The sequence below is a fragment of the Salvelinus fontinalis genome, chromosome 3, assembly GCF_029448725.1.
Source record: "Salvelinus fontinalis isolate EN_2023a chromosome 3, ASM2944872v1, whole genome shotgun sequence".
Taxonomy (NCBI): domain Eukaryota; kingdom Metazoa; phylum Chordata; class Actinopteri; order Salmoniformes; family Salmonidae; genus Salvelinus; species Salvelinus fontinalis.
In genome coordinates this window covers 10,215,608-10,320,585 of record NC_074667.1, presented here as the reverse complement: position 1 = coordinate 10,320,585, position 104,978 = coordinate 10,215,608, and the positions used below count along the sequence as shown (strand labels likewise).

The 104,978-nt window shown below is 43.6% G+C and overlaps 3 protein-coding genes across 6 annotated transcripts; 2 read left to right on the top strand and 1 right to left on the bottom strand.

The window, feature by feature from the left end:
* Positions 1–2,518: 2,518 nt before the first annotated feature.
* Positions 2,519–8,912, top strand: LOC129838328 (26S proteasome non-ATPase regulatory subunit 12-like). Its single transcript, XM_055905262.1, has 11 exons — positions 2,519–2,741; positions 3,386–3,445; positions 3,589–3,717; positions 4,094–4,201; positions 4,379–4,483; positions 5,287–5,436; positions 5,850–5,984; positions 6,246–6,358; positions 6,822–6,996; positions 7,249–7,326; positions 8,280–8,912. The coding sequence occupies exons 1-11, from the start codon at positions 2,616–2,618 to the stop codon at positions 8,487–8,489; spliced, it is 1,389 nt and encodes a 462-aa protein (XP_055761237.1). The 5' UTR covers positions 2,519–2,615; the 3' UTR covers positions 8,490–8,912.
* A 720-nt stretch (positions 8,913–9,632) lies between these two features.
* Positions 9,633–65,930, top strand: LOC129838311 (probable helicase with zinc finger domain). Of its 4 annotated transcripts, none has more exons than XM_055905239.1 (31): positions 9,633–9,712; positions 15,278–15,517; positions 16,158–16,194; positions 19,300–19,424; positions 20,441–20,497; positions 20,683–20,731; positions 21,030–21,102; positions 21,502–21,700; positions 22,195–22,302; positions 22,931–23,237; positions 24,285–24,552; positions 27,839–28,175; positions 30,179–30,309; positions 32,007–32,186; positions 33,239–33,340; positions 34,508–34,686; positions 37,144–37,262; positions 41,654–41,799; positions 42,341–42,488; positions 43,786–43,969; positions 44,973–45,201; positions 48,549–48,825; positions 51,566–51,617; positions 52,772–52,959; positions 54,810–55,032; positions 55,159–55,241; positions 55,914–56,403; positions 60,714–60,933; positions 61,109–61,706; positions 64,051–64,360; positions 64,892–65,930. In XM_055905239.1, the coding sequence occupies exons 2-31, from the start codon at positions 15,296–15,298 to the stop codon at positions 65,263–65,265; spliced, it is 6,015 nt and encodes a 2,004-aa protein (XP_055761214.1). In that variant the 5' UTR covers positions 9,633–9,712; positions 15,278–15,295; the 3' UTR covers positions 65,266–65,930. The 4 variants fall into 4 exon arrangements, with proteins under 4 accessions (XP_055761214.1, XP_055761224.1, XP_055761196.1 ...); XM_055905249.1 differs by having other exon boundaries at positions 21,027–21,102; positions 64,895–65,930; XM_055905221.1 differs by having other exon boundaries at positions 21,027–21,102.
* A 4,561-nt stretch (positions 65,931–70,491) lies between these two features.
* On the bottom strand, positions 70,492–89,413 carry LOC129838305 (voltage-dependent calcium channel gamma-1 subunit-like). Its single transcript, XM_055905209.1, has 4 exons — positions 88,898–89,413; positions 81,970–82,044; positions 72,954–73,091; positions 70,492–72,748 (listed from the first exon to the last, which is right to left on the bottom strand). Exons 1-4 carry the CDS (start codon positions 89,130–89,132, stop codon positions 72,519–72,521), a joined length of 678 nt encoding a protein of 225 aa, XP_055761184.1. The 5' UTR covers positions 89,133–89,413; the 3' UTR covers positions 70,492–72,518.
* Positions 89,414–104,978: the final 15,565 nt, after the last annotated feature.

Below are 104,978 nucleotides of genomic sequence, written 5' to 3'. Positions count from 1 at the left end.
TCATCATAAAGATGACATGGTTGTTATCGATGGAGGCTTGATCGGTACTGTTGATATTTGCCCTACATTACTTGAATGAGTGCTTTAGGATCCTGTAAATATTTGGATGCCTCTTCAGCCCTGTTTTATTCATTATTATTTTCATTGTTTCATACTTGGTCTCATCTCTGAGCTGATACAGGCCATGTTTAATTTTTAAGCTGTTAAGTTTAAGGTTTAGACTGTGTTGGGGTAATCTGATCCTAGGCCAGTGCTTAGTGGCAGCCTCTCCCCGGGGCAGGAAAATCACTGACCTACATGACTTGTATTTATTTCTGAGGGAAATCTTTCATAGCAATGAACTGTGTGAATGAAACCAAATATTGAACAGTAATGTCCTAGTGACATCTGCTGGTAAACTAGAGTCAATACATGGAGATTAGGCCATTCATTCATTGTTTCAGCCTAGTTGTCAGCAGCAACATGCTGCTAAATTCTTTTTTCACCATTCAAATCCAAGGTCCTAATCCAGGCACTTGTCATCTCCTGTATCGACTACTGCAACTCTCTGTTGGCTAGGCTCCCCGCTTTTGCCATCAAACCCCTGCAACTTATCCCGAACGCTGGAGCTCGCCTGGTGTTCAACCTTCCCAAGTTCTCCCGTGTCACCCCGCTCCTCCGCACACTCCACTGGCTTCCAGTCAAAGCTTGCATCCACTTCAAGACCCCTTTACTTGCCTACGGAGCAGCAAGGGGAACTGCCCCTCCCTACTTTCAGCCAATGCTCAAACCCTACACCTCACCCCGAGCACTCCATTCTGCCACCTCTGGTCTCTTGACCCTCCCACTCCTATGGGGGTCAGCTCACGTACAGACCAGTCAAAGATTTTCTCTGTCCTGGCACACCAACGGTGGAATTAGCAAGTCACATAATAAGTTGCATGGACTGCAATAATAGTGCTTAACATGATTTTTCAATCACTACCTCATATCTGTACCTCACACATACAATTATCTGTAAGGTCCCTCAGTCGAGCAGTGAATTTCAAACACAGATTCAACCACAAAGACAAGAGAGGTTTTCCAATGCCTTGCAAAGAAGGGCACCTATTGGTAGATGTGTAAAAATAAAAAAACAGACATTGGATATCCCTTTGAGTATGGTGAAGTCATTAATTACACTTTGGATGGTGAATCAATACACCCAGTCACTACAATGATAGGCGTCCTTCCCAACTCAGTTGCCGGAGTGGAAGGAAACCGCTCAGGGATTTCACCATGAGGCAATGGCGACTTTAAAACAGCTACAGAGTTTATTGGCTGGATCAAGGATGGATCAACAACATTGTAGTTACTATACAATATTAACCTAAATGCCAGAGTGAAAAAAAAGGAAGCTTGAACATGTTTACATTTAGTGGGCTCCTGAGTGGTGCAGGGGTTTAAGGCACCGTATCTCAGTGCTAGAGGCATCACTATGGACCCTGGTTCAACTGCAGGCTGAATCACAACTGGCTGTGATTGGGCGGTGCACAATTGGCCCAGTGTAGTTAAATAAAGGATAAAACAAATATGGGGTATTAAATAATATATTTAATCCATTTTGAATTGAGGCTGTAACACAACAAAATGTGGAATTAGTCAAGTGGTATGAATACTTTCTCAAGGCACTATAAGTGGTGTTCACATTTCAAGCTCAGGAAAGGAACTTAATAAATATATTAATTTAGTGTGAATTATTCACAACATTGTGACAATAGTGTGAAAGTGGGCAGTAATTTTCAGAATCATACCACAATATGATAGGCTTCCTGAGGCAGGGTTCTCTCTATCCAGTTTGTTTAATAATAATAATAATTCATGACATTTGTAAAGCGCTTTTCATTATACAGAATAATCTCAAAGTGCATAGAGTTTTTCCCTGGGCAGGTGGGGAAATATTCTCATTCCACCATGGGTGTAAGCCATTTGCAAAGAAAACACATTCCTCACTATCTCTTCCTCAATGTTTTTAAAACAGGACTGTCTGTGTCTGAAATGGTACTCTATCACCAATAGTGCACAACTGTCTTGAAACTTTGATGGTTGAGTCAATGAGATGAGATTTGGACGGATGGCCTCGAGACTACATCATCATCATCATCATCGTCAATTAGACCATTTCTAACACAGTTGGGTTTACATTCACTTTTCTTAAAATCCCTCCTTCACAGAGACAGGGGTCTTTTTGTTTGTGGTCCACTATTTTAATGCTTAAAAAAAGATACCAGAATAATCTAGAAAATAATTCTGGAAATTATAACGTTTCACTCTGAGCACAGTTTTCCCCCATCAACAACCTATTAATGGGAAAAAGATTAAACAATATTAGTGAGGGCAGATGAAAAGGTTAAGTTGAGAGAGAGATGCTTTGTGAATAACTAAGGCTTGACTGTCAAAACGCCTGACACAAATAACAATTATGTTTTATGGTCCTTCTCTGGGTCCTTCTGGCAGCCTAGTTGGCCTTTGCAGTTCATTGTGATTGGCCGGTTTTCCTCCACTTCCTGTAGTTTTGACACAACAGCGGCGGCCTAGCAGCACTTAGCTCTTAGCAGAAATTTCACTTGTCAATTCGCCGTAGTATTCAACTTACGATGTCGGAAAACATGTCTGCAGAGGTGGAGCGATCAGAAAGATCAGATGGCAAGCTTGTGAAGATGGAGATTGACTACAGTTCAACTGTAGATACACGTGTACCGGAGTGTGCCAAAATGGCAAAAGTAAGTTGAGTACGAATGAGGCCAGCGCTGGCTGAGTCATGGTGCATCACGAATGTTAGCAAAATGGCTAGCTAACTTGTTCGCAAATAAAGTTGTTTTTCATAATAGGCAACATTGCGGCTGTATTATAACAAAGTATCACAAGTATTGAGTCGGTTTACTTGTTAGGTAAGTTATATATCTTGATTAGTTATTTAGTTAGTTACGGTAATTGTTTTCGTCAGGTAGCTTCTTTAGCTACCTACAGACTACTAATACAGTAGCTCTTGGTGTTATGTTATGCTAACCAGATGGTTGGTCGTTTGTCGGATTTTGAATAATTTATCAACCAACTACTAACGTAGGTACCACAGTTATTGTTTTTCTTAGACCCCTTTACTTTAGCTGTAACGTCAGTGTATTTCTAACGTTAGCTAGTGAAGTTTCCGTTTTAATCATGTGTCAAAGCTGACAGAAATGTGTTGTTGACATCTTTGGCTTTCTCAAATCAGACTGATCATCAACAACGTTATGGATGATACAGTTGTAATTAGTATTTTTGGTCATCTGTCTCGTAATTTGATCATGTGTAGTCATTCAATTGATCTTTGTAACGATTGTCTGTCATTTGTCCTGACTTTAAGATGTATCTCCTGCTCTTTTAGGAAGGTAGGCTGCAGGAGGCCGTTGAAAGCCTCTTGTCGCTGGAGAAGCAAACAAGAACGGTGAGCATGAATTCATAAATGTATTTCTAATTAAACATCATACCCATTGAGATTAAACTATAATCTCTATGATCGAACTCCTCTGACTAATCACATAGCTATCTTTGTGAGTAACATTGTCCTCTTTCTATTCATCTACACAGGCTTCTGACATGGTGTCAACCTCCAGAATCCTGGTGGCCGTTGTGCAGATGTGCTATGAAGCGAAGGACATGGACGCCCTGAATGAAAACATCATGCTGCTCTCTAAAAGGAGGAGTCAGCTCAAAGGGGTGAGACTTGGGGCTCCTTCTTTGAAGGGATACTAAGAGAAGGTAAAACATTGAGGCAGGGGTGTATTCATTAGTGCACGCAGTTGCAAAACGTCTTGCAACAGAAAATGTCTTGCAACGCATCAACCATTTCTATTGGAAAAATTAATGTAGGTCCCTCCCTGTTTCGTTCTGTTGCTAACGTTTGGTTTATTGTGAATACACCCCAGGTATGCACCAGTAGGTTAAGAAAGGTGCTTTACCATTAAAGCAATGTTTTCTTCATGTCCTTTTATGTGTTCCAAAAGTAAAGCGTTGCCTGATGTTATCTCTTTCGATATATATATATTATATATTATATATAACCTTCTCTTTTGCTTTGTTTCTCTCTTCTCAGGCTGTTGCTAAGATGGTGCAAGAATGTTACAAGTATGTAGATACCGTGACCGACCTGACCATTAAGCTGAGACTCATTGACACACTACGCACAGTGACCGCTGGAAAGGTACGTGGTGTCATGAACTTTCTCTGATTACTTGGATCATCCTAAAATTACATTTATAGATGATACCACCAATCATGCATATTCAGATGGCATAAAACAAAATATTTTACTTTTGTGGGTCCAAGTCATATCTCCATTCAATTCAAATGCGCTAACGACTTTGTTTCCCTCACTCAGATCTATGTGGAGATTGAGCGGGCCAGGCTGACAAAAACATTGGCAAACATCAAGGAGCAGCATGGCGAGGTCAAAGAGGCCGCAGCAATCCTCCAAGAGCTGCAGGTAAGGGGCTTTCGCTGACATTCCTTGGCAGTTTTCACAATTTCTTATAGACTAGAGGTAAGAGGTTTCAACCATCCATGTTGATCGAAGCTATTTGACTTACTGGACTGAATCTTCAGACATGAGCAGAACTCAAACTGGTGACCAAATCCCCTTCACATGGAATAAATAAATCAACTTCATATTCATCTCCAGCACCACCCCAACATCAACATATGTGAACGTGGTGTGTTTCTATGTTTTGTTGTAAAAAAGAGAGAAGAAGAAGAACAGTGTTTCCAATGATATCGGTGTGCATCGTGGGATTTTTTTATATCTTTTTTTTAACCAATTATGAGTTGGTATTGCATACTAATTGGTGGATGATGTTATTAGAAACACTTATCTTCCCCTCTCTTTTTACTACGAAACATAGAAACGTGCCATTTTCACATATGTTGATGTTGAGGTGGTGCTGGAGATTATGAATATGAAGTTGAAAAACGGTGAGATTTCCCTTTAATAATTTTTGTGAAACTTGACTGAGACACCATAATTAATCTAAAATAAAATCTAGTGTCTGTAAAGTGTTGCACACTCCATCAGTATGTCCTTATTGAGGGCAGAACCACTACAACAGTTGTTCACAAACCATTCTTCTTCCGGTCCAGGCTGTGATGTAGCACTGCTGGGCTGTGTTCAGTAGGCACAAAATGGGAGTGGTATTATGAGAAACGTTTTGCTACGATGTGCCCTAATGAACGTGACCCAGGGCTAGAGTATACCATTCTGCCTTTCACAACATGCACTCTTTCACTCTACAGGTGGAGACATACGGCTCCATGGAGAAGAAAGAGAAGGTGGAGTTCATCCTGGAGCAAATGAGACTGTGCATCGCTGTCAAGGACTACATCCGCACCCAGATCATCAGCAAGAAGATCAACACCAAGTTCTTTACAGAGGATGGCACTGAGGTGAGAGAAGAGAGGAAAGCCAAATCATTTATTCAGGCTGGGTGTTATAATATGGTCTCCCTCCCAAATGGCACCCTATTCTCTATATAGTGCACTACTTTTGACCAGGACCCATAGGGGTCTATGTAGGGAATAGGGTGCCATTTGAGATGCAACTATGGTTTTGTCTATAAGGGGGAGGTGGAACTACCTAAACGTTCAATGTTCCAATCAAAACGTTCACTTTTGTTTCCTATTTCGGAACAGTTTTCTACAGAAAACAATATTTATTTCCTGCAAAATATTGAAATCAGATTTGATTTTTGTCTGTTTGGGGAAAAATGACTGTTTGTTTTGGCTGTCTACGCTGCTCCCGGTGAAGAAACATACAAGCTGCAATATTATTAACCATTTACGTCATTATTTTTCCTTAGGAGTCTAAGCTGAAGTACTACAATCTGATGATCCAAGTAGACCAGCACGAGGGATCCTACTTGTCCATCTGCAAACACTACCGTGCCATCTATGATACCCCCTGCATTCTGGAGGATAGCTCCAAATGGCAACAGGTAAGTTTTAGGCATCAGGATGAAAGTCTTTTGATATGATTTGATGCCTTTTTAAAGGCACAAGCTGTACATTTTGTTTCTGAGAAAAATGTTGCTCTGGCTGCAGGACTTAGTTGGAGAGGGGTCTTAACGAGTGTACTGCACACTGATTGGTGTAAATAGAACAACGTTTGGGTCTGCTTTCACAGGGGACTAAGACGTTACAGATTGCACCTTTTAAAATACATAACAATACAACGCTAATATTCTTTCCTGTTCCAGGCCCTGAAAAGTGTTGTTCTGTATGTGATACTGGCTCCCTACGACAACGAGCAGTCAGACCTGGTGCATAGAATCAACGAAGACAAGAAATTGGAAGAAATACCCAAATACAAGTGAGACATTCAATCACATTATATTCCGGTGCTTTCGTTTCTCCCCTCAAATACCAAGAATGTAATCTAGCCTCAATGGTTCATTCCTTACAATCTTCAATGGTATAACACATTATTTCTCATCAGCAATTCCCAAATATTCCTCATCGGAACAATGTAACCTCGAGATGATTCATTCGTGAAAATCTTAGCATTTAATATTGTTTCACAATATTCCCCATCACCCTAGCACATCATCCAATTCTGTAACACAGTAATTAACTATATATTCACCAAGGTACCATATAACCTAGCCAATTCCCAGGGGTGAAACCTAGCTAAGCTACCAAAAGCATATGCTTGATCTTTGTGGTAAGGTGAAACCTAGGCTAAACTCTGGTGCCTCAACTTCATATTGTGAGGTGGCGCTATTGCCGTGCTGTGGTTCGTCTCATCCTGGTTTCCCTTTTACCTCCCCCTCAAGGGACCTCCTGAAGCAGTTCACCACCATGGAGCTAATGCGTTGGGGCTCCCTGGTGGAGAATTATGGGAAGGAGCTGAGGGAGGGCTCCCCCGATAGCCCGGCCACCGACGTATTCAACTGCTCAGAGGAGGGCGAGAAGAGGTGGAAGGACCTCAAGAATAGAGTGGTGGAGCACGTAAGTAGTTTACGGAACTGCTTTCATGGAATATCTATCTATATCACAACTACTTTAGTGGGATACTTTGTTTTAGCAAAGGGTCGGTGGTGGCATCACAAAGCTGTCTTTCGTTGGAACAGAGTTGCTGAAAAGGATCTGGAAACATCCCTTTCCCATCTAGAATACTTTCATGTCATTGGTATTTTTGATTCCAACTATGTTATGTTACACCGTTGCTTATTTTTGTGTTTTTCTTAATCTCTTCTTTAGAATATAAGAATTATGGCTAAATATTACACAAGGATCACAATGAAGAGGATGGCTGGCCTCCTGGATCTCTCCATTGACGTAAGCACCACCAATCTACTCTTTACATCTGTTACATTTTTGTCAGGGGATGGATAACTTACTGGTCCTTAACCCTAATAAATGCGGCCTTAAAGGGATAGTTTTCCCTCCAAAATAAGGTTGAAACTTCTGTGCCGCTCTGTATGATGCGTCTCTGTTCACGTCAGGGGAACTGAACAGGAGTTAACGACTTCGGTGAAACTCCGCACGATTGTTGCATTTCCGTTTTCGTGTGTTGCACTTGCATTCAATAGCATCTATGAATCGCATGACTATGCACAGTGTTGACTTCAAGTTTTGTTAGTCGTATGTACAGGATACACCGTCCAACGAAAAGCTTATGCAAGAACCAAGGACACGGATGGTTCCTGACGTTGTGGGATTATCTCTGGTGTTTACAGAACAACTGGCGCTGTGAGATTAGGAAGCCAGAACCGGCTTAGACAATGCAATTATAACGGTAGAGCAAAGGAATGTATGAAAACCTGTATTCTTATTTTAAATATACGTAGTTCTGTCCTTTTGCTGTGTTATGTATCATGTAATGTTTTATATTTTGTCTGGACCCCAGGAAGAGTAGCTGCTGCTTTAGCAGTAGCTAATGGGGAACCTAATAAAATACTATGATGTAATGTATAAAGTAAACAGCAAAGTGGGTCAATTTCCGCAACAACTAAGAGTGTTTAAGTGCAAGGCTAAACTTCTCCGCTGTTTTGGTCCCGTTGCTGTAACGGTGTGAAGCGAACCCGTGCTCATGTGCAGATACACATTTTCGCAGAGTGGTCTACAGTTGAGCTCAATCCATATATTCTCAACTTGATTTTGAAGAGTGAAAAGCAGATTTTTTTGTTGTTGAGTTATCTATAGATGTACTATAGTAGCCTAAATGAAATATGTGATTAGTTATTGATGGTTTTTGAAGACACAGGTTCTAGCATCTCTATCTCTTGCAGGAGTCTGAGGAGTTCCTCTCCAACCTGGTGGTGAACAAGACCATCTACGCCAAGGTGGACAGGCTAGCTGGCATCATCAACTTCCAGAGGCCGAAGGACCCCAACGACCTGCTCAACGACTGGTCCCACAAACTGAACTCCCTCATGTCCCTGGTCAACAAAACCACACATCTCATCGCCAAAGAGGAGATGATACACAACCTGCAGTGATGAGGATCGAGTGCATTGTTTTCATAAAAAATAAAATGTTCTTCTGAATTTATATTGATGAATGAACCGTTATTCCAATGTCAACTACTCCTATTTTTGGAATAACAAATACCACAACACATACCTTTTTTGTTTCTTACGGTCAGCAAAGTTGAAGCATTTACAATAAAGAAGTCTTACGGCCATATGTTGTTACCATCTCTTGTCCCACTGATGTAATACAAATTACATTGTTTAGAGTGGTCTCCCAATTGATCTACTACAATTTGGGCATGTACTTTGTTCTAGAACCTAGACCACAGAGGGGCATACACTGTTAATGTTTTCTCTTCTGTTCCAACTCTCTTTTTCATGTAACCGTCATAAGGAATTTAGTGTTAGAGCATTTGTGTGCAACTTGCTGTATTAAAACATTTACTGTAAGTTCTTGATGTCTTTTTATGTCTACTTCGCAATGTAAACAAACTATTCTCACCTTGCATAATGGATATTATTTTGTGTTTTGTAACAGACAATTTGGTTATTACAGAGTTGTATATAACTGTTGTCAGATCAAGTTAAGAATACTTATTTAAAAGTTGTGAAGTCCAAACCTGACAGATGCAGCTTTTTGTTGTTGGTTTGAAAGGTTCTGGATCCTCTGTAGCCATCTAGTGATGACTGTAAATGTTACAGCACACACAGCTGACACTAAATCAAGACTTAATTAGTGAGTTTATGCAAGATGCTGAATGTTTCTACCTTACTGTGTAGTTATATCCACATGAAAATAGAAATACAGCAGTTATTCAAAAGTAAAGGCATTGAGATATTATGTAGAAATAAAATTTAAATGTAGTAATGTATGATTAAACATTACCTTTCCATTGTTTTAATTATCCAAATCATCTATAGGTCAAAATATCTATGAAAATTGTCCACATATAGTGGACAAAATACTCCACAGAATGTTTTGTTTATGCAATACTGTTATATAATTGACAGTGCTCAGCTAGGCAAACACTGGAAACCGGTTTGTGCAATTATCTAGGGAAATATATGAAAACTGGTGTAATGACTTGCTATAAAGACTGCTATATGACTTGGTTCGAAATCCACAATCGTCAAACCCCAACCTACACCAAAAAGACCCAAATCCCCTCAACCTTCAGATGAGCTACATCCCACTATCCTTTGCGATGGGTTGATAAGTGGATCCAAGATGGCGTAGAAAGTAAAGCTAGGTAAGTGTAGACTTGCCATTTTCAGTCCTTTCAGTTGTCTTTTTCAGAGGCAAGGACATCGACTTGACTCCTGTCTGTAACACATTCTGAGAGTAATGAAGGTATAACATTCATGCCGAGACCACAATATAATGTCAATTAACTTCTATATGTCTGAAAACCGAGCCAAAATTACAGGCCCGGGCAATATCGCTAACGATAGCGCGCTAGGTGTGAATCTATTCTGCATACGTTTTGGTCAGCTTGCTAGCCAGGCAGTTAGCTTTAGCAAGCTAGCTTGGTGCCTAAACCAAAGCGATGGGCCCTATTTTGGCTGACTTGCAAACTGTGCATTTTCTCACTATGTACTCATGATGAATTCAGCGTCAATAATTGTGGAACTTTTTTTATGTTTATTCTCGTAATGTTGTAAATGTTTTGCCAATGCAATGGTATTGGCTACCATCGCTCAGTGAGTTTTGAGTCTATCACAATTATTGCTAGCCCTCCTAGCTAGTAACATGTTTTGCCAATCTCATAAATTTGTTTTTAAAGTTAGAAGCAATACATTTCCATGGTTCAAATAACTCCGATATTTAAGCATGTCGTTGCACACCGATACGTCGCAATCTGAAAGCTTAATGCCTTTATACAAGCTAATGTGAGCCAACTAGCTAGATCGCGCCATACGACTATTTCACCGTGGTCCCACCAAACGTGATGCGAACGAACGCGAAGCCAGCCACAGTTAGCGGTGTTCCTACCGTGTTTTAGCTAATACCTATGATGGACAAGTAACAAGCTAACGTTAGTGGCTTGCCAACAGACATGGTACAACTATTATTAACTGACCCGGAATCTCAAAATAGACTGTTTTATATTTGTATTAGTCTATAGGAGTGCCCTTTTTTGGAGCGATCATGCCGAATAGGGCAATGTGTTTTGATCAAACTTGCCGTTAGGTAAGCATCAGCTAAACCATAGATGTAGTAACTAGCTAGCTAACATAGCCTACATATCCAAGATGGTAGTAGACTACCGCTGATGAGACTACTTTTACCTTGTATTAATGTCGCCCCTTCATTCATCTTTATTTGAAATTAGAAGTTTCATTTTACAGTAAAAGTATCATTTACCACTTCTGGCCATTACTTGCATGCCACATGGTTGTCATTTTGCTCTTAACTGCCATAGCATGCTCATGTCATGTCTTTGGTTGTCTCAATTTCTTGTATATTGACCGATCCATAATACAAAACACGTTAACGCTAATAGACTTATATTTTGGTCATCAGACACTGTATTTGCATGAGGTGTTCCAACGTACTGTGAGGGATATTTCCACGACAGTAGTTGTAGCATTTCCTAACATGCTTTGAATGCTCTGGTAACCTGCCTCTGAACCTTGGCCTTATCTGAGGTATTCCTTAAAATATAATATTACACACTAATTCTGGGGGGTGGCCTTTGTGTTGGTTTAGGCTGGTACTATGGAATGACTAAAACATAGCCTAACTAAGTAACCTAGCTTATACACATCTTGGTCAACGTGAGGGAATTGAAATGTGATTCACTCTGTGGAAACTCTACATAAGACACCGAGTGGGGTGACCACCCACTTTGCCCAGAGTGGGTAAAAACGTGCTTCATTATGCTATAAAATACATTTTGCCAAGACAAATCTGATTCTTCATGTTCTGAGTTGTTCAGTTGGTCTTTCTCTAACATATCAGGAACCTTTCCAAAAAGTCAGAAAATTCGATATCGATCTTGCCTCTTTTGTCTTATGTCCTCCGGATTCAAGAAGAAAGATGACGAGTCTGTCAGTTTGCCTTAATTCTCGCACAGCATCCAGCCTAGCTAATGCAATTCTATTTTACCACTTTTTTCCCCTCTGGTCTCCATTGATTTTTAGTCACCCTAGGATACACAAGGGTTAAAACTCCGATAACATTTGAACGGATTACGATAGAGACCGGGGGTTTGGACCATTTGAATAAATAAAGAAATATTTTACCCATTGGTCAAAATATGTGTTTTTGATTGGACACTCTACACTGAGAGCTGACTCAGTCAATGATGGTCATTAACAAAGACTAGCCCGACTTCTGCTAAAGTAGAGGTGGTGTGTAATAGGCTATTGTCCTTAGATGTAACTGCTGTGGCGTAGTGTGTTGTTTCACTATGAAAGAACCATATCGAACCCCGATAAGGAGAAATAGGGCATTTGTTATAAGTGGCTCCTTGGGCCCGGAGGCCTTTTCTGTTTTTAGTCAAAGCAGAGGCTATCTCAAACAGGGACGACCGCTCACCACAGACACTGCATGTCAGGTTTAATTTTAAGCCTCTCCATGTTCCTCCCAATGTCTGGCATTGCCTAACGTGCATGAAAAAAGATTGTTGCCCATCAGCTAGTGGCCCCCTTCTCCCCTCCAGCTATTTGTCATTTCACTCTGTTGCGGGAGGGTGGCGTGTATTTCTATTAGTGACACTGTATCCCATGAATCCTTGGGCGCCATGGCCAGGCTCAGCTCTGTGCTGTGAATAACGCTATAGGACACCACACTCTCTGCAGAGGACAGACACCCCCACAAGTTTTAACAGCCGCAAGTGTCCGGTAGTGAACTCGACTGCCCTGATTGCCTGTAGTTGTGCATATAGGCCTATTAGGTTCAGAAATACTCCAGTGTCACCGGTAGACAGCATAGCGTGCAGGCTATACACGCAGGCTATTTTGGAATTGATTTAGGGTACATTTTTGCGCAGGCAAGTGTAGACCTCTCAATGCCTCTGTTGCCTGTGTGCATATAGCCTAGGCTTATTAGGTGTAGAAATACTCCAGTGTCACCTGTAGACAGCATACAGTAATACCCAATGCCACAGCTGCACACATTTCTTCTATTGATTAAGTGCCCTTGATGGGTCCTTCCTTTGCTAACCATTCAATTGTGGTTCGACGCCGCCAATGGATAACTGAAGTGGCGTTGGCCGCGGGGCCTTTTTGGCGCCTATATGTTACTATGAAAAACAAGCTTGTGATATGACTAGCGCTTTTATTATTGAGTCAACTGTAGTAAAATGCCTTGGTCAACAACTAAGCCTATATATAGACCTACTGCCACAGAGGAAGTACTGCTCGGCCTCTCATCACATTTGTGATGACATCAAAAGAGGATATGGTTCTTGCTTTAGGGAACCCCACATAGCGCTTTCTCTCTGACCATATTCCAGGCTGTACCACAACCGTCCGTGATCGGGAGTCCAATAGGGCGGCGCACAATTTGCCCAGCTTCGTCCACGTTACTGTTTGGCTGTTCCTAGGCCGTCATTGTAAATTAGAATCTGTTCTTAACTCACTTGCCTAGTTAAATAAAGGTTGAATAAAATAAAAAAGATCAGTTGCTATTTAGCCGAGTAGACTAGTTTTCAGATCTCTCCTCATGGACCCCCAGACGGGTCACAATTTTGTTGTAGCCCTGAACCAGTTCACCTGATTGACCATTTCAAAGGCTTGATGATTAGTTGACAAGTTGAATCAGGTGTGCTAGCTGTGGGATAGTTAAATATCAATGCCGGGTGTACCCTAAACCCGCCACTTTCAAAATCCTAACATCGCTGAGCCTCACGTTAAACAACAGTCTTTCCTGTAGCTTTTTGTCTTGCCAACGTAGTGGTGCGCACCCTAAACCATGTGGCACAGACACGAGCCACACTGTACAAGATTCGTCAGTTGGTCGTAAGGATTCTTCGATACCACGTTGTTTTGCGAAAAACAATGTGATTAGATTGTAAACTTAGCTAGAACGAGCTGTGGCTCAAAGCAGCCTCAAACGTTTTCAGTCAGACATTCGCCCTTGCCATACGCAGTTGAACTATATCTAGCCAACATTTTGATTTGAATATCATTGGTTGTGAACTTCAGAACAGTAACGATTTGACACTTTGGTTAAAGGAAAGTTTAAATGCGTACTAGTAGTCATCGCTCCTGCTTGAAAGTCTACACATTCTGGTTGATGCCAAACAACGTCATCTCACTGGCTACTTCTCTGGCGACTTCTCATTGGCTATTGCTATTCACCATTATTTTATTGATTTTTATGTAACCTTTATTTAACTAGGCAAGTCAGTTAAGAACAAATTCTTATTTACAATGATGACCTCGGAACAGTGGGTTGTTAACTGCCTTGTTCAGGGGCAGAACGACAGATTTTTACCTTGTCAGCTCGGGGATTCGATCTGCCAACCTTTCGGTTACTGGCCCAACGCTCTAACCACTAGGCTACCTGTCGCAGTGGCGTTGCACGTCTCACATTACAAGAGCGTTGCAGATTTTGTCAAACATGTTTGAAAATATTGGGATGTATGGGACTGCTCAAAGACAGGATGGGTAGCCCTCAGATTGACCTGCTCACATCCTGCTCACACAGATCTGACCTGCTCACATTAAACGAGCGTCAGTGACCACCGCAAGTAGCCAACGACATGGGGATTTTGTCTCTGATCTCAAACTTGTCCGGGACAGCTAAAGATTGTCATACCTTTATACCGATCTTGTGCCATCCCGGGATATTCGGTAATACCGGTGAACACACATTTTCAAACCCCACTGAGCCTCTCTAATCCGAAGGTTAGCAATACAAACAAGTACATTGCTAACATTTTATACAGTCTCTGACCTAAACTTTGCAGGACAGACATCCCAGCTCATCTTTATTACAAGGAACTAAAAAATGCTACTCAGTTTGCTGCACAAAACAAATATTAGAGACTCTTGATCCAGAAGCGGATTCTCTGCTGTTACCAAGAGAAGCATGATTTAGGAAGAAGCTAACCACTAAATTAGCAAACCAAATGCAGAGCTGCAGAGCATTTAGCACAGTTAACCTAATAGTTATAAGATATCGAGCTGGCAAACATTTAGTTGTGAATTCCATACTGTAATTAGATCACCTGGCGCATGCTGCAGGACAGATTGACTTACAAGGCTCTGGTCTCTCTCTTTGTGTGTTTGTAAACAAACACCATGTGACTGGGGACTACCAGTAAGCTTCATAATGAAAAATTGTGACGGGTGAAATGAAGAATGCAATCTTTATCTCCTAACGTATTCCACAAGTTGACTGCGGGTATTTATTTAAAAAGTAGCTACAAATATTCAAATGTATAATAAAAAAACTCAAAAGAAAATGTTTTAACGGTATTGAAAAAACACCACTTGGCTATTTCCAAATACGATATACCGCCAGTAGGACTAACTTAGGTTTGTAGTGCCACACATGACTACTTATTTTTAGCTCTGTGAGGAGAATACAGGTCTATTAACCAACAGTTGGATTCCAAGATATTTCAACTCGTCAAAACAAGTGTCTACAAATAGACCTACCAGTCCACTACCCCAAGAACCCCATCACAGAAATAGCATTGCCCCCCTATCTCCCCCTGTCTCTCACTCCGGGGTGAAGTTTCCACTAGGTACAGATCTAGAATCAGCGATTATCATTAGTGGGGAAAATGCTAAACTGACCCACAATTAGTTTCTAGGTGTGACTAAAACCCCCCTTTTCTCTCTCCTCCCTCTCTCTCTAGACATTCTGTCCCTGAGTCATGGCGGACAGGAGAGCGGAGAAGTCATGTGAAGAAGCCAGCGGATCGTTAGCCAGGCGGGAGTACGAGGCGGCAGTGAGCCACTGCACTGATGTGCTGCTGGCCCTCGGCCCCCCGGCCCCTCCCAGCCCTGGACCCCGCGCATCCAACGCCCCCAACGACACGGTTACCCCCCTCCGCAGCCGCGCCCTGCTCTACAGGATAGCCGCCCTGCTACAGCTGGTGAGGCGTGAGACTGACCCGGGAGGCACATCTTTCGGCCCGTACCCACTCCCTCAGTGGGCATATGGCCCCCTGACCTCTACCCACACAAAAATGGCACTTGTGCACGCATCACACACGAGTTAACTGATACAAACGCACTCACACCAGTTCTCTCTCACACGGAAAACTAAATTGTGGCCTGTTTTGCACAAGCAGTCATCTAAGTAAGGCAAGACGAGCCAGTCAGAGGGACTCTTTGCTCATATTCCTCCACATTATGACTTAACCAACATGTTTGAATTTGATAAGTGTGTTCAAGTCAAGTGTCATAAGCCCATCTTGACTTCGATTTGTTTTCTGAGAACCAGATAAAACGACAAAGGTCCCGCCTCCTTTCATTTCTCTGCCGCAAACTGCACTGTGCTGTTATCTCCTAGCACTAAAATTATACCCCACTACTTAAGCCTCACGATTATAGAGACTACTTAAGTACTATAATTATATTGCAAGTGACTCCGCTCTGAGTAGCGAAGATATCCATTCTGGGCACTTATCTAAGACTCAGTCAGGACTTCTGTCATATTAAACCCTCCATTATGAGGACAGTCATTCTGCTGCTTTGACTTAGTCTGTTTACTTGTTTTCTTTCTGCCTCCAGAAAAACTATGATCAAGCAGATGAAGACTGCAAACATGGTGAGTTGGTGGAGTACTTCTCATAGTGAGGACATGACCCATTGTATTGAAGTCCCATCCCCAGGTTACACAGTCATATACCAACTATAGAGTTGGATAGAGGATGCGCTTGCCATGAAGCCTGTTTTTGCATGGGCTACGGCATGGCGGGCTTTCGCCATTTCAAAATGGTGAAAAAATGGCTTTCAAAGTGGCTTTCACCACTTTAAAATCCGGGCTGGGAATTGCCAGGGACCTAATGAGACGATGTTATCACAATATTTTGGTGCAGTTATATGTATTTTGATTCTCTATGTATTGTGAATTGAATACAATGATTTTATTGCGATTCGATGTTCCAAACATATTGCTAAGCCTATGTCAGCTGCAGAGAGAAGAGAGAGTATGAGAAAACGAGTTTTGATCCGTTAAGGAAATAAAAGAGCTAAAAACAAATTGGCTCCCTATTTAAAAAAAGATGGATAACAAGCTATGAAGGGAAAAATCCTGCGGTTTTGGTGCAGGTACAAAATGTTGTATTGAAATATTGTTAAAACAATAGGATATATCGTCAAATAATAGCCCAATATGTACAGTTGAAGTCAGATGTTTACATACACCTTAGCCAAATAATTTTAAACTCAGTTTTTCACAATTCCTGACATTTAATCCTGGTAGAATCACCACTTTATTTTAAGAATGTGAAATGTGAGAATAATAGTAGAGAGAATTCTTTATTTCAGCTTTTATTTCTTTCATCACATTCCCAGTGGGTCAGAAGTTTACATGCACTCAATTAGTATTTGGTAGCATTGCCTTTCAATTGTTTAAGTTGGGTCAAACGTTTCAGGTAGCCTTCCACAAGCTTCCCACAATAAGTTGTGTGAATTCTGGCCTATTCCTCCTGACAGAGCTGGTCTAACTGAGTCAGGTTTGTAGGCCTCCTTGCTCGCACCCGCTTTTTCAGTTCTGCCCACACATTTTCTATGGGATTGAGGCCAGGGCTTTGTGATGGCCACTCCAATACCTTGACTGTTTTGCCACAACGTTGGAAATATGCTTGGGGTCATTGTCCATTTGGAACACCCATTTGCGATCACGCTTAAACTTCCTGACTGATGTCTTGATGTTGCTTCAATATATCCACATAATTTTCCTGCCTCATAATGCCATCTACTTTGTGAAGTGCACTAGTCCCTCCTGCAGCAAAGCACCCACACAACACGACGCTGCCATCTGCGTGCTTCACGGTTGGGATGGTGTTCTTTTCCCTCCAAACATAACGATGGTCATTAGGCCAAACAGTTCAATTTTTGTTTCATCAGACCAGAGGACATTTCTCCAAAAAGTACCATCTTTGTCCCCATGTGCAGTTGCAAACTGTAGTCTGGCTTTTTATGGCGGTTTTGGAGCATTGGCTTCTTCCTTGCTGAGCGGCCTTTCAGTTTATGTCGATATAGGACTCGTTTTACTGTGGATATAGATACTTTTGTACCTGTTTCCTCCAGCATCTTCACAAGGTCCTTTGCTGCTGTTCTGGGATTGATTTGCACTTTTCGCACTAAAGTACGTTCATCTCTAGGAGACAGAACGTGTCTCCTTCCTGAGCAGTATGACGGTTGTGTGGTCCCATGGTTTTTATACTTGCGTACTATTGTTTGTACAGCTGAACGTGGTACCTTCAGGCGTTTGGAAATTGCTGCCAAGGATGAACCAGACTTGTGGAGGTCTACAATTTTTATTCTGAGGTCTTGGCTGATTTCTTTTGATTTTCCCATGATGTCAAGCAAAAAGGCACTGATTTTGAAGGTAGGCCTTGAAATACATCCAGAGGTTCGCCTTCGATAGGCTAATTGACTTCATTTGAGTCAATCAGAAGTTTCTAAAGCCATGACATCATTTTCTGGAATTTTCCAAGCTGTTTAAAGGTAAAGACACAGTCAACTTAGTGTATGTAAACTTCTGACCCACTGGACACAGTGAAATAATCTGTCTGTAAACAATTGTTGGAAAAATTACTTGTGTCATGCACAAAGTAGATGTCCTAACCGACTTGCCAAAACTATAGTTTGTTAACAAGACATTTGTGGAGTGGTTGAAATACTAGTTTTAATGACTCCAACCAAAGTGTATGTAAACTCCTGAATTCAACTGTAACTATCAACAACAACAACAAAAAAACTTTTAAATGGACATTGCCCTGAATGTCATTTGCTCAGAGCCATTGCGGCAAAGATGCCCTCTATCCAAGTCTATAAGTACAACAGTTCTACTCAACAGACCTTACGTTTTGTTTTTATTGGCAATTTGTTGTCATCTCAGATAGTTTCATTGCTATTAAAATCATTCCAGACATGATGATATGCTTAACAAATGTTCGGGTTAGAAACGTGTCAACGTTTTGGGTAAATGTCAGCGCTAAGGTTCAGGCTCAAGTTAAGAGAACTTACAAGACAAGCGGTTAGCATAACATTTGCGCTCATAGCCGTGTTTTATTTTATTGTACCTTTATTTAACTAGGCAAGTCAGCTAAGAACAAATTCTTATTTACAATGACGGCCTACCAAAAGGCAAAAGGCTTCCTGCGGGGGCTGGAATTAAAAATAAATACAATTTATATATATATATAGGACAAAACACACATCACGACAAGAGACAACACTACATAAAGAGAGACCTAAGACAACATGGCAAGGCAGCAACACATGACAAGACAGCATGGTAGCAACACAGCATGGTAGCAACACAACATGGTACAAACATTATTGGGCACACACAACAGCACAAAGGGCAAGAAGGTAGAGACAACAATACATCACGCAAAGCAGCCACAACTGTCAGTAAGAGTGTCCATGAGTGGGAGTTCTCCATGCCATGCCTGCTTAAGTAGCTTGCTGTACCCATGTCAAGACAAGCGGTTAGAATAACATTGGTGCTCATAGCCCTGTGTAGGAGGACTTTACCACCCCATGCCTGCTTCAGTTCAGCAGTTTTGCCCATGTCATGTGACTTGGGTGGAGAGAATGCAGTTCGACGTGATGGGAGTGAGCACACGTTCCATGCAATGTAGTGCGGTGCAAACATGCACAGTAAAGTTCCCTGTCGTCCTGTGTGTGTTTATTGCAGTTCTGGCCGAGGAGCTGGCCAAGGGAGACGGGTCGTTTCAGGCCAGCCTGCGCTGCATGCTGGTGGACGGGAGCCTGCACGAAGTGGCCGGCCTCCTCTCCAAGTCCCTGTTTGGGGAGCCCCTGGTAAGACTGGCTCCCGGCCTTACTCCACTGTTAATTCTGCCTCTCCAACACCTTCATCTTTTTCACCCTCCTAGTTCATCACCTCCTCCTCTTTCCCCCTCTTATTTTCCCCCATTCCCTTTTCTCCTTTTCCACCTCCCCCTCTTTCTCCTTCTGTCTTCTTTCTCATTTTCCTCCTCTTCACCTTTCCTCTTCTCCCTTCACCTCCTTTTTCCTATAACTGATCTATGGAGACAAACAGTCATTTAGCTCTGGGAGCAGCTGGAACATTTTAGTTTATTTGACTTTTCCAGGAAATGTCCTCTGGGTTTTTTATGAAACAAGTTTTCTCAGCATAGAGTTGTTCATGTTGACTGTTGAATCGATATGCTTTTAACGGTTTGTTGCTATGTTATTCTCCAGTGTCTGCATGAGGGCAAATGTCAGAAAATAGCCAAATATTAGTGTTGAAAATCTCAATTTACTTTTTTTTTATTGCTAAAATATTAATTACTTTTCAGATGAACTGACCGTTTCAATTTTGTGATTTTATTTTGACAGTGTGATTTGACATAAGTGTAGTTGAATGAATGGACAGCATTCTGGTGTCAGGAAACACGTTTTCCTATCACACGAGGAGACTGTCCGTTAATTCAACTCCCAACAACAGATAACATTCAACGTTGAAACGAGAAGCCTAAAAACTGGTGTCTTATCTGGCAACCAAAAAGCATAGATATGAAATCAGTTTATTGTTCTCAAGTTGGCGGGAACCAGGGAGAAACAACCATGCTACTGCAGAAGGTATAAGAATCATAAGCGGCACTTTTATTCACGCTTTTTTAACCAGCCTGTAAATAGATTTGGTTTTGGGATAAACAAATGTGTTATTCAGGTAATTTATTTATGGAAGAATATTTTGAATTGACCAGTGACTGTGCCAAGTCTCTTTAAGTGATATAGTCCAAAAACCTTTTGGATATGCTTGCCGGTATTGAATGTGTTGTAATGTATTTCCTGTACCTTCTCTTCCTCAGAACGGCATCGTCACAAAGGACTTAACTAGATTAAAAATGCTTCTCTCAGAAATTGAAGTAAGTGTTTGTGTGATGTGGTCTGGCCTTATGTTGGACTTTGGGCTATGAGTATTGATTATATTTAAAAGTGAATGACCCTGCAGATGTATCACCTGTTGCAGTCCCCAGGAGGTCAACTAATTGTTTGAATAGACATGAAATGTTATTGTCTTATGAATACAATACTTTCTCTCCACCCTCAGGCCATTCGTAGCGAGATGGCCACAGAATATACAGACGACAACGAGGAAGGTGAGCAAGTCGTCCTCACTCGAAAAAATGATTTGGATGCGTTTATATATGTCAATGTTTGGATTTAACAACTTGTGCTCAACACACAGTCAGGCTCAATGCTCCGATTTGCTTCAAAAAGGGAAACTCATTTAACGCCTGGTCGCGAAATATTGAAAGACGAAGCCTTTAAAGTTGGATTTCATTTCCACTTTGACTCAAGTCTCAAAAAAGCTTGACTCCCAGTCCACATGTAGGTGGTTATTTACTCTGTGCGTGGGATGTTTTGTTGATGCAACGATGTCTTTGTGGTCAGAAGTACGGGATGGATGGCAGTTTCGCCCCCCGCCTAGAGGAGTTACCAGCAGTGAGGAGTACACGCTGTGTAAAAGGTAATGCTGTTGTGTGTTGCTGACTACGTTTTAACAGTGGCATAAGACCATAGTTCATATAATATATTACAAGACTAGTTTAACAAGTAATTGGCATGTTGTATGCAATCACTTACTCACATTTGTACATTGAGTGGCCTTCATTTAAAGCCATTGTTATTGTACCAGTATTATGTCCACCTGCTGCGAACGCGGGTTTGCTTTACATGCAACTAAACATTTATTAACACTGTTACCTAGCTAAGCAACTGACACAGGTTTTCAGTGTTGCTTCAGAGGGTGAGGCCCTTTGGCTTCAGGCCCTTGGAGGTTGGTTTCTCGGACACTATTGGAAATGAAAACCATGTAACAAGTTGCCGCCACCTGGTTGAATGTCCTGTTGTCCTCCTCCTCCTCCAGGTTCCTGGAGCAGGGCCTGTGTCGCTACGGTGCCCAGTGCACGTCGGCCCACTCCCAGGAGGAGCTGATGGAGTGGCAGAAGCGCTACGCCTCGCGCCTCATCCGCCTCAAGCAGCAGCAGGAGAGCAAGCACTTCACCGAGAACTACATGGAGGCGCTCATCGAGAAGTGGATGAACTCTCTCTCCCCTGAGAAAGTGGTGAGTTAACCCTAGTCTAGTCACTTATCTATGGCCCTGTTAGAATATTGTTAAATTACACCCTCCATTACTGGAAGTAATCACTGATTTTAACTAATGGACAATAAGCCGAGAAGCTGGTCGTTTTGGGTCTTGTTCAAATACATTAAAACAAGCGCTTCCTTCATTCCTTCCTCCCTTGAAATAATCACTGATCTAACACACATTGACAGGTGGTCAGATTAGTCCTTCAAGGAAGGGAGGAAGTAAAGATGCTTGTATTGGAACAGAGCCCCTGAGGCTGATACAGGTGGTAGATGCAGTGTTGTACTTTCAGCATATATTGATTTTTAGACCCGTTGACCCTTTCATCTGTCTACTTATCTCAAATAAACTGCCCATTTTAAATGTACATTCGATTAAGCTGTTATGTCCTCATTTTAGCCTGACTTTTTTATTTTGTTAAACTCTCCTTAACTTGGCATGGATGGTCTTGTGTTCTGTTCCTGCCGTAGCTGAGTGACTATTTGGACGGCGTCAGCGTGGAACACAGCTCCAACCTCTCCGTAACTGTCACCACCAAGAAATCAGCTCACTCCTGGACCTTCTCCCTGTTCTGCAAGGTAACAGGGGTTCTGTCTCACTCAATGTCAGCACCCCAAATACCACCCTATTCCTTATACATGGCACACTATTCCCTATGTAGTGCACTACTTTTGACCAGTACCCTCAAAGCAGTTCACTATATAGGGAATAGTGTGCTGTTTGGGTTTCAACCATATTTCCAAAAGCACCACACAAGTAGATTTTGATTTGAAATCGTCTGGCTGTTATCCATAGGCCGTACACGGCCATATCATTATAAGCAACTTTGATAAAGACTGCTCCCACACACAGGCAGGCTCTACATGTTGATTTTGCCGGCGGTCTGGTCATGTCGACCTTTATCAAGACTTTCTCATATCACAGAATAATTGTGCCGAGGTCGTGTGTGGGAGTAGTTTGTATCATTGACTGAAGTAGTATATATTTTTTTCATTCCCAGCACCACAACAGGAGACCATGTACTTGTGCATCTGAACATTCCCTCTCAAAGGCCAACGTGTTTTCATATACCCATTGATATACTCTTAGACTGTAACTGACTGACTGACGATGCTTCCGAAGAGCACCCACATGAGACGCAAATGATCTGCCTTTTATCTCTGATTGCCCACTCTTACACTTTCTCCCCCCCCCCCCCCCCCCCAGCCTGTGAGGAAGCTGTACCGCATCGCCCTGCTCTACGACGCCCACCGACCCCACTTCTCCATCACGGGCGTGTCGGTTGGCGATGCCGGCGCCCAGCGGCTGCAGGCGGCGGCCGAGGGCTGCCAGGAGTGGACGGCGGGCGAGGAGGCGCTGGCGGCCGACAACGGCATTGACCACTGCGTCTACACGGTGGTGGTGGGCTTCAGCACCGAGATATTCGGCACCTTCCGCCAGACCATCGTCTTCGACTTTGGCTCGGAGCCCGTGCTGATGCAGCGCATCATGGTGGACGCCGCCTCCATAGAAGGTTTTCAGTTATGACATACAACCTCGAACCTCCCACCCCTCTCCCTCACTCAGTAGTCTAATAGAAAATACAACTAAAATGACTTTAAAAGAGAAGTTGGGTTATATTGATAATGGGTTGCATTTATGACATTCCTTATAAGGCCTCAAAGTGCTTAGCAATGTAATGGAAGGTAACTGAACTCACCTTATCCACCACAATGTGTAGCACCAACCTGAGGGATACGGCAGTCATACACAGTGCCTTCTGAAAGTATTCAGACCCCTTGACTTTTTCCACAGTTTGTTACATTACAGCCTTGTTCTAAAATTGCTTAAACACACGTTTTTCCCTCAGTCTACACACAATACCCCATAATAACAAAGCAAAAACAGTAAAAAAAAAAAAAAAAACAGTAAAAGTATTCAGACACTTTGTTGAAGCACCTTTGGCAGCAATTACAGTCTTGACTCTTCTTGGGTATGACACTACGGACTTTAGACTTATTCTACTCACTATTTCAGAAGTGCAAATGCAATGTCCAATGTTCTTATCCTTTGGTTATGTAACAAAAAAAATCTGTGTAATGGCCAGTCCTCATAGCTTTAGTAGCAGGCCAATATTTCCCATGATTTGGGGCAGGTGAAATCTGCGTGGGCAGAATTTTCCTAAAGCTCCTCTTCCTGGACTGGAAGAGGATTGGAAATAAAGTAATACTTGTACGAGTCAAAACATTCATAACAACACTGTTAGCCATTATTATTTTTACAGACAAATGCATGAAAGCTGTTGATAAGGTTCTATAGGATTGGAATAACAATATCAGGATTATATAGATCTCTGAGTAAGAAACCTGCAGATTCTGTCTAGCCTTACCCAAAATCCCCTGTGACTTAGAGTAAAATGTATATATGGCCCATGCGGGACTCAAACGCACAACCCTGGTCTACCTACTGAGCCATCAGAACCACTCAAGTGCAGGCCAATATTTCCTTATAACCCTCATGATGAAGTGTCAATATTAATGTTGGAAGGTGTGGTTTTCACAATAAACCCTCCCCTCTCCAGACCTGGAGCACCTAATGCAAGCCAGGCAGCAGCTCCTGATGACGGCCAAGCGCTGGGACCCGTCCTGCAAGACCATCGTGGAGTTCAGCCCCAATGAGACGGTGGACCTGGACCGCAGCCTGCTGGCCCGCTACCAGATCCCCCTGTCGGCCGACCAGCTCTTCACCCAGTCGGTGCTGGACAAGACCCTGACCCGGGACAACTACCAGGCCCGCCTGCACGACCTGCTCTACATCGAGGAGATCGCCCAGTACAAAGAAGTCAGCAAGTGAGTGAGAGCCACTTTGTTGTTGTAGTCTGTTTCCAAGCAGTCCTATTCTGAAAACCTTCAACCACTGACAATGGGTTGTATTGCTAAAAATAAACTTTAAATAGCACTTTCATTGCTAGTGATAATTGTAAGGAGTGTGTACTGATTTTTGAGTCTGTTTTCTCCGAAGGGTTGGTCCTTTAGTGGTCTTTTTTTATTGAGGTTTAGTCAGTCACACCTCTTGATACCTGCAAATAGACATTTTAGTGTGTAGACAGTACGGAGCGACAGTCTGGATTGAGTGGAGGTCTGTGAGACTGGCCCACCACAAGGTGTCAGAGTCGGTCTTCTACAGTAAAAGGGGCGTGTGTGTGTACCACACGTGGCCAGGCACACAGCTAAAGCCCTTTTTTAATAATCAATATCTCCTCGGCTTCCCCAGAGCAGGAAATTTGTTTTAGAATATAAGTCATTTCTTGTGTATAAACTGAGGCGCCTCCCCAAAACCCCCCTGTAATTCGGCACCTGCTGCTCTCCTCAGTGGAAGGTGAGAACGAGACCAGGTTATCACAGCAGTCCAACCCTGATTTTAAGACCGAATCAAAGGCCCCCAAGCCTTCGCTTAGTCACCCGAGTGGAAGTAACCAGGGTTGCCCTCCGTCACTGTTCCCCCTCATCACTGTTATTGTCATTTGCCTGGGGCTGTGGAATGATGGGTTCCTCTCAATCTTCCAATTTAACATTGAGGGCCGGTTTCCCGGGAAACAGATTTAGCTGAGTCGTGGACAAGAAGCATGTTCTATGGAGATTCTCCAGTTTAAAGTGCTTTTATGTCCAGGACAGGGCTTAATCTGTGTCTGGGAAGTGTGGCTTCGTGGGGTGTTCTTCAAGGGGAATCTGTTCATCAGAATAACCTGATCTAGGACCTGTGAATTTCTTGACTTGTTCCACATTTTCTTATATTACAGCCTTATTCTAAAATTGATTGAATTGTTCCCCCCCCCCCAATCTACACACAAGCCCTTAACACGTTTTCAGACATTTTTTGCACATTTATAAAAAATTAAACTTGAAATATATTTTACAAAAGTATTCAGACCCTTTACTCAGTACTTTGTTGAAGCACCTTTGGCAGAAATTACAGCCTCCAGTCTTCCTGCATATGACGTGACAAGCTTGGCACACCTGTATTTGGGGAGTTTCTCCCATTCTTCTCTGCAGATCCTCTCAAGCTCTGTCAGGTTGGATGGGGAGCATCGCTGCACAGCTATTTCAGGTCTCTCCAGAGATGTTCGATCGGGTTCAAGTCTCTGGCTGGGTCACTCAAGGACATTCAGAGACTTGTCCCGGAGCCACTCCTGCATTGTCTTGGCTGTGTGCTTAGGTTCATTTCCTGTTGGAAGGTAAACCTTTGCCCCAGTCTGAGGTCCTGAGCGCTCTGGAGCAAGGATCTCTCTGTATTTTTGCTCTGTTCATCTTTCCCTCGATCCCGACTAGTCTCCCAGTCCCTGCTGCTGAAAAACATCCCCGTGGCATGATGCTGCCACCATGCTTCACTGTAGGGATGGTGCCAGGTTTCCTTCAGATGTGATGCTGGCATTCAGGCCAAAGAGTTGAATCTTGGTTTCATCCGACCATAGAATCTTGTTTTCTCATGGTCTGAGTCCTTTAGGTGCCTTTTTGGTAAATGCCAGCGGGCTGTCATGTGCCTTTTACTGAGGAGAGGCTTCCACCTGGCCACTCTACCATAAAGGCCTGATTGGTGGAGTGCTGCAGAGATGGTTGTCCTTCTGGAAGGTTCTCCCATCTCCACAGAGGAGCTCTGTCAGAGTGACAATCGGGTTCTTGGTCACCTCCCTGACCGAGGCCCTTCTCCCCTGATTGGCCAGTCAGACAGCTCTAGGAAGAGTCTTGGGGGTTCTAAACTTAAATTTAAGAATGATGGAGGCCTCTGTGTTCTTGGGGACCTTCAATGCTGCAGAATATTTTTGGTACCCTTCTCCAGATCTGTGCCTCGACACAATCCTGTATCGGAATCCTCTACGGACAATTCCTTCGACCTCATGGCTTGGTTTTTGCTCTGACATGCAGGACATCATATGTAGATGGGTGTGTGTGCCTTTCAAAATCATGTCCAATCAATTGAATTTACCACATTTTGGACTCCAATCAAGTTGTAGAAACATCAAGGAGGATCAATGGAAACAGGATGCACATGAGCTCAATTTCGAGGCTCATAACAAAGGGTCTGAATACTTATGTAAATAAGGTATATAAAAAAAAAAAATGAGTCTAAACCTGTTTTCGCTTTGTCGTTATGGGGTGTTGTGTGTAGATTGATGTGGGGGGAAAACATATTAAAGGCTGTAACCTAACAGTGGAAAAAGTCAAAGGGTCTGAATACTTTATGAATGAACTGTAATTGATAATACACAATATTAGGCTATATAATATGAATATTGTATCAATGATACTATAATATAGTCTAATGTCCCTGTCAAATACTCTCCCAGTATTGCTGTCTTGATAAGAGCTATTGATCTCTGAGAAAATCATTTTGGCTGTCCATGAACCACCCATGACCACATGGCCCAACTCGTGTCCTCTTTCTCCTCAAACCAAATATTAAATCCGTTTTAGAATAAGGCTATAACCTAACAAAGTGGAAAAAGTCAAGGGGTCTGAATGATTATTCAACAATCAATCTGCAATGCTCTCTAAGGGCCCGAGCTTACATAAGGGACTCCTAAAGCTGAAACATATGGTCCAAGTCTGTTTTGCCACTCTGCTGAAATAGAAAGTGATGAATTGGTAGATTTTTCATGCCAAACAGAAGATCCTTCTACCCAACACAAACATGTTTCTAACACTAACAACGGTCTGTGTGAATGCCTCCGGGCAAAAAGTTTGTCCTGTAAACCACATTGCAAAACGTTGGCCCTCTTTGGATCACAACAACTGCTTTTTGCATTAAAATAATGTGAAAATGTCAAATTTCTAGAAGTTAAGAAGTTACATTGATTCAACCTTATTCCAGTTAAACATGGTGCATATTTTCGACACGATGAGACCAGTCCCATTTCATTGCTATCTATCTTTGCTACCGTCCCACCCTCTCCCCTCCCAAGTTCCAACATCAAAGTCGCCTCAGCACTGGATAACATTGCTAATGTCCATTTCTGGCTAACTTCGCTTAGGCCTACTCTCCCCTTTCGTCAGTCATATTAGCCTTTTCTAACAATGCTAATGCTCCCATTCCTAACCTCATTTCTGGCTGATGACGCTAACTCTCCTCTCCCACCAGGTTCAACATCAAAGTCAACCTCCAGCTGGTCACCAGCTTCATGCTGACTGGCATCTCGGGTGGCGCCAAGTACGCCCAGAACGGGCAGCTCTTCGCCCGCTTCAAGCTGACGGAGACGCTGTCGGAGGACACGCTGGCGGGCCGCCTTGTCATGACCAAAGTGAACTCTGTCTTGCTGCTGCCCCTGGCCCGCCAGGAGTGGTGCAGCCAGCCCCCGGGGGTCAAGGAGCGGGTCTACGAGGCCTGCATCGAAGAGAAGACCAAGGACTACATCTTCCTGCGGATATGCAAGGACTGCTGCGAGGAGCTGGGCTTGATACCTGATAGGGAACTGCAGGTACGAACAAAATACATTGTTGTATAACACTGTGTGATTGACTTAGCAACAAGTTGCTACAGAAGAGTTGATTGGTTAGAATATATTTTATTTTTTCAACTGGTTTATAGAATGGCAGCTGCCACAATAGGTATTTTTCTATTTCATTTTGTGGGTAGGTTATTGGCTGAACGGATCTAAAGTCCAGTATGGAGTCAGTGCCATTCTAGCCATGTTGCAATATGGAGGCTGTTTGGTGTGGTTTGTTCCCTGTAGTTCAATACAACACATAATCACACCACGGGTGAGGTCTATACTTTTGAGTCACAAGGACTTCTCCCTTGACATGGCGTCAGCCTCGAAAAGCTTGTTCATGTCCCATGTCAGCACGGACAGAGGAGATGGCATAGAAACTATTCTCTGAGTCAGGTGAATGGTTTAAACCCCTTAAAGGCCCACCACCCCGTCCTTTCAATATTTTCAATCTCCCATTCCATTGTGTCCTCTGCCATTTTGAGAGCTGAGAAATCATTAATGAAAGGCTCACCTCTCCACCTCTCCGACGTCTGATGCTTTAGCGAAAGCAAACTCTCAGGGTGAAAGGTCCCCGTATCGATTACCACTTCACAAAGGTTAGCGCCGTCGACGGTAAGGCTGGCTCTCCAGGGAAAATTGCACTCTGCCAGTGCGGCGAGAGATCCAGATTACTTTGCCCAGTGGCGGCTGAAGGCTGATCTTTCTCGCCGGTGTGAATGATGGGCTGGCGGGGGGAAAGCGAGGCCCGGGCATGAGCAATTATCCAAACAAGCCTGTTGCTGGGGAAATAATCTGTCCGTGGTGTTTTGGAGCGTGACGTTTGGTTGCCTTTCTATCTCTTGCTCTTTGTCCTTATCCTCTTGCCATTTAGAATGTCTCTCTCCCCTCAATGTTCTTTTAAATTGTTTTCATTCTCCACACTTTACCGCTGGCTACTGTACCTGTTAGCAGCTCACGTCTGGCTAAGTGATTAGGACAGGGCCTGTGGCGATGGGGGAATTAAAGCTAGCTGTCTAGCCACCCTGTGGATACCCATGCTATTATGAATGAAACTATGCTTACCTGGAAGAATGATATCATGATTATTTGCATTAATCCAGTAGGTATGTGTTTGGCAAATTCTACCATCACATGTGCTCTCCAAAAACATCCCCAGCCTCTTTCTAGATGCGCAATGGAATTAAAGGGTAACCACACCAGGGCCGTATAAAATCCGCAATGCGGAGGACACGGACGGAATCACAGAAGTGCGCAAGTTTATCATTAGACATGAACAGAATGCATCAATCATTCGGTATGTAGCCGTTAGCGACGATGCTAATAAAGTCTTTCCTAAAAACCTTCTCAATTAAATGTTAACTACACAAAGTAGCCTATGCTTACCTAACAAAATTATATCCAGTGGCTATTTCTTTTGCAAACTCTACCGTCACATGTGCGCTACAAAAATATATCTAAGCATCGGCTTCTTCCTAGGTGCACACTGAAATTAAAGGGTAATAAGTACACCAAAATCTACATTTCTCAATGTTTTTCCAGACCTCAAAAGTGGTTTCCTGATATGGTTTGAGTATTGTTGTGGAATTCAAACATCCAATTTAGTTGTTTTTCTATTAAAAAAAGAGTGAAAACCTGAAGGGGGGGGGGCCTTCGTAAAATTTGACCGATTTCATAGGACCTTATAAATGGCTGCTTGTCCATGAAAAGGAGCGAGGGAGAGCAACAGTTTAAATTCGTAACAACCATTTTAGCAGTGTGTTGATAGGTCATTGAGTAATGTGTCAGTTGTGCAGAGCCAATTGTTTCCAGCTGAGGCTCTCCTCTAAACTGGCTCTTTATTTAGTCTCAACACTTGGATAGAGTGACCTAAATAAGTGACCACACTGACTGCTTCTGACCTGACGACGACTAACCAAGACCACTTCTGTCTTCTGACCGTGGCCACACTGTCCACGAGTACCCACTCCCGTGTTCCCCCTCTGCCCCAGGTGGAGCTGCAGTTTCAGTTGAACCGCCTGCCCCTGTGTGAGATGCACTATGCTCTGGACCGCATCAAAGACAACGGTATCCTGTTCCCAGACACCAGCCTTACCCCCACCATCCCCTGGAGCCCCAACAGGTACGCACGCACGAGCACACACAATTCCTGTAGCCCCACCAGGTACTATTCAACCCACCAGGGGTATTCACACCTGAGCCTGGAGGTCTGCCGCCATTTTTCTGTTGTACCTGATAATTAGTTGCAACCATCTGGTGTCCCAGGTCTAAATCGGTCGTTGAGGGAAATAATGAAAATCAGAAGTGGCACTGGCTCCGTGTTCCAGATTTGAATTTGCCTGACATAGATCCTTCAACCCCTGTTCCATGGTGTGTAAACAGGTTCAGGACAGCCATTGCTAATCAGCATCCACCCAACAGGCCCCTTACTCACCTCCATTGATCCATGTGAGGTTTTGACATTTGTCAGAGGACTTTTTATTTTTGAAAGATTAAGCTATAACCTACGTGTGTGTGTAAACTGTTATTCTAGCTTGCATACTCCTTTAGGTTAAATAGAGAAGTCTCCCTAAAACATGCACGGTAAATTAGCTTTGCTAATACCTTCACATCATAATGAAGTTGAGAAAGGTGACCGAGACTCGCTGACTAGGCGGCCATTTTAAAAAGCTTTTAGTTCTCCCGGCTAAAGTCGGACAACTATTGGAGGGCCACAGAGTAATCTTTATTGACACGAACCCAAGAGTCAACAAAGTCAAGACTAATCTCATGCTTCCAAATAACTAATTTATCTGGTTTACTGACTATGATTAACACTGTATATGCTTTGATTAAAGACTTCATGCGCTTGAACTTTTGCTACTGAAAGATCAACAAGTCAGGTTCTTCCTGTGTTTTATATATGTGTTTTGCAGTGGTGGCCACAATTTTAAATGCATAAAGGGGGAAACACTTACAATATTGGCAATGGTTATTAGTACAATCACCACCTTAACTAGCTCCATATGGCAGTAACCAATTTGGATAAAGTCCCTAAATATTATGGGTCCACGTGTGCTTCACCTCATTAAGATAATGGTATGAGAATGAGTGGTGTTAAAAATGGGTTTGAAATAATGTGGAAAGTGTTGCCTGTTAGAGTACGTAGGTTATATTACTTGTTATGTAGGCCTAACAAAGCCCCTGCCTTGCCTGACTGCATGGTGGCTATTGACTGCCATGTTGATTGGTCATGTATAAGCTAATTGGCCAGCGCCAATACGCTTGTCTCGGTTTCTCAGACCAGCTGTGCACCCTGTGTGTGTCTGTTTGTTTCACCTCCCATACACAGTGCTTTTGGCCAGCCATTCAGCCAGCCATTCCAAGACCTCAACCCTCCTCACACCTCTTCCCTCAGACCTCATTACTCTGTGGGTGAGCCTCCCAGCTCAGTTTTAAACCCTGACCCGGCTCTCCGTTCATCCCCACTGATCCCTGAATCCGTCCCTCTGCCCTACCTATTCACATCCCCTTCACGGTGCTTACAGCTGCCTTTAGCATGGCTGGGCTTGTATACGATCGACCGGGCGGGCTGTTCAGCTCAACTTGGCCACTGCTTTCTAATGAGGACTGAGATGCTGAGAGACTGGCCCACGGTTTATCAGACTTAAGAGGTTTGGTGTGTGTGGACAAATGTCCCCCTCCTTGTGTCAGGAACCCCATGAGCGATGCTGCTTGTTCGCCAGCCAGCCGACTTAGTGTCAATGTGAATCTCATCTTCCTCCTCCCTTCTTCCTCCCGTATCTCATCCCCCCTCTCTCTCTCTCTGTCACCCTGCAGGCAGTGGGACGAGCAGCTGGACCCGCGTCTCAACGCCAAGCAGAAGGAGGCCATCCTGGCCATCACCACGCCTCTAACCATCCCCCTGCCCCCTGTGCTCATCATCGGGCCCTACGGCACGGGCAAGACCTTCACCCTGGCACAGGCCGTCAAGCACATCCTCAAGCAGGACGACAGCAGGTGAGGCGGGCACCACACGCCAACTCCTTTACGGCCAGATAGGTCGCTCTAAAAGGGCAAAGGGCGAAAGGGTAAAGGTTACTGCTGCTCCCGGGGCTTCAGGCAGCCTTGGAGTTGACAGTTAACCATCAGGGTGACATTGTCAAGTTGGGTGTATCTTCCGATCAGAATGTGTCACTGAAGGCAATTGGGGCGGATGTGTGTGGATTAAGGGAATGTCAGTCGAATGGGATTGAGGCAGCGATTGGTTGGTTGATTGTGTTTGGATGGTTAATCTCCATTCAAGTGAACCATGTGTTCAATTGAATTGTCATTACAACGGCCTGTTATCTCAGTTCCAACAGAATTCCATGTTGTAATAGAACGCAAAATGCCCTGAAGACTCCCGCTCTCCCACTTTTTGCCCCCTTCTCTTGTTAGTACGGCGAGACGCTGACAGGAAATGTATATTGGCTAGTGTAAAAATAGGAAACGACAATGTTTCCTGTGGTTTTTATTTATTTTTTAAATCATAGAATACATTGTGGCATTTGGCCTTGAACATAAGATACGTTTATTTATTTTTTTATAAAGCCTTCATGCATAATAAAAAAATCTGTTCTGAAAAATGTGTAGGAATACAATATTCATCTGAAACTTTCCAACTGACTATGTTAAATATTATATGGTGGGAATGAATTATGGATGTTTTAAAAGCCGATACAAGGAGGGTGATTGACCCCTATAGACAGTTGTTCATCACGATGTTAACTTTCTGAGAAGTAGGTACATGCGGTCAAGTTCACAACGTTCCTGCAACGCTGTTTAAGGAGCGTGTTAACATGTTCACATCAAAATAAATGTTCTAGAATATTCTGTATTGCCTCAACGTATAAACAGTAGGTGTTCTGTCACTTCTATGCAGTGATTCTCTGACATACCTACTTGTCTTTTGTTGTTATGGCCTGGAGTTTGTCCCTGGTCAGATCAGGTGGTCAACAAAATCTCCCGGGCATATTTATTTGTTAAAAGATCTCTTAAGCGCTGACACATTTATCCCCTTTCTTTCGCAGGGTCCTCATTTGCACCCATTCCAACAGTGCAGCTGACCTGTACATAAAGGACTACCTTCATCCATACGTAGAAGCGGGCAACGCGCATGCAAGACCTCTCAGGTAAGGGCCTGCAGAAGAGGTTTACAAGGGGTTTGCAGCACCTCTTCAGAACACCGAGACCCTCATAAGACACAACACTTGCTTTATTCCAGGATATTCATTCTTTTTTTTGCTGTTACAGTATCCAACCTGCCGCCTGAAATCAATCCACACCTCTTGTGAACAGTGTGCTTTCAGGCATTCAGTTCTCCCTGCTGGCTGTAGCCTGAGGCATCAACAAACCCGAATCCACTCGTAGTTGTATCGACTGCATGGAATCGCAGTCAAAATCAATGATCGATCAATCAATCAAATGTATTTATAAAGCCCTTTTTACATCAGCAGATGTCACAAAGTGCTTATACAGAAACCCAGCCTCAAACCCCAAACGGCAAGCAATGCAGATGTAGAAGCACGGGTGGATTGATCCGTCCACGCCATTGAGATTAGAGGTGGAACGGAACTGAACAGCGGTTGCCTCATGGCAGTGAGCTCGGCAGACCTCGGATCTCTCTGAGGAGATGTGTCCCGGCCTCACAACACAGCAGCTGTGGCATAAAGTCTCCTGCGTTCCTCCCTTTCTCACCTACACTCAATCTCCTTCCCTCAACTACTGCTTCTGTGACTTCTAATCACAGTAACTGTAATCCAGCCCCCCCCCCCCCCCCCAAAATCAAAATGTTTCCCTGACTTCTAGCCATACCCCATGTGGCAGTGAGGGCCCAGAGGGCCAAATGACTTGTTACACTTGACTGATGGTCTGATACCAAGGGGTGTTTTGGGAATCCCACTGTAATCGCCATGTAATTGGGCTATCAGCCAATTTCTCCCGGGGCTTTGTGTGCTTAGCCAAGTGAGAAGGCCGTACGTGTGCATGCTGTGAAGGCGATACACAGACAGTTCTTTGAGCCCGCTAAACCCTGTCGAGGCACACAACCCCGTAAGGAATGAGACAAGATGCGACCAATGGAGTGATATGAAAATGTCAGGACAGTTGCAAAATGCGAAAAGTATGAAAAGTCAAGATGTTGCTAGTTCAGGAATTGAAATGTTAAATAAAGAATCCCAATCATATTAAAACCAGTAAATAGGTACTTCTCAACGTAAATATCTGCTACTTTTGATTTTGTCAGCCCAGTTTGTCTGGAATTAACCATCCCGCTGTGTCTTCTTTCTCTGCCCCCCCAGGGTATACTTCAGGAACCGCTGGGTGAAGACTGTCCACCCGTTGGTGCAGCAGTACTGTCTGATCTCTAACACACAGTACACTTTCCAGATGCCCGAGAGAGAGGACATCCTCCGGCACCGGGTGGTGGTGGTCACCCTCAGCACCTCCCAGTACCTCTGCCAGCTGGACCTGGAGCCAGGTGAGTGGCTAACCGCTGACGTAGCATATACAGCTGACGTATCACACACTGGTGGGATAACTACTTGACACAAGGAGCTGTATAGCCAGGAACAAGTGAGCAATGCAACTGCAAACTGCCTGTTGAAACGGCTTAGGCCACATTTTAAGCGTTTACCAAGCGGTTTTGTTTTAAAGTCAACGGAATGACAACAGGGCCTTAAAACGATCCAGACACCCACGTACCGTAGCTACATGACACATCTCAAATCCGCCCCAGCGCGTCTTTAGATCAGCCGCCACCCCTTCCCCGTAACGGCATGAGGCGGTGGAGAGAGGAAAGAAGTCCTTTTAAGATGGAGTTGAAAAGACGACGAAAACAAACCAATTTGTCAGCGGCGAGCTAATAGCCGTCTCTAATGTGTCAGCGGAGGGCTTTGTCTGTTTTTTAGGAACACCATCTGCCTGTATAGCATTGCACTTCACTTTATTAGGCCCCCCCCCCCCCCCTCGCGTTTCATCTATCTCCCGCGCTCGCCGTTGATGAAAACCGCCGACAAATGAGCCAATTGGGAGCCCCTCCCGCTCCTTTGTAGTGATAACAAATCACCAATCCAGTACACATGTCGACCAGGTTGCTTTGGCTCTCAACTGTTTTTGTTTGGGCTTGTTAATCCCTTCTCTATGGGCCAGGCTTTTGGCAGCCAATGGTCTGTCTGTGTGTGTGTGTGTGTGAGATGACTGAGAGAACTACATTTTTCTCCTAAATAGTCTACCTCCTTACACCACCACACCCCCAGGGCTCTCCTTCCTCCCACAGCTCAGGCCAAATTCCACAGCCATCGTTAGACATATGATGATAGCGGGTATGGGGAAATGCAATTTGTCCCCTGGTTCTTAGACGGCCCCGTAAGGCATGTGCACAATTAAGTACAGCCCCCCCCACCCCCCCCCCCTTTCATGTCCAACTGCCCCCGCTCATTAACAGAACAGAACCTGCCTTTCTTCCCTCTTACGCTCAGCCTCGGTACGTTACAGACCCTTACGTACTTTTCTGTTTTGCCTATTTATGAGGGTGGAGCTGTTAATAATGATTCCTATGACACTGGGAGGTGAATTTATGGTACTTTGGTGTCTTTGTAGACTCTTTAACGGACATACAGGGTGCCATACACAAACAACCCTACTACAATAGGTGGCAAAATGTGCTTTATATTTCATCTCTTGCTCAAGTGCAACTGCAGTTCCAACGCTCAACACGAATACAAAACTTTGTCGTGCATTTTGCGAAAAATAATTTGTTGTAAAGATAAATATTGTAAATATGTGCTTCCACTATACAGAACGTGAATGCATTCAACTCCTGTCTGGGTTTTCTATTTTTTTTATTCGGAAGTATGCGAGTTCCAAACGTTAAAGACAAATCCGTGAAACCCTCTAACGCCCTCAATTGATCCGTTTCTCCACCATCATACTGTACTATTCTTGTGGAAATGTTGCGGCGTTTGGACGCGGCTGTACAGTGGTTGTTTCTTCCACTTCTCCCTGCCTGCTCTGCTCCGACAGTCCTCTACTATGCCGTTTCATCCTCATGTGCCAGGCAGCGTTTGAGCCTCTTTTTTTTATTTTTTATCAGGGTTACCGCTCGATACCTTTTTCAAACGTCTGCAATACCAGCTTTAGTGTGTATAGCGGCTACTGTCTGAAGTTGAGGAAGAGACGGAGAGATGTGCAGAAGGCAGGGCGGCATTTATCTTTTTCCTGTTTTTTTTCTTCTATTTTGCTGTCTGTGCAATCACAAAGCCAGACGGACTAGAAACCAACAACAACAAAAAACAGTCTGTACATGACCTTCTCCTCATGGACTGAGAAATGTTTGAGTATTTTAAATCGGGGACACCACCGCTCAAACCCTTTCAAACGTCAGCAAAACCAGCATTGGTGTGTAGTGGCTACTGTTGAAGAGGGATAGACAGAAGGGGTAGAAGATAAACAAACCTTTTTTTGCTGGAACAATAAGCACATCTAAAGTAGGCCTACAAGTTTACAGAACGAATAGGACATGGGAGCATTCGTCATTAGTTTATTTGCGGTTAGAAAGTTAAGGTTTGTCAATTTTAATATTTTTAAAGTGCAAAGCTCTAGTCACGACTAAGACCAACGCATTGGGAACGTTGGACCCCCGATCCAAAAGGACCAAACTGCAAAACTATACATGGCAGATCTATACCACACGATTTCGAAATCAATCATTATCCAATGAGGTTGTGATGTTACATGTGTCATTGAGTATTACCGATGGCATTCACCATGAGCACCGCCACAGACCAAGACATTGCTAAAGTCTTGAACTTGCTAGCCTGCAATGACCTGTGCTATGTTTGTTTCAAGGTGCCAAATGAATCCTCACCTCGTGGTAATTAATGGGTCATCTAACGGTGCTCTGACTGAAATGGTTTTTGTTCTTCTGTGTCCGCAGGGCTCTTCTCTCACATCCTATTGGACGAGGCGGCCCAGGCCATGGAGTGTGAGACAATCATGCCTTTCGCGCTGGCCGGCAAAAGCACCCGCATCGTGCTGGCTGGAGACCACATGCAGGTGAAACTGCGGTTTAGAATGATGTCATTGGTTTGAACAAACTCTGACCTTTTGAAACAAACTCTCACTGTAACTACTTTTTTATAGGGTCAGGTCAGAGTGGGAAAACTTGCAGCCTTACTTGTATTCTCTCATGCAAATGACTTTCGAGTTCTGCAGGCCTTTGCCAAGCCAGCAAATAAAAACCAGTGTATCGCTCAAGACCTTTTTACATTTCCGTGTGCTTTGCACTCCGTCGTTAGCCTGTGGCTAACTTCACATTGGCCGCGAGTGAAACAGACGTAGGAAAGAAAGAACTTGGCCGAGAGAGCATGTTTACCATTCACAGTCCAGTCAGACGAGGTAAACTAAACTCCCCCTGTTAGTCAAGCTTTGTGGAACACTCCAAAGTAGCCTCTTATTTCCGTTTCTTTTTGTGTTCTGGACACTGTGTTTATTGAGTGCGACAGGACTAAGAGTAGGCAGTAGATAAATAAACCCGGCGGGAGTTTAACGTTACGATAAAGGTTGTAATTATTATTCTACTCAATCTTGCACCCTCTCTCAGAAGGAACAATGCCTCGAAACATGCTCAATTCCCTTCTCCTGTCTATCCTCCTGCCATTTTATTTTTCTCTTGCTCTCTCTCTCTCTCGGTCTCACTCTCTGCCTCTCTCTCTCCCCCTCTATCTCTCCCTCTACATCTAAATCTGTTGCACATTGTCTGTGCGCTGCGTGTCTGTTGCCGAGGAGGATTTCTTTGCCCCTCCTCCTCTCTTCTATCTGTTATCACTGTTCATTATTGGATGTTTTTTTTGTCTCGGCTGAATGAAGTAGGCTGAGAATAGTGAATGAAGGTTCACGGCTCCTATTGACTTCAGGTCTTCTATTCACTGTGTGGGCCTCTTTTAAAAGCCTGGCTGAACATTTCCCCTGAGACTGGGAGGTCCAACCTTGCGCTAAATTACCACAAACACAAAACAATCTAGTTCAGCCAGTGTCAGATTAGAGATAATTGCTGTTGAGGGGTTTTGTGTGTCTTAATAGCATCTTAATCAAATCAAACTTTATTTGTCACATGCGCCGAATTCAACAAGTGTAGACCTTACCGTGAAATGCTTACTTACGAGCCCTTAACCAACAGTGCCATTCAAGAAGAGTTAAGAAAATATTTACCAATAAACTGAAATAAAAAGTAGCACAATAACGAGGCTATATACAGCGGGTACCGGTACAGAGTCAGTGTGCGGGGGTACAGGTTAGTTGAGGTAATTTGTACATGTAGGTAGGGGTGAAGTGACTATGCATAGATAATAAACAGCGAGTAGCAGCAGTGTACAAAATAAATGGAGGGGGGTTGTCAATGTAAATAGTCCGGTGGCCATTTGATTAATTGTTCAGCAGTCTTATGGCTTCAGGGTAGAATCTGTTGAGGAGCCTTTTGGTCCTAGACTTGGCGCTCCGGTATCGCTTGCCGTGTGGTAGCAGAGAAAACAGTCTATAACTTGGGTGACTGAAGTCTCTGATGATTTTATGGGCTTTCCTCTGACACCGTCTACTATATAGGTCCTGGATGGCAGGAAGCTTGGCCCCAGTGATGTACTGGGCCGTTCACACTACCAACTAGCGCCTTACGGTCAGATGCCGAGCAGTTGCCATACCAGGCGGTGATGCAACCGGTCAGGATGCTCTCGATGGTGCAGCTGTAGGACTTTTTGAGGATCTGGGGACCCATGCCAAATTTTTTCAGTCTCCTGAGGGAAAAGGTTTTGTCGTGCCCTCTTCACGACTGTCTTGGTTTGTTTGGACCAGGATAGTTTGTTGGTGATGTGGACACCAAGGAACTTAACTCTCATCCCGCTCCACTACAGCCCCGTCAATGTTAATGGGGGCCTGTTAGGCCTACATTTTCCTGTAGTACACAATCAGCTCCTTTGTCTTGCTCACATTGAGGGAGAGGTTGTTGTGCTGGCACCACATTGCCAGTACTCTGACTTCCTTATAGGCTGTCTCATCGTTGTCGGTGATCAAGCCTACCACTGTTGTGTCGTCAGCAAACTTAATGATGGTGTTGGAGTCATGTTTGGCCACTCAGTCGTGGGTGAACTAGGAGTACAGGAAGGGACTAAGTACACACCCCGGAGGGGCCCCAGTGTTGAAGATCAGCGTGGCAGACAGGTTGTTGCCTACCCTTACCACCTGGATGCGGCCGGTCAGGAAGTCCATGATCCAGTTGCAGAGGGAGGTGTTTAGTCCCAGGGTCCTCAGCTTAGTGATGAGCTTTGTGGGCATTGTGGTGTTGAACGCTGAGCTGTAGTCAATGAACAGCATTCTCACATAGGTGTTCCTTTTGTCCAAGTGGGAAAGAGCAGTGTGGAGTGCGATTGAGATTGCGTCATCTGTGGATCTGTTGTGGCGGTATGCGAATTGGAGTGGGTCTAGGTTGTCCGGAGGAGGCTGTTGATGTGAGCCATGACCAGCCTTTCAAGGCACTTCATGGCTACCGACGTGAGTGCTACAGGGTGGTCATCATTTAGGCAGGTTACCTTCACCTCCTTGGGCACAGGGACTATGGTGGTTTGCTTGAAACATGTTGGTATTACAGACTCGGTCAGGGAGAGGTTGAAAATGTTGGTGAAGACACTTGCCAGCTGGTCCGTGCATGCTTTGAGTAAATGTCCTGGTAATCCGTCTGGCCCCGAGGCTTTGTGAATGTTGACCTGTCTAAAGGTCTTGCTCTTATCGGCTACTGCGAGCGTTATCACACAGTCAGTGTTGATTGCCTCGAAGATAGCATAAAAGGCATTTAGCTTGTCTGGTAGGCTCGCGTCACTGGGCAGCTCGCGTCTGGGTTTCCCTTTGTAGTCTGTAATAGTTTTCAAAGATGCTGCTGAGCATGTTTTCGGGGCTTTAACTATTTATTATTGTTGCATTGTCGAAGGAACCTGCAAGTTAGTATTTAGTTGGTAGTGTATACTAGAGGTTGACCGATTTTAATCGGAATGGCCGATTTCAAGTTTTCATAACAATCGGCATTTTTGGACGCCGATTATGGCCGATTTATTTTGCAATCCATGACGAGACTGCGTGGCAGGCTGACCACCTGTTACGCGAGTGCACGCAGCAAGGAGCCATGTTAAGTTGCTTGCTAGCATTAAACTTATCATATAGAAACAATCAATCTTAACATAATCACTAGTTAACTACACATGGTTGATATTACTAGTTTAACTAGCTTGTCCTGCGTTGCATATAATCAATGCGGTGCCTAAAGTTGTCACTTCTCTTGCGTTCAGTGTAAGCGGAGTCAGGGTATAAGCAGCAGTTTGGGCCGCCTGGCTCGTTGCGAACTGTGTGAAGACCATTTCTTCCTAACAAAGACCGTAAATAATTTGCCAGAATTTTACATAATTATGACTTAACATTAAAGGTTGTGCAATGTAACAGCAATATTTAGACTTAGGGTTGCCACCCGTTCGATACAATACGGAACGGTTCCGTATTTCACTGAAAGAATAAACGTTTTGTTTTCGAAATGATTGTTTCCGGAGTTGATCATGTTAATGACCAAAGGCTCGTATTTCTGTGTTTATTAAATGATTTGATAGAGCAGTCTGACTGAGCGGTGGTAGGCAGCAGCAGGCTCTTTTTATTGATGTATTATATTAAGTTAAAATAAGTGTTCATTCAGTATTGTCGTTATTACATATCTATCTATATATATATCTATATATATATCTCTCTCGTCTGTCTGTCTGTCTGTCTGTCTGTCTGTCTGGGCCTATTTATTAATATATATAAATAAATCGGCCAATTTGAATCAGTATCTGCTTTTTTTTTGGTCCTCCAATAATCGGTATCAGCGTTGAGAAATTCTAATCTGTCGACCTCTAGTGTATACCATGTGTACATACGGCTAATCAAACTCAACTTGACAAATCACACTAATGGCAAAACATCTCAGCAGGAATGTAGCTACCGATGGTAGGATACCGGGCCTCTTTGGTTTTGGAGCCACAGGTCAAACCATTTTTGATTCGGCTGGACGGGACATTATTGATTTGGAGCATTGCGTTGTCTGCACAGACTACGTGACATGAGCTGTCGGGAAGAAATTGATTGAGCCTTTTTGAGTGCAGCAAGATGTCTGTTCCACAAGTAAATGTAGAGTGAATTTGGATCAAAACAAATATTACCACCAAACATGTACAGCTGCAGTTTTATTGACTACAAATGCAGAAGAGACAACTCCAGTCAGGCTATATCACCACCTGCACATCCCTGTTGCATTGAAAAGAAACAAAATACAAATAAATTGGGTATGTTACTTGAGATACATTTTACTAAATGCTTTTGGGTTGCCCTCACTTCTCTACCTCCATCCCTCTCTTTTCCCCGTTCCCTCCCTCCAGCTCAGTCCGTTTGTGTACAGCGAGTTTTCTCGAGAGCGGAACCTGCATGTGTCGCTGTTGGACCGGCTGTACGAGCACTACCCAGCCGAGTTCCCCTGCCGCATCCTGCTCTGTGAAAACTACCGCTCCCACGAAGCTATCATCAGGTAGGTGTGAACTTTATCACACCACCAGGAGGGGGTGGGAGGAGGAGAGCGGAGGGAGGGGAGGGCGGTACAGTCAGCGCATCATGAATAAACACTCAACAATAGTGATGGTGGGAGATTTATAGTTAGAATATTTTGTACGATCTTATATCGAGACTTAAACTCCGAATATCGATTTGTTGGATAAATAACATTTGACCCCGACTCCAGCAACATCGTTTACGAATGGGAGATTTTATGCAGGCAGGAGACCGAGTTGGTAGTCCCCCTTGGCTGTTGACAGAAATAAAAGCCCAATGTGCACTCGGAGTCCCATGACCACGGTGTTAATTCTCAGATGGGGATGCTGAAAGTTTTAGGTTGTGGTTTATGAAAGAAGGACCGTGTGGAATGGAAAACTAACCAAACAGATGGCAACATTAGTTGCCATATACAATGCACACCCGTTCAACCATGCCTTTCTCAACTGACACCTGTCGAACTGTGACATTTGGGTTGACCCACTGATGTTAAGTCTCCCACCCTCCCTACCGGCCTTCAGTTACACGTCAGAACTGTTCTACGACGGGAAGCTGATGGCCAGCGGGAAGCAGCCGTCCCACAAGGACTTCTACCCGCTGACCTTCTTCACGGCGCGCGGCGAGGACGTCCAGGAGAAGAACAGCACGGCCTACTACAACAACGCAGAGGTATACACCGTTTTGTTCCCTTGTACACCACTGACTTAGGACTGCAGTGATAGCATGAATTGGTTAATTGAATGTTGATTGAGTTAGCGCATTCATGGTGAATTGAAATGGTTAATCATTCAATGGGATTGAGTTGAAATGCACACGCAAACAAAACTCACCCCACATAACATTACTGTGATGTATTACTTGTGCCTCATATTGTTTACTGCGCTTCACAACCAGACATGTATTTGGAAAATACCTGCAAATGAAATGCTAATTCCTCGTGAAGCCCAGCATTCAAAACCAGGCACTCCAGCGACTGAGTTTGAAATTCAGAGGTGCCTCTGCTAAATCTGAGGGGTGACTTTTTTTTAAATTTAATTTTACCTTTATTTAACTAGGCAAGTCAGTTAAGAACAAATTCTTATTTTCAATGACGGCCTAGGAACAGTGGGTTAACTGCCTTGTTCAGGGGCAGAACGACAGATTTCTACCTTGTCAGCTCGGGGATTCAAACTTACAACCTTTCGTTTACTAGTCCAATGCTCTAACCACTAGGCTTCGCTGCCGCCTTGCTAAGTTGACCCCTGAACCCAGCTGACAGAAGCTGCCCAATTAAATTGGATCTAGTCTTATCACAGCGCTGCGCCAACCTGTCATAGGAATTACCCTGCCTCCCTTTGATGATACTGCACCTGTGTCAAACGGCTCGGGACATTAGCATAATGTCACAGGTTTAGGTTGCCTTGATTATGTGTGTGTCCTGTTTGTCTGCTGATGTGACGTCTGGATTCTCATCGTTTTTTTCCTTCTCCTCTCGGCTGAAAAGACCCCCTGAGCAGCAGTCATTTCCACCCTCTCTTTAGTTCTGCTTTCTCTTTGAGGGTTTTAGGCCCTGGTTAAGTACTTTGATGACTCGTAAATAATGCCAACAACTTGATTTAAAATTGACTGTCTCCTGTGTTGAGCTTGTAAAGATTCAATTGACACCAATAGAAGATGATAAAGGTTTTTGGCGGGAGGCAAAAGAGCTAGGCAGGGCGCCCTGCCTTCCAGGACAATTGTTTCTATCCAGCTCGAAGAACCATGAAAAAGTCCGTGGGGAGTAGGGTGAAGTTGCCCCTAGACGCTGATCTTGGGTCAGTTTAGCGTTTCCCCCATTTTATGGTTAAGGCTAGTATTGGGAGATGGGAAGCTGATCCTAGATCTGTACCTAGGGGAATCTTCACCCCAGAGAGATGCCGGTTTTTGGACATGATCTATGAGAACCACAGGCACTTGTAACCAGTCTCTCCCTCCTGTGTTACCCGAGGTGTTTGAGATCGTGGAGCGGGTGGAGGAGATGCGTAAGAAGTGGCCGGTGGCGTGGGGCAAGCTGGACGAGGGCAGCATCGGCGTGGTGTCGCCCTACGCCGACCAGGTATTCCGCATCCGCGCCGAGCTCCGAAAGAAGAGGATGCACGAGGTCAGCGTGGAGCGGGTGCTCAACGTCCAAGGTGAGAAGAATACTTTATTGATCCATTTCCTTACAATTAGACCTGTGTTTATTTCATTTAACTCATGACACTACATTCCACTGTAACCCATGGCACAGACGGCCATTTGGCACATATTTGCGATCAAATAGAATAAAAATGTCAATACCGCAATCACAATGGAATTGTAAAGATCAAAGATCAAATCCCATATTACTCATACACTGAAGGACTTTCATTGTGGAACTTTCCCATTCTCCCATTTATTTATTTATTTTGGCATTCTAAGAGAGCCAGCGATTTGAAGTGTGACCCTTCCCGTTTCTACCCGACATCTCAGAGATTGTCAGTCTCTCAGTTGGCAGCAGCACTTCACATCCTCTCTCCTAATGTAGTCTGTCTCTCATCTAGCAGCTCCTCTCGTCTCCAGGACGAGGCTAATGCTCCCATTGGCAACACACACTCTCTCTCTCTTTCACACACACACACACACACAAACACACACACACACTCCCAGCCATACGCTGCTGCTTCCAGCTCGTTAACTCTCTTATTAAGGAGAAGATGCAGCGATCAGGACGGATCTCGCAACACACAGCTGTTTCTGTTTCTCAATGTGGTGTTGGTGTACAGTACACACACACACACTACCTGGTGTTTGAGAGGGTGTGAATAGTGTATTTTTTTGATGTTTTGCAAACGCTTAAGCTTTATCATGAATAATTTCTGCCGTAATTGGATCGTATTTTGGGTCATGAATGATGTCAGCGCCTGGTCGAGGTACTCGGATCATATAATGATTATAATGTAATGAATTAGTAATTATGTTTCTATGAGATGAATATCCACGAAAGCACGCTGAATATGACCAGTAGCGCTTAGTGACCGAATGAAAAAGCATTGTGTGAATGCAATTCATTACTATTAACGTTTGACATACTACACACTAGCTCCTCAGTGCTCAATGGCTGAAAATTAAGGTCTAAACTCGCCCTGTATGTCCCCCCCCACACACTCTCTCCAGGTAAGCAGTTCCGAGTGCTCTTCCTGAGCACTGTGCGCACACGGCACACCTGCAAGCACAAACAGACGGCCATCAAGCGGAAGGAGCAGCTGGTGGAGGACTCGACGGAGGACCTGGACTACGGCTTCCTGTCCAACTACAAGCTGCTCAACACGGCTATCACTCGCGCCCAGTCCCTGGTGGCCGTGGTGGGAGACCCCATAGCGCTCTGTTCGGTGGGCCGCTGCAGGTACGAAAAACAGATCAGGAAGTGTTGTTGTCATGGGTGAGGGCCCTTTTTTTGAATACTTAAATGAATCCTTGAAGAAATCCCTGATCTGACATGTCTGGATTGGGAAAAGCGATACGGTAGAACTGTTGCTTACACTTATCAATTTGGGTTAGATCATTGAATTACTCCAAGGGACGAAGGAAGGATGGGTGTGTTTTTATAGCATTCAAACAGGGCCTGGAGTTTTCCCTGATAACGTCCTAGTCGTGGAAGTATTGCTCTTGACTGGGTTTGACATCTTACTGTTTTCTTGTTCCATTACATGTTCTGAAGGCTCACAGTAAATATGTTACGCGTTGCTGTGTGTGTGAGTGGGGAAGGGGCACAGTCAGTGTGCCAGCTGTGCAGGAAGAAGTAGCTCTGTGGGGGTTGTGTGTCCCTCGCTCTACCTCTGCCCCACACACTCATTCACACACCCTCTCAAATGCACGCCTGTGGAGTGTCCGCTTAGGATGACATCATAACGCACAGGCCCTGCCAGAGCCGTTGACATCAGCAATGTGCTGCGTTTCATGGGGTGTGTTTGTTTTGATAATGCTGTCATGTTGTCGAGGGGGTGCTACTCTGAAACCATATTTTAGGAATTTAGTTTTTCTCCAATGGAACTGAAATATGATGAGGGGGGGGGGTATTGAATTTGGTGCAGCTATTTGTGACCTAAGGAGTTCTCATCTCTGGCCTGAATGGAATTAAGCCAAAATCGACACTTTGCCTAGTTCTGTGTTGATTAATATTTCCCCCATATTCAAAACCTCTTCAGGGCTGGGGCACAGATTCTGCTAGCCCATTCCCCATTGCAAACGCACACAACCCTCCCTCAGCTGCAGTCCCTCTCTCCCGTCGCCATGGCAACTGTTGAGCGTCGGCAAACCAGATATATCTGGCGCTAACGAGGAAGAAGCTCTGTTTAGATGGACTGTCTTAATGCCCGGCGAGGGGGGGGGGGGAGACTGTCAGACTGTCACCTTTTAAAAAGAACAGACCAGTGGGCTGGTCATGGCCCCATAGAGTAGGCTGCACAGTACATGGGCGCGTGACGTGCACACACACTCGCTGATACACATTTACACTCAAGCACGCACATGGAGGGCGGGTAAGAGGAGCATGAAAGCGAGAGGGAGAGATGATTGAGGTGTTGACTCATTTTCGATATGTCACAGATCCCCCCCCCCCCCCCCTCATGTTGGTAAGAACACGGCACTGGACACACACACACACCACTCTGCTGTGCCTGTCAGATAAACAAGCGGGTAGCCACAAAGGTTAAGCAGTCCGACTACAGAGAGCAGCCATAGCAGTTCTATATACACATATACCCCTCCACAGTGAAATACGTCACCAGGCATGTTATCTCTATCTTTTTAGACGCTTCTATTATTGCTCACGTGATCCACGTTGTCTTTAGTGAGTGACGTGTGGAATACAGTCGCGCTCTTGATAAATGCACATTGAATAAACAAACAAGTTGGCAGTGAACTTACCACTTCGGATTTGTTTTACGGTTTGTGTACAATTGATAGAATTCGCCATCTATTTGGACTTAACTCAGAATGAACAGATTGTGAAGTAGTCTCCGTCCATGCTTCCCGTGTGGGCTTGATGTGGGTCATGGAAGCGACGCCTTAAACGTGAGTAATCGGAGGGGATGGGATAGCGGTGGTCTTGGGGGGGGGGGGGTGATTAACGCCTGATTGATTAAAAAAAAATAGCGACAAGCACTGTACCACACCAGCCATACTTGTGCGGTGCCCTCAATTTGATACCGGCACAAAAGTCTTGCATTAGCTTTCAGAGTGAAGCTAGAGATTCGTAGAAATGTAAATTCAATTCCATTAATATCTTAGACGGATTTTTCAATTTACTCCGTAAATGGAGTTGAAATGGAACTGACCCCTTTGGGGAGTAGACTGAGTCTCGCAAGCTTGCGTCATAGTGATGCTTTTTCATAGAGACGTCTACTCTAGATACGGCCATTTTCAAGTCACAAACTCTGACCCCTTCTTTGAATATTTCTCGTTGGGTTTGCGACGAGTGTGCGGTGTCATTTGAAAGCACCTGTAGCTGTCGCATACCGGTGATGTAAAGGCCAGTTGTGAATAGGAACCCGTCTCATTTTGATGTCATTTCACAAAGGGGACAGTTGTGAATAGGAACCCGTCTCATTTTGATGATGTCATTTCACAAAGGGGACAGTTGTGAATAGGAACCCGTCTCATTTTGATGTCATTTCACAAAGGGGACAGTTGTGAATAGGAACCCGTCTCATTTTGATGATGTCATTTCACAAAGGGGACCGTTGTGAATAGGGGACAGTTGTGAATAGGGACCGGTCTCTGTTCCTTAATGGGCTGACAGCTTATTTTCCCCTCGGTCGCAGGTTTCTGCAGTTAATATGCAAATCTGAGTAATTTCCGGAAATGTTTGTTCACCCGGACATTATGCAAGCTGTGTTGTTTCCGTACACACTCATAAACGCACAAACATGCAAATCATAGACACACACGGTCTACTCGTCAGAACTGAGCTGTTTTGAACATGCCAATCCCACTAAAGACATTTTTTTTAACTTAATTTGCTTTGGTGTTGCTGCCTACAATAGGCCTTTTTTAAATGGACCATGATTTACGCATGTATGCTACACTACATGATTTGGAGTAATATCTACCACAGTGGGTGGTTTAATCATTTAATTCTGAAAGTAGGAGCCTTTCACATCAAGATTCGACCTTTTGTTTTATTCTTGACAGATGAGCCCTATATAGCACCCCAATACACATTCAGCTACACGTTCATGCACACATTAAAATACACGTTATTATACACAACAATACACGAAAAGCTAAGCAGAATCATAAAAAAACAGACATTATCCAGAAAAAAATGGCCCTTAACAACAGTCTGAAATGCCCTAGAGGCACCAATTCCTCAAATTTTAAAGCGTATTGTAGATCGTTCCACATGTGAGGTGCAAGGAAATTTCAGGTTGATTTACCTAAAAGAGTCCAGAGTTAACCAACCCTGTGAATGGGTTTGATAACTTGTCATTTTAAATCTTAACAGTGATGTCAGGTAAGTCGGAAGTCTGTAGAGCAGGGCTTTGTAAACAAAAAGAGCGTAATGATGTGATCTACGTGACTTCAATCTGAAGGTGTGTGTGTGTGTGTGTGTGCACTATCTATTTCTTGAAATAGTAATGCCTGTTAAGTTGGCGTGTGAACGAGTGTGCAACCGCTCGTTCGAGAGTCACGATAAAGTGCATGTATGTCCATGCCAGTCTCATCACCCCCTCTCCTCCCCTCTCACAGAAAGTTCTGGGAGAAGTTCATCTCCATCTGCCACGAGAACGCCAGCCTGCACGGCATCACCTATGAGCAGATCAAGGCCCAGCTGGAGGCCCTTGAGCTCAAGAAGACCTACGTGCTCAACCCGCTGGCGCCCGAGTTCATCCCCCGCGCCCTGCGGCCCCAGCCGGCCCAGCACCCCCATCATCACCAACACCATCACCAACACCCACACCCCCAGGGACACACGGCCATCAAGCAGCCCCAGCAGCAGCAGCAACCGCAGCAGTCTCCCGCGAAGGTAAGTGTGTTAAGCCTGGGGGAGGGGTGGCAGAGCAGCTGGGCACTTGGGGCTATGGGTCTTGGGTGTGGAGATGTACTAGGATACTGAAGGCTGGAGGTACTGTGAATTGAGGTCTTTGTTGCACTAGGTTTTTGTGTCAAGAACTGCAACGCTGGGGTGAATGTAATCATTTGGCTGACCAATTACCTTCATCTAATATTCCATGCCTTTGTCACAGCCCTAATGAGAGGGATGCATGGCTCTGGCTATCCAGTGTCTTTGTCTTGGCGGTAGTAATACAAGAGTACACTCACGTAGTCAGTGGTTTTAGGGCTCAAGGAATGAATCTTATTTTCAATTAAATAAACTTCAGTTCAATACAACGTAATTGGTAATTGGTTTTATTATTATCGCAAAACCGTGTTTTACTTTTCGAAAATGTTTTTTCTTTTTTTAGTCTCGCCCTGTGGAAATGTTAACTGTTTTTCTGCTGTCCTCGCTACCGGCATAAAGGTGAACTAAATCACCACAGCTGCCAGGCCCCTCTATCGCCCACTGCATCTAATGAGGTGGATATCCACATCACACACACGTGCAGACAGTTGCTGTCTGTGGGTTGGTTACGGGCTCTTACTCTTTTTAAAATACTACTCCATACAGAAAGGTCAGTAGTAAGGCTCGCTGTTTCCTGCCATGTAGGGCTGGGCGGTAAACAGTATCGGTATTCATTCATGGACTGTTTTGGATTTTTACTTTACCTTCTATAACGCTGCTGATAAAAGCATCTTCTAGAGACACTGCTGCAGAGAAACGTCTCCAGACCTTTTCGACAAAGTTTGTTTGCCATCTTGTGTGACCAGACTGATAACTGTGTGTGTGTGTGAGAGCGCGTGAGCCCATCTTGATCAGGTATTCATCCTCCAGGTGCATCTGACATTGCTGTCACTTTGTGTAGACTTGTTCCGAGCTCCTAATATCACTGGTTCAATATGGCTGCCAAGCAGGAAATGCTGCTGCCATCACCCGGTGTCCCCTGGTCTGAAGGTGTCCTCCAGCTCTGTCTCAATCTCCCCCTCTAGCTGTGTGGCACTGGTCATCTGGCCTGGCATAGACCTAGAAGAATCTATGCCAGGCAGATGTAATGGAGCTATTATTAGCCACTGTATTGCACCTGTGACAGAGGTTGGCTTGGCAGGAGTGACATTGCGAATAGAGGTCGACGATTAATCGGCATGACCGATTTCAAGTTTTCATAACAATCGGTAATCGGCCTTTTTGGACGCCGATTATGGCCGATTACGTTGCCCTCCACGAGGAGACTGCGTGGCAGGCTGACTACCTGTTACGCGAGTGCAGCAGCAAAAGGACCTTGTGGCTGCAAGGAGCCAAGGTAAATTGCTAGCTAGCATTAAACGTATCTTATAAAAAACAATCAATCTTCACATAATCACTAGTTAACTACACATGGTTGATGATATTACTAGGTTAACTAGCCTAGTTAAATAATGGTTATATTTAATAGTAAAAGGCTCACACTTCTAATAGTTTAACACAACTACAAGAAGCATTCCCTGAGTGTCTAAACCGATAAAGGGAACCCAAACCAGCCATCTAACCTATCATGAGCCCCCCCCCCCCCAAGGGAAACCACGTCAACTGTTATCAGTTAACACCACCACCTAACCTCAGCTCGGCTACGCTAAGACACGCTAAAGTAGATTATTGTGTACATTCCTCCGTGCATCAATAATGCAACAGGTTGCAATCCACCTAAAGGCAATTGGATCGAGAACTTCCGTGTTGTTGGTCACATAACAATCAGTGTCAGACTTTGTTGTTGTTTGAAAATAGATACTGCCCGATGTCGTGAGGCAGTTTAAAATGGAACCAGGGGGCACAGAATTGCCTCTTCTCTGTATGGCAAGGGAGAGATGGAGAGAGATAATTAAGACTTATTGGTGCGTGCTTGTGTAAGTTGCTTTGGGGGAAAAGTGTCTGCTAAATGGGGTGTTGTGTTTGCTTGCTCACGCCAGTTAGTGTCAGTCCTCATTAGCAGAGAAACTGATGAAAACCGTGCGTGATGTGTGCTAGCCTTTTAATACAGTAGTAATGTAAGGAAGCGCTTCTCTATGCGACCATCATAACAGCTATAGAACACCCAGTTCCAGCTGAAGAGATTATCAAATGACACGCGAGTATAGGATGGACATTATTCTACGAGCATAGAATTGGTCAAATGATTTAAAGAAGGAAGCGAGGAGTGGGAAAATAGAAAACCTACGTCGTTTTGATATCTTAGGACCAGTAGTATTTCTGCCCACATGACGTGACCGCACGAAAGCCTACTTTCGCTACGAACTCAAATGCAGGATGTTTCAAATGTTTTGACCCATTGCTTATTCTTTCTATTAGCGTTTTTCCCTAGTCTGGTCACGTAAGGTAAAACTCCTGGCCCTAGAATACTATAACTGCCTCCCTCATGAATCCACACGGTGGCTTTATATTCAAGAGCTGCAGTGAATGCGTTATCCTCCAAGAGTGTTATTGCCATTTAGATTCAACAGTGTTGGCTATTTTAAAGTGTTTTGGAAGCGTTAACCGTGTAGCCACTGTGACATATGTGGGCCACCGCGGACCTTACGGTTGCCGTCGCCTGCCCACCGCTTCATATAGGGAGCCTCGCACTCCTCCCCTTCTCTCGCTCCAGCGCTTTCTAAGGATGCCTCCCTCTCTCTCTCTCTCTCTCATTCTCTTCCAGGGGAAAGGTCAACATGCGAACCACACGGAGCACTTCCCACCTGAAGGATTTGGTGAGTGTCCGTCTTTCCTCGTCCTTCCGTCGTCTGAGTGTTGACTTGTCTATTTGTATCCACTTTGGGATGCTCTTTCTGGAGTCCACACCAATCCCAGTACAAACCGCTCGCACACAAACCGAAACAGTGACCGCTGTTAGTGTACGAGTAAATACTGCCATGTCAAGAACACTATACTCTAGCTGTATGTAGTTTGAGGCTGAAGCACTGTCCAAGACTTAAACTTCCATCTCTCCACGTGTTTCCCTCTTCTCCAAAAACAACAAACCTATTACATTAGTCCTGATACAGGAAGAACACTATTTCTTTCTTTTCCATTGATTGGATTCACGTTCCACTGGGATGCGAATATGCACTATTAGAGAGCTGTAGCACAGAGCATAGTGTACCCTACTGTGTAGGAGCGCTGTCACCATGAATCTAGTCACCCCGTATGGAGAAAGCACCAGGCGGGCAGGGGAGAGATGGATAGGAGGCACGTTGTGCCATCCCTTTAGACGGAGAGCTAGGGCGAAGACAGGGAAGCGCACCAAGAGTACCGTCATAACAGTGTACATGTTATTATTACTATCATCACAATAATCACTGCCGGCATGATTATCATCATGCAACAGAACTGAGCCCCCCCCCGTCACCATCCTGTCCCCCATCACCCACCCCTACATCAACTGCAGAACTTTAGGCCCAAGGCTACGGGGGCAGTTTCTATACGGTTAACTGTTCTTTATCCCTGACTGGGGATCAAGGAATTATCTTTCTAGTTAGATCTACACTTGGTCGACACTTGAAGACCAACATGGTGCAATTGTTGTTGTGAAAAAGATTACAATACAGTATTAAGTTAAGACATCTTAAGTACCAATTGTTTCAAAATACAATAACTTATTATCTCATGGGGAAATTAGCTTGGTCTGCATAGGCACAAATAACACAGACCAAAGCAGTGATTTGGTCTAGATAATAAAATCCTTCAGGATTAGCAACAACACTAGCCACTGCTGTAACGAATATCACTTAGGAGTAGCAAATCATTAGCAGATATAAACTTATATTTTATTCTACTATTCTCTTCTACTTCTAAGAGTTGCACATTTATTAGTAGATATTAACTTTTATTTTATTCTTCTCCTAATCCCCCCCACCCTCTCCAGTTCAACCCAACCCTGCGGTGTTGATGGGCAACCCCATCCGGGCGTTCACGCCGCCCTTAGGGGGCACACCTGGCGGCATGGGCAAGTCCCCCAGTCCCGTGCAGAGGATAGACCCCCACACGGGTGCCAGCATCCTCTACGTGCCCGCCGTCTACGGAGGCAACATGGTCATGTCCATGCCATTGCCTGTAAGTATACTGCTACTGGGAATTGTAGTTGTTTATTGTTGAGGAAAGACTCAACATGTGTGGGTTTTGGTTTGAATTAATGCATTTTTGTAAGTGTATTACTGTGAGTCGGAGTTGGAAGGGGTTTTAACAATGTGTGCAAGAGCATACAGCGTACCGTACACTCTTATGCTAGCACACACACACTGACTTACACAAATCTTTGAGTTGGTGTTCGTTCTTGGTCTAAATGCGCTGTTTATTTGAGTTTCAAGGAAGACAAGATTTTTTTGGGGGGGGTTGTAACATGATGAATCAGTCGAGGAAAAAACACGGACCCCTTAATGCAATACTGCATTTAATTCAGACTTGTCAGTCGGGCTGTGGTGTTATGCCGAGGTGTTAACGAAAACTCAGCAGCGCGTAACAATTGCTAATAGAGTGCCAAAATCCCCATAAGCTTGATTACAAAATGTTCCTTTTGTGTTTGGGCCCTCCGTCTCCTCCTCGTCTGACAACGAGACCGAGAACAACACGTTAATTGAGAATAAGGACTTCTGTTAGTCTGAACATTTTCGGCTCGGCCCGCGGGGTGAGATTTCACGCTCGTTATTCCTCGTTCACTAATGGAAAGAAAGTCAACTCTCCATCTAACCCAACCTAGGCTGTTTATTTTCCCATTAAACCATCATGGCACAGGGCTGATAAAATGAGTGTTTTTTTTTTTAATCAGGAGGATGATTTGCAACGGCAAATAGCTAAGTGTCGACACACGGAGGGGAAGACTGTTTAAAATGATGTTCTCATTAGATACATGGCATCCTTTTTTCTGTTTCATCATTTTGGGAAGCAAAAGATAATTTTACTGTTTTCAGGGCCTTTTTCTTTATATTTGACAAGGATTTTTTGGGCATACTTTTTTGGGGATGAAAATACATTTTATATAGGAGTTAGTTTATTATATGCACCATGCAAACAATCGGAGAGCCTTCCTTCCTTTGCATACCAATGCCTCTTCTTTTAGCAGGGGGGAAATATGGATGGATGTGCTTTGTTCACAATGGCCTTTTTCAAAATGCTCATTGTATTTCTGCTCACTGTTGTCAATCAATTTGCATCCACTTCAATAAAGGGATATGTTTCACTCACCAGCCGGTCTAACAGGTGGTAGATACCAATCCAACATCGAACTGGTCTCCCTCACAGAAACAGATTCATATTTTAACACTGTCTGTTTCCCCCGACCTGCATCAGCCACTGTGCTTTTCACATAGACTGTCTGCACAAAGGGGAGGGGGGGGGGGGTTGTGGCATATAAACCAGCTTATAATAGCAATAAGGCACCTCCTGGGGGTTTGTGGTATATGGCCAATATACCACGGCTAAGGGCTGTGTCCAGGCACTCTGCGTTGCGTCGTGCATTGGAACAGCCTTATATTGGCCACAAACCGCCAGGAGGTTCCTTATTGCTTAAATATCTAGCATTGTAGTTCAGCTCGACGCGTCAAGGCAAACTGCATTCACTCTTCAACACAGTATCTCCTGCATATGTATTTACATGTCAGTTGTGAAAGTCTTAATGCATTTTACTAGGATGTCCATGGGGGGAAAAGGGATCATTTCATATATTGACCTAGGTACCTAGATCACTCTTTAGGAATGATCGGTTACCTAGACTTGCACTTATTTGGTTCTAGCGATATTTTAATAATTTATTTAACAGGGAGAATGCACTGTAGTCAACATTTTAGAATGAACCTCGATAGAGCACCACTGGAATTAGCTGGCCTGTTTCCTGTCGACCCCGTCTGCTCTGCCTAGGCGTATTGCGTGGATTGATTTATATTGACTCGTATTGATGTGATGTCCAGTCTGTCCCCATCCAGTTGCCGTGGCCCGGCTATCAGAACCGCTTCGCCATGGACCCACGCATCATGAGCCACCAGGCGGCCATGGCCTACAATCTGAACCTGCTGCAGGCCCAGAACCGGGGCTCGCCCATCCCCTACAGCGGAGTCACACACCCCTCCCCCTTGGGCATGGGCCAGCAGACCAGTCCCGACAAGGAGCTTCAGGCTGATTCCGTCAGAAACGGTGTGTAGCAAATAAGTTGAAGTGCTTTAATGTGGAAATTGGTAAAAACTGTATCTTAGCACAGTAACTCAAACACAGCACAGAAGCTGAAAAAGTGCCTGCGTTTTTGAACACCCCCCCCCTCAGGTAAAATGGACGGGTGTGCAAAGTCCGAGCAGAGTCGGCTGCAGACACCAGAGAGGAAGACCTCGGAGATGAAGGACAAGCAGGTACGTTGTTGTTGACTCGCTCTGTAGTCACGCTGTGGGCTTAGTTGGTGCTTTATCACAATGAGAAAAATGACTTTTACAAGTCTCCATTAAAGCCTCTATTTTGCAATAATTCAAATAATACATGATTTCAAAAATGAGTTTTGCTTTGCTCACACGTATTTACAGAGATAAGTATTGATATAGAGCGGTTGGTTGTTTAGCAACATGTAAACTATATTTAGGCTCCAATGTTTGTGCAAATGTATTTATGTTTTCAATAATCAGCTCTTGTTTTCTCTCAAATACATTGTTCCAATTGTTGGTTAGTGAATTTTAGCCATATTAGCATAAATGTGACATCAGTCAAAACACAAAACAACACATGGTATCAAGAACAAGATAAAACTGGCTGAAACGAGCCACCTGCGATTCCCCACCTGGCAGTTTCTTGTCGTCGTTTCTATCCATCTGGCCAGAATCACAACAATACACAGACTTCTGCCCGAATGAAGCATCGTTTTCTTGACGTTGTCAGCCAACCCATTTATAGTTAATAAACTATTTAGAATTGATACATGTATAAATGAATACATAAGTTAATATAGTTTAATTCATTCTGTAGAATTGCTGTATGGCTAAATGAGCAAGTTGATTGTAGCCCTGCTCACACTTTGTTTTCAACTGTTCCAGGGAGAGTGTGATCCGGGCGGTGGCCGGGGTCTGGACTCTCAGACGGACGGACTGGGCTTCCCCAATGCCATGCTTCACCGCAAGGACAACTCAAGCCAAAGACCACTCAACTACCACCTGGCGCCCCCCAACCCGGCCTTTGCCCCCCATCCCGTGGGTCGGGCTTTCCCCCCACAGTACCCCGGCGTGTCCAGGCTCCCCTTTAGGGTGCCGACCCAGCACCCAGGTGGGGGCCCGCCTAACCAGCATCACTCGGCCCAGCTATCCCCGGCCTACGCCAGCGGCGGCCACAACCCCTCCTTCTTTGGTGGGGCCATGGCCTCCCACAGAGGTGTGCCGGAGACTGAGGAGGAGGGGCCGGAGGAGATGGGGAATTCCATCAGGTCCCAGATGGGCCACCAGGTGGGGCACCACCCGGCCCTGTCGCAGCCCAGCCGAGTTAACAGCTTCGGGGAGGAGAACCAAGAAGGAGGCCTGGGAGATGGGATGGGTGAGTTCTACCATAGAGTTCAAATTCTACGAGTGCTACTTTTTCTTTGTCACCTCGAACCGGGACGTTTATTCAAACCATAACAACAAAATAGCAAACAAGAATATGTAAATGTTGAATAATCTTGTTGTGATACAGGTAGGTATAACAGGTGTAAATGTGTGCCGCGTTAGTCTGGGCTGTGGTTCAGGAGTGGCCAGTTTGGTCCAAAGATGGTCCCAGAAGGCAGGCTGTGTGACGGGGCCCGTCCAGGTAGGTCTTGACCATTCTGGCTAGACGGTGGTGGGCAGACATCTGCCTATATGGGATGTCCTCCAGGATACCAGGATGAGGAAGTCCCTGTGCTCCACCAGCATACGGAGAGTGGCCAGTCTCAGCTCGAGCAAGCATCCGTTACTGCGCTGGATGTGGTGGCTGGCGTAGAGGCTCGCTGTGATGTTGTCCACGATGTCCTTCCCTAGCTGGAAGTCCCTGCTGTGCAGACAGAGACGTAGGAAGAGAGGCCGCCTCTGTTCCAGGTTGGGCAGCAGCTGTTCCACCACCCAGCACTTGTCTTTTCTGCTGTACGACACAAAGGCATCATAGCGGTACCTGGGGTTGCGCTTCCGCAATCCTTCCCCCAGCCAGCCTCGGACAATGTGGAAGAGGGCCAGCTGATGGAGCAGAACCACCAGCATGAAGAGTAGCAGGGCCAGGGAGGTGCAGAGGAACAGGACAAATCCCAGGTCCAGGGTACAGTTGGCCTCCAAGTTCTGGATACCGTTAGCATTTTTGCATGTCAGCTCCACTTCTCCGGCCTGAAACAAGATAACCTGCACTTGTTTTTGTCTCTGGGCCCAGGTGATTAGCCAATTATTGTCACAGCTGCAGCACAGGTGAGGATCCGCAAATAGCGTGTACCTCAGACTGGTCAGGGGTTCTGGGACGCTTTCCATCGCCATGAACTCCTCATCGATTCGCGCTGCCTGAGGGAGTGCAGGTTTCTGCTCAGGTCCTCCTCTAGACTTAGGATTCCACATTCGTTAAGGTTCAGGCTCTCCAGCCTGGTCAGGTTGTGGAACATGGCCAGCCCTGGCTGCAGGTAAAGGTCCAGTTCTTCCAGCTTCAGATACCTCAACTGCACAAGCCTGTTCAGGTCAGTCATGTCTGTAAACTTGGCATAGAGCTTTGACTGGAAGTCAAACTCCTGCAGGGAGGGGAAGTACTTTGTGGCGAAGTGAGACCCACACAGGAGGCGCTCTGTCTTGGCCGCGAGGCTGACGACAGACTGGATGAACGGCCTCCAGCAGTCTTTGAAGGACACGGTTGGGACACGGAGTCGAAGGGCCAAGCCTGCTTTTGGGGTCGCTGCCAATGATAATGGTCAGGTTGAGAAAATTGTCATGTGTATCAACCCCTGAGGGAAGATTCACACTATTCTCTGACTCACTGGTTGGGAGAAAGGGAGAAAGTTTCCTGAATCTATACTCTTTAGGGAAGTAAGGTGGATTAATGCATGAGCTTTGACGTGAACAACTGGGTTATTTTCCATTGTTATGGTCTCCAAGCTTCGCAGGCCGTAGAAAGCGTGCTTGGTAATCTGTGAGATATTGTTACTACTTAGGTCTAGGAACCTCAATTGTCTATGTCCATTAAATGTAAAGTCGACAATAGTGGTGATTTGATTGATTGTTAAATCCAGCTGCTCCAAATGTGTGAAACAACAGAACTGCTCTGAGATGTTTGGTATGTTGAGCCATTTCAGAGAGTGCCTTCAGCCAGGTGACGGGGCCCTTTTGAGTGTCACAAAGAACACCAAGCTCAGCTTTGTCAAAAAGGGAAAGTCCTCTTGGTGACATTCTTCAGATAATGTATCAAGCTCAAGTTTATGCTGACATGAAATCCAAAGCCAACAAGAATGATCGTCTTTTTACCCAAGCAGTTTTTGACTGTAAATGTGGTGTAGTTCCTGAATTTACAGTGATCTAATTCAAGTTGTGTGATTGAGAGTTTGAATACAGTCTCACAAACGGACTCGAAGGAAATGCTTTTCCTCATCAAAGGGAAAATAACCTAATCCGTTGATACCAGACTGCAGAAGCTGTTTCTGTACCTCATCGATAGCGGGCAAAGACCGAGACGAGATGTTTTCAAAGCATTTGAATGCTCCTTTTTCTAAACGACGTGCATTATGGGATGTAAGAAACACCTCTTGAAGACGATAGAAGGAAGCTCAAGAACAGCTCTTTTTTTGTTTCACAGCAGTTCTGGTGTCTCAAAATGACTATCTCGTCTGATGTAAAGTCCAGGCTCGTCAATGACTGGGACATATTGACAATCCTACAAAACAAATCAGCGACCTCCTGTGTACAGGTGTTGACTGAGTTTCTTCAGAAGAGGAATCCACCCCCCCCCCCCCCCCCCCCCCCCAATGTGTCTGGTGCCATCACCCAAAGCCTATAGTTATTCATTGACAGATCCTCCAGGTTAGTCAGGTCAGTAAAGATGTTGGATAGAAGTGATGAATTGTAACACTTACTGCAGTACAGAGAGAGTTTCTTTGCCCTGGACAACCCTGTATGTAAAGGCTCTTGAGGCTGTCAAATCCAGGCAGAGCGCCAGACAGCAGGACAGATTCTTCTCTTATCTCAAGACAGAGGACATGGTAGTTTGACAGAATGGTGGAGAGGTTGAGGACACATACATCCCAGCACGTGGCACTGAGGTTGCCATATGGGCAGTTGGGGTGAATGAACTCCCAATAGGCAAGTCTTCTCATAGAGAATGTGTTACTCAACCAACCTCAGGAACCAACCATCCATGCTGCAAATAGTCCATACTGAACACTGAGTAGCCTCGTCTTTTTTTGTGAAGTAGACACTGGTTCGATTAAAGTGTGTTGATGGTCAAACTATAGTCTGTCCAAGGAAATAAATGTCTTGCCCAGAAACGTTTCTTGTCATTCAGTGACAAATAAAGGCCTGCGCACAAAGAAGGAAGCGCCTTTTTCCAATGGGACGAGATGTTGGTGAGATGACTTGTCCAGTGGAATGAAGACCTGGAGTTATTTCACTGCTGTGTTGTAGCTGTGTGCATCTCCTGTTGATCTATTTACAGTATACATGTATAGCTTTTGCTGCATCTCTGCAATCTCTTCCTAGTCTGTATTTTTATGCCTTGGCCCCGAGAGGCTGTGGGACACACAAGGTTATAATTGGTCAACTCTTCAATTTGCTTTTCTTCAGAATCCCTGAGAGGTGGTGGTGGTAGTAGTAGTGGGGGTGTGGTCTGTATCTTTGACATGCAACAGTCTGAGGGCACGTGAGACTAAACCGATGGTTGTGGGCACTTCGGTGAGTGCCTCCTGTTGTTGTGGGAGATCCAGTAATCAGTTTAGCCCCTCACTTTTTTTGTTTTATAGTTGATGCTGGTATCACTTTCACATAATTACACAAAAGGTCAGGTAATTGGCTATAGGGAAACAACGTTTTTGAACTTTGAATGGTTCAAGTCATGGTTAATCCAGAGAAAATAGTGTTTGACTGAAATTCTTTATTTGAAATGGCTTTCTGAAAACAACTATTTTCCCTTTCGAGTGGCTGGATTTCAGTACCGACCTTAGGCAAACTTCCAGGTTCTTTTTCACCCAGAAAAGGATAACATTACACTGTCAACCTTAAGCTTTCACTAAATATATAATCTGTTCTCTGAGGGGAAGGGGAAGTTTAATAAAAGGTTTTTTTTTTTTTATAAAACCTAACACGTGACACAACAGCATTCATCTGGGTTTAATTATGCAGACATATGATTTGAATAATTAAACACCTTTTATTGAAATGATTCTGTCTGAACATCTCTTGTAGTTCCAGTTTGCTCTTGGTTTCACACCTTGGTTGGGCTGTGAGGTAGCGACCGTAGGCTATGGCTTGTTTTTAATTTGAGACTTTGTCCGGGTCCAGAAACAACCCCTTGTCACTACAACTTTGATATTTTCATATCTAAAGACTACTCGGACATGCCTAGGTTTAAGCAATCTGGTGATGACTCCTAGTCTTCCAATGCTTCTACTACCTAGGCAAACACTTGAGAGAAAATACCACTCAAACTATCTTTTGGTATTTGTTAGTCCACTGTTGATATACTCCCAACATTTTTTCATGTCAGCAATTACACTTTCAATATATAGAACTTTCAAAATACAGCAAGTGTCGCAGAATGATGTTTTTTGCATCATATGATGTGAGATTAAAATAATATTTATTTTTTTATACATATTTTTTTTTATATCAAACCATAATCTAACAATCTCGCTCCCTCTTTCCCTACAACAGACCCCCTAACTCTGGAGGCCCTGAGCCAGCAGGCACGGCTGGGCCAGTGGGGTGAGCCCGGGCCCTTCCTCCAGGGCGGTGTGGCCTTCCCTCTGCCCCAGCAGCTGGCCCATCTAGCCCAGCCCGGCCTAGCCCGCTTCCCCCCTCAGCTGCTGGCACGGGCCAACTGGAGAATGAGCGCCGGCATGGAGGACGAGGCTGGCGGACCGCCTTTCACTAGGTAACCTTCAGGGCCGAGACTGGCTTTCCCTTTGTCTTGTTCTCTTTCTCTCTTCCTCGCGCTCTTTCGATCTCGGGCTCTTTTCCCTCTCGCTCTACCGCTCACACCCTCTCTTTCTACTGACTTGACTGCCTTTGAATATTAAGGGTATATATCCGTCTTCTCTCCTCCGTAGGTTCCCAGGCCTCCTGAGAGAGATGCCCCCCCAGGATCAGCCCGATCCCAGGGACCCGGTTGAGATGCAGCCCCCTCCCCAGTCCCGCCTGCTCCAGTACCGCCAGGTCCAGTCCCGCTCTCCGGGAGACCCCTCCTCCCCCTCGTCCGTAACCTCCAACCACACCGGACCCTTCCCCCCTGGCCCCTATCCCGGCCGAGACCCCACCAGCCACGAGCTGGAGCTCCTCAATAACCCGGGTCTCCAGCAGCACCCGGGGAACCAGCTCTACAACCCCAACGCCTACCCCCACCAGCTGGGCCACTCCACAACCCCGCCCCCGCAGGTCAAGTACCTCCTCCAGGAGGCCCAGTGGCCTCACGGCGGAGCTGGCGTGGCCCAGAACCACATGCTGGCCCAGGGCCAGGGCTTTCCCTATGGGCTGCCCGTCATGGCCCACCCCAGTAGACAGGAGCAGGTCCACCTCATGCAGCTCCACCACCAGCAGCAGCAGCACCAACAACAGCAGCAGCAGCAGGGTCAAGGCCCAGGCCAGGAGCCCTACCACCCTCTCTCCCCCAGAACAACAGGTGCCACCGCCCTTCACAATGTAGAAGAGGTAAGGACCATGCTCTATCCATGTGTGTGTGAAGAATAGAGTTGCCGTGACTATTGTACTAGTATGGCCCCATCTGTCACTGTTTCTAGTATGCCCTGTCTGTCACAGTTTTGTGCTACATTATACTGTCTTTTCGCCTCACTTCCAATGCTACGTTTTAGCACGGACGGGTGCATGCAAATATATTTCAAGATTTTAATACAAATGTTTGGAGAGAAAAAATGTCTCACCATAACATCACAGGAAATGGAAGCTGTGACTTTCTCACTCTCTGTAATGAGTTTTTCTGACCTAAAAATGACTGTGAGAAAAGGAGACATGTATCAGTTAAAGCGCAGCATGTTGCTCAGAAGCTCTCCGGGGGGCCCGAACACTGGGGAAATAATCTCCTAGCCGTTGCCTCAACGTTGGTAACTTTGTCGGAGTAGAACGTTAAAGCCAGGTGACTGAGGATAGGAGATGCTAGGGCATAGCATTAAGGATTTCTGTGGGTGAAGGTGTGGTCCAGGGTTTGGGCAACCCTTGTCCTGGAGAGCTACAGTGTGTGTGTGTGTGTGTGTGTGCCTGGTGGTTCATTAGGCACCAAACGGGCAGGGACTACATAGACTTGTCCAACACTCATTTTTGTTTCCCAGTGCAAAATGTTTGAAAACATTTTCCGTTGCGGTCCCTAATGAACACGACCAAGACATTTGGTCCTACCCAGCTGGGTCAGACCACAGAGTGAATAAGCAGCCCTCTCCATCCTACGTATGTGTTATCGTCTAGCCTGTTCGATAACGTGGCAGCCTAGTCGACCTCGTGGCATTTTCCTTTATTCGATTTTAACAGGCAATTAACTTTATTGGAAGACATTGCTCTTTTCGGATGCCAATATCCTTTTCCGACCGGATATTCGCCCACTGTGTATCCAGTTGAAGTGTTAGGACTCTCCAGTGTTTTCGCTGCATTCATTTAGCTCTGGCGCTGCGCCACGGTAAAGTCATTGACCCCGCTGGCCAAAAATATACGTGTGTGTGTGTGAATATACCAAATTTACATAGTATTTTTACCAAACATATTTTCGATAATTTGTTCAGGTGCAACATCGTTCTAAAGGTTATTTAGCTCTTTGCGCCGCTGTGGCAGTCAAACCTGCCTGAGCAGGAAACGCAGTGCGGTGGCTAGTCAGACCTGGAGAGACAGCACAACACCTCACCCCTCACCTAGTCAAGTTTCAATACTGCACTAGTCAAGTCTCACCCCTCCACCTAAAACAAATACGTTTTTGGGGGGGGAAATGGCTAACTTCTAGCAATTCTACACATGGGGAAGAGAAATGTGCAGTTTTATTGCTAATCTAAAAATATATATATTTTACCACCATTTTACCTTTCTCTCCAATTTCGTGATATCCAATTACTATATTGTCATCGCTGCAACTCTCCAACAGGCTTGGGAGAGGAGAATGTCGAGTCATGTGTCCCCCTGAAACATGACCCGCCAAGCCGCGCTTCTTAACACCCGCACGCTTAACCCAGAATCAGTCCTTTTGGAAAATCTGACCATTTCAGTAAAAAAAAAAATTGGCCTACGACCCCCCCCCACCCTGCAATGCAACCAACATTTCCAGAGAAGAAAGGGTCTCTCACAGGGTGATGAGTATAACACTGTCACTCCCCAAAGGCTAAGCTCACCACAGTCCTCAACACCTTTGGATGGTGTTCTGGTCCGAGGGCTGTTCTGTTTTCATACCATAGTCCAATTTCAAACGGGTGTTTTTCTCATTTTACATTTTAGTCATTTAGCAGACGCTCTTATCCAGAGCGACTTACAGTAGAGTGCATACATTTTATTACATTTTACATACTGAGACAAGGATATCCCTACCGGCCAAACCCTCCCTAATCCGGACGACGCTATGCCAATTGTGCGTCGCCCCACGGACCTCCCGGTTGCGGCCAGCTGCGACAGAGCCTGGGCGCGAACCCAGCCCAGCCTGGGCGCGAACCCAGAGACTCTGGTGGCGCAGCTAGCACTGCGATGCAGTGCCCTAGACCACTGCGCCACCCGGGAGGTACTCGAATGCTCTTCGGAATGCTCCGCCTGTCCCCTCACGTGGCTCTTATCACGTCTTATTGGTATTCCCATGAGTTTTCCAGGATTTTAATCATGATTCCCTGCATGTTCCCAGCTTATGGGAACTGTAATGGGCACTCTGGCAGAAGAATGAATGTGTTGTTGTGTTGTATAAGTGAAATGAGAACGTTGTGATTGACCTATATTGTCTTTTTTTTTTCTTTTTTTTTCTTGCCTCTTTTCTGTGTCCCACCTGTCTCTGTTATTTTCTTTCTCCTTCTCTCAGTATGAACCCAGGGGTCCCGGGCGGCCCCTCTACCAGCGGCGGATCTCCTCCAGCTATCCAGACGAGGGATCCCCCGCCAACGCCGCCGCCTTGGCCCAGCAGCAGCCACAGACCTGCCCGCCAGACCCCCAGGAGCACCCCCACACACACCAACACCCTCACCCCCACCAACACACCCACCAACACCCCCACGCCCCCTACGGCTACCCCCTGCCTGAGCTGTGGCCCGGCAACGGAGGTGGCCCTGGCCCGTTCCAGAACATTCCATGCAACGGAGCCAGCACACTAATTCAACACCGGGACCTCCTAGGTATGTGTCAGAAGAACCACAAATTACTTTTTAAACTGTTATGCTAATTATTCAGCATTCTATTGACTATGTACCTGAACGAGGTACAGTGCAGATCAAGTGTAACCTACTGCACTCATTGTACTTGGCAGTGATAACTCTAGCAGTGGCAGAGTTGTGACAGGTGAGAGCCAGTCGGGTGTTCACTTTCTGACGGTTGTCATTAGGGTTTGACCTAGTGAATACAATTTGAAGGCTGTTAGCTTGTTAGTTGATGAATCCTCATGCTGAAATGCCTGTCATGTGGCTGTCATTGTCAATGATTCCAACAATGCAAGCGTAACAGAAGCAAATGTCATTTTCCTTCCTAAGTGACCATTTGTTCTCCTGACATTGACAAGTAACCCCCAATGTATTGTATATTTTGGAAGTTGAAAGTAATCTCTTCATCCCTAATTTCTCCTCTTTCCCTTCTTCCTACTCTTTCCCCTCTTGCTCTGCTGCCTCTCGTCTTTCCCCTCCACCTCATCCTTCTTCCTCCTCCCTCTCCAGTAGCTTCCAAGGCCCTGCGGCAGGCAGCAGAGGAGCAGATGAAGGCTGAAGCGGCAGCAGCAGTAGCTGCGGCCCAGCCTCCCGCCCACTCCCTCCAGCACCTCGGACAATTCCCCCCTCTCATGCCCAACAGCAAGCAACAGCCACAGCAGCAGCAGCAGCAGGCCCCCCCAGAGCCCGTCCAAGGCCCCGGGGGCCCCCAAAACCCTGGCAAACCCCCCACCATGTCCTACGCCAGTGCCCTCCGCGCCCCACCCAAACCCAGAGCTCGTCCCGAACAGGTCAAAAAGCACAGCGACCCACTTTCCCTACTCCAAGAGCTGAGCATAGGAAGTTCAAATGGTAGCAACGGATACTATTCCTATTTTAAATGAGTTTCATCCCTGAGAAATCGCCCCTAGAAAATTATAAATAAAAAAACATGTAAAATATAAAGAAAGAAAAAAAAGATAATAATTGCAAAACTTTTGTGAAAAAGACAAAAAAAAAACGGTACACGTGCTTTTACAAATCGTTTCTATTCATCGTTTTTGTTTCCGCATTTTTGTTATGTTTTAAACTTTTATTTGTAACAGTCAAATCTTTCTTCTGTTTCACATATCTGACATAAAAATTTAAAAAAATATGTAAAACATAAGTATATATAATGGATGCATTACTGGTATATATACATGCACATTATGTATATATGAATATATGCTTATATTATGTACACTTATATATGTACGTAATGCAAAAAAAAAAAAAAAAAGTAGAAAAATAAACTAAAATGATTTTAAAAACACAACATTTGGTTGACCACTTGGCTGCCTGTCTGTTTTCCCTTGTTGAAGTTGGTTTTGTTGGCCACTTTTTTTTGTCCGTTTTTAAAAATTGAGTGGACTTTCTATGTCTTGATTTTCATCATAGTTGTGTTAACAGGGAAAAAGCTAAGTCGTCAACTAATTTCATATAAAATATATGGAACATTGTATAGAAGTAGATACATTTTCCTCTAATCTGTACATATAAAGAAAATAAATAACTGAGTTGTATGCCACAGACATGTACCTAAATTCCTGTATCATGTTAGAATTGACATTAGACTTCATTTGGTTTACTTTTAATCCTTAACCTTAGACAAAATCATCTTCAGTGACAGATTAGTGGAGTAAATGAGATTTTTACATACATGCAAACGCACACGATTCAGAATAAAACTATTACTTTATTATACATTTATACAAATGTGTTGGTTGCACGTCGATTCCTTTATTTCACTGGCCCTCTCGTTTAAAAGATAAAAATATAGGATAGATGATGATGATTGATGATAAGCATGCGAAGCCACATCGAAGTGAGGTCTACTGTTGTCTGATTCCAACTTGGAAAAACTAGTTTCAGGAAGAACCATGGTATGCTTCCTCTGCCGTTTCATCTGAGGCCCAAAGATAGTTGTTGGAATGGCTTTCCCGTTAGTCGGTTAACCACTGTCTTTGAAGTAGGGGTTATGGGGTTAAATTCCAAAGTGTTACATGTCCAATCACATGTCGACCAAACATCTAATCAGTTAAAACTGCAGATAAAAAAAATGTGTTTGTGGAGAAACTTGAGACAAACTGTATAAATGAGTGGCTGGGTAAACGTGAGTCATAACTAAGGCACGGCTGCTGAGGGAATCTGAAGGTATAGAGAGGGATGACGGCCAAGTTGGAAAGATTTTATTCGCGTTGAGTGAGATGTTGGGCCGACGTCAGTTATCTCCTTGTTTTTCTTTGACCCACTTCAGAGCTTTACGGTCATTTAGAAAGGCTTGAGAAAGATCCTGTCACCAACTTTCCCCAACATTCCCTGGTATTTCTGAAATCCCGGGTTGAGGTTTTCTGGAATCAGCAAGGGAGTTAGCAACTAGGGAATCGTCTGACTTGGAATTCTTCAACCAGTATTTCCAAAAAAAAAAAAAAAAATGGGAATTTGGGGGATTTTGCAACCCTACACTATTTTTGCAACCCTAGACCTATGTAGGACTTCGGCCTGAAAGAATACCGGCTGCTTTAGACCAGTGCCATCAGTTAATTTTTGATTCAGTCTTATCATCTGAGTTGTACTGGTACTGTAATACCAGTCTTTTTCACCGATATTCCATTTCCGCTGATGACAGAGTACATCACTTTTAGCTACCAACCTCTTGCTCTGATTAAATCGTTGCTTAGATGACTGAACTCATTCAGTCTGTTTTGCCCTGGCAATTTGCCTGGAAATTTAGACAGAAAAAATATTTTGCTTTTATTTTGACGACTCAAATTTTTTTCAATTAACAAATAAATGCAATCAGTGTGGGTTATTTTAACCATAAGAAAAAAAATTGTTCAGGCGTTTGTAGGACTTTTCTGACATGCATTCCATTCAGTGATGTATTTTGTTTTTAGGGTGACACGTATCTTGTGAGTGAAATCTATTTGCAACCATCAAGCTGTCATATCTTTATACATTTGCATGGTGTGCACACTCAAAAAATAAATTGCCTGTAGGATAAAATTGTTATGACAATTATTGACGATTATTATCAAATGCAAATTTGTGACTGATTTTGATTGACTTGGTAGATTATTTTTTTGTGTGTAATAGCCACTGTCACATTTACTGGAAACCATTTTCTCTCAACTTTTCATGATTCATTTATTTTTAATTGGTTAATGGTATGTTTCAGTATATTTTAATAAAATACCCTTGGATTCTAATTGGTAAATTTTATGTAACTATTTAGTCATTCATTTTAATGTAGGAGCCCGTCAATCATTTTTTTTTGTTTAGAGTCAAACATGCTGTCAGCTATTCAGGAAGCAAATCTAGTTGGAATGAAAAACATCTCCTTTTAAACATAGTTGAAACAATCATTCAAAACATTTACTGGGACTTCAGTTTATTTGAATTTTCCAAGGTCCAGATTCGAGGTTGTGAATTTTAGGTTCATCACAACAAAAAACATACTTGTAAATATGCATTTTCTAGGTATTTACAAACAAGGTTTAGGGAGTGCCTCAATTTTGTAGAAGCTGTTTAAAAGAAGAGGTATGCCCTTTTTAATTATGCAAATTCACAAAATCAACTCACAAAAATGGACATGGACCGTGTTGGCAGTCACAGCATCTTATAGTAATATAACTTTTTAAATTCATTTTTATAAGATGGTGTCTGGCTGCTTTTACAAAGTTTTTTTGTTGCAGGCATATAAAATGTTATTTTACTGTAGAATACTTATTTTTAAAATCAATGTTGCAGGAATTATTTGTCCTTGGTTCAGTTTTTCCACTAAATCCGTTTAAAAGATATTTTAATTTCAGCGGTGCTTTGTGGTTCGACAATTATTTTTCATGTAAGACTGTACATTCATTCTGTGCATGCCAAGATGACATGGCTTGTTTATATCCCCGATTTATCAAATAGTTTATTGATTTGTGCAACAACAATAAAAATGTTTTTGTTCTCTCCCTACAAAGTAACATTTTGGTTTATTGTTTGATGTGTACAATGACTTGTGACATTATGAACAAAAAAGTATGATATTTTACTAACATGTCAATGAATTATGTAATGTTCATGTAAGAGTTGTTTTTCCTCCAAATTATCTTGCTGGGCAAAAGTTGCTCCCAGCCATACGAGGCACATATTATACGCTTTGAACGTCTTTACAAAGAAGTGGATATCAAATTTGAATCAGTTTTCCGCAAATTAGTTGTTGGTTAATCTCTGAATTGTTCAAGACTTACTCCTCACAATTTCTACAGTGTCTGACATGTATTTGCGTAAAATCCAAAACATAAGAGATTGAGCCATTCTAAGTGTTTGTTCTTAATAATCTTGTCCAGGAGTAAGTAATAGTAGGTCTGTGCTTGTGTCCATACCGCGCCTTTTTCAGGCCTTTATTATTGCTTACTCACTATCAAAATCTCCATTTTGTGCCGTGTCATGACTCGTGACCTGATTTGACTTTGCATCGAGACCGAAGCTTTTAATTTGTTTGTCGTCAACCAAGTTTGAATGTCAGTTAGCCTCCACCCAGACCCAGTCACATATCATTGCGTGTAAGTGGCTTACGAAGGTTCCGCACGTTGCTTTCGTAAAACAACCTTAACTTGAACGGATGGTTTTTGTGGTGGGAGCAGCCTTTTGCCCAGCCAGTAGAGAGCACTGTGTTCAGCCTTTGGTAAAACCACATCTCCTGTTGTCATCCATCTTGTCTCCTGTCTCCTCTATTTCTTCCCCTCCCACAGTAAATCAATGGCACGCCTGTTAACTGTTACCCCTCCACTGGATCCACACAGGTGGGCTACATAATGATGAATATTTCCCTTTCCCTCTTTTCAATTCCATTGGTGGTGGTCATAATAAAGGATGTCGACTTTGTTTCAAAGGTTTAATTTAATGATTTTTATTTTTCAAATGTGTTTCTCTATTAAAGTGTCTTATTGAATCCGTTACTCTTGTTGTTATTGCAGAGACATACTTCAATTGTTGGATTGGATGAGGTAGAGTTTTATAGTGATTTCCCTGTGTGGAAAAGAAGTGCACAACATGTGGCTCAATATCCCAAAAGGAACCGAAGAGTTATGCAATTGACTTTACTCTCATTAAGTCGCCGGGTGTCTTGTTTGCCATTGAGGTTATATGACTTGTCGTTATCTCAGAAGTAATGTGGCCCCTGAGGAACACAACCCCAACACTGTATCCGTCTTAGGACCGGTTTATCCTTAGCAGTCTCCACAGGTGCATAGGCCCCCTACCCATAACTGCTGCTAGTGGTGTACAGTACCCCAACAGTTTGCACTCAAGACCCAAGGCCAATAGACTTGCGTCTTGGGCATTTGATGCTACTATTGGCTTAGAATCAACCGAGGCAGCTCTGAAGTATTTTCCTCAATGTTTCTGTTTTTGATCCATTCTCCATCATGCGGTTGCTCCCTCTTTTCCCCCTTCTTTGCCACCAAACGAACTCCGGCTGTGAGTTTGGAATCTAAATGAACCCATCAAGACTGAAAAGATCCGGCTCAAAAGCCTGGACTCGTATTGATGTGGGGAAGGACGGGGAGGGCGCTCTTGCTCCTCTTTCATCATCCCCCTACACACACAGTGAGGGGACCCTTCCACAGACCATGCTGTCATTCCTGCCAGTGACCAGCACAGGTTCCCGGCAGGGTTCCCAGCAACAGTAACCATTTCACAAATCCCCTCTATGACCATGCTGCAAGGCTTTTTTCTCAAACAGGTTTGTGTTCATCGGGACATGCAAAGGAAAACATTTTGCAACAGAAAACCAAATGAGCATTTCTTATTGGGGAAATCCAGGTAGTCTGTCCCGTTTCTTCCGTGTTGTGCCTAAATGAACACGACCCAGGTGTCTTGTATACAGTAGACAAGGATGAAAGAGAGCGGCAGGTAGCCTAGTGGCATTGAGCCAGTAACCGAAAGGTTGCTAGATCAAATCCCCAGGCTGACAAGGTAAAAACCTGTCATTCTGAACAAGACAGTTAACCCACTGTTCCTAGGCTGTCCATTGTAAATAAGAATTTGTTCTTAACTGACATGCCTAGTTGAATTAAAAAAATATGCAGGAAACTGGCTTTCATCAAAGCTAGATATCAGTGAATTTATTTTCATTATAAATGCATGGTTTTATGGTTATCATAACATGTACACAGAACTAAAGACAACCACTGTACTGTAGTCCATCATTGCATACCAAAAGCTAGTTCTAAAACGCAAGGACAGATGACATGGCTAAGCAAGTTTTAATCTGCTACAGTCAAGAAGTCTTATGTAGCGTTTAAGTACGACAGTGCCAATACCTGTATCAACTGCCCTCATCTATTCAATCAAATCTCAAATGGGGAAAGCAATGGTCTTAGCTCAAGCTTGTTTTGAGACACTAGTAATGTACATTTCTGTATCAAAAAGAATCCTAGTTTAACACTTCCACTGAGTAAATACAAAGGCAGTATCATCCATAACAAAAAAGAATGTACACCTAATTCCTGCCTGTCCATAGAAGCCAAAGATGAACGGTAACATGGGAGAGCAGTCCAGTTTAGTTTGGCTGAAAAGACTGGACGTTAGGAATATATATATATATATATTAAAGGCATATACTGGATCTAGATGGTACATATTAAGGCTCTGAGTTTTTCCCTGACCATTTGAACTGAAAGACCGCGAAAGTGTTGGCTAATGAGTAACCTTACGTGTTCTAAGTTAAATACATCAGACACTAACTAAAATCAGAAAATGATACCTTGATTAAAAATAGAGTGCTTCGTTCCCCTAAATTGAATGGGATCAAATAGTCAAAGAAATTGGGCTGCCATGTGCTCAGCTCTAAAAAGTTGGGAGGGGGGGGGGGGTTTAGTGTTTGGTGTGCACCTGCTAGAACTGAACCTTTTCCAACATGGCAACCCACACATTCAGTGGTTCAGAGACTGTTGGTGTTCAGCATTCTAAATGGTATGCACACTAAACCCACCAGACAGTATTATTTGCTTCTCCAATTTACTGTCACACCTATGTATTATTCTTATAAAAGTCAGTCCGTTTGAAAACTGAAAATATATATTTTTTCACTATAAATCTAACATGACCTAAATTCTAGATTTAAAACTGATCATTTTGATAACTTCTTTACATCACAATTAGTGTTATGTATGCTGTGAATAATATTAAATACTTAATCATGAAGTAATAATTTGGCATCTGATTCTAACAATTTCCTGGTTTATCTTAATCTGCCTGAATACATTTGACAAATTCATTCCAAGTGCTTGATGCACTGAAAATAACAGGAGAACCATCTCAGTTATAAATTGATTGACTTATGTACAGAATTATCATACAAAACACACAGTACAGAAAAGTTGAATGCATAGGTCAAATGTCAATTCATTACTATTTATACCATTAAATAACATGTCAAATTGTATAATTAACCAGATTTCCATCCAACCATTTCATGCTGATGAATTACCTGACACTTGAAAAAAGTCATGACTGGGCTGATGGAAACAGGAAATGCCTCTACAATTTTATAAAACAGACAATTTGCTCGTTGGACATGTGATGTTTTTGTGTAGAAAATTAATTATGTGAGAAATGGGGGTGGAAATGCCTATATTTGCAAATATTTATATCATAACCATCATATCGAAGTTAACTTGGGAGTCGCGATGATGCTGTATGTTGTGTGGTCCTCCCACTATGACTCGGGAAAGCATGCAATTTATTAAGCTACAGACGAAATAAATTATGATGAGATTCACACGTGGTGAAAGTGCCATTTGACAAAAATTGTATCGCTGTTATCCATAATAATCTTAAAATGTAGGTAGCCTACCCGCACTGTATCTGCGACCTGTTGGCTAGAGTGCACGTGCCAAGACCAGATCTGCTATATAACGCAACAGTTTTTTGTCGTCATTAGAGTTGAAAATGCGATGGAAACCCATTTAACTTGTATTTTTCATTCGGTACATTGGACTGCTCCCAAGCACTGTGTGAAAGAACCCCCTGCTTCCACTATAGAACGACACAAAGTTGATCGTGATCGTATTGCTTTTAAAGAAAGTGTCACTCTCTTCCTCCTCTCATCCCTCTCTGTCTGTTACTCCACTTCGTGTTCAGCGTCCATGCAGGACTCCCAGGGGTTTTGGGGCATGCGGGGCATGGAGAGCAGGAGGAGGCCGATGCCACTGAGGAAGAGGAGGCAGAAGCCAGCGCAGGCACACGCGAAGGACCAGGCGTAGGAGTAGTCTATCCAGACGGTGTCCTCGCTCTCGATCATCCGCTTTACCGACTGACGCATCACCTCCACTGAGATGATGGCGCACAGGCCTGCGATTGGGGCGGAGCGGGAGAGGAGGATGGGTTAACGGCGATGACCTCCAATCACAGGTAAGCAGTTGAATCAGATATGATTTGTTTTTAATTTGCTATACTATATTACGATTTTAGTACTGTATCTGTTCCCTTAACACATTGATAACAGTACAACCAAAAGATTACAGAGCTCATGTGTTATCTGCTTGTCTGGTCTTACCTGCAAAAGCGAAGAACATTCCGGCAGGTTTGAGGATGTAGTCATTCCCCTTCTTGAAGGAGCACAGGAGACACAAGGTGCCCAGGATCATAAAGGCCAGGCTGAAGATGGCGATGGCCGCTGCTGAGATATTGTACTCTGAAAAGAGAGCAAATAGAGGTCACTTCAAGATGCCCACTGACCTACAAAAATAATATATATATATATATATATATATATATATATATATATATATATATATATAATATAGTATGCCATTTAGCAGACGAAGCGACTTAGTCATGCATGCATACATTTTACATATGGGTGGTCCTGGGAATAAAACCCACTACCCTGGCGTTACAATGCTCTACTAACTGAGTTACAAAGTACATAAATACACAACATAGGAGGTTAAAGTTGCTCCTAACCACTGATACAGGGTCAGACATTTTTCCCATCCAACTAATGGTTTAGGTTAGGATTGAGGGCAGGGTAATCTGATCCTAGATCTGTGGTTAAGGGCAACTTTTATCTTAAGCAATTGTACAACCTGTAAACTCGTAGAGTGCTACTTTCCTCCGTCCTATAACACCAACATACCTCTCTAAACTGGATCTGCATGAATTAACTTTCAATACTCTAGTTTGTTTTCATTTTACGTTACAGTACACTAAAAGGTAAGCAAAAGTCATTATGGTGGGTTGTGGGGATTCATTTATTGTGTATGTGTATATAAAATCAGCCATAAGCCGATAGGAGGCTTACCAAGAAAGATTGTTTTTTTCCAGAGCAACATGAGTCCATATGCCTCCAGCTAAATTAAATAAATGATATTTCATTACATTGCAGCGCTGGGCGTAACTGGATGTGGAAACGTTTATGTGGATTTTTTAATTAGGCTTTAATTTCTGCCTGAGAAAATAGTTGAATTGTTAAATGTGCAGACCAATTTAGTTTGTCACCTCATTGTACAGTCACAGAAAGGACAATTAAAGATTTATTTTAAATGATCAGCTCTCTCTGAACAGGAGTGTGAAGCTTGATAAGGAAGACGGAATTTCACTCGGTTGGTGGAATCTGCCATCAGTCAAACTACCTAAATCAATCAAACTAACTAACAGAATGAAATAACTAGGCCACATTTGAAATTGCATTGCGCTTTAAGTCAAAATTGTTGTGTGAAATGCGAGCCATGTTACCCAGTGAAAAAGTTCCTCTTGCAGTAAGGCAGCCATCTTTATTCAACCAAAGGAGAGAAATACACTTGGCATTACTGTAAGTTGTTTACTGGCTTGTTATTCCAAGCTGCTTAACCAGCCATTCCAGTTATGTTGGTGTTGTGATGTGGATGGAGGAGCTAGGCTTTGATCTTCCGCCTGCTCTCCTAGAATCGGTGCCCAGGGGAGAGCCTCGCCTCGGGGGCTCCCCTTCATCTCATGCTGGGGGAGGATGGTGACTCTCACCCCTTGAGTAGTTCTGGAATCATGCTACATCCTGCTGGAGTGCTAGCTCTCTTCTCCTTGCAACCCCAAAGAGAGGGGTGAGTGGTTTCAGAGTAGGTTGGATCAGTGGTTTAATGTCTGAAGGGGCTGAAAGATCTCTTTTGCGCTCTATTGGTGCTTTAGTGATTTATTATCCCAGTGACACTTTCAGTTTAGCTCTGTGTACGCTGCTCAGCTGGAGCTGCCTGTGGCTAGTCGTACTGACAGCACTGGATTGTAGCCCTATGGCCACGTTCCATATAAATGGTACCCATTGGTTTATTGAGGAGTGAAGAATACCAAATGTGTGGGTCAGTGCTACATTTCAAGTAAGGGCTATTTCTGTCTCTGGGGCTAGCCATTAGCATGAGATGTGTGTGTAAATATATTATGAGTTTACACAACTGTTAGTGTCATAGCTTTTATTGCAGGACTTTGATTGCGATAAATTACCTCCACAGTCAACCTATTAAATATTAATATTGGAATGTACAGCCTTACCTCGAGTGTGCACCCATGAAATGGGGTATCGGCCTACTCAGTGACACCCATAGATTACAATTCCATAGAGTTTACACAAATATTAGCGTCATAATATTATTGCAGGACTTTACAGTTCATTATGAATGTTCAACACACACAATAGATTGCCTGGGGGGGGGGGGGGGGGATTTCTCACAGTCAAAGTCCTGCAATAAGATCTACGATGCTAATATTTGTGTAAAATCTTTGGAATTGTAATCTGTGGTTGATACTCACTAGGCTGATACCCCATTTCACCGGTGCACACTTCATAGGTAAGGCTGTACGTTGCAATAGGAATTTCCAATACACACAATAGACTGACTGGGAAGGGGATTTCTCACAGTCAAAGTCCTGCAATAAGAGAGAGCCCGCTGCTCATCCCGCAATGCACTGCATCTTTCTCCCTCTGAAATGCTGCACCTCTCTCCCGACCTGCTGCAGCCACACTCTGCTTGTAGCTTTAAACCGACGTAGGTGGATTTTGTCCTAAAACCGTGTTTTAGACATGCACTCATGTAATTCAACAAACACCATGTTGTTAGTCCTCAAACCATGTTTTTTTTTGCAGGACTTTAGAGAGCGACTTCCTTTAAAAAGCAACAAATCCCTTTTAAAAACAGCCTATGTGGCATCGGTATGAGTCAGAAACAGTTATTTTAGTGTCAAAATTGACAAAAAAAATGTAAATAGGATCATTTTAGTCAAAGTCTGGTCTAAAACGGATTTTGCAACATCCATACGTCACAACGGGTAAATGAAGGTTGGGTTTTGATTTGACGATGTCCATTTTCCCACTAACATGGAGTGAACAGCTGCAGTGATTGCTCTCTATCCAATAGTAGACAGTGAGACAGACCTGCCCAGCAGCTCCGACTTTGTTTACATAAGATAACACGTCATGCATTTTTTGTACTTGAGAAATACTGCCATACACCTTAGTTAGATGTAAAATTGCACAACTGAAACATCCTCTTTAAAAACGTCAAAATTAATTACGGATTTCTTGAGTTCTTAGATTCATTCTGGGAATTTTGACTCATGATGGCTTCCTATTGACTCATGATGGACAAACATCATTAACCTAATGCAGAATCGGTCAGGAAACACACCACCAAGACTCAAATCAAATTTGAATCAACAGAAAAACACACGTGCCAATCGGCGTGTTCCGTGGCTCTTTAACTGTGTGAAATCAACACACTGTTCAGCCTATTGTATGTATTGAACATTCATATAGCTTTACCTATAGTGTGTGCACCCATGAAATGGTGCATCAGCCTACTCACTGACACCCACATATTACAAATCGGAAGAGTTTACACAAATATTAGCATCATAGCTCTTATTGCAGGACTCCCCAGTGACCCATGCAAACAAAAAGGAGACGTTAGGACGTCTTCGGAACATCAAAAGGTTTTGTCATGGTCACCTGCACATCAAAACAGTGACATCTCCTGATCTATGCAAACTGTTTTTACGTTTCTTTACAGAAAAGGTTGAAAATATTACATCACAGACTGGCAGTAGCCAGTTTCACACCAGCGATGCTTGTTCAGAAGCACAAGAGGCAATTACTCTGAGACAGTCTACTGCTTCCTATTGCTCATTTGAGCAAATATCCATTACATCTCTCCTTATATGTACTCATATACACAATGTCCTTATAAACCGCAATATGAAAGAAAGTCCTTTTTAACCATATGTCCTTACAAGCCTGTGAATTTACAGGTATATTATTTCAATATGATCCGCTGAACAAATCTGAAGTAAGATGTATCTTCTACATATAAAATAAAAGTGATGTGTTCATTTCATTGACAGGACCATGGGGAAGGTGGGTCCCCATAAACCATGTTACAAACTGCCTGACATCATAAACTATAAAAACGTGTGTGTGTGCGTAAATATATTCTGATTTACACCCTACTGATTGGGTCTGATAAGGCCCTGCATGTGCTTAGCAGTCCTGTCATATGTAAGTGCACATATGTTGAATGGGCCAAACGTGCACAGTACTGGCAGGGTCACAGAGGGGGCTAGTGGAGAGGGGGGGGAAGGAAAATGTCCAAGAGAGAAGGGAATGGGCGTTGAGCGAGATTAGCTGTCACGAACGTCGTAATCCTCCTCGTCTGAGGAGCAAGGATCGGACCAAAACGCAGCGTGGTATGTATCCATATTTATTTGAATACTTTTAAACACGAACAAAAACAATAAACAAAAGAACAACAACGACGCTACAGTCCTGAACTTGAGAAAATAAAAACATGAACGCACGAACAGGAACAATCACCCACAAACAAACAGTGAACACAGCCTACCTAAATATGGTTCCCAATCAGAGACAACGTAAAACACCTGCCTCTGATTGAGAATCATATCAGGCAAATCAGACACACCTAAACCAATGAGACACATAACATAGACTACACCCACCCAGCTCACATCCTGACCAACTAAACAAAGACTAAACAAAGGAAATAAGGTCAGGAACGTGACATTAGCTCTGTCACGTGGAGTTCTATTGATGCTACCTGCCAGATCGTATACCCAGCTAACGCATAACATTCTGAGAACCATATGTTTTTTTAATGGGAATTTCAGTACTTCAGCATAACGTTTTCCGCAAGTCATGTTCTTTCCATAAAAACCACAAGAAAACATTAGTAACGTTGTCACGATACTAGTATCGCGCTACTAGGAAGTAAGGAAGAAAAGGAAACAAATTATGAAGCAGACTACATTTCTTGAGGGAAACCTTCCTAACGTTGGATACAAGAAGTCTTTTGTTGTCACCCAGAGTCACATTTGCTTATTTTCCAAGCTATAGCACACAATATTTTACAAAAGTAGGTTTTAAAGGACCATAGAGTTGAGTCTGCTTTGTGTTTTCTTTTTTTGCCATGGAAAATCTGGTATTGTAGTATCGCAATACTGGTATCGTGACAACACTAGTTCAAAGAACGTTCTAAGAATGTTTTTTAGAACATATACATTCTGTTCTCAGCGTCAACAAAACTCTATCCTCTATCTTGCTAAGTGTGTTCAAGTGTGTTGTCCATTTCCACTAATTGGCCACACCTGATGTTAATGAGTCGTTTGAAATGGGGTCTGTTTGAATAGACTAAAATGAACAGCTTTGTAAACAACAAACAAACATGGCATGCTAGCTCTATCCTGGTGACGCAGTGGACTAATTCCATGGATAGAGAACAGAAGATCATAGGTTTGAATCTCACTGACGCCGTGCTTTAATAAAACAATTTACGTGTTTGCATGATTAATGCCGAAGCACGTTTTCCATGTTCTTGAAACATTCAGGGAAAGTTTTAAGGAAGTTATTCAAAAAACTCCAAATAACCTATAATTTCTGTTCTCAGAACGTAAATAAAAACCTCCCAGGAAAACTTTCAGGGAACCATATTAAAACGTTCTCAGAACCTCCCTGCAACGTAAAATAACATTCCCAGAACAGGCTAAATTATCATTGCATTTTCAGAACATAAAAAAAAAATCTGTTCTACCGGCCAGGAAACATATGGCTTCGTTCGCAGAACCAATGGGAAATCAAAAATGTACGTTTCCACAATTTCCTAGGAACCAAATGTGCTAGCTGACTATCCATTCAGTTGACTTGGCCTCGTTCCTTGGTATGCTGGGGAAACTCCATATGCTTCTGCTTGTGTTGAAACCAAGGCTGATGGACAAATGCTAACAAAGACCAAGGGCCCCATTCAGCCCGTAGTGCTGAAGAGATGCACTACAGCGCATTAGGAAAGGAAAGGCAATCTTCCCGCGTCAGCGGAGACTGCATTGACAGTTAGGACTCCCCCATAAATCGGTTCAATCGGAAATTACCTTCAAATTTCAATCGCACTGTAGCGCTAAACTTTGGCGATGCGGATTGAATCCAGCCCCCGGCACCATTGGTTATGTCTTCAAAGGTGTGCAAAGTCTGGCTCTTTGTGCTTTGGTCTTTGTTAGCATTTGTCCATAAAACTTAGGAGACAATGGGCAGCCCTGCATTGCGCCTAGCATGGAGTTGAGATGTATCCAATTTGGCTTGTACTATTCACCACCCATATCCCAGGTTGCTTATTTGTTTTTATGACTTTCCCTTTGAATCTTCTCTTTTGAAACATTTGTCAAAAAGACTTCAAAGAATACACATATTTTGTTCTTGAAGAGTATAAACCAATATACAGGTGACTGCCAAAATAAAGGAAACACTTGTGTAAATGAAGGATATAAAGTCTATTAAAAGCAAGTGTTACCACACAGGTGTGGTTCCTGAGTTAATTAAGCAATTAAAGCATTCCACCATGCTTAGGGTTCATGTATGAAAATGCCCAGTTGCCCATTATTTTGGCTACTATGGCTAGAAGAGATCTCAGTGACTTTGAAAGAGGGTTCTCAAAGGACCATAAGGGGCTTAAAAGGTGTGTGTGTGTGTACATGTTTTACTATACTTGAGTACCAAAAGTCCTCACAAGAATAGTAAACCAACTAAAATTCAGAGAAGTGAGGACATTTTGCCGGTTCTTACTTGTAAAAAAGAGAATTTTAGGCTCAGGGATTAGGGTTAGAATTAGGGTTAGGTTTAAGGTTCATTTAGAGGCTAGGGAAAATAGGATTTTGAATGGGAATCAATTGTTGGACCCCAAAAAGTCCTCACAAGTATAGTAAGACATAGCTGTGTGTGTGTGTGTGTGCGTGCGTGCGTGCGTGCGTGCGTAAATCTATTCTGATTTACACCCTACTGATTGGGTCTGACAAGGCCCTGCATGTGCTTGGCGCCCTTACGTGCATCACATGGAAGTCCTGTCATATGTGAGAGTACATGTCTCTAATGGGCCAAGCATGTGCACAGTACTGGCAGGGTCACCAAGGGGGCTAGAGGGGAGATCGGAGAAAATATTCAGGAGAGAAGGGAATGGGTGGTGACAGGGATTAGCTCTGTCACATGGAGTTCCATTGACGCTACCTGTCGGAGCTTATATCCACTCAGTTGACTTGGTATCCTGAGAAAAATCTATATACTTAAACATTTCTGCTTGTGTTGAAATTAATTCAAGGCTGATGGACACATTCTAATAATGACCAAATCACCATTGGTTCTGTGTGCAAAGCTTAGAATGAAGCAGTATGTCTGGTTCTTTGTGCGTTTGTTTTTATAAGCATTTGTCCATGAAACTTAGGAGAGAACGGGCAGAACTGCCTTGCGCCTACCATGGACATGTATCCAAATTGGCTTGTATTATTCACCACCCATGTTTCATGTCCCGAGTTACCTATTTTTTGAATGACTGTTCCCTTTGAATCTTCTCTTATGAAACATTCCGCCAGAAGGACATCAAAGAATACACTTCTTCTGTTCTTGAAGATACACTGCATGACCAAAAGTATGTGGACACCTGCTCATCTCGTTCCAAAATCATGGGCATTAATATGGAGTTGGTCCCCACTTTCCTGCTATAACAACATCCACTGTTCTGGAAAAGGCTTTCCATTAGCCGGCGTTCCAATTCATCCCACAGGTGTTCGATGGGGTTCTGTATGGACCTTGCTTTGTGCACAGGGGGCATTGTCATGCTGAAACAGGAAAGGGCCTTCCCTAAACTGTTGCTACAAAGCTGGAAGCGCAGAATCTTCTAAAATGTAATTGTATGCTGTGGTGTTACGATTTCCCTTCACTGGAAATAAGGGGCCTAGCTGACCCATGAAAAACAGCCCCAGACCATTATTCCTCCTCCACCAAACTTTACAGTTGGCACTATGCATTCGGGCAGGTAGCGTTCTCCTGGAATCCGGCAAACCCAGATTCGTCCATCGGACTGCCAGACGGTGAAGCGCGATTCATCACTCCAGAGACAGGTTTCCACTGCTCCTGAGTCCAATGGCGGTGAGCTTTACACCACTCCAGCTGACGCTTGGCATTGTGCATGGTGATCTTAGGCTTGTGTGTGGCTGCTCGGACATGGAAACCCATTTCATGAAGCTCCCGACGAATAGTTCTTGTATTAACGTTGCTTCCAAAGGCAGTTTGGAACTCGGTAGTGAGTGTTGCGACTGAGGAGAGATGATTTTTACACGCCACACGCTTCAGCACCCAGCGGTCCCGTTCTGTGAGCATTTGTGGCCTACCACTTTGAGGCTGAGCCGTTATTGCTTCTAGACATTTCCACTTCACTATAACAGCACTTACAGTTGACCGGGGCAGCTCTAGCAGGGCAGAATTTTTACGAACTGACTTGTTGGAAAGGTAGCATCCTATAACGGTGCCACGTTGAAGGTAACTGAGCTCTTCAGTAAGGCCATTCTACTGCCAAAGTTTGTCTATGGAGATTGAATGGCTGTGTGCTTGATTATATACACCTGTCAGGCACGGGGTGTGGCTGAAATAGCCTATTCCACTAATTTGAAGGGGTGTCCACATACTTTTTTAGTGTATAACCAAGTGTACAAAACATTAGGAACACCTGCTCTTTTCATGACTAGACTGAACAGCGGAATCCAGGTGAAAGCTATGATCCCTTATCATCTGTTAAATCCCCTTCAATCAGTGTAGATGGGGAGGAGACAGGTTAAAGGATTTTTAAGCCTTGAGACAAGCGAGACATAAATTGTGTATGTGTGCCATTTGAACGGGGTATGGTAGTAGGTGACAGGCGCACTGATTTGAGTGTGTCAAGAACTGCAATGCTGCTGGGTTTTTCACACTCAAAAGTTCCCTGTGTGTATCAAGAATGATCCATCACCCAAAGGTCATCCAAGCAACTTAACACGACTGTGGGAAGCATTGGAGTCACCATGGGCCAGCATCCCCGTGGAACGCTGTCGACACCTCGTAGAGTCCATGCCCCGACGAATTGAGGCTGTTCTGAGGGCGAAAGGGGGTGCAACGCAATAGTAGGAAGGTGTTCCTAATGTTTTGTACACTCAGTGTAGATGAAAGTTACAAAACCGAATCATGGTGTGTTTGTTAGGCCATTATTAACTTGTGTATGGACGAGGCACAAAAGAAACCTTACCTTTCTGTGTTTTGACTTCAAAAATCTCAGACTCGTCCCCTGGAGTGAAGTGTTTGAAGTAGGTGCAGTTCTCCGCTGTGGGAGACATGAAAACACAGTCAGCTGGAGGTTCAGGTCGTAGCACTTCAGACAATGTGCAGTTTCTCATCAATACGCGAAACATCACAGACGTTACTAAACAATCGTGAAAATAGCTATATTTACTTCATAATAGATGCACAACACTTCGGAAATACAGTAGCATAATAGACCAATGTGTTTACCAAGAACTGTTTCACGAGTCTTCCGCAAATGTAAAGACGCTAACTTCATAAAAAAAAGATAAAAGGATTTTGATGCTTTTTACCTGGACTACCTTTAAAATACTTTTATATGGTACCGATGAATAAGCATTCTGTAGTTGCGGTGTAACAGTTGTTAATCAACAACGGATAAACATTTAGGCGCGCAACTTTCATTTTATGGTGTGCGCTGAGTTTACATAAAACCCTTCTCTATCTGCACCATGTTGATTGACAGTGTCAGATTTTTTTGTTAGTGTAGGTTATGTTGGGCATCCATAAGCGGCGCATCCAATTGGAAGTACATTTAATTGAACTTGCCAAAATGATATAATTACTCCTGTGTATACAAAAATAAATACATTCCTTCAAAACACTACACCAGAGAGTATGATTTAGCCACAGAGGATGATTCTCTTCTTTTTTTAAATAGTTGTGGATTGTTTTAAATCACAAGGACCGGGCATAACCTACAGTTGGGAAGCGCGCAATTCTGGCAGGCTGCGCCCAATTTGGGCAGGCTGCGCAGCATTTCAAATAGCTGATTGTTGATTTACGGCTGTCAGTGAAGTTAGGCTATCAAAATGCTCAACTCACAGTAGACTATTGAGCGAATAGTAGCCTATTTTATTGGCACTCTATAGCGGAGACCATCGGCCATATACCCGGTGAGCGCGCATATTCAGTGTCTTATTCATTGGGTCCCTGCTCCTGTAGGGACAATAATTTCATCCTCCAGGCTAGTTGAAAGTCATAGCCGGTGTCTCCCCTTTTCTCCCCTATAGGCCTCGATTAGATGGTTGCAGTCATGACGTTTTTATTGATCTGAGTTTGTCAGAGTAGCCTGTCATTTTTGTGGCATTAAAGATGCTGCTAGTCTCCAGTTATGGAGACGAAGGTGTCGTAGAATTTCATGAAATATGTTTATAAAAGGCCAATTTTCTTCAGATTTTTTAGGATCCTCATTCAAATGAACATCTAGCTGGGGCCAGGCTCTGGACGTGTGCAAAGAAAGGAAAAGAAAAGCAGAACGGTATTTTTTTGGGCGAACAGTGAGTTAGTTATATTATTAGCCTAGTTTATGACTATCCAATCTACTCATCATATTACGAATAGAAGGCTATTTTACGTTAGTCCGCAAATAGATAGATGCATGCAATTCTTTATCATTTTTTAGCTTCCGCTAACTTGAAACAGCCGATAGGGGCATCCCATTCACTCGGGCCCAATGTGCTTAGCACGGATCCCCGGTGGTGAGCACAAGTAAAAGCTGATCCACAGAATACGATCACAGCGATTGCAGAGGGCTAGGAGTATCGCCCTACGCTTTGATGCTAAGCCAGAACGTCAAAACATCCATTCGCCAGGGAAACTATATTTGTAAACGGCGGCGGTAGACCGCTGTGTGTCTCGTCTCTCAGACGTTAGGGGACACTTCAGAGTCGCTCAACTCTGTTCTGTCACCGGAGAGGCCTGGTCTGCATCAGATACGTGGCATCTAATGTTGTGGGCCAACTACAGGGACCACGGCTGAGTAAGTGACAGGCTTTCATGTCGAATTATGTGAGCTAAGCATGTTATCACATCGGCTCCAGCGTTCCTCATATCCACACATACACATGGGCTGGAGATAATTCCTCCCAGGACACCCAGGAAGATAGAGTTAGTGGTGGGTGGGGTTGCCAGTTTGGATGCATTACTCAGAGAAGGCTAATAAAGAAAGATACACAAAGCATGTGCAAGTTCAAATACCTGGATTTGGCGCCCATACATGGCACCAGCAAAGCATTCTTTATTGAGTAGAACCCAGCAGACCAAATTTGGAACATGTTTTAATGACTTAATTTTATCGGTGTAAACTGGTTTTCTGGTTGAGAAGACGTCATATAAATCAGAGTACAACCAACTGGTCTGTGTTACAACCAGATAAAGATGTCTTTTTCAGGACAGAATGAAAACCTGAAGTTAAATATGTCACATTTAGGTTGTTCTCTAGTCAAATCACCAGATTTCCACCAGATAAATATGTATTTTTCTGGTTACCTAAAAGCTGTTCACAAAACAATCGTATACAACTAGTATACAACCTGACAATGATGTCGTAAAAACTTAGTTGCAACCAGTATTGCCCGCTGGGGAAAAACCTTGGTTTTGGTAAGGTAAAGGACCATGAAAAGGGATCCAAATGTTTTAATGTTTTGACTCTCACACATAGAGGATGTTTTTGTGAATGAGGACAGAGACTGGCCATCAAGGGAAAACACCGAGGTGGTTACCTAGCAACTGGCTTGTCTGCTCTTTTTATTGAGTTAGGCGGGTAGGGGAATGAAAAGGAGGCAGAATTCAATGTTTTGGTTTGGAGAGAGAGAGAGAGAGAGTTTATAGAAGAGTCAGAGTGCATTCGGTCCTTAAAAGGTAAATTGCCAAGTCACCTCAGCTCAACCCAGCCATTTTAAGTCGTTCACCCCTTAAACAAAAGCCTCGGCTCTAGCTTCGGTAGTATCTCTCCGCACCACAAACTCCTTTGTTAATGACCATAATGCACCAGAAGGGGTTCTTGTCATCATGCTGAGGACCAAGTGCCCTTTCATTGCGCTGAGAGGAGAGATAGCCCACGCTGCATTATGAGATACTTAAACAGACATTGGGGCTGTGTCGTTGTCTTTCTGTGTTTGTTAATTGAAACACTAAATCCAGGGGTCATGCCAATTATGCGGAGGCGTTGCTCGCCTCATTAGTTTTTGATGTCCTCATTACGCACTCCCATCCTCACCTTTAGACACACACACACACACCACACACCACACACACACACACACACACACACACACACACACACACACACACACACACACACACACACACACACACACACACACACAATATGAACGCAGGCAAGCACACATGCACGCTCGCTTGGACACACCCACGGTCGGTGCCGCTGTGCTCTCTAATGGCATTGGAGGACACTCAAAAAGTCTAATGGTGGGTGGAAAAGACTCAGGCCTTCCAGGAACTGTCTTACAGTATATGTGCTTGGAATTCAAACCCAGGTCCCTGTAAGGACTTGTAAGGCTCCGCCATGTCTATCCACATCCATGAGTATAGCCCCACACTACCAGATGCCATGGCTCTCTTTGTGTTGTATTAATTCCACCCTGGAACCTTATCACTTGGCCCATGTCCAGACAATGCTCTGTCCATCAGTGAGTGGATTTGTAATGCCGGTGTTGTCCCACCGTGTAACATCCCAGTGACACCCAAGGCCTCTCCACACCAACAGGGTATATACATGTCAGTGCGAATGGAGGAGTCCAAACCGCACGCTAACCAGGAGGCCACTTCGCCGACGTCAACATCTCAAGGAGACGATAAGTAATAGCGCCTGATGGTACTCAACAGCGTATCAATTAGCTGACTCGCTCAAAACAGAAACTCTACCCACCACTGAACAATCCGACGCCTGTCTTGACGGTGAGGAGATCAGAATAAGCCTCCACTCATGTTGCACTGAGGTGCTTCACAGTGAGTGTGTCTGCCTGTATATTAACAGCCGTTTCATCAACATAAGGTGCTGTGTAAGGCATTTCTCTGAGCCCGTGTTTTCATTCTCTTTGCCTGTTGCACAGGCTATAGCTAGCAGCATGTGTTGTGTTGTAGACGAAAATGACCCACCCAGAAAAATCGCCCCTGACCACTCTAGCTTGTATCCGATGGTGCCAGCTAGGATGAACACGAGACACAAGTTAAATACAAACATTTCAGCTCACGCCTAAAATCGAAATAAGGAAATATAACCCACCATTAGATAGTCTACCCATTGAGATCGTTCTATACAGAAAGGCAAGCCAGAAAGACCAACATGCAACATTGCGAACAAGTCACCATTGGCACTTCCACAGCCGGGTTGCCTCTCCCAGGACTGGTATGTGGTTGAAGTTCCCGGTTGCCTACATGCCAGGGCTTTGACTAGCCCACCCCAGGACCCTTGTAGCCCACCCCCAGGGGACGGGAAATCATTTTGAATGGTGGGCAGCAGGGCAGCGCCAGAGGGAGGGGGTTAGGGGTTGAAGGGCTATGCCTGGCTTGTGCAGGTGGCCTTGTCACTCAGTAGGGCTCTGAAGGTGTGCACACACTTGACTCCCTCACGGCTCTTACCCCGGGACAGCTGGGTATTTACACGGCCTATATTTATCCTTCATTGGCCGGCTGCATAGTGCTGCGCACAACAGAAAATCCCACCGATATCTTTGTTTCTGTAACAGTTGCTATATTGGCTTTGGCTGAACATCTCGCTACATTTCCTAACCTAGATTGTATGTTTGCTGTTCTGGATAGTATTCATATGAAGTCAATTATATCAATATCCTGTTTCACAGTCATTCTTATTTTCTAACCATCTGTTAGGATTATTTAGGAAGGCAAACAAGATGAGAAACAAGTGGGAAGCAGCCTATATGTACATATATACAGAGATCTCCATTTCTCCTCACAGAACTTGATCTTTGTAGACTACCAGCTATAATATATATATACATTTTTTATTGCAACTCGGATGGCAAAACTCATGGCGGGTCACTTCGACAGTGTCATCATCTTAGAGACGAGAGTGGTTGGCATTTCTCTCATTAAAATGTGGGGCTATAATAAATATTGCTATTCATTCTCAAATAGAGCTAGCGATACCAAATGAAACCCTGGTGTCTGGCTTTGTACATACTGGAAAGGTTATATTCATCTTGGCGCCTATCCACTGCATTACTTCTCACACGCAATGCCATGCCACACTTGCGAATGTGTGGCATTCGCAATGTAGTCAAATTTGATTACCTACAAGGGAGTTTTAGCAACATGATATTCATTGAGTTTTTCCCATAAAGACCATTTGAAAAGAAGTTTAGGCTTTTTCATTTGTGATCAGAGTGAAGGAGTGTGTTGTCTGTAGTTTCGCCAAGGAGTTATCATTCAGAAATGTAAAAGCCAGCCCTACGTCGAGAGATGCCAAAAGCATCTCACCCACACTGGCCACCAAATGTATCCACTATAGGCCTACGTCTGATGGTACATAACACCATGTATCTAATAAGACATTGCAAGTTTGGGTATCTCTAAATAGCCTGCCCAACACTCTTCCTTACATTACCACGATCTGACTGTGCTGTTGGTTCGGGAATGCCCCAAGCTTAACATTATAAATCCCTTGATTCTTTATAACTAGGAGGGGTCAGCCAAGAATGTTTACAGAATGAGCCTCAACCAGGCATTTCCATCTGTTCATGAACGTGCCTGCACCAGTCGACATATGAAATTCCCAGAAGCCCATAGCTGAGCTAACTATGGAGGGGGCACATTTGCTTTAGTGAATCTATCCAAGATTGTTGTAAAGGTGTGTATGTTCGGGCATTGGGACCTTTGGCGATTGAGGCGTTCAAATGGCGGAGCAGTCAGAAAGACCTCAAGAAACGCAGGGCAGAATGTATCATAAGTTATCAGAACGTGTGTTTCCTTCATTCTGCTTTGTATCAGACCATTACTAAAGCAATGTGCTGTATTGCTTTTACAAGCTCCACTCAATTAGTCCCCTTCCTGTCTATGCGTTTATTTCTCACTCAATGTGATATTGACTCACAACATTTAGTGTGAGTCATCACAAGTTAGTGTAGCGGGATCAAAGCATTAGTCGTCATTCAAAGGTCGGGTTAAAGCCGGGATTCAATCCGATCGGCCCTTTTTGGCTATGCACCATTTAGAAAGGCAATGTTACCACAGTCGCGGAGATCGCGTTCAAAGTAAACGCTGCAGATGTCGGCTAAATTGGAAATTACCCTTTTAAATGTCAACCGCGCTACAAAACGGATCATCCGTGGTCCAGATTGAATCCTGCCCTGGGTCCTGTTTTGTTTGGAGTAAATGACAACTGCAGTCATTATAGAGTGTATTTTAAGGCATTGGAGCTAGACTTGTAATAGCTGGCACTCAGGGGATACTGCAGCTGCAAGAGGTCTTAGTTGCTGAGAGCTGGGGGAGAGACACCTCGTCATTTAATTACTGTGGGGAAGTAGCTGGATTGGGACTTTAAAGGTCAAGATTAGTCTGAAAGTGTTGTGGTCAGTCTGAAATTGCTTGACTTAGCTTAGTTTATCTTATTGTTGTGCTATGTATTGTAGCATAGGCTAATCCTCGGGTAGTTACGCCTTGTTTCCCGGCTTCTGAAGCCCCAATATCTCAATTCAATAATTGTCTTGAAGAGCTGTTTTCCACACCAGGAAGCCTTGTGGTTAAGAGGAACATTAGCTGGCCACATTGCGAAGATGACTGGTGCTTGATGTCAATGGTTAAGTGTTGAACCATGCCCTGAACAAGAGTTAACTGACCCCCTTCCACCAAACCCAATCTCTACAACAATCCAAATACTGTTTTTTATACTGTGTGATGGCACATATTTGTTGATCAGCAGTTAGTGTATCCTCTTTAACAATAGTTATAGACACAGAGAATGTTTTAAAAGTGCCAAAGTGGTCGGTGTTACATTAGGTAACATTAGGTAGCCTCAGACATTGGACAGAGAGGTTCAGGGTTAGGATGGACACAGACGGTACAGATTTTCCAGTCCAAGCTATAAGCCGCCTCCGTGTATCTCGTCTTACCTCCAGGTAGGCTGATGGGGCCACAACCCTTTCCATTGTAGTCCGCCTCACTGATGTAGATGGCCTTCTTACACAGCCTCCAGAGGCCAAAGTGGGCCGCTTCACACGTCGCGTTCACCTGCTCCACCCGCGGGCTCAGCACGGCCCAATGGTCCGTCACCACCGCCGTGAACATGGACGCCATACCCACCAGGATCACAAAGAACGTGATCTTCACCTTCGTGCGTTTGTGCATGGTGCAATTTTGTACGTGGAAACACTGACAAGAAGATGTCCAAAGAAGAAGAAATGAGTAGCACCGAGGTCCTGTGGGGAAGTCAGACTTCTGGAGGCTTCGATGGTGGATTTTCGCGGCCTTCACTCCTGAACAGCCTACACCCGATCACTCTTTGTCTCTCTCTCGGTTGGATTTGTGCCTCTAGTTTGAGGGAAAGGGGTCAGTTTTGCTGTGCCCTAGTTTTCACGGCCCTCTCCCTTCTCTGACTGTGTCGACTGAGGGGGGCCTGTGTGCCTCAGACGACAGCTGTTAAGGTGGATCAGGAAAGTTGATGACCAAACTGACTGCCATGGTGGGGTATGGGAGTGGCGGAGGGGGGGGGGGGGGGGGGTCTGCTGCTATAAATGTGTGCAGTGATTCAAGATGTCAGGCTGTCTTTATCGTGTTACATCCGAGTGGGTGGGAATGTGTAAATGCCATGATAAGGGACTTAGTCACGTAAATGATTTTTATCTCCCGATACTTACCGTAATATATTCAACGCACTTTATTTGGCAAACATCTCAGTGAACTATATATGTGTGCTGTGACGGAGTAAGTCTAGGACCTACCATTTTCACCAGTTCATTTACAACTCCATTGGTGTACTGACCTCTCATGTCCATGCTATGGCAATTAGTGGATGCTGTTTTAAAAGGATTTGTGTTGTTACTATCCTCAAACTGCTTGGTCCGAGTTTCTATGTATCTGTAAACTATTTATAAGGACTAAATGTGTTTGTAAACAGCAGCTGTCTCGCTGTAGGCCTGAGAGTGGCTTTGACGTCCCCTCAAGGGACCAGACTCAGAGGTATTACCATTAGTGCCATTACTGACTGTGCCAAACTCAGGCACATATCAGATTGACAATACATGGTCGTGAGCTTCACCAATGTCCCTAAAAGTAATAATACTTGAAAGTCTTACTTACTTTTACCCACTACATTCCTACAGAAAAGATGTATGGGAAAGCAAGGTATGTTGTCACACTTTTCACGCTGTCTAACGTTTACTGGGCACAATACATCACAATGGTATAAATGTCATACTTAATGAAAGTTGGAGTCTTGGGCACATATTTAGTATTCATTACATCTTCATATCTTATTTCAGTACAGAGTTGTAGACTGTTAAATAGAGAGCGTGCCCCATCAGCGGGTAAATTGTCACGCTACGTCGGGTAAGTTGTCACATTGGATTATCAACAAAAAAAGAATGCAACTAATTCATTGTGAATATTGATTTTAATTTCAAATTCAAAAGTAAATTCAACTTCATTAAAGAACTCAAAATAAAAACAATCAAGCCTCGAGGATCTGGCAAATCGTGCCTTTCAATCAAAACAATAATGCTGGCAATACTTTGAAATCGAACGTTCTCTGGCGTGCACAGAATAGAAGGTAATGCTGCAGACAACTTGCTCAAATGTTTAAAGTCTTAACAAAACAGACGTGGTGTTTAAACGCAGTAATGCACTGTTTTGTAACAGCCTATACGACGTTATAGGCTGATTATCTGGCTAATCAGACTCATCTTCAGAGTCACAGTTCTGGCACACATAAATTATCTGGCCTGAGGTGCAAGCATCATGGGCCCATTTGTTGCATCTCACACACTTCATCCAAGTCTCCTTTGGAAGGCTGTTTGAAAATGGCTCCACACAGACGGGGCAGAAGCACACCTCTTCATCTGATGATGACTCTTCTACGATTTTTTTTTTTTTTTGTTCTTGTTCTGTGCAGATCCAGATTTTGCCTCCCCCCTTGCTTCCCTTTCTTCGGAAACAGCCTTTTGCTAGATTGTGCCTTATTCTTTTCCATTTCTAGTGCCTGCTTCACTGGTGTGTCCGTTAGTTTTGTGCCTTATTCTTTTCCATTTCTAGTGCCTGCTTCACTGGTGTGTCCTTTAGTTTTGTGCCTTATTCTTTTCCATTTCTAGTGCCTGCTTCACTGGTGTGTCCGTTAGTTTTGTGCCTTATTCTTTTCCATTTCTAGTGCCTGCTTCACTGATGTGTCCGTTAGTTTTGTGCCTTATTCTTTTCCATTTCTAGTGCCTGCTTCACTGGTGTGTCCGTTAGTTTTGTGCCTTATTCTTTTCCATTTCTAGTGCCTGCTTCACTGGTGTGTCCGTTAGTTTTGTGCCTTATTCTTTTCCATTTCTAGTGCCTGCTTCACTGATGTGTCCGTTAGTTTTGTGCCGTTTTCTGCCTTTGCAAGCTGGTTTTTGGGGTCCAGCTTTTGGATATGGCCGGATGTCCTCTGGAGTTGGTAGTCCACTGTCGGCAATGGCATTGTTGGGCAAGGGTGAGTTGGTGCTAGCATAAGAACTGGGCAGGTCTGAGCTTGTGCTAGGCTGGGCTGGAATGGTGCTGGGGGCCTGGCAGGGCTGGAATTGTGCTGAGGCCTGGCAGGTTGGTGCTGGGGCCTGGCAGGGCTGGAAGGTTGCTGGGGCCTGGCAGGGCAGGGTTGGTGCTGGGGGCTGATAGGGTTGGGTTCTGAATGAGGCGATCTGTAACGTAGGATGGCGTAAACTCGGTTTTCAGAAATACATCCCTGTTGTAAGGTTGTACCCCAGCCACCCTAAAACCAGCCTGAATGTTCAAGAGGTTTGCAGCCAGAGGATAGGCGATTGCCACAATCCCAGGAATGTCATAAATTGACATTGTCTTCCCGGAATTGTTCCTCATCCAGGCATCGCACGCGGTGTTGATGTGCCTCTTTAGCGGCCCGTAGACAGACCCGTCTAAGGGTTGAAGCCGATGAGAGCAATTGGGTGGGAATGACAGCATAATTATGCCATTTTCTTTGGCATAATTGAGTCCATCAATGGACCGATGAGACTCGTGGTTTTGTCCAAAAGGAGTAAACAGGGCTTCTCCTTTGAGCACTTCGTATGCTCAACAAAATGTTTCAGGAAGTCAACAAAGTGCACATCTTTCATCCACCCAGAGGGATTTTCCCCTCTGGAGGTATACTATTCCATGTGGCTGAGACAGCGCAGGCCCGTGTGACGAGGGTTCCCCTTTCAGCGGAGGTCAGTGACCCTACTTGTTTGACTCCACGTCTGCCCACCACTTTGTCAGGTTTGTCAGTGGTCACCCCAGTTTCATCAACATTCTATATGTCTCCTGGTTCAAATTGATATCTCTGTAGCACTTCTGATACATTGTCGAAGAAAGCATTAACATTTTCTCTGTTGAAGCTACTTGCCCTGACAAGGCTAGTTGCCTCTGGTTTTCTCAGCGATAGCGTTGGGTGCCGCTTTAAGAAGCCTGTAAACCTCTCCGAGCTGGCCTTTTCTTTTTCTGCCCACATTGGTGCGAACTTCAGCTGGTGTGCCACAGCAAACTGGTAGGCAAGTCTTCTGACCTCACTTGGCGACAGACCAAAATAAATGTCAGCTGACCTTGTAGTATACTGAACAAGCTGCATCTCCAAATCAGGTGAAAAAACCTGCCGTGGCTTTATATAGCCACCCGCTGTTGTTGGCATGGCTGTCTGACTTTCAACTTCTTCTCTGGTAACCTTTTGACAATACCGAGTCAGAGTACGGTCATTTATGTCAAAATCCTTAGCTGTACTCCTGATTGCTTTGTTCTGCAACTTCACCTGCCTCACTGCCTTTAACGTCATGCTAGGTGGTATACTGTACCTTCTTTCTTTTATCATTTCTAACCATCCTTCCTTCCTTCCTTCTTTCCTTCCTTCCTTCCTTTCTTCAAAAGCACATTTCCTCATTGCAATTACATATTCATTACAGGCGTATTACGCCCACCTCCCTGTCTACTATCCTTGTTGCCACAATGCAATTCATAACACCACACTAAATTCATGACACTGTATGAAGTAGTGTGTGTGGATATACTGTCTCATACAGTAGGCATGTAGTGTGTTAGTAGACACACACACACACATACCAGAGCCCGTCTGGTGTAGTCCAGGGATATGTCTGCTGCTCTAAACTATACGTATATATACTAATCCATTTACAGTAACATTTAATACTATTATCAGAGCTGATTACATAATATCACAATGTTTTTTGAGCATGTTCTATGTGTCTATGTATACCGGAGCAAGTTGTCACATGTGAAGACCTGACCCAAGGTCATTGAGACAACTTGCCCCAAACTGACATGTGTGCTAATGTTGACTAAAGCTCAAGGTTAGCTCAACATAGGACTGCAGCTAAAGTATCCAAAGGCATGGTATGGTCTCCTTTACTCAGTGCAAAATTATCATTTTGAACATTTATACCTAAAGTTGTATTGCATAAAAAGTAAAGTGCCATTGTTTTACTTTTGAAGGGGAACAATGAGAAACTTTTGCTCACCTCAGATTAGAATGACCTTGACCACATGTGAACAGGAAGTGGAACATGTAGTCACACAAAGTAGCTATTTGTTTTTTGAGATAGCACCTCTAGTGTTGGAGGTATGAACAGTTCGACAACTTATCCATGTGACTTACCTCGCTCTCCCTTACTTTTTACTCCCATATTTTCCCTGAAACAAAAAGTACTTGTTTAATTTCAAATGCTCAGGTAGGAAAGCAATATGGTCCAATTCACGTACCTATCAATATAACACGTTGCCATCGCTACTGCCTTTGATTTGGCGGACTCAATAAACACAAATACTGCGTTTGCAAATGATGGAGTGTGTGCCCCTGTCTGTCCGTTGCTGTGTCTGGGGACGAGTAAAAGTGACTGGCGCTGGGCCAACAATTTCCAGAAAAATCATCCCCACATAGTAAGTGAGAATTAGTAGAATTGCATTATTTAACACATAACACGTGATAAATGTGTCCAAGAAACACTACAAATTCCCCTTGTCAAACAAGCCACGTAGGCAGCACAAGTTAAAACCCGCATGCGACAACACCGCTGACAAAACAAGCTGACCACCCAAGTTCGACAGTAAACAAACATAATTAAATACACATCATAGTGTGTGAGTTTCATGTTTGGGGTAGCAGCTCAACCCGAACTAGAATACATTTATTGTCATCTAATCTGGGCCTACGAAAAGGGGAGACCCATTGTACAACATGACATCCATCTAGACAGGAGGAGGAAAGTATCGTCCTAAACTGTCCAGTGGCACTGACTCGCCCAATGAAGACAGTGAATATGGGCACTCACCGGGGATCTGTCCGACGCTCTCCACTAGTGCCAAGAGATTAGTCCTGGTGTAGCCTACTAATGGGAATAAACTCCAGTACTTTTTTACAGGTAAATCATTTGAAAGGATCACTCAGAAAATATGTGACTTGTGTTTATCCTGCCATTGAATTTTGAAATATTGCAATAGCCTAGGGTTAGGGCTGTTTTAAGATGCTTTTCACTGACAAGCAGCTATTTCGTATTTGCCGGGCGTGCGCTGACCAAAGGGCAGGCTTCCCCGTAGCCTAGGCTGTGTGCTTATGATTTACCATGTGATTGTGATATAACCAAAGCCAAGTTAACAAATAGATCACCGACCATTTCGAATGCCACCCACTATGCAATCTGGTTTCCGAGCTGGTCACGGGTGCACCTCAGCCACGCTTAAGGTCCTAAACGATATCATAACCACCATGGATAAAAGACTGCAGCCGTATTCATCGACCTGGAAAAGGCTTTCGACTCCGCCAATCACTGCATTCTTATTGGCAGACTCAACAGCCTTGGTTTCTCAAATGACTGCCTCGCCTGGTTCACCAACTTCGTCTCAGACAGAGTTCAGTGTGTCAAATCGGAGGGCCTGTTGTCCGGACCTCTGGGGGTGTCACAGGGTTCAATTCTCGGGCCGACTCTTTTCTCTGTATACATCAATGATGTCGCTCTTGCTGCTGGTGATTCTCTGATCCACCTTTATGCAGACGACACCATTCTGTATACTTCTGGCCCTTCTTTGGACACTGTGTTAACTAACCTCCAGACGAGCTTCAATGCCATACAACTCTCCTTCCGTGGCCTCCAACTGCTCTTAAATGCAAGTAAAACGAAATGCATGCTCTTCAACCGATCGCTGCCTGGCTGTCTAGCATCACAACTCTGGACGGTTCTGACTTAGAATATGTGGACAACTACAAATACCTAGGTGTCTGGTTAGACTGTAAACTCTCCTTCCAGACTCACATTAAGCATCTCCAATCCAAAATTAAATCTAGAATCGGCTTCCTATTTCGCAACAAAGCATCCTTCACTCATGCTGCCAAACATACCCTCGTAAAACTGACTATCCTACCGATCCTTAACTTCGGCGATGTCATTTACAAAATAACCTCCAACACTCTACTCAGACTGCATCCAATTTGCTATCACAGTGCCATCAGTTTTGGCACCAAAGCCCCATATACTACCCACCACTGCTACCTGTATGCTGTGTATGCAGATCCTGAAGGATCTGGAGAAGGTCTGTATGGAGGAGTGGGCCAAAATCCCTGCTGCAGTGTGTGCAAACCTGGTCAGGAACTACAGGAAACGTATGATCTCTGTAATTGCAAACAAAGGTTTCTGTACTAAATATTAAGTTCTGCTTTTCTGATGTATCAAACACTTATGTCATGCAATACATGCAAATTAATTACTTAAAAATCATACAATGTGATTTTCTGGATTTTTGTTTTAGATTCCGTCTCTCACAGTTGAAGTGTACCTATGATAAAAATGACAGACCTCTACATGCTTTGTAAGTAGGAAAACCTGCAAAATCGGCAGTGTACATATATATATATATGTATATATGTGTGTGTGTGTGTGTATACATACATACATACATACATACATACATACATACATACATACATACATACATACATACATACATATGCTTAATATAAGGGATTTGAAGTATTTTTACTTTTCAAGTATGACAATTTAGTACTTTTTCCATCACGGTACTTAAGTACATTTAAAACTAGATTGTTTAAGGCTTGTAGTATTTTACTAGGTGACTTATCTTTAGTCATTTTTATTCTGGTATTTGAGTGCTTTTTTTCCACCATTACCCAGGATAATTTTCTGCAGTTTAAGTTAATTTGTAATATGATGATTTTCCTTTTTATTTAGCTTATTCACATTTGTTGACGTTTTCCAATCTAATAATGTTGTACTTTGAATTACACGTTACACATTACAAATGTTTTTCATTGTTAATTTATCAGTGTAACAAGAACAACTAAAGTGTGAAATGCTAGTGGTGCACAGTTAAACAATTTTACTTCTAAAGTGCTGCTCCCACCACAAGTGCTTTGCAAGTAGCCTGTTGTAACATTGGCTGAGAAGATGCCTTGGTCAATCAAGTTAACCTTTACATGGCTAATTACAATAGCCAATGTGGTTAATGAGTAGAAGTCTATTTGTAAAAGTTTACTTGAAAAACATAAATACACTTTATTTGTAAAGAAAGTACAGGAATTCTAATTCAAAAACCATTTCATTGATGATGCTAGTACACTAATAATACAATGACGTTGTTTGGTCAAATACATCAAACATTTACAGGGAATTTGAATTTTAGTATACTTCTAATTTATTAGAAATATACATAAAATGTACTTAAGATGTATTCAAAGTATATTTGTTGTTCTCTTTATCTAATATACTAAGAATATAAGTACAAAAAAAGTGTCCCAATTTAGATAATTTTATGCATTTAATATACATACAGTTCATGTCGGAAGTTTACATACACTTAGGTTGGAGTCATTAAAACTCGTTTCTCAACCACTCAAAAACTATAGTTTTGGCAAGTCGGTTAGGACATCTACTTTGTGCATGACACAAGTAATTTTTCCAACAATTGTTTACAGACAGATTATTTCACTGTATCACAATTCCAGTAGGTCAGAAATTTTCAAGGCCTACCTTCAAATTCAGTGCCTCTTTGCTTAACATCATGGGAAAATCAAAAGAAATCAGCCAAGACCCCAGAAAAACAATTGTAGACCTCCACAAGTCTGGTTCATCCTTGGGAACAATTTCCAAACACCTGCAGGTACCAGTGGTGATCCTAACTGACCTAAGACAGGGAATTTTTACTAGGATTAAATGTTAGGAATTGTGAAAAACTGAGTTTAGATGTATTTGGCTAAGGTGTATGTAAACTTCCTACTTCAACTGTAAATGCTAATAAAGTTAATATTAAATGTATATAAAATATATTTATTAAATGTTAAATATACTTCAGCGTCTTTATCACAGATACTTAAATATATTAATGAAGTATGATTTAAGTATATTTAAATATGTATTTTTCTGCTTGGTTTGTGATGGAGTCTATTGCTAACACCTAGAAAGGACACCAGTCAATCATTCCCACCCTGCCGCTGTCTTACTGACAGTTGTGGCTGCTTTGCGTGATGTATTGTTGTCTCTACCTTCTTGCCCTTTGTGCTGTTGTCTGTGCCCAATAATGTTTGTATCATGTTTTGTGCTGCTGCCATGTTGTGTTGCTACCATGTTGTTGTCATGTTGTGTTGCTACCATGCTGTGTTGTCATGTGTTGTTGCCTTGCTATGTTGTCGTCTTAGGTCTCTCTTTATGTAGTGTTGTCTCTCTTGTCGTGATGTGTGTTTTGTCATATTTCATTTTTTTTAAATTTAACCCCAGGCCCCCATCCCCTCAGGAGGCCTTTTGCCTTTTGGTAGGCCGTTATTGTAAATAAGAATGTGTTCTTAACTGACTTGCCTAGTTAAATAAAAAATATTTTCACAGCAACAGTTCAGATTTGTTTACGATGTTTCTGTGGCTGAAATAGAGACTAATCCGCTAATTTGAAGGCATGTTCACATACTTTTGGCCATGTAGTCTATTTAAATTCACAGAATACATTTATAGCACATTGTTTGTTGAAGACTTCATGTTAGTATTTTTCCTGAAGCACAAAAAGCATTGTTATGATTGAAACAATTGTTGTATTCAACACATTGAAACCAGACACATACTACAGTATGAAGTATTGACTCCAAAAATATTTTTTGGGCTTGTTCTCCTAGTCTCTGAAACTGATCCTTTTATTATACTATCTACAAATCTCCACTTTTAGTTGTTTTTCATTGTTCTTAAAGTATAATACTTTTTGGAATTGAGGGAGAAGGAAAAGGAGAGATTTCATTTTAGCACAGCAAACATCTTTGTATGTTAATTTCTAAACCAAAACACAAAAGAGAGGGTGTCACGTTCCTGACCTTATTTCCTTTGTTCAGTTTTGTTTAGTTGGTCAGGACGTGAGCTGGGTGGGCATTCAATGTTATGTGTTTCTATGTTGGGTTTATTGTTTGGCCTAATATGGTTCTCAATCAGGGGCAGGCGTTTGTCATTGTCTCTGATTGGGAACCATATTAAGGTTGACTGTTTTCACTGTTTGTTTGTGGGTGATTGTTCCTGTTCATTGCGTTCTTCGTTGTCTGTATGTTCACATGTTCAGGTCTGTAGCGTTGTTAGTTTCATTTTCTGTTTATTGTTTTGTTCGTGTTGTTAAGTGTTTCCAATAAATATGGAAACGTACCACGCTGCAATTTGGTCCTCCTCTCTTCCACCTAACGACGAGCTCTACAGAGGGCAAGGAAGCGTTCAACCACACTTTCAGATTTGGTATCAATTACAGTAGAACAGTGTCTGATATTTCACCTTCTGAAACAATTACAGTCCTCAAACATAATTAGATGAATAAAATAATTTACCCTCACACATGGATGTATTCTACAGAGTGATTAGGAACAGAACGCTAGGGGCTTGAACTCCCACTATGAGAAATGTCTGCCATTTTGATAATGAGGATTCAAGCTTTTAAGAAGGAAAAATGTAGTGGGATGGCAGTATTTTTTTTTCCAGTTCTGTTTGATCTCTTTGAGTATTCAGACAATATCTTGGAACTATAAATGTGGATGAGCACAACTCTTTGGTGATCTCAAATCAATAAAATCATGTTTCAGACAGTGAAAATGACTTTTTTGTTCAGACACTTGGAATCATATACAATACATATTTTAGAGGGATGCCTGACAGAGATTTCAGTGGATTGATGTTGTGTGTCCCTGCACTAAGAATGAGCCTTAAAGACAAAAAGCCTGGCAGATGATAGAGCTACTCTCATTCATTGTGTATCTCATTTACACACACACACACACACACACACACACACACACACACACACACACACACACACACACACACACACACACACACACACACACACACACACACACACACACACACACACACACACACACACACACACACACACACACACACAAAATAGGTGTAAATGGTTTACCAAGGCAGCATCACCACATACACCGCTCCCAAGTGGCGCAACGGTCTAAGGCACGGCATCTCAGTGCAAGAGGTGTCACTACAGCCCCTGGTTCACATCCAGGCTGTATCACATCCAGCCATGATTGAGAGTCCCATAGGCCGGCGCACAATTGGCACCGGGGTAGGCCGTCATTGTAAATAAGAATTTGTTCTTAACTGACTTGCCTGGTTAAATTTAAAAAAAATACTTTCATGTGCCCCAATACTTTTCAGAGATTAGCCAAAATAAGGCCTGTAGCCTAATATTATCTTCCTGGAATAACATTACATTAAAGTAGCACTGGCTGTTACCAAGACAATGGCAGACATCAATACCTACATTGAGAGAGGAAAAACATCAAGTGGATGGACACTCTTTTCTCCCTGTTCTCCCACGACTGCGTGGCCAAATATGACTTCAACACCATCAAGTTTGCTGATGACACGACGGTGGTAGGCCTAATCACTATATATATAGAAACAATTGTTTTCACTATATATTTTACCTCTTGGGGATGTTATTCGAAAACACAATGTTAACTTTCACTGCTATGCGGATGACACACAGCTGTACATTTCAATGAAACATGGTGAAGCCTCAAAATTGCCCTCGCTAGAAGCCTGTGTTTCAGACATAAGGAAGTGGATGGCTGAAAACTTTCTACTTTTAAACTCGGACAAAACAGAGATGCTTGTTCTAGGTCCCAAGAAACAAAGAGATCTTCTGTTAAATCTGACAATTAATCTTGATGGTTGTAAAGTCGTCTCAAATAAAACTGTGAAGGACCTGATCTCTCTTTTGACGAACATATCAAGACTGTTTCAAGGACAGCTTTTTTCCATCTACGTAACATTGCAAAAATCAGAAATTTTCTGTCCAAAAATGATGCAGAAAAATGTATCCATGCATTTGTTACTTCTAGGTTAGACTACTGCAATGCTCTACTTTCCGGCTACCCGGATAAAGCACTAAATAAACTTCAGTTAGTGCTAAATACGGCTGCTAGAATCCTGACTAGAACCAAGAAATTTGATCATATTACTCCAGTGCTAGCTTCCCTACACTGGCTTCCTGTTAAGGCAAGGGCTGATTTCAAGGTTTTACTGTTAACCTATAAAGCGTTACATGGGCTTGCTCCTACCTATCTTTCCGAGTTGGTCCTGCCGTACATACCTATACGTACGCTACGGTCACAAGACGCAGGCCTCCTAATTGTCCCTAGAATTTCTAAGCAAACAGCGGGAGGCAGGGCTTTCTCCTATAGATCTCCATTTTTATGGAATGGCCTGCCTACCCATGTGAGAGACGCAGACTCGGTCTCAACCTTTAAGTCTTTACTGAAGACTCATCTCTTCAGTAGGTCATACGATTGAGTGTAGTCTGGCCCAGGAGTGTGAAGGTGAACGGAAAGGCTCTGGAGCAACGAACCGCCCTTGCTGTCTCTGCCTGGCCGGTTCCCCTCTCTACACTGGGATTCTCTGCCTCTAACCCTATTACAAGGGCTGAGTCACTGGCCACTGGTGCTCTTTGATGCCGTCCCTAGGAGGGGTGCGTCACTTGAGTGGGTTGAGTTACTGACGTGATCTTCCTGTCTGGGTTGGCGCCCCCCTTGGTTTGTGCTGTGGTGGAGATCTTTGTGGGCTAAACTCGGCCTTGTCTCAGGATTGTAAATTGGTGGTTGAAGATATCCCTCTAGCGGTGCGGGGGCTGTGCTTTGGCAAAGTGGGTGGGGTTATATCCTTCCTGTTTGGCCCTGTCCGGGGGTATCATCGGATGGGGCCACAGTGTCTCCTGACCCCTCCTGTCTCAGCCTCCAGTATTTATGCTGCAGTAGTTTATGTGTCGGGGGGCTAGGGTCAGTTGGTTATACCTGGAGTACTTCTCCTGTCTTATCCAGTGTCCTGTGTGAATTTAAGTATGCTCTCTCTAATTCTCTCGTCCTCTCTTTTTTTCCTCTCTCTCGGAGAACCTGAGCCCTAGGACCATACGTCACGGCAAACCGGGCATGATGACTCCTTGCTGTCCCCAGTCCACCTGGCCTTGCTGCTGTTCCAGTTTCAACTGTTCTGCCTGCGGTTATGGAACCCCTACCTTTCCCAGACCTGCTGCTTTCAACTCTTAATGATCGGCTATGAAAAGCCAACTGACTTTTATTCCCGATTATTATTTGACCATGCTTGTCATTTATGAACATTTTGAAAATCTTGGCTCTCTCTAATTCTCTCCTTCTCTCTTTATTTCTCTCTCTCGGAGGACCTGAACCCTAGGACCATACGTCAGGACTACCGGGCATGATGACTCCTTGCTGTCCCCAGTCCACCTGGCCTTGCTGCTATTCCAGTTTCAACTGTTCTGCCTGCGGTTATGGAACCCCTACCTGTCCCAGACCTGCTGTTTTCAACTCTTAATGATCGGCTATGAAAAGCCAACTGACATTTATTCCTGATTATTAATTGACCATGCTTGTCACTTATGAACATTTTGAACATCTTGGCATAGTTCTGTTATAATCTCCACCCGGCACAGCCAGAAGAGGACTGGCCACCCCTCATAGCCTGGTTCCTCTCTAGGTTTCTTCCTAGGTTTTGGCCTTTCTAGGGAGTTTTTCCTAGCCACCGTGCTTCTACACCTGCATTGCTTGCTGTTTGGGGTTTTAGGCTGGGTTTCTGTACAGCACTTCGAGATATTAGCTGATGTACGAAGGGCTATATAAAATAAACTTGATTTGATGATTCCATCTCCACAGAGGAACTCTGGAGCTTTGTCAGAGTGACCATCGGGTTCTTGGTCACCTCCCTGACCAAGGCCCTTCCCCCCCGATTGCTCAGTTTGGCCGGCCGGCCAGCTCTAGGAGGAGTCTTGGTGGTTACAAACTTCTTCCATTTAAGAATGGAGGCCGCTGTGTTCTTGGGGACCTTCAATGCTGCATATGTTTTTTGGTACCCAATCTGTGCCTCGACACAATCCTGTCTCGGAGCTCCACGGACAAATCCTTTGACCTCATGGCTTGGTTTTTGCACTGTCAACTGTGGGACCTTATATAGAAAGGTGTGTGCCTTTCCAATCATGTCCAATCAATTGAATTTACCACAGGTGGACTCCAATCAAGTTGTAGAAACATCAAGGATAATCAATGGAAACATGCACCTGAGCTCAATTTCGAGTCTTATACTATAGCAAAAGGGTCTGAGTATGTATGCAAATAAGGTATTTGTTTTTGATTTTTCATAAAATGTGCAAATATATCTAAAAAACGGTTTTCGCTTTGTCCATATTGGGCATTGTGTGTAGATTGATGAGAAAATAAATATTTCAATAATTTTAGAATGAGGCTGTAACGTAACAAAATGTGGAAAAAGTCAACGTGTCTGATTACTTTCCGAATGCATTGTATAGTGTATCTACCTCAAATACTTCATACCCCTGCACAGTGATATGGTATTGGTACTCCCTGTATATAGCTGAATTATTGTGTATCTTGTTCCTATTTTTATTATTATATATATATATATATATTTTTTTTTATATATATTTGTATATTTTTTTTTTTACTCTACATCGTTGGGAAGGACTCTCTTCTTGGAGCACACCAAAATCATTAGCGGGAAGCTGTTAAGAAATAAACTAAAAATATATAGTGCAAAGCATGTTATGGTGATAGCCATGGACCAAGGATAAAATAAAGAAGTTAAAGTAAATAATGATTGAAAGTTCATGACAAAAAATCTAATGAAGCGGTCTATCAATTTGAAGTTCAAATGAAAAACGAACATGGAAAAGGTTGATGATTAAATGTGTTCCTAAGAGGACTGACATTCACTGTTTTGTCGGTCATCTTATCGTCAATTGCTATGAGACAGACCCAGACCAATCGTTCAACGTGGTGCAGAGGTACTGTAACACAGTAGCTAGCTAACTGCTAAGTCATTGGCCAAGTGGAACAAAAAATCCTGTTATTTCTGTCTCTATTACAGGGGGAAGAAAATCACTGGCGCACACTGGAGAACAAGCTTAGTTTTATCATGGATGAAACTATCGGTGGTGAGGGGAGAGAATTGTTCAAATTCATGGCTGATGAACAGAACAGGATGTATGTTCAGTGGACCATTACTGCATAACAAAGGCATCATATTCTGTCTCCACAAGCCGTGAGTGATAACTAGCAAAGGAAGCAGCAGAACCATGCAACCAACCCTGGTGATTTAAACACGCATAGTCACCTGAAACTACTGTCACAAATAATCACCTAATGAAATAAATCAAAATGGCCACTAAAAATAAACACCAGAAGAACAACCGTGACAACGACGAGACAGCCTATAGGGAGGAAGTCAGAGACCTGGCCGGGTGGTGCCATAATAACAACCTATCCCTCAACGTAACCAAGACTAAGAGATTATTGTGGACTACAGGAAAAGGAGGACCGAGCACGCCCCCATTCTCATCGACGGGGCTGTAGTGGAGCAGGTTGAAAGCTTCAAGTTCTTTGGTGTCCACATCAACAACAAACTAGAATTGTCCAAACACACCAAGACAGTCATGAAGAGAGCACGACAAAGCCTATTCCCCCTCAGGAAACTAAAAAGAATTGGCATGGGTCCTGAGATCCTCAAAAGTTTCTACAGCTGCAACATCGAGAGCATCCTGACTGGTTGCATCACTGCCTGACATGGCAACTGCTCGGCCTCTGACCGCAAGGCACTACAGAGGGTAGTGCGTACGTCCCAGTACATCACTGGGGCTAAGCTGCCTGCCATCCAGGACCTCTACACCAGGCGGTGTCAGAGGAAGGTCCTGAAAATTGTCAAAGACCCCAGCCACCCCAGTCATAGACTGTTCTCTCTACTACCGCATGACAAGCGGTACCGGAGTGCCAAGTCTAGGACAAAAAGGCTTCTCAACAGTTTTTACCCCCAAGCCATAAGACTCCTGAACAGGTAATCAAATGGCCACCCGGACTATTTGCATTGTGTGCCCCCCCCCCCCCCAACCCCTCTTTTACGCTGCTGCTACTCTCTGTTTATCACATATGCATAGTCACTTTAACTATACATTCATGTACATGCTACCTCAAATGGGCCGACCAACCAGTGCTCCCGCACATTGGCTAACCGGGCTATCTGCATTGTGTCCCACCACCCGCCAATCTCTCTTTTACGCTACTGCTACTCTGTTCATCATATATGCATAGTCACTTTAACCATATCTACATGTACACACTACCTCAAATCAGCCTGACTAACAGGTGTCTGTATGTAGCCTCGCTACTTTTATAGCCTCTCTACTGTATACAGCCTGTCTTTTTACTGTTGTTTTATTTCTTTACCTAACTATTGTTCACCTAATACCTTTTTTTGCACTATTGGTTAGAGCCTGTAAGTAAGCGTTTCACTGTAAGGTCTAAACCTGTTGTATTCAGCGCACGTGACAAATAAACTTTGATTTGAATCTAACACAAGGATCCAATGAAGGAATGAGTCAGGTGAACTCTAAATGAACTCCGGTGATGTAATAGGCGTATTACCCAATTCCCTTCTAAAGTCT

Bases quoted from the DNA above. Each gene is read 5' to 3' on its own strand.
- LOC129838328 (XM_055905262.1), top strand. From the start codon at position 2,616: ATGTCGGAAAACATGTCTGCAGAGGTGGAGCGATCAGAAAGATCAGAT. The intron at 6,359-6,821 runs GTGAGACATTCA...CTCCCCCTCAAG, and splicing joins GAAGAAATACCCAAATACAA to GGACCTCCTGAAGCAGTTCA. The intron at 6,997-7,248 runs GTAAGTAGTTTA...TCTCTTCTTTAG, and splicing joins AGAATAGAGTGGTGGAGCAC to AATATAAGAATTATGGCTAA.
- LOC129838311 (XM_055905221.1), top strand. From the start codon at position 15,296: ATGGCGGACAGGAGAGCGGAGAAGTCATGTGAAGAAGCCAGCGGATCG. The intron at 28,176-30,178 runs GTACGAACAAAA...CCTCTGCCCCAG, and splicing joins TACCTGATAGGGAACTGCAG to GTGGAGCTGCAGTTTCAGTT. The intron at 55,242-55,913 runs GTACGTTGTTGT...CAACTGTTCCAG, and splicing joins CGGAGATGAAGGACAAGCAG to GGAGAGTGTGATCCGGGCGG.
- LOC129838305 (XM_055905209.1), bottom strand. From the start codon at position 89,132: ATGCACAAACGCACGAAGGTGAAGATCACGTTCTTTGTGATCCTGGTG. The intron at 82,045-88,897 runs GTAAGACGAGAT...TGTCTCCCACAG, and splicing joins CCCCATCAGCCTACCTGGAG to CGGAGAACTGCACCTACTTC. The intron at 73,092-81,969 runs GTAAGGTTTCTT...CTCTCTTTTCAG, and splicing joins TGAAGTCAAAACACAGAAAG to AGTACAATATCTCAGCAGCG.